We start from the raw sequence: 123,225 nt of genomic DNA on the forward strand, positions 1-123,225 counted from the left end.
CCCTACTGAGAGCCAGACCTTCTCTCTGTGACTCATGTAGTTGCTGTAGAGATAATTCTGATGTCAGAAGCAGAGGCCATTGATGTGAGAGGAAGAAAGTAATGACTATTCAGAAACAAGTCTCCTCTCATCATGCAAATACCCCTAATTAAGAAATCTAGACAGATTCTGTGTCATGGAAACATAATTTCCATTGACTCAGAGAATTCCAGGAATTGCTGTAGGCTATCAACCTTTCTTGATTTCCTGAGTTAAATGGCTTTGCCTTCACTCTGGGTTTTCTTGAATAAAAGTGAATTCAATCTGACATTTGTGAAATATCTTGCATGTGCCAGGAATGGTCCTAGTAACCTGAGAGATAGGTATGAACAAAGAGTTCCTGCCCTCAAGGAGCTTACAACTGAACAAAATAATCTTTTAGTGGTAAACTCTGTGGATCCTGTTAGAAAGGTGAAATCTTCGTTTGGACACTGTAATGGGTTGAACTGTGTTCCTCCAAAATTTGTATGTTGAAGTCCTAACCCCCGTACCTCAAATGTGACCTTAACTGGAGATAGGGTCTTTACAGAGGGAATTAAGTTACAGGGAGGTCATTAGGGTACACACCAGGGAGAGAGGCCTGGAACAGATCCCTCACAACTCTCAGAAGGAATCTTGCTGACATCTTGATTTAGACTTCTAGTCTCTAGAACTGAGATAATAAATTTCTGTTGTTTAAGTCACCCAGTATGTGGCGTTACCACAGCCCTAGCAAAATAATATAGACACTCAGTGGCCCCCTTCTGCTTTTGTACAAGCTGGTGAGGAAAACCCTGGGTGGATGTAAATTAAATGTTTGTGGAGTTTGCATTTACTAGACATTTGATAAATTCACTCATTGATTTATTTATTCATCCATTTCCTATCTCTTTACCCTGGTTTAATTATTTTTTATTACACTTACCACTATCTGGGAAATTTTATCTTTTACTTGCTTGTTCACTGTTTCTCCACCTGCTTTATGATAGAAGTGCAATAAATATTTGTTGAATAAGAATTTATCCTCTCTCATTCCCTTCCCTCTCTCTCTCTATTAATATTTAAGCACCTCGTATGTCTATTGTGTACACAGCATTCCATGCTCATCCCTGTCAGAGCATAAAGACATTCAAAGAATGGCTCTTGGACTTCCCTGGTGGCGCAGTGGTTAAGAATCTGCCTGCCAATGCAGGGGACACAGTTTCGATCCCTGGTCAGGGAAGATCCCACATGCCGCGGAGCAACTAAGCCCGTGTACCACAACTACTGAGCCCAAGAGCCACAGCTACTGAGCCTGCATGCCACAACTACTGAAGCCCTCGCGCCTAGAGCCCATGCTCTGCAACAAGAGAAGCCACAGCAATGAGAAGCCCGTGCACTGCAATGAAGAGTAGCCCCTGCTCACCACAACTAGAGAAAGCCCACGTGCAGCAATGAAGACCCAAAGCAGCCAAAAATAAATAAATTAATTAATTTAAAAAAATGGCCATCTCTCAAACCACTAAAATAAAAAAAAAGAATGGCTCTTGTCTCCGAGGAGTTTGTGATTTCGGGAGAGAGATGAATATCCATGCGAGGGGCTGCACGCCTCACATGAGTGAGTGTGTGCTGGGCAGCTGTTGGATCACTGCTGTTGCAGAGGGAGGGCGAAGTGGGCTGAGGTGTGCGGGAAAGGGTCACGGAGGAAGAGGGACATACACCTGAGATGAAGGGAGAGAAGTGGAGAGAGTAAGGGGAGAATAGAATGTTTATAATCCATCTACCTTCCTAACCCCTGCGGTCTATGCTTAGGAAGGGGTAGGATTGCTCCAGGCCAGGAGTTGGGCAAAGCGTAGGGATGGAGATGGTGGCAGGACCCAGAAGCTTCATTCTGGTGTCCCAGGAGATCAGAGCCAAAGCCCAGGGGCTCTCAACTCTGGCTGCACATGAAAATCACTTTGGGAACTTAAAATACTAATGTCAAGACCCTACCTTGATCTGGGATGTCCTGGAAATTATAGGCAGGACTTCAGATGGAAGAAAGTTTTTAGCATGTGGCTTGAGAGCAGTGGCTTCTGTATGCAAGACTCAGGCCACTCTGGGCCAGTCGTGAGACTCCTGTAGTTCCAGAGTGACAGGGATAACTGTTGGAAATAAGACATCTGGCTACATTCCACTGGTACGGCCCGGCCTCCTTTTCCTGAGTGTAAAAGTGCCTGCTTGTGACATCAGAAGAATGTGTTGACAGATCTGTATCCTGTTTCCGACTCTCCATTATATTTTATGGTGGGAGCAGTGGCAACAACAGCAGAAACAACCTGGTGTCCCTTTTCTTAAGGAGGCTTCAGCTTTCTTTAGGTGTTCATAGATGGGAACAATCCAGAGGAGTGGCTTTCACTGCTGCTGATTTTTATTTGTTTGTTTTGAGGATGTTGGGGAAATTGGGTCCAGAGTTTTAGGGATCTTACTGCTTGGGTCCCGTTAGCTTGATTTCTTCCGGCATTATCTGCAAGCCTCTATCATAATGCTTGGCATGTAATGGACTCTCAACTAATGAGACAGCAGAGGTCCTCTGAAATGCTATACTTCAAGTACAGTCTGAGAGAAAAACACTGCAAGCTCCTGTTTGTTTGCTCAAGACCCACTTGGTACAAACAGAAAGGTGGGAACAAAGAGAGAGTTGGTCAGTCTTCAAAATAAACCTAGAAATGTTGATTGAGATCTATGAGGCATCAGGCACTGCGCAAGATATTGTGGACGTGCAATGATAAATTGGACACGGCTTTTGACCTCCAGTCCCTAATAATCTAGTAGGAGAGGCAAGAAATGAACATGTGAAAAGTTAACAATGAAGGACTTATATAACAGCTCAAGATAATAAATTCCGAGACCAGTTGAAACTGGTCAGAGGAACGCAAGGTCACTTTAGGCTGGGGTGGTTAGAGGGAGGGAGGGGCTGGTGTGAACAAAAGTGAGAGCCTGAGGTGGGTGCTGGCATGCTCTGCTTAACGTACTGTAAACCCATTTGGCAGGAACCAGGAGGGGAGTTTTAGGCAAGTTGAGAATGGGGGAGGGTTGAGATCCATAAGCGAGGGCCTCGAATCCCAAACCAAGGTGACAGTTCATCCTGCAGGAAGTGGGAACAATGAAAGTTTTTCAGCAATGTAGAGACTTGGGTGGAAGAGATTCTATGGCCCTCCCCCAGTCTCTGCAGAAGCCCTGTGGTCTGCACCACTTCTAGTCATCATGGGGTCTTCTGGGACCCTTGCCTAGCATCATCTTTTTCTCCCACTTAAAGGGCATGACACTTGAGAAAACACTTTCAGCTTGGAGGACTTGGTTTTGTCTTTTTAAACAAGGGACTTGCTTGTTTTCAATATCCCGTGTGTTTGGCATTAACTTCCTGAAGGGGGCAGGAGTGACTGGGTAGCTTTAGAAAGTTTCCTTCCAGGGAGTGGCAGGACGTATTTAAAGTGATGAAAGGGAAAAACCTACAACCAAGATTACTCTACCCAGCAAGGATCACATTCAGATTCGACAGAGAAATTAAAACCTTTACAGACAAGCAAAAGCTAAGAGAATTCAGCACCACCAAACCAGCTTTACAACAAATGCTAAAGGAACTTCTCTAGGCAGGAAACACGAGAAAAGGAAAAGAACTACAGTAACAAACCCAAAACAATTAAGAAATGGTGATAAGAACATACATATTGATAACTAATGTAAATGTAAACGGATTAAATGCTCCAACCAAAAGACATAGACTGGCTGAATGCATACAAAAACAGACGCATATATATGCTGTCTACAAGACCCACTTCAGACCTAGGGACACATACAGACTGAAAGTGAGGGGATGGAAAAAGATATTCCATGCAAATGGAAATCAAAAGAAAGCTGGAATAGCCATTCTCATATCAGACAAAATAGACTTTAAAATAAAGACTGTTACAAGAGATAAGGAGGGACACTACATAATGATCAAAGGATCAATCCAAGAAAAAGATATAACAATTATGAATGTTTATGCACCCAACATAGGAGCACCTCAATACATAAGGCAAATGCTAACCATGAAAGGAGAAATTGACAGCAACACAATAAGAGTAGGGGACTTTAACACCCCACTTACACCCATGGACAGATCATCCAAACAGGAAATAAATAAGGAAACACAAGCTTTAAATGACACAATAGACCAGATAGATCTAACTGATATTTATAGAACATTTCACCCAAAAGTGGCAGAATACACTTTCTTCTCAACTGCACATGGAACATTCTCCAGGACAGATCACATCTTGGGTCACAAATCAAGCCTTGGTAAATTTAAGAAAATTGAAATCGTATCAAGTATCTTTTCCGACCACAATGCTATGAGACTAGATATCAATTACAGGAAAAAAAATCTGTAAAAAATACAAACACATGGAGGCTAAACAATACAGTACTAAATAACCAAGAGACCACTGAAGAAATCAAAGAGGAAATCAAAAATACCTAGAAACAAATGACAATGGAGACACAATGACCCAAAACCTATGGGATGCAGCAAAAGCAGTTCTAAGAGGGAAGCTGATAGCAATACAATCCTACCTCAAGAAACACAAAACATCTCAAATAAACAACCTAACCTTACACCTAAAGCAATGAGAGAAAGAAGAACAAAAAACCCCCAAAGTTAGCAGAAGGAAAGAAATCATAAACATTAGATCAGAAATAAATGAAAAAGAAATGAAGGAAATGATAACAAAGAACAATAAAACTAAAAGCTGGTACTTTGAGAAGATAAACAAATTGGTAAACCACTAGCCAGACTCATCAAGAAAAAAAGGGAGAAGACTCAAATCAATAGAATTACAAATGAAAAAGGAGAAGCAACAACTGACACTGCAGAAATAAAAAGGATCATGAGAGATTACTACAAGCAACTATATGCCAATAAAATGGATACCTAGAAGAAATGGACAAATTCTTAAAAAAGCACAACCTTCCAAGACTGAAACAGGAAGAAATAGAATATAGAAACAGACCAATCACAAGCACTGAAATTGAGACTGTGATTAAAAATAAATCTTCCAACAAACAAAAGCCCAGGACCAGATGGCTTCACAGGAGAATTCTACCAAAATTTAGAGAAGAGCTAACACCTATCCTTCTCAAACCCTTCCAAAATACAGCAGAGGGAGGAACACTCCCAAACTCATTCTACGAGGCCACCATCACCCTGATACCAAAACCAGACAAAGATGTCACAAAGAAAGAAAACTGCAGGCAAGGGCTTCCCTGGCGGCGCAGTGGTTGAGAGTCCGCCTGCCGATGCAGGGGTCACAGGTTTGTGCCCCGGTCTGGGAAGATCCCACATGCCGCGGAGTGGCTGGGCCCGTGAGCCATGGCTGCTGAGCCTGCACGTCCGGAGCCTGTGCTCCACAACGGGAGAGACCACAACAGTGAGAGGCCCGCGTACCGCAAAAAAAACACAAAAAAACTGCAGGCCAGTATCACTGATGAACATAGATAAAAAATCCTCAACAAAATACTAGCAAACAGAATCCAACAGCACATTAAAAGGATCATACACCATGATTAAATGGGGTTTATCCCAGGAATGAAAGGATTCTTCAATATATGCAAATCAATCAATGTGATAAACCATTTTAACAAATTGAAGGAGAAAAACCATATGATCAACTCAATAGATGCAGAAAAAGCTTTCGACAAAATTCAACACCCATTTATGATAAAAACCCTCCAGAAAGTAGGCATAGAGGGAACTTACCTCAACATAATAAAGGCCATTTATGACAAACCCACAGCCAACATCGTTCTCAATGGTGAAAAACTGAAACCATTTCCTCTAAGATCAGGAACAAGACAAGGTTGTCCACTCTCACCACTATTTTTTTTTTTTTTTTTTTTTTGCGGTACACGGCCTCTCACTGTTGTGGCCTCTCCCGTTGTGGAGCGCAGGCTCCGGACGCGCAGGCTCAGCGGCCATGGCTCATGGGCGCAGCCGCTCCGCGGCATGTGGGATCTTCCCGGACCAGGGTGCGAACCTGTGTCCCCTGAATCGGCAGGCGGACTCTCAACCACTGCGCCACCAGGGAAGCCCCTCACCACTATTATTCAACATAGTTTTGGAAGTTTTAGCCACAGCAATCAGAGAAGAAAAAGAAATAAAAGGGATCCAAATTGGAAAAGAAGAAGTAACGCTGTCACTGTTTGCAGATGACAAGATACTATACATAGAGAATCCTAAAGATGCTACCAGAAAACTACTGGAGCTAATCAATGAATTTCGTGAAGTAGCAGGATACAAAATTAATGCACAGAAATCTCTTGCATTCCTATACACTAATGATGAAAAACCTGAAAGAAAAATTAAGGAAACACTCCCATTTACCACTGCAACAAAAAGAATAAAATACCTAGGAATAAACCTACCTAAGGAGACAAAAGACCTGTATGCAGAAAACTATAAGACACTGATGAAAGAAAGTAAAGATGATACAAACAGATGGAGAGATATATCATGTTCTTGGATTGGAAGAATCAACATTCTGAAAATGACTATACTACCCAAAGCAATCTACAGATTCAGTGCAATTCCTATCAAACTACCGATGGCATTTTTCACAGAATTAGAAAAAAATAGATCACAATTTGTATGGAAACACAAAAGATGCCGAATAGCCAAAGCAATCTTGAGAAAGAAAGATGGAGCTGGAGGAATCAGACTCCCGGACTTCAGATTATATTACAAAGCTACAGTAATCAAGACAGTATGGTACTGGCACAAAAACAGAAATATAGATCAGTGGGACAGGATAGAAAGCCCAGAGATAAACCCACACACCTATGGTCACCTTATTTTTGATAAAGGAGGCAAGAATATATAATGGAGAAAAGACAGCCTCTTCAATAAGTAGTGCTGGGAAAACTGGACAGCTACATGTAAAAGAATGAAATTAGGACACTCCCTAACACCATACACAAAAATAAACTCAAAATGGGTTAAAGACCTAAAGGTAAGGCCAGACACTATAAAACTCTTAGAGGAAAACATAAGCAGAACACTCTATGACATAAATCACAGCAAGACCCTTTTTGACCCACCTCCTAGAGAAATAAAAACAAAAATAAACAAATGGGACCTAATGAAACTTCAAAGCTTCTGCACAGCAATGGGAACCATAAACAAGACGAAAAGACAGCCCTCAGAATGGGAGAAAATATGTGCAAATGAAGCAACTGACAAAGGATTAATCTCCAAAATTTACAAGCAGCTCATGCAGCTCAATATCAAAGAAACAAACAACCCAATCCAAAAATGGGCAGAAGACCTAAACAGACATTTCTCCAAAGAAGATATACAGATTGCCAAGAAACACATGAAAGGATGCTCAACATCACTAATCATTAGAGAAATGCAAATCAAAACTACAATGAGGTATCACCTCACACCAGTCAGAATGGCCATATCAAAAAATCTACAGACAATAAATGCTGGAGAGGGTGTCGAGAAAAGAGAGCCCTTTTGCACTGTTGGTGGGAATGTAAATTGATACAGCTACTATGGAGAACAGTAAGGAGGTTCCTTAAAAAACTAAAAATAGAACTACCATACGAGCCAGCAATCCCACTACTGGGCATATACCCAGAGAAAACCATAATTCAAAAAGATTCATGTACACAACGGTCATTGCAGCACTATTTACAATAGCCAGGACATGGAAGCAACCTGGGCGTCCATTGACAGATGAATGGATAAAGAAGATGTGGCACATATATACAATGGAATATTAGTCATAAAAAGAAACGAAATTGAGTTTTTTGTAGTGTGGTGGATGGACCCAGAGTCTGTCATACAGAGTGAAGTAAGTCAGAAAGAGAAAGACAAATACTGTATGCTAACACATATATATGGAATCTAAAAAAAAAAAGGTTCTGAAGAACCTAGAGGCAGGACAGGAATAAAGACGCCAACGTAGAGAATGGACTTGAGGACATGGGGAGCAGGAACGGTAAGCTGGGATGAAGTGAGAGAGTGGCATGGACATATATACACTACCAAATGTAAAACAGATAGCTAGTGGAAAGCAGCCGCATAGCACAGGGAGATCAGCTCGATGCTTTGTGACAACCTAGAGGGGTGGGATAGGGAAGGTGGGAGGGAGATGCAAGAGGGAGGAGATATGGGGATATATGTACACGTATAGCTGATTCACTTTGTTATAAAGCAGAAACTAACACACCATTGTAAAGCAATTTTACTCCAATAAAGATGTTAAAAAAAAGAAAGCTCCCTTCCAGCCGTGAATATGCTGTTCAATGACTCAGCAATGGAGGGTTTTGCAATAGGCTTACAGAACCAGACCAGCTTGCTTTTCCTAAGGAAACCTTGGTGTCCTGAGAAAACCTCAGTCTGGGTCCCTGCCCTGCCAGGTTGAAATTCCTTCTGTCTTCTGGTAGCACGCCTGTAGCACATGCTCTGGAACCAGCGTTGGGGTGTCCTAAAAGGGCTTTGGAATCAAGTCAGATTTCAGTTAAACTTTGGCTCTGCCTCTAACGAGTTGTGTGACTTTGGGCAAGTTACCCAACCTCTCCCAGTTACAGTTTCCTCATCTGTAAAACAGAAATAACTACCTTGTAGGGTTGTTTTAAGTCTTGAATAAGACAAGTATTAAGTGGCACATAGTAGGTACCCTATATATTTTTATCTATTATAAAGTGCATAATATTTCTGTAAAGGAAAATAGTTGTCTTTGGCTCCACCCTAAAAAATCAGATTTCCTGACTTTCAACTGTACTTTTCCCCAGGCCTGCCCTAATATTTGAGTCCTGCAGGTGGATGTTCACCCCACAGTAAGTGAACCTGACCTAGAAGGGGTTCAGGGAGAAATTTCTGCTGTCCTAGAAGTGGGCTGAAGGGGTTCAGGGAGAAATTTCTGCTGTACTAGAAGTGGGCCATCCTCACGTTACCAGATCTGTTTAGAAGACCCTTCCATCAGGAACAAATTGAACACAGGAATGGGAAATTTGGAATAAAGCAAGAAAACATAAAGAGGCTTTTAAAATATAAAGCTGTGTTTCCCAAACAACTTTCTAAGACAAACACTTATATAATGTTTACTATGTGCCAGGCAGAGTTCAAATCAATAATTAATATTAACTTATTTAACCCTCATATCTGTATGAGGTAGGTGTTATTATCCCAGTTTACAGTTGGGGAAACTGAGCTACAAAGAGGTTATGCAACTTGCTGAAAGTCACACAGTCACATGGGTGACTCTAAGCCCTGGCAGTTCATGGGGAAAATTACTGTACAAAATTTAGTGGAGAAGAGAGCCCATCTGAAATGCCTTCTTTTGAGAAAGGGTCCGGGCACTATCACAGAGCATTTAAACTTCAGTGACTCAACAGCACTGTAGTTCAGTCCACGATGAGACATCTAAGCCCTGCTTCCCAGGTGAGCTCAGCTCTTATGAGTGGCCTCCCTGGGGTCCCCCTTGAGACAGTTCTGGCGAGGCCACTCTTTTCTTGATTTCTTTTGACAAACATCTGCTGAGCATCAACCCATGCACCAGGCACAGTGCTGGGTGCTGGGGACACCCAGATAATTATAACAAGTTGCAGGCTCAAGAAGCTCACGGTCTAGCGGCAAAGTAGAGAAATGAACCAATGGTTACATATACACTAAAGAAAGGGCTCTGCAAGGGTTTCCCTGCCCTTCTTCATAGAAGTGAGCCCCACTTTCTCTCAGCTCGGACCGGAACCAGCACATTCATTTACAAGAGAGGCAATGTCCACGGACAAAGCTAAGCAGGGTGCCTTTGGTTCTCTGTCTTCCTCCTTCACCCCATCTCCCTCATCTCTCTCTCAGTTTTCTGCACTTCTTGCCCTCCTTCCCTCCTTTTTCCATGCCCTCTTGCTTTTCTCTTAGTCACCCACAGACCTTTCCAGGGCCCTTCCCAAGCACTTATTCTCTGAACCTACGTGTCTTGCTAGTATATTTAGACATCCAAAGGTAAGTCAAAGAATGAAAAGGGTTGGGAAGCATTGACCCCAGATCTTGTCAAACTCGTAACAGGTTATTTTGCCTCATGACACTGGCATTTCTTTTCTCTTTGTGACCTTGATAGTGAACCGAACGTTCTAAGATGTTCCCTTATTCAAATGCAGTTCGGCTGGGGATGCTAACATCAGAAACAATTCATGGAGGAAGAGATCAGAGTGGGTACCAGATGTGAGGAAGAGCAAAGCTTGAGGACAAGTAACCTCTCTCCTGCTTTCAGTCCCAAAGCTGCCATCTCTGCATTAAGATCTCCCTTAACAAAGCCCAGAGGCTGTCACTGGGAGACATGCAGCAGCCAGAGGGAACAGAGACAACTGTTTTGTTTGGGGCTCTGGGAGAGGGGACTCAGGAAGATGATGGTGAGAAAGATGAACAGACTGTCCTCCTGCTAGTACTGCTGGCTACTTAGTTACAAGCCTGTGAGGAAAGCATCTTTAAGAGAACACCTTTAACACAGTAACTTTCTCTTCCAGTAACTCTGTCACTCTACCTCACCTCCCTCTAAGAGACGTAAAGTACTGTCTTTTTCAGAATTCAGTTACTTCTGGGTTCTTCAGTGATGTTGTTTCTTGCTCTTACCTCATCGAAAGGCAGTGAAGCCAGATGGCTCTGCCTCCCTTTTTGCTGCATTACAGGTTCTCTGCCTTCCTTTGTTTGTTTTCCTCTGTTTCATCCACTTATCTGCCCAGAAATCCATCCATCATTTACTGGGCTCATACTCTGTGCAAAGCTCTCTGATGGCTACTCTTGAGGATACAAAGATGCAGAAGACACACTCAGTGCTTTCAGGAACTTGCAATCTGTGAAGGAGACACATCTAAATATAATAAAATAAATATAGACACAGAAGAGATTTTTGTGGAATGTGCATTGACTTTTCTCTTTACCGTTTTCAAAGTGAAATGGTTCGTTAAAAACATGCCTCCTACATCTGATGCTCTTTTCTCCTGAGCTCCGGGGAGGCCAAGTTGATCCTTTAAGGAAAGAGAGTTTGACCCGGGCCAGAGACAGGGGCAGACTTTGGGATCAGGATGGACACCTCCAACCCTAAGATTTCAATCAGCAAAGCAACATATACTTGGGTAAGAAGCAGGCTGGGCTTCATGCCAGACCTTACGACCAACAGAGACAGGCATAGCCCCGATGACAACAGCAGAGGCAATGTTTACTTCTCTAGGATTTCTTTGCACCAAGTTTCTGCCCTTTCTTCAAGAGCATAACAATCAAGAGCAGGCCAGAAGTCATGGCATACTCATCCTTCCAAGAGTTTCATCACTAGATTAGCTGGTCTTGAGTAAAAGATCTAGGGAAGAAGCTGGTGAGGAGTGGGTGTGGAGGTAGTACACAGCAATAGATTTGGAGACAGTTTTCTGGGGCAGGAAGTTGTGGTGCTTGGCATACAGTTTTCAAACCAAATGATAAATAAGGAAAGTATAGGGTAGATTCTCCATCTTTTCAACAAAGTCTAGCAAGTGTTACAAAGTTATTCTAGGAAAAATGGATGCTAGAAGCTTCTATACAACTAAGTGTGAAGCATGGTCCCCAAAACATCTTTCTTCATTTAACTAGGGGATGTCATTTTTACCTGGGAATGGTCTACCTGAGCCTTGAGGGATGAATCATTCACAAGATGCACAAAGAGGGGAAAGAAAGTCTAGATAGAAGAGAGATGGAGATGTGGAAGGGCTGGGATGAGGGAACTGAGGGTGTAGGAGCAGAGAGAGTGAGAGAAGCACTGCCAGGTTTAGAGCCTGCATATTCCACACTACTGAACAGTAGGCTGCTAGCGGTGACATACTGGGAGGAAAGGAGCTGAAGGAGGTGAAGCCCGACCACAGGATCCCCAGTGGGTGGGAAGAATTGAGGGTCTCCAGAGTTTCCTCTACCCACTGGGGCAGGTGTTTCTGGGATAGGAAGCTGCACAGGGAGACCACAGAAGAATCTGTTACAAATGGAAGTGTGGTAGAAGATACACCTGGAACCCAGGGTAAGCCAGCAGCAACTCTAATGGCTGCTGCATTTCCACTCCTTTGGGTGGTTCAGTCTTGTCTGTGCCCCTCCTCCCCAGCCCCAAACTACAATTTCTTTAGAGACTTGCCTTGAGAGCCATTTCTTTTATTAAGGTCTCACTTGGACAGCATACAAACAGCACAATCAGAAACTATAAGCCCACACACAGAATAAATTATGATATTTGTATTTAAAAGTAGACAACTTTTGTGTTACCAGGAGGGCCTCTTGGTCTAGTGTCTGGAGATTCACAAGGTGTCAGCAGCCACCAAGAGTCTGTGATACATCTTCTGTGAGACATTTAAAGCCACGTGCTCCCCTCCAGACATACCTAATGAGGCCCAAACTCCTGCACACAAGCATAAGTACACACACAGATGCACGCACAAGTGAACAGGCAGGGAACAGCCTGTAAACAACAACTAGCTCAGCAACAAGTGAAGTGGACCCAGCTGTGTTCTCTGTGTGGCTCTGGCAGCAGATGAGATCCTGGCACTTATCTTTCACCAACTCCCCGGCTGCCGTGGGAGGTGTGAGTGGGCCCGAGGCAGTGGAGGGCTGCTTCCCGAGGTGAGGGGCCCAGTTTTGTCATCCTGGACTGCAGGGTGAGTGCACTGCAGCTTCCTACACTACCCCTGCTTTGCTGTCTGGCCTGCCATGCTCTGCCCGCCACTCCCAGAAGAACAAGTGAAGAGATGTGCCCCAGGGAAGTCTATCCACTTGGAGTCCTGTGAGCTGTGGCCAAGTCTCACATGGGCCTCTACATGGGCCCCTCTCCAGCAATGTGACTGGGGAAGCTACCTCAGCTCTCTAAGCCTCATCATCTCCATCTGTAAAAGTGGGAGCAAGAGTATCTACTTCATGGGGTCATCATAAGGAATTACCAGTACTTGATATTTCCAAGTACCATGCTAGACTCAAGGTAAATGTTCAAAACCTGTTTTCTTTCCTACCTTCTCCCCCATTTCTTCCTTTCTATTTTCCCATTTTCTGTTTTTAGGTTTATGTAGCCATCAGTGGTCATGTAGCCCTAGTTGGCCTCCTCTTGACCAATAGGGCCTCCCCAACCTCAACAGAGATTGTCAGTGCGTGCTTCCTGCTATTGCAAAACTGCACCACTGACAAAGTCAATGCGGTGGGCCTCCGGTGCCATCTGAACCCAGGAGAGAGATCTGGGTCACCTGTGGCCCCATGGACACCTGACTGTCTCAGGGATGATGCTGAGGTGCCACAATGGTATAAAGACATGACCAAATAGAGGTGTACAGTTGGCTCTGAGCTGAGTCTGGCTGGAAGCTGGGACCTAGGGGTGGTGCTGTTCACAAAGTTGAGCAGAAACAAAACAACCCCCTGCCAAGAGTGGGCCACCCAAAGACGCAGGAGATGTCTTCCTAGCAGGTCTGCCACCAAAAAGCCAGTCTGATGGATCACAGTTCACAACTCTGGTTCTGCAGAAATTTTCCTTCCATTTCTCCATCTGTCTGTCCACCCAGCCATCCATTTGGTATATATGAAGAGTTCTGTACATTATAGGCTGACCAGGACAGAAGACCCTCTGTGCTCATTTAGCACCTTTTATCCAAGGGTATCCTTTATGGGCACTCGGCTGGAGTCTTTTACAGGAATGCGGTGAGGTAGGAACAAGACAGGCAATGCCCCTCTTTGTATAGATCGAGAAGTGCTCCAGGTACCACAGTGCTCAAGTGAGCATAGTTGAAACATGGTAAGGGCCGGTCCAATGCAAGGCACTGGTCTATTCCCCGAAGGCCACAACAGGCCATGGTATGGCTTGTCCTGGACAGAGCTCTATGTCCAGACTTGCTCTGCTGTTCACACCAGTGTGGGTTTCAAGTCATCTTTGAAGTTCACGACAGGCTTCGAGCGGGCCCACAGCTTTTCCCAGGAAGCCAGCCTCCCAGCAGGCTCAGGGTCGCTGTCTGACGAGCCACTGTCACTGGAATCAGAGGAGCTCTGGAAGCAGATTTCACAGTAGGGCCTGTGGCAGCGGCAGAAGAACTCATCCGAGCTGCTGGATTCTGTGTCGAGGTAGCTGTGTGGAGGAGACAGGGAAGAGCAGCCTGGGGGCGCTGGGGACCGCTGCAGCCGCTGCTCAGGCAGGTCCGGCGAGGCTCTGGCTCGGCGTGGGGCAGCGGGGCACAGCGCCCGGCCAGGACCAGAAGGCTGGTGAGAAAGGGCTGCACGGCTCCCTTCGGCTCCCTGGGGCTCTGTCTGGCACTGTTTGCTGCCCTCCGGGGAGTCTGCCTTGCCTTGAGGAGCTGGGAGCAGTAAAGGCTTCCCGGAAGAGGGTCTTGCTACTCTGGAATCTGCAGTTTGGGGGTCCAGGCAGGGGCTGTCCCTGTCCTGCACATTTCGTCCAGTGCGTGCCCCAGAATCAGCCCTGTTTACCCGACGCCCCACAGAGGAGGGCACAGAACCTGGCAAGTGCGAGCGAGCCCGCTGTGCCGCGCCCCTTCTCCTCACCATGTACGGGCTGAAGCCCAGCTCCTTGGAGAGGGGCATCTTCTGGGGGCTGCGGCAGGCACTGCTCTTCCAGGGCTGCTGGGGACAGGATGGGGGACAGGGGACAGGAGCCTCAGGGCTCAGGCCCAGATCTTGGAGGACTTCCTGAAGCTTCTCCCTGATCACTGAATTCACCCTTGACGGTCGCGCTTGGGGCGCCTCTGAGTTCTCCAGCTGCCCCTGTCTCTGGGGAACAGAGCCTTCTCCACCTGGCGTGAGACCCTGCTGGAGGGCCATGGGTACCTGGTCTCTTCTCTCCACACCCTGGCTTTGCTCAGCCCGCGGCTTCTGGCTGCAGCCCAAATTTAAATGGTCAGAAAAGTCTTGGGAGGCAGCAATTTTCTCCTTCTGTCCCGGGGAGGGGCTGGTGTCCTCCACAGGCCCCTTGACGCCTTGTACACCTGAGGCGGGTGCTGAGGTACTCTGGGGGTTCTGGGTGGCCGGGCTGGTATCACTCAGAGAGTCAGGGAGACATTTCAAAGACCCTTGAGCTGCTAGGCTATGGGGAGGGGCTGCAGCCAGGATGTCCTTGCTGTGGGAAGAGGCAGGCGGGACAGCCCCTTCGGGGGGGTCATAGGTGCACTCAGCTGACATCAGCCTCACCAGCTTCTCTTTGGCGTTGTTTACTTGTTCTTGCAGGCTTTCAATCACGGCATTTTTCTGTAAAACAAAAGCAAAACCATCAACAAAAGATGCTGCTGAGGGCTTTCACACTGTCTCCCATGGTGGAGAAAGGGTGGCATCAGAAGACGTTGGTTTAAATCCCAGTTTCTCCACGTATTGGCTGGTGATCTTAGGCTCTGAGGAGGTCCCTCCTTGAGGTGAAATGAGATGATGCATACAAAGCATTTGGCACAATAACTGCCATGTGTGCTCAGTAACGGTTTACTATGATTTACTGTTGTATGATCTTAGTCTCCCCATTCACCCCCAGGCTGTGGCGCTGTCTGCGAGAAGGGCGGTCAGGGGAGGTACAGTCCAGCTGCCTGCTGGCTGCTGCAGCACCCGCTCAACTTTGCTCAGAACACAGGGGGTCTGGTCACTCTGCAGGACACCAGTCAGAGCAGTGTTTGGGATGGCCCAACTCTGGGTATATCATACTTCTGCAAAATACAGATGACCCTGAGGCATCTCTGAAGGGGATGACGGAACAGGGAAACAAGCATTTTGCCACTTGCTAAACAGCCTAGAAAATGGGAAGAACAAGAAGGATGGAGATTCCTGGGCCAAAGTGACAAGACTGGAGCCAGGGGTGCGGGGGGCGGTTTAGGGGGGAATGAGAATCTCAGGTTGGTGTTATCACCTCCCTTGGCTGGAACTTGCGGGTAGGAGGCCAAAGCTACCAATGTGGCCCTATCAGCTGTCGGTATCTCCCAAAGGAGTGCAGGCATCAGAATTACTGGAGAAGCTCAAAAAAAAAAAAAAAAGGATTATTGGGCCTAAGTCCCTGATAGCTTGATTCAGTAGAACTAGAAGGGAGCCCAGAAGATAAATGAAGTTGGGCAGTCCTGCTAGTGAGCTGCCTACCTGCTGCATGGCTGTCAGTTGATAAACAGGCAGTGCCCGGGAGGCTGGCAGGTGACAGCTGCAGAGATGTGCCTGTTCTAACTGCAGGACCATGGGGCATGAAGTAGGAGGAAGAGTAACAGCAGCGGGTGTGCCCTGAGCATCCTTCGGTGCTACAGCAGCTGATCGTCTGGTTTAGACCTGATGTCCACCTCCTGGAATTTCTGATGTTCAAAAGCAGTGGAGCAGGAGATCATCGTGGGGAGCTGATGGGTCTTGGGGCAGATGACACGGGGTCGAGAGTTTGGAGAAGATAATAAGAAGCGTTTGTCCAAATACCAAAATGCTGCCTCTCTGCTGTCATCCTCTTTAGAAGCTGAGGATGAGCCTTTGGCTGTCCATTTATTATGCCCTAGAAGTAAAAGGATGTTCCCCTCCTTTCGGATTCCTGACACAACTTGCCTATGAACTGAATTTGTGGTTTCTTCTCAAGTAGATATGGAAGAGTTGCCCAGAAGTGAACCTTTGAGGGAACAGTAAATTAGGTAAACTAGTCCAGCAAGAGTCTTCTGGCAGCAACTCCAAGGCAAACCTACTGCTCCCTACTTATAAGCAGGAAGGTGATTTTTCTGATTATTGGTACTCCCAGTTTCATCCTGGTTTAGACTTCTCTTATCCTCAGGAGAGAGTTCCGAACCAGTGAGCAACTGGTGAATAAGCGGAAGGACTTGCAGCTGAGCACCTGCCTGCTCATTCTCCCTTTTCCTCAGCCACAGAGCGGTAAGGGCTGGGCGTTGTCGCGGAAGTGTAGGTGACTCAAGGACTCGCCAGGAGCAGAGCGGGTGAGTAACAGGAAGACGTTCACTCAGGCTCTTCGTGATATCTGGGTGGTGCCAGGTATCTCTTTGAGCATCTCACGGGGGTGACTGCGCTGGCTGCACTGGAGGGACCCCAACTCTCTTCCTCCTCACCAGCCCTTCCTCGTGAAGCCCACCTGGCACATTCTCACGCTGGCTTCAGGAGGCCCTACCACCTCACAGAGTTGGGAGGGAGCCATCAGCCGATGACAGCTACCCCAGCAAGTGAACTCTGAGTGCTGCCTTTTTTTTTTTTTAACATCTTTATTGGAGTATAATTGCTTTACAGTGGTGTGTTAGTTTCTGCTTTATAACAAAGTGAATCAGTTATACATATACATACGTTCCCATATCTCTTCCCTCTTGCGTCTCCCTCCCTCCCACCCTCCCTATCCCACCCCTCTAGGTGGTCACAAAGCACGGAGCTGATCTCCCTGTACAGCCACTATGGAGAACAGTAAGGAGGTTCCTTAAAAAACTACAGATAGAACTACCATATGAGTGCTGCCTTTTTGTGCCTTATCCACAAATTCCTTAGAGTATAGGAAAACAGTATAAACCTTGAGTTGGGAATAATACTCTTCTCTAGCAAACCAAACACCTGAAGCTGGCTGGTGACAGATTTAGAAACGTCAGCCTAAGCAGTAAATCTCCCTTCTTACAGAAGAGGAAGTGGGACTCTGTTTTCACCATGGCCGCATAGTAATCAGCGTGGTTGGCCACGGTGAGACCAAAATCTGACTGACCATGGCAGCTGCACCGAAACGAGCTTATTAATGATCACTTTGGGCACACCCAGGGAAGCAAAACATCCACAGGCATGTTTCCTAAGGTGCAGGCCACAGGGAGAAATGGAATCTCCCCCTCTTTCTGTGTTTCAAGGAAGAAAAGTAAAGGCGAGTTTCCTCTGCTGCAGAGCGTAGAAGGGAGGTTCTTCAAGCTCTGAGAAGGTTCTACCTGCTGGCTTCCACACAGCCTGGGATGTCAGGGATGGATGCTGCCCCAAACAGCCTTTGGGGACCATTGCCATGGGGAAAGGGAGGCAAGAATGAGAAGATGGACTGCCCAGATGGTGCGAAAGTAGGAGGAGGACACTGGGGCAGCAGAGGGACTGCAGAGGAGGGAAATGCAGCCGAGAAGCTGGGGTTATGGAGGCAGGAGAGATCCTTGTGTTCATCCACTGGGCAGTGCTGGAGCTGGGGATTCAGATACCGGAAACTCTCTAGGCCTGCCGCAGGGCTCTGGGATGGGCTGCTGGTTCTCAGGCCTGCTCTGGGAAAGGTGTTCAGGTGTGGGGTGTCGGGGACAGGAGTCCAGCATTTTACTACCAAAGCATCTGCTCCCCATTAGGGCCCTGCCTCTGCAGACTCAAGGCATCTTTTTGGTAGAGCGGATTCAGTCACTGCATGGGAAACAGGGTAGCATGGCAGGAGTACAAAAAGAACGTCACAAATTACCATAAGGCTAAAGAGTCAGGCCACTTGGCTGTTCCAACATTAGCTGATTGTGAATGAAAACCATCCTGGGTGTTCTCGCCAAGTTTCTGGCCTTCTGTTTAGCTGAAAAAAAAATGTTTCTTTGAAGACTTCAGAGAGTATCAATGGCAATGCTACTCCCTTGCCAGGTGGGAAGAAATCTGGCTCTGAAAAAAGGTCCTGAATGCTTGATAAATAGTAAAGAAATAGTAAAGAATAGTAAAGAAATAGTAAAGAAAGGACAAGTATTACTCTGATGGAAAAAAAGGTCCAGAACCAAGGGAATGGTGCGAGGGACTGAGGGTGCTTGGGGAGCTGAATCCCTTCATTGGTTACGTTCCTTAGGTCCCCATCACACCATCCTTTCGCATAGGGACTATTGGCACCCAGTGTCAGTCCAATATGAAAAAGCATAATTTCCCATATAGCACCTACTCAGGTATGTTCTCTACTAAAACAAAAATATGGAATATAATTTAGTTAGTGTGAAAAAACTGGCTAATTCCTCTGGGCCCCATGCCTCCTCTCTGAGGCAGTGCAGCCTCAAGCTGTCCCATGTGCTTTCTTCAAGCCCACATCACTCTGTCCAGTTCTGGGAGAGGTGCCAAATCTGGCTGAAGAACAGAGAAGAAAGAGGACTGGGGGCTCCCTTGTCTCTGCCTTGGTGCTACTGCGATATTCAGAAGCTCTATTCATCCTTCCTCCCCATCTTTAGACACCTCTTAATTTTCTGGGTTGGTAGGATGACTGAGATTTCTAGTTAGCACCTGGAAAAGACAGTAAGGAGCCCCATAGGATCTTGAAAACAAGGGCACTACTCTTTGTAAAGAAAGAATGTATCACACAGCAGAAGCTAGCATCCACTCCTCCTCAGGGCCTTTACAATGCTGTTCCCCACACTTGGAATGCTTTTCCCTGCACTCTTTGCCTGGATAATTTGTAGTTAACCTCAGAGAGTCTTTTCCGACCCCTCTAAATTAGGTTCCCTTGTCCTCACCACTCTTTCTTCCCACTCTGATTTTTCCCTTCATAATTCTTATCACCATTTATAACTGTATGGCTACTTGATCCGTATCTATTTCCTCCACTACACTGTGAGCTCCATGAAGGTAGGGACTCTGTTTGTTTTGTTCATCAGCACTTAGCACAATGCCTGGCACACAGCTGTCCAATGAATGAATGAAGTGGGTGAGGGTCAGCAATGGGAGGGGCACTGGGGAAATGTTGAGGTTTTGCTTGTTGCTAAGGGAGACCAGAATGGCTAGGAATTGGGGAAATGGGAGGAGGAGAAAGAATGTTAGCAATGAGGCATATGGGGCCCACCAATGCATGACTGGAGTTCTTTATAGAGAATCCAGCAGGCAGGGTCTCGCTTACTTCTGTGAGGAGTCTCTCCATGGAGTTTTTCTCTCCTCTAACGTAGCAACTTTGCTCCTCACCATACTGGGTGTGCAAGCTTTTGCTGGGAGTGCTGAAATATTTGGCCATGCGTCTGATTGTTTGGTTTTCCTCTTCAAATGCCTTCCATTGCTTCAGCTGTTGGATAAAAGAACACATGTTATTTATTTAATTACACACCCAGAAACACATTCTCTCACTCTTCCTCAAAAACACCAGGGAATGACAGTATCACAGATAAATGCACAAACTATTCTCTCCTCAAAATGTACTTTACTCTGGAAAGTTCACAGACAGCAATGACAGAAGGTTTAGAGAATGTAAAGGTTATATCATTTAAAAAATGCCAAAGGAAGAAGATGACAGTTGATGAAACAGAGCCATCGGCTGGGCTCATCTACCAACCCCACTGCTGGACTGGTCAAAGAAAACCAGAGCTGAGGTGGACTTCTAGAGCCACATTCTCAAGCCAGAGTTTAGGAGCTATAACAGGGTTAAGCAATCTAAACACTGTATTTCAAATGAAGCTGGTTTTAGTTGTATGCAGCTGTTCTTAATTATTCTCATGTGTTGAGCGATGGTGTGCTTACTGCTATTGAAAACCCAGGTCCAGGCTTCCCTGGTGGCCCAGTGGTTGAGAGTCCGCCTGCCGATGCAGGGGACACGGGTTTGTGCCCCTGTCTGGGAAGATCCCACGTGCCGCGGAGCGGCTGGGCCCGTGAGCCATGGCCGCTGAGCCTGCACTGTCTGGAGCCTGTGCTCCGCAACGGGAGAGGCCACAACAGTGAGAGGCCCGTGTACCGCAAAAAAAAACAAAAAAGAAAAAGAAAACCCAGTTCCTTCTAGAGGACTTTTTTTTTTTACATTTAATTTATTTTTTTATACAGCAGGGTCCTATTAGTTATCTATTTTATACAAATTAGTGTATACCTGTCAATCCCAATCTCCCAGTTCATCCCACCCCCACCCCTGCCTTCCTTGCTTGTGTCCACACGTTTGTTCCCTCTAGAGGACTTCTAACCCAAGTCAGTGATCAAGGCTCAGAGAAACAGAAAACCACAAATGTCAGTAAAAATGAATAAAAATGATAGAACATCAGGTCTGCGATCTGTCTTTTTTCCTTGACAAATGAGGAAAGTCTCAGAAGGAGGATGATTTGTCTAGGTCCACATGGCTACTTAGCATCAGAGTCACAGCTGTAATGAGGGCACTGTGCCACACTGCACGTCCTCAACACAGCTGATGAGAGAGACTGTCAACTGTGAGGGTCCTAGGGAACGTTTTTCAGGAGATACTGGTTTTGAGAACCAGTCTATGGATGCACAGGCTGGTTTAGTTTAACAGGGATGGGACTGAACAGAGAACATTCACAAACAGGGACACGCTCCTGAGCCCGTGGGACACTGTCTCCTCCTGGTGAATGCTAGGGACGTGATGCCAGGGGAGGCCACAGTGCTGAAGGCATCTTTTCCCTTAGGGATTCTCATAATTAAGAGCCCTAGTGATGGACGCTGGGCACTCTGGGACCTTAGCTCTAGAAATGATGCTGAGATACCTGTGGGGAACCTCACAGGGATCCTGGGATGTCTTTGTTCGCTCATCAAACATTTACTGAGCTCTGACTATGGAAAGTAACCTAAATTTGGTAAATCTCAGATAGGATTCTAAATCCTGCCATCAATTTCAATACCACATTCTGCCCAAGTCCTCTTGGGTCCTCTGTTAACTCAGCATGAGTCCTTCATGGTACCAGGAGTCTGTGTGACCTGTGCTGGGTCGGGCCAGGAACCGCCCTGTCAGATGCCCTTCTTGAAGGCCCCCTCCCCAGGGTGCTGTCCTCTCAACACCCTGCTCAGGAGCTACTGGAGCCCAGCACTACAGGGTCACTGTACAGCCATGGGTGGATGGCGCTGACCGCCAGCGCTGCTCTCCTAGCACTGGCCCTAGCAGTGTTGCACTATCTCTATGTCTCCTCAGGGCCCCCTCATTTCCCTAGCAGCACAGCTTTTCCTTTCTCTTCCCCCACCACCTCCAGACCAAGCCCTCCCTGCAGAGCTGCTGGAGGAACTGCTCAACATTGGTGTAAGGGCACTTCCAAGGCTTTTCGTCTGTCTCACCCTAAGCTGGCTGGGTGGAGCCAGGGTGGCCCCTGACTAAAGCCCCCTGGCCCTCCAACCCCCTCCCCCTTAATTCCCCATTTGTGAAGGTCCTGGTCCTTAAGACTTGACTCTTCAGGATTTCTGGAATATGGCTAGAAATGACCCTTAGGTCATAATTTCAGGACCTCCCCACTGCCCTTCCTTCAGAAGGACAGGGAGTCTTGTTTTCTCGGCATCTGGGTATGTGCATGTAGCAGGCAGAAAATGGCCCCCCAAAGGCGCTTCCCTCCCAGTCCAGGAACTTGTAAATATGTTACCTTACATGGCAGAAGGAATTCTGCATACGTTATTGAGTTTAAAACTGTGAGATGGGGAGATTATTCTGGATCATCCAGGTGGGCCCAATGTCATCACAAGAGTCCCTATAAGAGGGAGGCAGGACGGGAGATGTGACAATGGAAAGAGAGGTCAGAAAGAGAGACTTGAAGATGCTGTGCTGCTGGCCCTGAACATGGAAGGAGCCGTGGATCGAAGAAAATGCAGGAAAATGCACGGAAACAGATTCTGCCCCAAAGTCTCCGGAAGCAACGCAGACCTACTAACAACTTGATTTCAGCCAAATAAGACCCATGTTAGATCTCTGACCTCCAGAACTATAAGGCATTAAATGTGTATTGTTTTAAGGCACTCTGTTTGTGGGAATTTGTTATAGCAGCAATAGGAAACCAAGCAGTGGGATTAAGTCTCGGGTCTTTAATGGGGTGCACCGGGGCATTCAGAAGTTCACCCCATGTGCCTCTCTCACCTCCTGCCACTCTCCCCTTGTTTCAATTTGTGCTTCGAAAAGAGCAAAGGCTCATGGTGTTCCAAACACCTCTTCTTCTCTCTTATACCTCTCTGCCTCTGTCAGAGGGTTTCCTCCGTCGGAAATGCCACCCACAGCTCTTCCCCAGTCTGAGCTGTGAACATTTCTTACTCCTCATTCAAGGTGGGCCCAAGCACCTCGTTTCCTGAGACGGTGTTACCGAGTTCCCAGACAGGCTGGGGTACCCCTTCCTTGACATCGTGTAACATCCTCAAACACTATAACACAAGGGTTATAAATCCTTTCACGTCAGCTCCCAACTAGACCTAGAGTGAGGCCGTGTGTTTAACTGCCTGTTCCCAACAGTTAATATTTGGATGGACAGATACATGGACAAATGAAGGAAGCTTTCCTTTAGAAAGCTCATCTGTCTGGTAAGGTGCTGAGACATTTACAGAGGACTACAAGGCAGAGTAGAAAGTCGTGAGTACCTTCCTGGAGGAGCAGATGAAACACTTTGCAGGTTTAGAGGATAAAATAATGTCCTACCTCAGGACCCACCTGCCTCTCAGAGGTGGAGGGAGGGGGTGTGTGTGTGTGGGAGGATGGGTCGAGGCTGGCTCACTACTGGTGATGACCTCAGCGTTTGGCGTAAACACTTAGGCATTTCCTGAGGGCCTGTGGAGAATGTTACTTAGTCCGCTTAGCTCTTCAGTCACATCGTCCATTTCACTCAGCTTTCTGGCACTGCCTACCTGCCCTTGAGGTGTCTGTGCCTTTGCTTTCCTAAATCCCTCCCATCACAGTCCAGTTTGAAGGCTCAGTAGCAAGAAAGAAGCCTGCCTCCCTGCTCCCTTCCCTCATCCTCGTGGCTCTCCTCACACACTTCTCCAAATTCGCTCAGCTGTCCTACTGTCCTGGGAATATCCAGTCTCTGGTCTCACAGGGAGAATATTTCTTCAACCAAAGGCCACAGAGTCAGAAGGGAAAATCAATTCAGGGGCACACAGAAAACCTGAAAAACCTCAGTTACTTTTATATTTTGAAAAACAATTTACCTCCTACACCTAAAATACAATTGACTATAAAATATATTTTTTTGTTTCAGATCATGGTCAGTTCAAGAGGAGGAAAAGCATGAGAGAGAAAATAGAAGAGATACAGTATGAGAAAGGAAGCTCAAGACAGCTAGGAGAGCTGAGATAGAGAGAAGGAAAGAGAAAGGCCAACACAGTCCATCTGCCCAGTTCTGGTACCCCAGCCCCAATAATTCCATTTCCACTCCCACTTCAACAAACCAAGTGCCTGTCCTTAGTTCAAACCCGGAAGACCGATTCCAAGATCAACTTCATCTTGTATTTTTATGTCTGTGTATAAGATGGAAGTGCACCTAAATATCACTATGGTCCCAGGTCCTGAGGATTTAAACACGGAGGAAAGTGGAAATCTTGTGTCTGAGGCTTAGGATACAAGAGGGACAGAGGCGAGTGTGGGGGGAGAGAGGAAACCCAAGTAGGGCCACATCAGGGAGTTTACTGATTCACTCAATTTTCAGATGAAGGTCTTGTGTTAGATCAGGAAAGCTTTCTTCTAATAAAGAGTTCCTTGGTGATTATACTTCTGCTCTAAATTATCTTGTTCTCTTTCAGAGACTCCTATTAGCTTTAAATCATATCCTTAGACCTGCTCTCCATATTTTCTAGTCTCTCATTTTTTTCCTGTGTCCTTGTTTTCTGTTTCCTTAAATTAACCCACTAATTCAGTATTTTGCCACGTCCAGCTGCCTATTCAATGCTTCTATTGGCGTTTTAAATTTAATACAATCTTTTTCATCCTTATTCAATATTTCATGATCTAAGATTATGTCGTTTTCATAATGGTTTGCTTTAGTCAAAGAGGGGCAATAACCTTTGAATCCTATTGATAAGACTAATCAGATACCTTCTAAAAACATTCTATTTTCCTTCAGAGGAAGGTAGCTTCTCTAAATCTTCAGAAATTTGTGGTCCTTTTATTGTGAACTGCAGAATCTCTTCATAGACCCTTTCCCCCTGAATTTATAGTCTTACGTGGGAAAAGCTATAGTTTCCTGGTATATAATAAATACATTCTCTTGGCTTTTCCCTCATCATCACAAGATGGCTGCCATAACGTCAAGCATCAAAAACATTCAAGGTAGGAAGAAAGTAGAAGAGGCGATGCCAGCCACCCCCATAGCTTCTTTTTAGGAAAGCAAAAGCTTTCTCAGAAGCCTCCCAGAAAACCTTTAGTGTTCAAAACTGTGTTACATGGGTACACCTAGCTATAAGGGAGGCTGGCAAAGCAAGTGTTTAGCTCTTTCAGACTATATAGTAGAGATGAATCGAGGAACAAAGGGTTTGGCAATGGGTGGATGGGTTACCAATCAACAATGTTGGCTCCAGGTCCTAAGGAGTGGGCTTCCCAAAAGTCTCCTCTCCACTCTCTTTTACCCATCTCCCAGGGAGGAACAGCCCTGGCATTTCATAGCCCTTTTCTGCTACATCCCAGACAAATAAGACTCAGCTCTCAAAGGCTTCCTTCAATCCAGTTCTTATAACATTAAGATTCAACAAAAATTCCTCTAGTTTCTGGCTCAGAGGCAATGCTCATCCTTGATTTTTTTTTTTTTTTTTTTTTTTGCGGTACACGGGCCTCTCACTGCTGTGGCCTCTCCCATTGCAGAGCACAGGCTCCGGACACGCAGGCTCAGCGGCCATGGCTCATGGGCCTAGCCGCTCCGCGGCATGTGGGATCTTCCCGGACCGGGGCACGAACCTGTGTCCCCTGCATCGGCAGGCGGACTCTCAACCACTGCGCCACCAGGGAAGCCCCCATCCTTGATTTTTAGTGCTGCTGCTACAGATTTTTCCATATCTGTTCATCCTCTTGAGTATTTTAATGATAATTTATGAAAGGGAAAAAGAGTAAAGGGCCTCTGCCTGTGTCATACTATCGTGCCCCAAAGTGCACTCTTCACTTTTATAAATACACTGCCACCCTCCATCAGGCAACACTTTAATTACCGGTTAGCTCCCTCATGGAGAAGTCATACATGGTCAACTGGTAACTGCACTGGGAATAAGGAAAGGGTAGTGAGGGTGTCGTGGGATGAGGGAAGCCTCGGGAGGAAGAAAAAGAGAACTAGAAGGGACACAAAACACGTGCTTAATGCCAAGCTCATTAACTTGGATGTATGTGGCTCAGTGGTACCCTGGGGCATAACGTGAATAATTTAACATCTCTTTCCTTTCAGAGCTTATGGATTCCTTCACCTTTCTCTCTGACTCCCTTTCTTTCTGTTTGCTGTCTGGATATTTCTCCTTCTGTCTTCCTCCCTTGTTTGATTTTTTCTTAATCCTCATAATAAGAAATACATTTTATTTTTTTAACATCTTTATTGGAGTATAATTGCTTTACATTGTTGTGTTAGTTTCTGCTTTATAACAAAGTGAATCAGCTATACATATACATATATCCCCACATCCCCTCCTTCTTGAGTCTCCCTCCCACCCTTCCTATCCCACCCCTCTAGGTGGTCACAAAGCACGGAGCTGATCTCCCTGTGCTATGCAGCTGCTTCCCACTAGCTATCTATTTTACATTTGGTAGTGTATGTATGTCCACACCACTCTCTCACTTTGTCTCAGCTTACCCTTCCCCCTCCCCGTATCCTCAAGTCCATTCTCTACGTCGTCGTCTTTATTCCTGTCCTGCCCCTCGGTTCTTCAGAACCTTTTTTATTTTTAGATTCCATATATGTGTGTTAGCATACAGTATTTGTTTTTCTCTTTCTGACTTACTTCACTCTGTATGACAGACTCTAGGTCCATCCACCTCACTACAAATAACTCAATTTCGTTTCTTTTTATGGCTAAGTACTATCCCATTGTATATATGTGCCACATCTTCTTTACCCATTCATCTGTCAATGGATACTTAGGTTGCTTCCATGTCCTGGCTATTGCAAACAGTGCTGCAATGAACATTGTGGTACATGACTCTTTTTGAATTATGGTTAAGAAATACATTTTAAATTTAGTTTTTACTTTTTCCTTATTGTAAAAAGAAAAGGAAGGTCCTACATTTTCCTCTTTTTATTAAAAAGAAAGAAAAGGCATTTTAAATTTCATAAAGACCCAAATTTACTTTTCTCTGAATGTGCAATTGCAAACAGGAAAGAAGGAAAGGTTACTCACTGCCAGGCTAGTACAAGAAATGACATTATCAGGATGAAGGGGGAACTGGGGATGCATGCAGCAGACTGGAGGATGGGTAGAAAAGCAGGTCTGTGAGGCACCCACCTGGGCAGAAGCGGTGCCACTACTTGGCTACTCTGGTCAGCCCTCCTGACCGACCGGGAGCAGAGTGGCTCCTTCAGGACAGCGAGGAGGGAAGAACAGAGGGAGCCAGCTCACTAGGAACCCCACCTTCCTTCTGACTCTCTAATCAATGGCACCCAAAAGTCTCAGTAGGAAACAAAGTGAACAATTTATCACACCCAGCAAAGTCTCTGGAATGATGGGGTGGCCTGGTCCTCCAAGTTCTCCCTAGAGCATACCTGGGGAATGAAGATGAAGCAGTTGATTGTGGTTGTGCAAACAAAGATACTTCCAGATGTGAGTCCATAGACCAGGTTGGGCCAGGAGTGCAAGTATCTTGTGACCACAAAAAGAAGTCCCGCAGCCAGCACCACGAGGTTGACCCCAACCATGATGGTTAAAGACTGATTCACAGGAGGAGAGCTGACATGGGCAGTCAAGCCAGCCAGGTAGGCCCCATAGAGCAGCAGCAGGCCCTGGACAAAGAGGAGAAGAACCAGAGGCTCAGAGAAGTGAAATATCAGGCTTGGGGTCCAAGAGCAGTAGGGTTGGGACCAATTTCCTTACCTGTAAAATAGGGATAATAATACCTACCTTAAAGGGTTGCTATGAGGAGGATTTACTAAGATAGCACTTGGGACTACCCTTAGGGTCGTCCCCTTACACCTCATGTATGTGTGATAAATTTCATTTTCCTCTCCTCTGAGAATTAGTTTATCAGAGGTCAGCAAGTCAGCCATCAGAGAGGACTCTGCCAGGATGAGGTACAGGATAGGATGATACATGCAGGTAGGAGCCCTACAGAAAGGACTGCCAGGCACTGGGAGGGCAAGGGGCGCACCATGCTGCTGGTGGTGAGGGCTTCCGCATCCACTGTGTGCTTCTGCACTGCATGGAGCTGAGGGGCATGCAGAAGCTGAAATAGCCCTGTGGTCCCCTTGTCAAGCCATGTGCCACGGCAGGGGAAGCACTGGAGGAAGGGGCTCTTTTTTCTAATGTTCCCAAAGGCACCATCTGCTTGCCAAGCCCTGCACCTGCAAGACTGCATCTGCCCAGAAGGGATGCCTTTTTCTAATTCACACAAAGGATCTCTATAGGCTAGCAGCAGCTCTGTGCCAGTGGGTGTTTATGGGAGACGAAGAGTGAAAAAAGAAGAGAACAAAGGCAGGCTGGGACCTGGACAGGACCGTGGGACAGGCACAGGCAGCAAAGGCCTCATCTATACCCTTCACCCTCTTTGTGACATTCCCTGCCCCGCCCCCCAGAACCCAGGGCCCTATTCTTTCCTCTTTGTCATGAATGTAAACCCGCTCTCAGATTTCTCATTTGTACTACACAGAAAATGGCTCACAGCTTCTGAAAGTGCTGCCTCTCCTAGAAGGAGCTACATTTAAACAGAAATCAAAGCTTTAATCAATAATACATAATATATAGATTCAACGTATGTTCGCCTGATTCGGGGCAAAGCTCTGTGCTGGGGTAGGTGTAGGGCAGGAAGCAGTGTTGCCAAGTGGAAGTCATGGTTCTGGCTTTTAAGAAGCTCAGTCTGGTTGGGAGATTTAAGGCAAGCACCCAAATATCAATGTTTTATGACACAGGATATGAAGCTGCCACGGGGGATGAGGTGGGGTGGGAACTACAGGGACTCAGAGGGAGAACTAATAATAAAAGTAAGGTCAGGTATCAGCAGGGTACCTGCCAGTGGCCCTGAAATCACACGATCTGACCAACTCCATCTGCAGGGATGGCCCTTAAGACAACTGTTTGGAGGACTGGCTGTGCCTACAGTGAAGGAGTAAGCACAGCAGAGATGCTGTCTGGGTGCCCCGAATGCTCAGTGTCCCAAAGGGGGCCAAATGTGGCCGCCCTGAGATCTTCAATGACTACAGGACATACAAGTCAGCAGGCCAGTGGAGCCTGACTTTTGGATAACTGACGCCATCAGGCGGCATTTGGCAGGGTTAGATCATTAGTAATTTAATCGAAGGCAAATAAAATTAATTCTATGATTCTGAAATGCTCAAATCTGATTCTATTAAAATGCTTTAACTCCATTAAAATTCTTTCCAAAAGTGAATCAGGTATGAATAAAGCATCTATACATGCATGACTCGTGTCTGAGTGAATCACATGTGATATTTGTGTGTCATTCGCCCTCACTGCTGAGAAGCGTGGGGTTGCGGTCCGGGGACTTAACGTGCAGATTTGGGGTCCTCCTCAGGAGCTGCCCGAACAGGGAGCCCATGGGGGCCTGGCTCAGTCACCTTCCTGATGGCTCAGCACTCTTTCCCCTTTTTCTTTCTTTGTCCTATAGAAAGATATTGCAGTGAAATAAAATGGAAATGGGATTATATAAAAGGCAATGGAGAAAATAAATCAAGTTGACTTGCAGAGGGAGTTGCTATGGGGGAAGTGCTGAGTTTCTGTGCCGGGAAGGACGTGCTCTTCTACAGGGGCTCGAAGAATGGGAAAGGCACTGTGCTTTCAAAACTGTCTGGGGGCAGGGGTGGGCAGTGGAAGATTAATAATAAAAGCATCTAACGTGTATTTAGCTCTTACTATGGGCCAGGAGTGAACGAAAACTCAACATGCATTAATCCTTTCAAAACTCAGACCCCTTCTGAGAGGATGTTATCATCATCCCCATTTCACGTATGAAGGAATCGAAGCTCAGGGAGGTCAAATGAGGTTCAGGGTCAGCTAGGAAGGGGCTGAGTCATTATTCAAACCCTGTTCTGTCCTATTTTGAAACTCATTTTCTTAACCACTAGTAAACTAGAGATCAAAAGCTATTCACTTCCTACCATTTTCTCTTAAAAATATTTCTATCAAAGTAATACATGCACATGGTTAAAAGGCAACATTTCCCTGTCCCAGCCCTGCCCATCCTCAGGCCTATTTCTCAGAAGCAACCACTTGAACACTCTCCTAGTGGTGAAGTGAGTAAACTTTACCTTTAGAGGCCATCTATTTCTACAAGACCTCCTTTTCCTCTGCCAGCAATCAATCAGCCAGGCCCCTCTCTCCTAATACTCAACAGGCAGCCTCCTGCCATGCAGGGCTCGCCTGTTCATTGAAACAGACCTGCCCTATGCCACTCCCCCCCTCCCCCGCCCCAAGCCAGATTCTCTGTCCCTCCAAGCTGAAAACCAGCTAACAGGATAGTTGGTTCTCCTTTAGTGCCCTGTATAGTATCCTGTACCCTCTGGAAATAATATCCTCCTTTTGCCATCTAACAGAGATAAATGAGTCGAATGATGGGAGATTCAGGGCCGTACAGGAGACACTTTGAGGCAGCTGGAACCACTCAAAGGACACCATGGATGTTGCCATTTGTCTTAGGGCCAACCATGCTTCCAATCAGAGCAAGAAAGTTAGGCAAGTGGAAGGCAGCAGGTTACCTTGACACAAATCTTGAAGAAGGACCCAAGAGGAGTAATAAGGGCACTTAAGAGAATAGGTTAAGCTGGCTAGAATGTCTTCTTATAATTCCCCTTGCAGGTAGTTGGGGAGAAAACTGGTATTGACAAATCAATGAAAAAAACAGACCAAGAAATGGGAGAAACAGTGGGTGAATTCCACATGATTTGGGGGAGGACTCAATGAGGAAGTCCAAAGATTTCGAAACGTGACCCTCAAAACAAATAGAGTACAGAAATAATAAGGGTCATGGCTTTGAGATGTATGCATCAATAGAGGTCTCTTCTGATTTCAATACTCTTTGCAGAAATCACCTCATTAATTCCTATAATTCCTCTTTATAACCATTTTGTTGGTAACAGAGAGATAGTATCCCCAGGAGATGAAGTTACCAACCTTGCATCCCAAAACGAGAGCAATCCAAACATCAGAGTACCGGGAAGCACAGAAGTGTGTGCTAGTCAGAGAGCAGGACACGTCTCTACCTGTCACCTAGAAGGGACACAGAGTCAGGAATGAGGGCACCCACAGTTACCAGGAACACACATACACAGCAGATCTTTGTAAACATTCTAGTTTGTGAAATCCTCTATAGCGTATAATTTCTCCCTTAATATGTAAAAACTATAACATTTAGGTGACTCCATTAGAATCTAAATGAGAGTAACCATGAGTTGGAGGAAAAGACGACAAAGTTGGGCTGACATGTGGATTCTTGGTGCCAGCAGGGCTTACCCCTGTTATGTGCTTTGCTACCACAGTGATTCAAATTAGTGCATCAGCAAAATTACAGATTATTTCACATCCTCTTTCTGCTATTTGTTAACAGTTAAAACCTTCAATATTGAACCTGCTCTGTCAAGATTCCCCTGTATTCCTCAGCTCCTTTGTTAGGCTGGAGATATAATGCTTCCTATTAACTGAACACTATATACTGGGCACAGTTGAGTCCTTTACCTGCATTGTTTCCCTTAATCTTCACCACAGCCCTATGAAATAGGTAGTATTATTATCTCCATTTTACCTATGAGGAAATAGAGACTTAGACAGGTTAAATAACTTTCCCAAGGCTGGTAAGTGGTAGAGCTGGGATTTGAATTGGGGTTGACTGACTCCAAAGAACACCTCAAAATACTACCTTTACCTTTCAACAGTTAGGGTAAAGAAGCTCTCTGTAGCTGAAAACTCTCATTACTGATAAGGTAGAAGCAGAGATAACTGCCAGGCAGATCTCTGTTTGCTGACATCTCAGCGGTTGCTGCTGGAAAACACTTGGGGCGGGAGGAGCAGTGGGAGCGGAGCAGACCCTGCAGACAAGAGGCAGGTGTTCATGGTGGCCACAGCTCCTGACTCGCCAGCCTCTTTGGGTCATTTATCTTCTCGTTGGGAGGATGTCCACACAGTGAATGCTACTGGGAGAATGACCCCCGTGTACCCACAGAAGCCAGTCCCTCCAGTTCAGGAACTAGATTCTCCAGGGATTGGGCCCCTCACCGTCATACTGACACTGAGAATCTGGAGGCACTGGATGGGATCAGTCAGCACCCACGTCATGAGCAGGATCACATCTGCTACCACCAGGGCTGCCACCAACCCCAGGAGCTGCAGGTCTTTGATTATCTGCAAAAGAGTCAAGGTCATAACTTTCCTTTGCTCACTGGCTATACAACACAGGGGCTAGAGAGTCCTATGTGCTCTGAGATAGAGGCTCCAGGGTTAACCTTTCAAAGGGGCTTCAAATCCAGCCATCAAAGATGAAACAGACACTAAACACATGCAGTGGTTTCTATGTGCATATCATCATTAGCACCATTAAACATTTTCATTTGTTTGTCCCTTCCATATCCTGCCTTTTCCCACAAAGGAATTCAAGGGATATTATAAAATAAATACACTATTATTTCTATATGTTTATATAGCACATAGATAGATGTGGAAAATTTTACATAAAACTATTAACAACCATTAACCTGGAGGGTCAGACTGAGAGATGATGGTGGTGGAGGAGAGATTACTAGCATTTTCTTTAAACATATGTGAAGCATTTGACTTAATACAAAAAGAATGTGTTATTTTTGTGGTTACAAAAATAAGATTTAAAAAAATGTATGCAGCAACAGGATGAAAAATATTAAGGAAAGAGACAATAAGGAGAATTATGATGAATGCTCAGGTGAGGAGAGCACATACCATTCAAGAACTGGGGCAGAAACATGGGTCTGCATTTTTGACAACCAATGAAAAGAAGGAAGCACAACTAATTACATGATTCATGGTGCTTGTAAGATAAAAACAAATCAGTTGCTGAATCAAAATGCTCCAAACCAGTGATAAGGAGAAAATCTTCAAATCAACTAGCAAAAAATGACACAGTACGTATAGCAGAACAAAGATAAGGAAGACATCAGATTTCTCATGAGATACACAGACAAGTGAGAAAACAGTAGAGGGAAATCTTCAACTAAAGAAAATATCAACCTAGAATCTTATAACCAGAAAAAATATCTTTCAAAAATAAAGGTGAAATAAGGACTTTTTCAGATAAACAAAAGCCAAAAGAATTCAGCATTAGCACAGTTGCATGAGAATGTTAGATATCCTTGAAGTAAAAGGAAAATAATACCAGATGAATATAGGGATATATACGAGGAAATTAAGGGCTCTGGAAATGTTAACTTCATAGAAAAATATATGATTGATATTTACTATTTAAATAGTAAACATAACTGATTTTTTTAAACATAACTTTAAAACATAACTGATTGTTTAAACAAAAATTAATAACAATTGTGTGGGGCTTATAACATATGTAAAAGTAAAAACAACACAAAGATTGGAGAGTGGGGAACTGGAAGCACACTATTGTAAATGAAATACTTATGCCATAAGTAAATGACAATTATATAATTATACACAAACTCTTCCAGAAATTGAATTGGAGGGAATACTTCCCAATTCATTCTACAAGGCTGCCATTACCCTGTTAGAAAACCAGAAAAAGATTTTATAAGTAAAGAAAGCTGCAGAGCAACATACCTTAAGAACATGAACACAAACATTATAAACAAAATTTTATGAAAATGAATCCAACAATATAAGAGGGTAATACATAATGATCAAGTGGAGTTTGTTTCAGGAATGCAAGGTTGGTTTGAGATCCTAAAATCATTTAATGTAATTCACCGTATGAGCAAGCTAAAAATGAAAAATCATACGATTAACAGATACAGAAAACACATTTGATAAAACCCAACATTAATTCTTTATAGAAACTCAGTAAAATAGGAATAGAAGGGAACTTCCACAATTAGATAAAGGGCATCTATGATAAAACTACAGCTAACATCATTCTTAGTTTTGACTAAGATAGGATGTTTTCCCCATATGATCAAGAACAACTCAAGGATGTCTGCTCTCAGCACTTCCATTGAACACCGTACTGGTGTTTCTAGCCAGTGACATCATACAAGATTGAAAAGAAAATTTCTTTTACAGAAGATATGAATCTATATAGAAAATCTGATGGAATCTGCACAAAAGCTACTAGAACTAATAAGTAGTTTTGCAAGATTGCAGCATGTAAGATCAGCTTACAAAAATCAATTGTATTTTTATATATTAGCAACAAAAAATTGGAAAGTGAAATAAAAAACAGTAACATGTATAATACCATAAAAAACAAAGTACTTAGGAATAAATTTGATAAAAGATATGAAAGACCTCCACTGAAAACTACAAAAAAATTGCTGAGAGAAATTAGAAAAGACCTAAATATATGAAGAATTATACTGTGTTCATGGGTTAAAAGACACAACATTGTTAAGAAATCAGTTCTCCACAATCTGATCTACAGATTCAACACAACCTCAATCAAAATCTCAGCAAAAAATTCGCAGAAATTGGCAAACTGATTAAAAAGTTCATATGGAAATTCAAAGGACCTAGATTAGCCAAAACAACACTGAAAGAGAAGAACTAATACTCCTTGACTCAAGATTTAACATAGGACTTCCCTGGTGGCACAGTGGTTAAGAATCCGCCTGCCAATGCAGGGGACACAGGTTTGAGCCCTGGTCTAGGAAGATCCCACATGCCACAGAGCAACTAAGCCTGTGCGCCACAACTACTGAGCCCACATGCCACAACTACTGAAGCCCATGCACCTAGAGCCCGTGCTCCGCAACAAGAGAAGCCACCGCAATGAGAAGCCTACGCACCACAATGAAGAGTAGCCCCCGCTTGCCACAGCTACAGAAAGCCTGTGCGTAGCAATGAAGACCCAACACAGCCAAAAATAAATTAAAAAAAAAAAAAGATTTAACATAAAGCTACAGTAATATGGTATTGGTGTCAAAATAAACAATGACATCAATGAAACAGATTCAACAAAGGTGCAAAGGTAATTCAGTGAAGAAGGGACACTCTTTTCAACAAATGGTGCCAGAACAATTGGATATCCGTATATTAAAAATGAACTTCAATCCACAGATCACATCATATTTCAAAATTAACTCAAAATAAATCATAGATCTAAATGTAAAAACAAAAACTCTTAAAACGTCTAGAAGTAAACATAGGAGAAAAACTTGGCGCCTTGGGTTAGGCAAAAGTTTCTTAGATCTGATACCAAAAACATGATCCATTAAAGAACAAAGTAGTAAACTGGACTTCATCAGAATTAGAAACATCTTCTTTGTGAAAGACATTCTTAAGTGAATGAAAAGTCACAAACTGGAAGAAAATCTTTGTTTGATAAAGGACTGTATCTGGAATATAAAAAGAACCCTCAAAACGCAATAATAAGAAAACAAACAACTAAATTAAAAAATAGGTGAGAGATTTGAGCAGATACTTCATCAAAGAAGGTATATGGATGGCAAATAAGCATATAAAAAGATGCTCAACACTGAATCAGGGAAATGCAAATTAAAACATAATGAGAATCTACCATACATACCTATTAGAATGACCAACGTGAAAACGACCAACAAAGTCTAATGTTGGGAAGGATGTGGAGGAAAGGGACTGACTCATACACTGTTGGTGGGAATGTAAAATGGTGCAACCACTTTGTTAAACAGTCATGCAATTTCTTTAAAAGGTAAACATATACCTACCATATGATCCAATCATTCTATGCTTAGGTTTTGTTTGTTTGTTTGTTTGTTTGTTTGTTTTGCGGTACGCAGGCCTCTCACTGTTGTGGCCTCTCCCATTGCGGAGCACAGGCTCCGGACGCGCAGGCTCAGCGGCCATGGCTCACGGGCCCAGCCGCTCCGCGGCATGTGGGACCTTCCCGGACCAGGGCACAAACCCGTGTTCCCTGCATCGGCAGGCGGACTCTCAACCACTGCGTCGCCAGGGAAGCCCCTACGCTTAGGTTTTTAACCAAGAGAAATGAAAGCATATGTCTACACAAAGACTTGTACACAAACATTCATAGCAGTTTTATTTTTAATAGCCCCAAACTGGAAACAAACCCAAACATCCATCAATAGGTGAATGTATAAACCAACTATAGTTACATCTACACATTGGAAAATTACTTAGCAATAAAAAGAAAAGAACCACTGATGCAAGTAACAACATAGATGAATCTCAAAATAATTATGCCAAGTAAAAGAAAGATAAAAAAAATACATACTATATAATTCCATTTATATAAAATTCTGGAAAATGCAAACTAATCTATAGTAACAGAAAGCAGGTCAATGGTTGCCTGGGGACAGGGACAGGGGATGTAAGAATTGGACAGGAGAGGGAGATGACAAGGGTGCATGAGGAAACTTGTAGATTATATCCCACATTTCACAGTGTATACATATGTCAAAACATATCAAACAGTAAATATGTGCAGTTCATTGGAGGTCAATTATACTTCAATAAAGCTATTTTTAAAAAAAGGAATTAGTGTTCTAGAGGGATGAATGAACTTACTGTCCTTTAGGTAAACTTTTTCATATGTATGGTTACTCACAGTGGAGCTTTTGATAAATATTCACCATAATTTAACAATGTTTGCTAAAAAAAAAAGTCTTGTCAGTCCAGAGAAGTAAACTCCAACTGAGTAATATGTTAGGTCTGGGCAGGGCCTACATAGACAAAGGGTTTGATGATCAGGCTTTGAGGTGTGGGCAGCTCTATCAGGAAACCTGATAAAATGGGGGAATGTGGTTAGGATGACACCTGATGTCAGGCACATGTAGGTGGTCTGGCTGCCACACAGCTTCTAGGGTTGATTCTGTCTGCTGAAATGGGTATGCTCTTCCTTGCTCACTGCTCCAGGCTCATCCTTCTTAGTGCAGAGAATGGCCTTCTTAAATGGAAAAGAATCAGGCTCCAGAGAGGGAAATAACTGCTTATCTGCTATAGCTTCTCTGTAATCACTCTTCCTCTGTCCACTTTCAGCTCACACCTGTGCCAAGCAACAGCCTCTCTGGGCATCTTGCTCTCCCTCAAACTGGTGCCAGATATGGACCAGCTCACACATCCCCCAGAGCAGTACCAGGGCCTGGGGTGCATATGAAGCAGAACCTTTGTTTAAAGACCTATATCCCAATAGCACTGACACCGGCCATGTGACTCCAAGGTTTGAAGTAAGGAGCAGGAACTTCAGATCATCATAAAAGGGCCAGACCCAGTAATCTGGCACAAGTTTCTCTAGCTTTTACTCAGTAGTAGAGCTGCTGTCTGTGATCAAGCATTGTGTACTTGTTGCCTACTCACCACTCTCTTGTCTGGAACCCTCTGGGTAAACACCTTGTAGAGTCGCCAGCTCTTTCCCAGAATGGGGCCAAACACAAGGGAGGTCCCAATGCACAACATGGACAGTCTTACCTATAGGCGGAAAGGGACAGAAGCAAGAGGCAGGAGAGAATCCTTTGTGGTTCTCCATACATTCTGATCTGTAAAGCCTCAGTCCACAGAGGACCTGGGGCAGAAAGTGGACCTCACTGACTCAGCGTTCCAGGGATTGCCTCTGAAAGTGCCCACAGCAAGGATAAATGTAACCACCACCCGCATCATATTCAAAACAAAATTGAAGACTTCACCTACCTGAATGAGAGTTTCCATTGACCTTCCTGCTAAAGCACCTTGATGGTGAATCCCAAAGAGGTAAGCGCTACTGTAAGTCAGACAACTGCCCAATAAGGTCACAATGTTCAGATTGGGACTGGACATCTTCACAATCCTACAGGAAACCAGGAAGAAAGACACCTACAGTCATGTCATTTGCCCTGGGAGTGGGCCAGAATAATCTCCAATGCAGCCTCAGAGTAAAAGGCCATAGGGAAGAAACCACTTTACAAATCTGTGAAAAATTTAAATAAAATTTTTAAAAAATTAAATAAATATGACTTATTTAAATTTATTTTCAAAAAGAACTAAATTCTGGTATTTCTTGCTTGTATAACTCCAAGTCTTTTAAAAGAAGGTCACTTCCTAAAAACAGGTGGTATCAGAGAAGAGTTAGCATTTTTCCATGAAGTTTATGGTTGCTAAGAGAATGCTCTATGCAGCCTAGTGAATAAATAACTAGCAGGTAGATACCTAAAGAGATAGTTTGGAGCCTTTAAAAATGCACTGTAAGGTAAACTACTATTTGAAAAAAACAGACAAAGATACCACAAAAAAAGAAAATTACAGGCCAATATCACTAATAAACATAGACACAAAAATCCTCAACAAAACATTAGCAAATCGAATCCATCAATACTTTAAAAGGATCATGCACCATGATCAAGGGGGATTTATCCCAGGGATTTTTCAATATCCACAAATCCATCAGTGTGATACACCACACCAACAAACTGAAGAATAAAAACCATACGATCATCTTAATAGATGAAGAAAAAGCTTTTGATAAAATTCAACAGCCATTTATGATAAAAACTCTCCAGAAAGTGGGTATAGAGGGAACCTACCTCAACATAATAAAGGCCATATATGACAAACCCACAGCTAACATCATACTCAAGGGTGAAAAGCTGAAAGCATTTCCTCTAAGATCAGACAAGGATGGCCACTCTCACCACTTTTATTCAACATACTTTTGGAAGTCCTAGCCATAGCAACCAGAGAAGAAAAACAAATAAAAGGAATCCAAGTTGGAAAAGAAGAAATAAAACTGTCACTGTTTGCAGATGACATGTTACTCTACATAGAAAATCCTAAAGATACTACCAGAAAACTACTAGAGCTCATCAATAATTTTGGTAAAGTTGCAGGATACAGAATTAATACACAGAAATCTATTACATTTCTAGACACTAACAACGAAAGATAAGAAAGAAAAATTAAGGAAACAATCCCATTTACCATTGCATCAAAAAGAATAAAATATCTAGGAATAAGCCTACCTAAGGAGGCAAAAGACATGTACTCCAAAAACTATAAGACACTGATGAAAGAAATCAAAGATGACACAAACAGATAGAAAGATGTACTGTGTTCCTGGACTGGCAGAATCAATATTGTCAAAATGACTATACTACCCAAGGCAATCTACAGATTTAATGCAATCCCTATCAAATCACCAATGGCATTTTTCACAGAACTAGAAATTTTTTTTTTTAATTTGTATGGAAACACGAAAGACCCTGAATAGCCAAAGCAATCTCGAGAAAGAAAAATGGAGCTGCAGGAATCAGGATCCCTGACTTTAGACCATATTACAAAGCTATGGTCCTCAAAACAGTATGATACTGGCACAAAAACAGAAATATAGATCAATGGGACAGGATAGAAAGCTCAGAAATAAACCCACACACATATGGTCAATTAATGACATGACAGAGGAGGCAAGAATATACAATGGATATACACCCTCTTCAATGGGTGATGCTAGGAAAACTGTACAGCTACATGTAAAAGAATGAAATTAGAACATTCTCTAACACCATACACAAAAATAAACTCAAAATGGATTAAAGGCCTAAATGTAAAACCGAATATCATAAAACTCCTCAAGGAAAACATAGAACACTCTTTGACTTAAATCACAGCAATATCTTTTTCCATCCGTCTCCTAGAGTAATGGAAATAAAAAGAAACAAATGGGATCAAATTAAACTTAAATGGTTTTTCACAACAAAAGAAACCATAAACAAAACAAAAAAAACAACCTACAGAATGGGAGGAAATATTTGCACATGATACGACCAACAAGGGATTAATCTCCAAACTATACAAATACCTCATACGGATCAATAACAACAACAACAACAAAAACCAAACAACATAATCAAAAAATGGGCAGAAGATCTAAATAGACATTTCTCTACAGAAGACATACAGATGGCCAAAAGGCACATGAAAAAATGCTCAACATCGCTAATTATTAGAGAAATGCAAATCAAACTACAATGAGGTTATCACCTCACACCAGTCAGAACGGCTATCATCAAATAGTCTACAAATAATAAATGCTGGAGAGGGTATGGAGAAAAAGAAACCCTCCTACAGTTGTTGAGAATGTAAATTGGTACAGCCACTATGGAGAACAGTATGGAGGTTCCTTAAAAAACTAAAAATAGAGCTACCATAAGATCCTGCAATACCACTCCTGGGCATATACCTGGAGAAAACCATAATTTGAAAAGATACATGCACCCCAGTGCTCACTGCAGCACTATTTACAATAGCCATGACATGGAAGCAACCTAAATTTCCATTGGCAGATGAATGGATAAAGAAGATGTGGTATGTATATACGATGGAATGTTAGTCAGCCATAAAAAAGAATGAAATAATGCCATTTGCAGCAACATGGCTGGACCTAGATGATCATACTAAGTGAAGTAAACCAGACAGAGAAAGACAAATATCATATGATATCACTTATACATGGAATCCAATTAAAAATGAGGCAAACGAACTTATACACAAAACAGAAATAGACCCACAGACATAGAAAACAAATTTATGGCTACCAAAAGGGAAAGGTGGGGAGGGGTGAATTAGGAGTTTGGGATTAGCATATACACACTACTATATATAAAACAGATAACCAACAAGGACCTACTGTATAGCATAGAGATCTATTCTCAATATTTTGTGATAACCTATAAGGGAAAAGAATCTGAAAAAGAATATATATAATACATATATTAATATATACATGTATGTATAACTGAATCACTTTGCTGTATACCTGAAACTAACACAACATTGTAAATCAACTATACTTCAATAAAAAAATAAAATAAAAAAATAAAATAAAATGAGCTGTAAGGTAAACTACTTTTTGACAAAACTTTGGGGAAATTTTCATCCACTATTTACTTTATTTGACATGTAAATTGTTTTCCTCTCTCTGTTTGACCAAGAGAGGAAGAGAAAGCAGGGATTGAAAGCAGGAAATTTGGGAAGGGTTGTTTCTTAAGTGATTTTTAAATGAGGTTATAGAGCACTTTGAAGATTATAGGGAAATGTGGACAATCACGGTCTGACACAAATCCTGGGCACCAGTAGAGGCCTGGGACAAGACAGAAATGTGTGAATTGGTTAACCTAAGGAGAAAAGCAGGTTTACACTGGACTGTGATTGATAACAATTAAGAAATAAAAATAACTAGTAACAGTTAAGAAGTAATGTAACTGTACTTAAGAGTTTTAGTCTAAATAGTGTATTCTGCATAAATGCAATATTTATACAACTAGTCATTTGGTAATTATACATTTAGTTTTTTCTTAAACTCACCTACATTTTCTTTAATTAATTAATTAATTAATTAATTATGGCTGCATTGGGTCTTTGTTGCTACGCGTGGGCTTTCTCTAGCTGCGGCAAGCGGGGGCTACTCTCCATTGCGGGGTGGGGGCTTCTCATCGTGGTGGCTTCTCTTGTTGCAGAGCACAGGCTCTAGGCATGCAGGCTTCAGTAGTTGTGGCACACGAGCTCAGTAGTTGTGGCTCGCGGGCTCTAGAGCGCAGGCTCAGTAGTTGTGGCGCATGAGCTTAGTTGCTCCACGGGATCTAAGGGAAGATGTGGGATCTTGCTGGACCAGGGCTCGAACCTGTGTCCCCTGCACTGGCAGGCGGATTCTTAACCACTGTGTCACCAGGGAAGTTCCCTATATGTTTATTTTTAAATAGTAACAAAGGGGGAAAGCATTCTTATCTATGTACCTGGATTACCTGGCTGACCACCTTAAAGGCCAGAGCAAAGGCAAAACCAGCTACTTAGTACAGCCTACTTTAAGGACAGGCAACGTACCTAGGAGGCGTTAAACAAACAGTTTGGCAATGCTGTACTTAGAACCATCACAACCACCATCGGCCCAGCTTGATTACTTCATAGCCGGCAACATAATTACGTCCACACATACAAGAACACCAAACCTCTGCCTGCGACTCAGGCCCCAAGTACGATCACCGTAAGCCAATGAGTCCAGCTGAGCCTTACCTAGTCTTGGAGCAAAAATCTTGATTTTTTCTCTTCCTCTAAAAGTGAGAACAACTGCCTTGTAAAATGGGGATAATAATAATACACGCTCCCCTCCTGCCCAAACCAAAGAGTTGTGAGGATTCAAAGGGGCAATGTAGCCAAGTGTGTGGCACAGGGCCCAGCATGTAGCAAGCATGTTGCAAGCATGTTGCCAACATAGCTGATGATACTGTTAACCTCATCATCTTCCAGGCTTTAGAAACCTGGGAATCACCTTTTCCCTCTTCCTTTTCCTTCTCCACCTCTACCCAATCAATTGCCAATTTCTTTCACTTGTTATTTCAAAATCTCTCTGAGCTATCCCTCACTCTCCATTCCTGCTACCACATTTATCCAGGATACAGTCGTGTTAGGAGAAATGGAACTGGAGTCGGTATGAGATGGGAATCCTGGCTCAGCCAGTCACAGCTGTGTGACTTTCATAGCCTCATTTAACTAGTCTAGGTTCCTGCTTCCTCATTTGTGAAATGAAGATACTATCTTCTTTTGTATCCACCCACAAGGTACTGTGAGGATCAAATGAGGTGTGTGCTAAAACTCTTTGAATACTCTAAGGCGATGCAAAAATGTTAATCTTTAGATTTTTTGGTGTAAGCTTCAGCTCTCTGTAACACCAGTTTTTCCCTGTCCTAATACATCTTGCATATTGCTTTCACACTTATTTTCTTAAAATACCACCTTCATCACTTACCAAGAGAGCTACATGTATAAAGAACAATTTTCTATTGTTTACCTTAAGTCTCCTGTATCCCCATTTAAGATTTAGCCCTATCCTACCTATCCACTTCTTCCTTCAGGATTGCTTCCTCAGTCATCATGTCTTCAAACTGTGGGCTTAGAGTAATCTTCCCTAGTTTCTTTGTCTCTTCCCATAAGAAGGGGGAATATGTGCTGAATATTGTATACCAAAATAACAATGATTATCAGCAGCTTCGCAAAGCATTTGTTAAGAAAAGTATACATTAGAGAGACCAGTGCTGACACTGATTTAGAAAAGAGGGCACCACTGACCAAGACTGGCCACTCAGTGCAGCCAGAAGCTTGGGCGGTGGTAAAACCACTGGGTGGGATCCTGCAGGACCAAGAACTGAGGCTGTTCTTCCCCGTGGCCTCTCACAAGCTCCTAGGCATCAGCTATGAATATCTGATGATGAGGTTCTCACCAAGCAAATGCCCAGGTTTCACAGCCACACGTCTGTGTTGTCTAGATCACTGATGTACGGTAGGTTTCTTTCTCAACTCCTCTCTGGACCATTTTATTTGAACACCACTTTACAATCAGGTCTCCTTTGTGTAATTCAGTACTGCATGGATCCTGATTTAGAATTCCTCCCCCTCCTGATTTAGTTAGGAGGAACTCAATTTAGTTTTTTTAAAAAACAAAATATACATTACATAGTCTTCACATCTCAGAAGTTGATGCAAATTAATTTTCAAATGGACATGTTATGGACTTATATATGTATGTTTTGATATTTCTCCTAAACAATGATACTGAAAACTTGCCTCAGAAAAAAAAATGAATAGAAGATGATTTACCTATTGTGTTTGGCCAAGTTAACACCTGTGAAGTCACTGAAAGGTGAATCATCTCCAATTCAGCAGGTGAATTATGTAAGTCTGGAGAATGTCTTTGCTACTTTGATAGGAATTCAACCACCTATATCATTTATATTTTTCTATTGAACTAAAAGATGAAGACTGCATATGCTGAATATTTTAATAACCACAAACATAATTTCTACAAGGGAAGAAGATTTAAATATTATCTACTTATAAATAGCTAGGCCCATCTAGATTACTTGTGTTTCATTTATGAAGAGACAAAAAGCCCAGACTGGGTTACTGACAGTCAGAAACAAGGTGGCATTTTTTTTAAAAAAGGATTTTATAGCTACCTCATTATCTTTTTTACTTCATTTACTGATTGGCAATATAAGGCAAGAGTTTTCTTGATTTCTCTCTTCTCAGGTAAGGTTTCAATACATAGAGATAAATATCCATCTATATCTGCAGAACCTATATAAACCTGTATTATCATTTCAAAGTCTTTAATGAATTCAGATGCATAAATGACATCTACCAGTATGATGTTTTCAAAATCTTTATCAAATATCAGTTTCTGAACTTGGTCTTTCATTATACTTGGAGTTATAGAGACACTGGTATCCTGTTGTTTCTTCTTAATGATGTTAAGGACAGAGTTTGGAAACATAGCCTGTGAATGGGGCTGAGGGTACTTCTTGGCTTGCTGTTACTATTAGAAATTTTCCTAAAATGTCACAGGGCCATGCTTTCTAAAATGCTACATGAGTCGATATAAATAGTATCACTGAGCTTTAAACATATCTGAAAACATACCCAAAAAGCTTTTTAATAAAACAATTAAGATTAAATTGTGAAATTTATTGAATTTCTTTTTCAGTCCACTGTTTTTGATCCACGCTACAATGGGATTATAAATCTAACTCATCTGGATATGTTCCAAACAGTTTTATCATAATTTTGTCTGGTGTGTTTCAGCAAATGTGATCATTTATCATTTTGCTTATTTCTAATGTATTAAGTTCAATTCAAATTCTGAACACCTCAAACTAATATTTGTGTGACCTGTAGCTATTTATATTCAAACTTTGTATTTTAAGGGTGAGAGCAGCCTGGCGCTGCTTCTTCCTCTCCTGCCTGGGCCACCATCCTAGGAGACCGTCCTAGGAGATTTCATTAACCTTTCAACTTCCAGAGTTTAAATTCTTTAATCATAACAACTTCACTTTATTCCACTTTCAGACACCCTGGATCACACCCTGGGTCTTATGATCATTCAGAATGGTTCCACTTCAGAAAGTTTAAACGCCAATATCTCTGATTTCAATGCATCCAAAATTTAACTCCTGGTCTCCCCCCTCAACCTGTTCTTACATTCTTCCTCAGTTCAGATAATAGCAACTTCATCTTTATATTTGCTTGGACCAAAAATCATGGAGTCATACTTGACTCTAGCTCACCTCCCACATCCAATCTGTCATGAAATCCTATTGGCTCTATCCTTAAAACACATCCAGAATCCAACTACTTCTCACCACCTCTGCTGCCATCACCCTGATCAAAGTCTGACTTTGCATTTCTCATTTGGATTATTACACTAGCCTCCTAACTGGTCTCCCTGCTTCTACTCTGGACCCTCCCGACTTCCATTTTCAACATAGCAGCCACAGTGATCATGTCACTTCTCTGCTCAGAACCCTGCAATGGCTTTCTATCTCACTCGAAAAAAGCCAAAGTCTTTACCAGGGTCTACAGTGCTTACACATTTGGTCCCCATTATCTCTCTACCTCATTTCCTACTTCTTCCCCTTGCCCACTCCACTCCACACACCTCCTTGCTATTTCATGAAAACACCAGGTGCTCTCACACTTCAAGGCTTTAAAGTGGCCGTGCTCCCTGCCTGGAATATTTTAATTCACATATGTGCATGGTTCATTCCCTCTCTCCCTTCATATCTTTATTCAAATGTTACCCTCTCAACCAGGGCTATGATGACAATCCCACTTAAAATCACACTCTTCCACTAGATACTAAATCCTTATTACCCCACACTATTCTCTCCATCCCCATCCCACCATAGTACTTATTACCTCTAACATGTTACATAATTTACATATTTATTATTCTTGTTGTTTATTGTCTTCTCCTGCCAATTAGAATTGTTCATGATGTACTCCCAGCACTATAACACTACCTCACATATTAAAATCACTCAATAAATTTTGCTGTACAGCAGAAACTAACACAACATTGTAAAGCAACTATACTCCAATAAAAATTAATTTTAAAAATCACCCAATAAATACTTGATGAATGAATGAATGAGTCTCCTATCCTCAGCCCTCTACTCTCATAGGCTTACATCTAATACACTTGCCCACTGACAACCTCCAGACCTTCAGTTCCTTGGTTCTTTAGCTTTCTCACAGTCTCTCTTCCTTCCTCTACTCAATTTCAAACCTCTGGTTGGTTATTGGGACTGTTCTCTCAACAACACCCAATTCCCTTTCCAAACAGGCCCTTTTGTTGCACCTGCTCGACAAAACTCGCATCAAAAGTTCAATCCATTGATGTTACTCAGCCATAAAAAGAATGAAATATTGCCATTTGCAGCAACGTGGGTGGACCTAGAGATTATCATACTAAGTGAAGTAAGTCAGAGAAAGACAAATATCACATGATAACACTTATATGTGGAATCCAAAAAAATAGTACAAATCAGGGCTTCCCTGGTGGCGCAGTGGTTGAGAATCTGCCTGCCAATGCAGGGGACACGGGTTCGTGCCCCAGTCCGGGAGGATTCCACATGCCGCGGAGCGGCTGGGCCCGTGAGCCATGGCCGCTGAGCCTGCGCGTCCGGAGCCTGTGCTCCGCAACGGGAGAGGCCACAACGGTGAGAGGCCCGCATACCGCAAAAAAAAAAAATAATAATACAAATCAACATATTTACAAAACAGACTCACAGACATAGAAAACTTATGGTTACCAAAGGGGAAGCGGGGGAGGGATAAATTAGGAGTATGGGATTAACAGATACACGCCACTATATACAAAACAGATAAACAAGGATTTACTGTACAGCATAGGGAACTGTATTCAGTATCTGGTAATAACCTGTAATGCAGAAGAATCTGTACACCGGAAACTATCATAAACTGTAAATCAACTACAGTTAAATAAAAAAAAAAAATTACAGTTCACTGTCTGCTTTTACATCCAGGCTGCTGACTGCTGTGGGGGAAAATTGTAAAACCTTGTAGACTGTTGCCACCAAAATCAATCAGCCAAGCTTACTGTACTACCAGTCAATCTTTTTATTTGTTCTATGAGTTATTTCTTCATATTTCCTTTGTGAGTGACTCACTTCATTGGATTCAAAGAAATAAGAGCACGTGTCTGTCTGGATGATGCCCTCAGTCTAGGCTTGGTGCCCTCCTCCACGTCCTTATACTACCCCAGGGTATATGTGCATCAATACAATTGTTGTGTTATATTACATGACAATTGTATTGATTTTGTTGTCCCACTAGACAATTTATACTCCTCAAAAGCCAGGATGTTTCTTATTTGTCTGTATTTCAGCCCCTAGCACAGGCTTTGGAAAATGGCAAGTGTTCCATAACCATTTGTTAGATGGATGAATGAATGAATGAATTCATTAATGGACATGGAAGGCCCATTGTTTCTTCCTTTCTTTGTTGTCTTCCCTAATCTCATTTTTCCCTGGCAACGCTCTCCTCTGTTAGGTGGAGGAAGGAGCCTCTCATCCTTCCCAAAGTGTGCCAAATGGCCATAAAGTGGCAGAGATCCTTGACAGTCAGAGGGAGAGTCAAGAGCCGGTTCAATGGGTGCTAAGGCAAGAGGGGTACATTCTGGGTAATGGTAGGAGCTTTAGGAGGATCCCCTTGGTCACTCTTAGAATGGCTGGAAACTCCCTGGCATTACTGAACACAAAAGGGCCAAGATATTTTACGTGCCGTGGACTTCCACAGACACAGGGTTTTAACCACCTGGCAAATCCCCAGCCCCCAAACCCTCACTGAAAAGCTGCGTCATCTGGGTGAGCCCCTCCTCTGCTTCCTCTCTCAGCATGGTGCCAAGGGAGTCTAAAAATAAATGAGAGAAAGGATCCTAATGGGATGCTTGTGAAGCTTTTTGCTCTCCCATTCTTTGTTTCTAGGAAAGTGCAGCATCTTGGGGATGTGTATACTCACACAGGCACACATGCATATGTGTTCACTTGTCTCCAGTGAAATCAGGCCACTTGAAAGATTCCTTTCCATTGGCTGAATTCATCTTGGAGAATCCCCCCAGGAAATGCCTTTGTCGAATATGTCTCTTACATCATGTGTCGAGGGCCATGTAGGCCCAGTGACATGATTGTTGTTGAGCAATTGATGGATGAAACCTCATCCTCATGACCACATAGGCTACAGGGTCTCAGGTGACATCTGCTCAGAGGTTAACAACACGCATCCCATTCTGACTTCAGAAAATCTGCTGATCTTGATTTGCTGCTTGCAGCTACGCTGCAACGCATGCCTTCTCTTTACATCCTTGCAGGCAGTAAATGATGTTTTGTCATGAACTAAAACACTAAGCCCTGCTTCTTGTCCTGAGTGGGCCTGGCCTCTCTAAATGTGCCTGCCTTCCTGTAGCCATTAAGCGCTTGCAGAGCCTTGTTTTACACGGAGAGACCAAGGTCCCTACCAACTATTCTGTCAATTCAGGCCTATAGCACTGAAGCTGGGGAGGAGCTAGATGAATAGGGACATTCTGCCTGCAGAAGAGCCAAATGGTTAGCAGTAGTCTGACTTGATGAAATCTAGGGCCCCTTCCAGCTCTCCCCTTCTCAACTTATTCCAGAAGCAAATTTCTTTTCCCTGCTCTGGCTTATTAATAAGCCAGTCACACTTTGCATTTCTTTTTTTCAAAAGATTTTTTTTTGGGGGGGTGTATGGTTGTTTTACAATGTTGTGTTAGTTTCTACTGTGCAGTGGAGTTCCCTGTGCTATAGAGCAGGTTCTTATTAGTTGTCTACTTTATACATATTAGTGTATATATGTCAGTTCCAGTCTCCCATTTCATCTCACCACCACCCCCCGCTTGCCCCCCTTGGACCCTTTGCATTTCTGCTTCTCTAACTTAAGCAGGAACAATAGGCTGACCTGGTTACCAGAGATGCATTAGAATTTATGTCTCAATCAATTCATCAAAATATTTAGCTATTAAGTGCAAAAGAAAACTTGGTATACATCCTGCCCCTAAATTTCCCTTTACAGATGATCTTCGTGTCTCCATGTTTTATTCATTATTATCTTTTTAATAAACTTTCTGCATCAGACATTAATTCAACAATTCTTAAATATCTACTTGTCAAGGTATTAAGAAGAACTGGAGACAGGAAAGCAAATGAGATCTAATTTCTGTCCTCAGCTCATTAGGATTCTACCTCTCTGGTTTCTAATGTTTTCATGGCAAAGACAATTTGCTTATTCTGTCACCTTTTAAAATAGAATAAAAATTTAATTTAATATTACCAGTTATTTTCTCAGTATACACTGAGCAATTTAACAAAATCTATGTATATGAATGTATGTTTAATATGGATATTTTTATGTGACTATGAATATAAATTTCTAGTATACAAATTTCAAAATGCACAGCTCTCATGGAATATAAAAAGGCCTAAGGATCAATTTTAAAATGCAGCCTTGCAAATATTTTTAAAGCTGAAATGTGAATATTTAGATATAAGACCCAATGCCCATTAATTACTTCATTATACCAGCTCAAGTTTAGGACAGTGGTGAAAAAGCATACTGATAGATTCAAGATAAGCTGGTGATGAGAGGGAAAAAAGAGTACCAAAGGGTACCCTTACTAGAAAGGAGCTTGTATGGTTTTAATTAGGAGTATTATGGCCACATTCCACATAGATTTTTAAAAAATTAGTTTCTATGTCTCATGCACTTGTAATATATTTTAAATGTGTTTTTAAATGCTGGTGAGGGGGAAACACTAGAAACACAAAAAGTCCTCTTCTGTCATATAACCTCAGACCCTAGAGGGTAGGCATGTGCTGTAATTTATGAAGCAGTGATTTCAACTTCCTTTCTCCCCTTAGCTGTGGGAAAGGCCTTGAGCAATTCCTAGCAGGAGACTTGTAGCACTTCCCAAAGGACAGAGCAGATGCCCTGATTTTAAGTAGAGCATAAAGCACAGCACAATTGGCCACGTGAAACACCCAATCACAGGGCGTCTGCTGTGAACCAGAATATTATCATTTACCAGGTGACATGTAAATTGATCTCTCTGAGGCACCAAAGACTGGCCTGCCATCTTGGGGAGGTTTCCTTTCCCTCTTTCCCTTCTTTCTCATCCTCAGGTTTGTGGTGTTAGAACTTTGGGCCTTAGTGAATCTGAGTGAAATCCCCAACAGCTACAACTGCTGGAATCATTCCCCACTGGGCCACAGTCTGGGAATTCATGATGTTGGGACTGGGTTTTACTCAGCTTTGTCTCTATCAGCACCATCTACAGGGCCCTGAACCTGGTGGAAACCTATTAAATGTCTCTTATCCTGGATAAATCATGAGTCTTGGAAGAGTACTCCAAAGAGAAAAAGGGAGACTTCTAGAAAGGCAGGACCTGCTTGCTCCCCACCACTCTGCCCCCCACAAATTGCCTAGGACAGGCTTTGAGTCTTAGGGTTCTAAGGAACATGGCTTAAACCACTGAGTGAACCTGATTCCCTTATTTTAAGATGAAGGGACCACTATGCAGTTTTACAGCCAGATAGGGACCACGTGGGGACAGCTAATGTAGATGTCCTGACTCCTGGTTCCTTCTGGTGTTCTCTCACTTCCCTCCAGTCTACCCCAGCCACCTGGGACCTGTGTCCATCCTACTGATCAACGAACTTCTCCTAGGGCCTTCCTGACCCTGGTTTCTAACGTTCTGCACTAGCTCTGGCAGGCCCAGGGTTTTCTTTTCTTTCTTTCTTTTTTTTTTTAAAATATCTATTTGTTTATTTATTTGGCTGCGCTGGGTCTTAGTTGCGGCATGTGGGCTCTTCATTGCCACATGCAGAATCTAGTTCCCTGACCAGGGATTGAACCCGGGCCCCCTGCATTGGGAGCGCAGAGTCTTAACCACTGGACCACCAGGGAAATTCCAGGCTCAGGGTTTTCACCTCTGCCTTCTCACCTTTAGCTGGAATTTACCATCAAGAGGAGATAGAGAGGTAGTCTGAGTTCCCTGGAGTGCCTTCTGCTGGGCATTGCCTGCCTCTTCCAATTCTGATTGCCGGCCTGGACCTCAGACCTTGGCAGGGTTCCCTACGACTCCTGGCTCGACCTACTGGCTGCAACCCCAGACTGAATTCTTGCTACAGCTGGCTTTGGGCTCTTGGTTTCCATCATTGTCTAGTGTTCAAGTCTTGGCCCCAGCAATGGCCTGGAAGTATCTGCCTTAGGCTGACAGGAGTTGCATATTCTGTCCTGTAATCTGATGTGAAAGGAACAAGTGTTAGTCTGTGTGTATGTTTAAGCAGCTTTCATGGATTAACACTGAGGTTAATACTGAGGTTAATACTGAGGTAACATAAAGTTGTGGAAAAGGCGTGGCTTTGAAATTGGACTGACTAGATTGACTAGCTGTGTGTGATGGGTGATCTGTCTAACCATGCCAAGGTGGTTTCTTCATCTCAGTTTATCCTCCTGAGTGCTATATGGGTTAGAGATAATGTACCTAAGGTAAAAAGCAGATAAGAAGCCTGTGATAGAAAGTAACAACTAGTACCTTTAAGTTAAATTGTCTGTGTGTACACATACAGGGACTAAGTGCTCATTTCATGATGTTTGAAGTAGTGAAGGATCCTGAAGTGCCTCTGGATCATCAAAAATTACATTATAGTCAGAATCATATGAATACATGTTTTCTCTACTACTTAGAATATTGATAATTATACAGAATAATATTAAAAAGAGTTGGCAACATCAATTATATATTTAATATGTGCTAGGCTGTGCTCTACATAAACTACCTAATGCAATCTTCATAGCCTTCTGAGATACACAGTATCATTACTCCTATTAAAAAAAATTTTTTTTAACTTATTTTTATTTTTTGGCTGCATCACCCGGCATGCGGGATCTTAGTTCCCCAATGAGGGATCGAACCTATGTCCCCTGCAGTGGAAGTGCAAAGTCTTAACCACTGGACTGCCAGCGAAGTCCCATTACTCCTATTTTTAAATAGAGAAGTGGGATTTAGCAAAGTTCATTAAAGTGATCAAGTCACATGCCTAATAAGTGATGGAGCTGGGATCTGAGGTGGAGTTTGATTCCAGAGCTTGAGTTCTTACGCCATTTAATCTTTCACTGGGCACACCTTTAACCTTGTTAAGGGATGTTAACTTTGTTTTTTTTTTTTTGGCCGGACCACACGGCATGCAGAACTTCCCTGACCAGGGTTGGAACCCATGTCCCCTGCAGTGGAAGCAGAATGTCTTAACCACTGGACCACCAGGGAAGTCCAGGATGTCAACATTTTTTAACCCCTCTTTCCATTTTCCCACCTAGGCCTATTGAGGAAAGGTTTTCCTCCCACTCTCCCCATGTGGGAAACTGCTGAGGAGGAAGCTTTCACCTCCCTCTCCACCCCAGTACTCACTCTTCCCCGAGCGAGCAGGAGCCTGCAGTCACACTGGAGAGAGGTAACAGGCCTGGGCCACGTCCTACCAAACAGTCTCCAAGGCAGGAATTTCCACTCCACTTCCCTCCTTTCCCATCTCCACTGGGCAACGAACTCGTCTCCCTTCCTGGGGCCCATTTTAGAGTTGTGTCAAGCAGCGCTTTCTAATTTAGCTTTCACCAGAAATCCCTGTGCTTTCTTTTTCTCAAAAGACTTTTTCTTTTGCAATTATTTGACTCACAGGGAATTGCAAAACAGAACTGAGAGTTTCTGTGTACCCTTTGCCCAGCTTTCTCCAAAGATAACATGTTACATAACTAGAGTACATTATCAAAACCAGGAAATCAACACTGGTGCAATACTATCAACTAAACTATAGACCCTATTCGAATCTCACCAGTTTTTACATGCACTCTTTGTATGTGTAGATCTATGAAATTTACCACATGTATACATTAATGCATTGATAACTACCACCATAATCAGGATACGAAACTCTTCCATTATGCAAACAAAACAAAACCTCCCTCCAACTACCCGCTCCAAGTCACACCCTTCCCTCCAACCATAACCCCTGGCAACCTCTGATCTGTTCTTCATCACTATAAATTCATCTCTTGAGAATGCCATATAAATAGAATCATACAGTATGTAACCTCTTGAGACTGGCTTTCTTCCCTCGGCATAGTGCCCCAGCTTGTTCCCTTTTATTGCTGGGCAGTGTTCCACTATATAGATGTACCACAGTTTGTTTATCCATTCACCTGTTGAAGGATGTTTGGATTGTTTCTAGGTTTTGATTATTACAAATAAAGCTTCTATAAACATCTGTGTACAGTTTTTTTTTTGGTGAAGATAAGTTTTGATTTCTCTAGGGTAAATACCCAGGAGTGTGATTGCTGAATTACACAGTGAGTGTATGTTTGACTTCGTACAAATCTGCCAAACTGTTTTCCAGAGTAGTGGTACCATTTTACCCACCAGCAATGTATGAGAGATCCAGTTTCTTTGTATCCTTGCTGACACTTGGTCTTGTCAGTATGTGTGCTCTTGGCTAGTGTGGCACATGTCAGCTTTTAAGAGTAGAAACCTTGGACACCTTCTGATTATTAGCGCTGTGTGTTTGTATGCACTCTGACTGGACCGAATCCTGGAGGGGAGTAGAGTGTGCTTAAGGTTCCAAATTCTTATCAAGCGTCTCCTGTATGCCAGACACTGGTAGGTGCTAGGAAATAAACAAAAATATTGTATTTGAATTTGAGGACTCAATATGAGGCAGAGGAAATAGATAAGTGGATGGGTAAATATGAAACAACGTAGCAACTACCATGGTATATGCAAAGTGCTGTGGACACTGATAAAGGAATTGTGCCTTAGAACAGTGGTTCTTAAATTTTAGAATTGGTAAGAATCACCTGAAGAGCCTGTTAAAGTACAGATCTGGTCATCGTCCTCCAAAGTGTCAGATTCAGTAGGGTCTACCGTAGGGCGCCAAGAATTTGTATTTCTAACAAGTTCCCAGATGCTACTGATGCTGCTGGTCCAGGGCCCACATTTTGATGGACAAGAGTTTGTCTTAAAGGATGAATAGGAGTTTATCAGGTGAAAAATGAGAAGAATCATGAAACAAGGAAGAGCATGAGCAAAAGCTGGGCGATGAAAGTGCATGGTATACTCTAGGAATGGCCATTATCTTGTATGATGCAAGTACAACTTAATTTAAAGGGAATAAACAGAAATTGTAGATTAAGGCCAGACTACAAAAGATCTTAAGTGCTTACCTTAGGAGTTGGGTAGGCAATAGAAGTCTATGTTTGAAGAAAAAAATGCTGGCAAGAGGGCAAAAGCTGAACTGGAAATGGACAAGACCAGTTAGGGGGCTCCTGCAAGAATTCAGATGAAAAGTAGATCAGTACTACACTTGGGCAACAGAAGTGGATAATAGGAGAACAATTTTAGAGACATTTCAGAGATTAAATGTCTAAGACTTGGTGACTAACTGGATGTGTAGGGAGACAAGGAAATCCAGAATGAGAAATGTGGATGGTAGTGCTATTAATGGAGACAGGAAATACACAGAGGTAGAGAAAGATTAGTGGTAAGGTATGAGTCTGTTTTTTGGTCACCAAATCTGAACTGACTGAGGAACATCCATCTAACAATATCAACTATGAAGTTAGAATGTGGGATTTGAAAAAGGCAGGGCTTCGGGATATGTCACAGGAGGGATTAAGACCAGGTGATGGGTATAGTCTAAGAAGTGAATTAAGACTGGAACCGAAGATGATATCAACATGAAATGGGTAGGTGGAATACAGGAGCCAGTGAAAGCAGCTGGTAAGAAGCAAAGAGCTAAAACCAGGACAATCATGTATGGTAAAGTGAAGAACAGAGAAGTTTTCAGAAAGGAGGAACAGAGGAGATGGTTAAGTGTTAACGTGGCTTGAGGCTAAACAGGATGGCATCTAAAAAGAGATGAGTTGATTTAACGACGTTGTCAAAGGCCATTTCACTGGAATCAGGGCATGGGCTGAAGAATGCGCTGGAGATGAGGAAGTGGAGGTGGCTGAATACCACTCTTCTAAGAAGCTTGGTGGTAACAGGAAGGAGAGGGCCAGGGCAATAGCTTCAGAGAAAGGCATGACTAAGAGAAAAATTTCTTCTGGAGGCCTTCAAAAGTCTCAAGATGAATGTCAACAGTTTCCAGTGGCTAATCAATATTTATTTGTCTACCTGACTTGAAATATGCAAAACAGAGAAAACTATTTGATCAACTACTACTGATTCATTCATAGGAGGCAATTTGAATGTGGTAATCACTGTGGTATCTTTCTCAATAAATTCAGAGGCACATAATTAGTTTAGACGTGTTGTCTTTTGGTCTCTGAGCACTCCCTGTGCCCCACTATTAACAGCAAAAGATCCCACTGTTATTCTAAGCTTCTTCCTTTTGATAGATTTAAATAATCCCTTTATGTGTTTTGGACTCTCTTCAAAGGTGCTTCTCAAAGTCTTTTTTCCTATTTTGTACCTAACCTGACATACTCTGTGGACTCCCTGATCTCTTCTGGGTAGCTTTTTACAGTCTTTGAGAGATGTCTTTTTCCCACCACAATAACCATTGTGACTATCACATTTTTAAGTGCTTGGATTTTTTTCTTTTTTTAAAATTCTCAGTTACTCTTTTAACTGGAAGTACTCAGTTACTTCCAATAGAATCTCTTAAAACAGTCTCCAATCTTCTTATGACTTTCAAAGCCTATGTTTCAATTTTCTCCTAGCTAATACTCATATTTTGTTATAGTTTCCCTTTGAACACTGAATGACTGAGATAAATTTTCTGGGCTTATGGATTGAATGTGTCATGATAACTCACCTTAATTGGCTCACCCATGGTTACCTCCTAAGACCAATGCCTAGTCACAAGGCAAGAACCACAGCCAGGACATTTTTCTAACTGTAGGTGGTTTGAAACCTCCTGTTATAGGAAAGTTCATTCTATCAAAAATCTCTGTTAAAAAGCTCACCTCTACCTCTTGACCTGATTAGACTTTTTACAATTCACATTTAGTGCAAGTTTTAATACCTGGCATAATTTCTAAGTTTCTAAATCTTTAACATTTGTATATTGGTATCATCAGCTTGGTCACCTAGTCTAAGGCACTGGTTCTCAAACACTGGAATCACCTGGAAAGTTGGAAAAAACTGCTGCTATTGTCCCACGCCCAGACATTCTGATTTAACTGGTCTAGGGTGAAGCCTGGATATCAGGATTTTTAAAAGCTCCCTAGGAGATTCTAATATAAACCAAGTTTGAGATATCACTGGTTTATATTCCTAAGATAAATAATCTAATTTTTAAAATTGTGAAAGGATTTGAATAGACATTTCTCCAAAGAAGATGCACAAATGATCCATAAGTAAGTGAAAAAATGCTCAACATTATTAGCCATCAGAGAAGTGCAAATCAAAACCACAAAACCACTTTATACACACTAGGATGGCTAGAATAAAGAAGACAGATAATAACAAGAGTCGGCAATTATGTGGAGGGAACTGGAACCCTCAAACATTGCTAGTGAGACTGTAAAATGCTAGAGCTACTTTGGAAAAGAGCTCAGCATTTATGTAAACACAGAGCCACCACATGACTCAGAAATTCCACTCCTAGACATACACCCAAGATAAAGGAAAACATAATGTACAACAAAAACTTATACATGAATGTTCATAGCAGCATATTATTCATAATAGACAAAAAAAGGGGAAATAACCAAATATCTCTCAGCTGATAATTGGATAAACAAAATGTGGAATATTCATGCAACAGAACATTATTCAGCCATAAAAAGGAATGAAGTGCTGCTTCATACTACAACATGGATGAACCTTGTAATCATTATGCTAAGATTATGCTAAGTGAAAGAAACCAGATACAAAGGGCCACATGTTGTATGACTTTATACATATTGTCCAGATAAGGCAAATTTATAGAGATAGAAGTTAGACTAGTAGTTGCTAGAGGCTGGGGGAGGGAAGAAATAGGGAGGGACTGCTAACAGGTATGAGGTTTCTTTTCAGAGTAATGAAATTATTCTGGAATTAGATAGTGATGATAACTGTCCAATCTTCTGAATTGTACACTTTAAAAAGATGAATTTCCGGGTTCCCTGGTGGCGCAGTGGTTAAGAATCTGCCTGCCAATGCAGGGGACACGGGTTCGAGCCCTGGTCCGGGAAGATCCCACATGCCTCAGAGCAACTAAGCCCATGAGCCACAACTACTGAGCCTGTGCTCTAGAGCCCACAAGCCACAACTACTGAGCCCATGTGCCACAACTACTGAAGTCTGTATGCCTAGAGCCCGTGCTCCACAGCAAAAGAAGCCACCACAGTGAGAAGTCCGTGCACCGCAACGAAGAGTAGTCCCCGCTCGCCACAACTAGAGAAAGCCCGCAAACAGCAACGAACACCCAATGCAGCCAAAAATTAATTAATTAATTTAAAAAAGATTAATTTCATGGTGTGTGAATTATATCTCAAAAGAATAAGTATATTCTTATTGTTATCTTATGTGTCTGAGGAATTCTTACCCATGGAGATTTGAGAAAGACTCTCCTTGCCAATAACTTTTCTATTCTACTACTGTTTGCTGTATATCTCACACAAAGCTAGGCCACCTCCTTCCCTTTCTGGTAAGAATCTAAAGCCCAGGGTAAAGTATCACAATGTGCCAGAAGGAAACATCTGGCTTTCGTCACCTTTACTAAAGAAGGATATGAGGAAAATAAATAAATTCTGGAGAAGAAAAGCTGAGTGGCAGGGTCTCTAAAGAATGAGGACAGACCACTCTGCAGCCTGGAAAGGAGAAGACCAATGGGGATGTCATAGAAACCTATTAAATCACAAAGAGATCTTGTGTATACTAGAAGGAAATCCTGGAATACTTGAAAGAGGTGATACCATTTAAAGGTTCAGAAATGTAAAGTTAGGACATGAAAAATAAAGTAACAACTTCACAAAACAGGTAATGATCTAAGGATGATCATTATCATTATTCCCCTGAAAGATAGTACAGGCAATAAAATACAGTTTTAAGGAAATGGCCCTATAGTAGATTATTTTATCAAAATAAGTTACTACTAATAGGAGTTTTAGTTTTTCTCTTTAAAATTTAAAACGATTTTAACTGTGGTAAAATAAAAATAAAATTACATACAATAAAACATAAAATTTACCATCTTAACCCTGTTTAAGCGTACAGTTCAGTAGTATTAATTATATTGACATTGTTGTGTAACCAATCTCCAGAACTTTTTCAACTTGCAAAACTGAAACTCTATACCCATTAAACAATAATTTCCCATTTCTCCCTCCCCCCGCCCAGCCCCTAGCAACAACCATTTTATTTTCTATTTCTATGAGTTTGACTACCCTTGATATCTCGTATAAATAGATGCATACAGTATTTGTCTTTTTGTAAGTGGCTTATTTCACTTAATGTCCTCAAGATACATCCGTGTTGTAACATATGTCAATTTCCTTCCCTTTTAAGGCTGAATAATATTCCATTGCATGTACATCTCACATTTTGTTTATCCATTCATCTGTCAATGGACACTTGGATAGCTTGTTTTTTGGGGGCAGGGGGGAAGATGGGACCAAATACTAAAGTTGATATCCAGAGGATTAACCTGTCTTCTCCTAATAAGGCGCTTGGTATCACTATCAGAGACAGAAAGCTGGTAAGAATTGGGGCTCAAATGGTGGCCAAAGAGGTTAGACCAGAATTCAGGAGTCTAGGCAGACTCATAGGATTAAGACACACAAACCAGATACTGGGAGCATGAAAGGAAGAAGAAGCAGTGGTAATTTAGGGATTGAACATGCAAGGATGTCTAAAACCAGGAGATATTGGTACAACATTGTGAATCAACTATATTTCAATTAAAAAATGTTTTAAAAAAGTAAAACCAGGACATCGCTTTGAGGAAGAGAAATACAGAAGAAAGAGTCAAAAAGGGACTTCCCTGGCAGTCCAGTGGTTAAGACTTTGCCTTCCAATGCAGGGGGTGTGGGTTCAATCCCTGGTCGGGGAGCTAAGATCCCACATGCCTCATGGACAAAAAACCAAAATATAAACAGAAGCAATATTGTAACAAATTCAATAAAGACTTCAAAAAATTAAAAAAAAAAAAGAAAGAGTCAACAAAATAGTGAAGTATGAGTGAGAATCAAAGTCCGCCAAGCAGGGTCAGGAAGTACAGAAAATTAGCAGAGGACCCAGTGAGTGAGGGGTTGTACCAGAAAGGGAGGATATACTACAGGCTAGTGTAGGTATCTAAGGGAGAGGTCTAGGATTCTAGCAGGCAGTATGCCACGAGGAAAGGAATGAACAGACTCTAAATAGACACTGGCTGCTCCACTCTGGCCTCTGCCCTAGGGTATGTTGATTTGACAAGAGAGAGGGGGAAAATGAAAATAGATAGGCCATCCAGAGAAAACCATAATTCAAAAAGATACACGCACCCCAATGTTCACTGCAGTGCTATTCACAATAGCCAGGACATGGAAGCAACCTAAATGTCCATCAACAGAGGAATGGATAAAGAAGATATGGTACATATACACAATGGAATATTACTCAGCCACAAAAAGAACAAAATAATGCCATTTGCAGCAACATGGATGGACCCAGAGATTCTCATACTGAGTGAAGTAAGTCGACAGAGAAAGACAAATATAAGATAGCGCTTATATGTGGAATCTAAAAAAAGACTACAAATGAACTTATCTACAAAACCGAAATAGATTTACAGATATAGAAAATAAACTTATGGGAGCTTCCCTGGTGGCACAGTGGTTAAGAATCCGCCTGCCAGTGCAGGGGACACAGGTTCAAGCCCTGGACCGGGAAGATCCCACATGCCGTGGAGCAACTAAGCCCACATGCCACAACTACTGAGCCGTGCTCTAGAGCCCACAAGCCACAACTACTGAGCCCGCGTGCCACAACTAGCCCACGTGCCTAGAGCCCGTGCTCCGCAACAAGAGAAGCCACCACCATGAGAAGCCTGTGCACTGCAACAAGAATAGCCCCTGCTCGCTGCAACTAGAGAAAGCCCGTGAACAACAATGAAGACCCAACGCAGCCAAAAATAAAATAAATAAATTTATTTTAAAAAAAAAGAAAAGAAACTTATGGTTACCAGGGAGTGGGAAGGGGAGGGATAAATTGGAGGACTGGGATTGATGCATACACACTACCATATATAAAATAGATAACTAATAAGGACCTACTGTATAGCACAAGGAACTCTACTCAATACTCTGTAATGGCCTACATGGGAAAAGAATCTAAAAAAGAGTGTATATATGTATTTGTATAACAGATTCACTTTGCTGTAACCTGAAACTAACACAACATTGTAAATCAATTACACCCCAATAAAAAAAATTTTTTTAAGTAAATAGATAGGCCAGATCTAGGAAATTTATACTGCATTCTGGAGCTGACTCTCAACATCCAAAACGGTGTGGCTACTTTGATTTCCATCCAGTCTAGTGTCAATATTGGCATGGGTTGGATTTGGTGAGGCTGCAGGGATATCTACGCAGCGGGGATGCCTGGGGTCCAGAGAGTGTTAGTTATAGTCTGAAAGTTGTTAGTGGGGCCTGCTATAATATGAATTTAGTGCTAATTTACACCACTTATTTTCTTGTGCCTACAGCCAAACTATGCCCAGATTCCAGGGATGGGACCAAACTGATAGTTGAAAGTTAATGGGTGGGGGGGCAGATACAAAAAGAAGAAGGGTATAGAGGTTAGAAGACAATCAGTTCTTTGCAATCCTAGGCTATACAGTAATGTTACTGGTCCACTGTGAAATTTCTCAGGATGAGACATAACTGTTCAGATATTACATAAACAATATTACCAGTTTGTTTTTCTTTTCTCTCTTTCTTCTTCTTTAAAAGAGTTTAGAGTACATAAGTACGATGTGCAGGAAAAATGTGTTTCTAGAAAATTATATTCACAGATAAGCTTCTCTAATTTGCCAGTTCTACTCTGCTGAGGCATGTTTTCCAGCAAACAAAATGCACTAATAAATCTATCAGGGACAGAAAGGCAGTGGGGGACAGCTGCAGCCGCAGCATCCAGGAGTGACAATGATTAATTCCTACATCTGCTCAGTCAGATAGAAGCAAAGGTCACTGTGCATAGATTAGCATCCTGATCACCACCTCCTCCTAACACACACACACACACACACACACACACACACGGGTGCGCGTGCATGCACGCACACAGGAATAGCATCTTCCTCCATTGATCACGGCAAAGTTCAGAATATGAACTGAAATATGTCTACTGTCTGAAAACTTCCCTCCCCCCAGAAAGCAAGCTCTTTAGTGGGACAGAGACGGAAGAAGGAATAGAATAGGATCAGCAACCGATTAATGTCAGATTACTGTCTAACCTTGTTAACATCCAAATTAAGTGAAAATCTGATGCTCAGCTACATTTACGAAAGCCAAGGGAACAGGAAATTTAAGAACAAATCCTGATGCAGGAATTTGATCAAAGTAAGAAAGGCTATTATGGTGAAGCAGTTGAACACGTGGACATCTGGCATTATGTAAGGAAGGTATTTAGAAGCTGACTCTTTGTCCTCATGTTCAGCAGTCTCCTGAAGACATTGCCACTTCCTATTCATGACTTCTACACTTATAGATACCTGACAGGTTGACTTTTTAAAAAAATAATCTTGGACCAGGAAAGGTATTTTTTAAGTGCACAAATTATAAATGTTTAGCTCAGTGAATTATTACCAAGAAAACATCTATGTAATTATCATCCAAGTCGAGAAAAAGAATATTTCAATACCTCAAAACCTCCACTCATAATTATTACCCTTTCCTTCCTCCCTAAAGGTACACCACTATCTTGACTATTTTTTTTCCACTAGCTTGACTTTTAACACTATACTTTAGTTATGCCTGCTTTTAAAATGTATTTAAGGGGAAGCATATAGTACATGTTCTTTTGTGGCTAGCTTTTAAAATTTGTTTATGAGATTTGGTCATGTTTCTGGGTGTTAATAACTTGTTCATTTTCATTGCTGAATAGTATTTCATTGCAAGAATGTACCATAACATTTATTCCTTCTACTGTTAAAGGACAGTTGGGGTGACTACAAATAATGCTAGTGTGAATATTCTTTATACAACTTTTGGTATAAATGTGCATACATTTCTCATGGGAATAATTTAGAAGTGGATTTGCTGGATCACAAAGTATATGAATTGTTAATTTTAGAAAATATGCCATATAAGAAAAATAAGTACTAGGGATGTAATGTACAACATGGTAAATATAATTAACACTGCTGTATGTTACATATGAAAGTTAATAGAGTGACTCCTAAGAGTTCTCATCACAAGGAAAAAGTTTTTTTCTATTTCTTTAATTTTGTATCTATACAAGATGATGGATGGTCACTAAACTTACTGTGATAATCATTTCACGATGTATGTAACAAATCATAATGCTGTACACCTTCAACTTATATAGTGTTATATGTCAATTATATCTCAATAAACCTGGGAGAAAAAAAATTTTCACAGGAAAAAAAAAGAAGATCTACCAAATCACTTTCCAAAGTGGTTGTACCAATTTGCACTCTCACCATGAGCAGACAAGAATTTCACAGTTTTGCATCTTTATCTTTATCTTTAAAAATTTAAGTCATTTGGTGTATATCTCATAGTACTAATTTGCTTTTCCCTAGCCATACGTAACCACTAACCTACTTTCTGTCTATATAGATTTGTCTATTCTAAGCATTTTAATAAATGGAATCATAAAATATATGGTCTTCTTCTCAAAAAGGGAAAGAAACCCAAACATAACACTAAAGATAGTCTTCAAATCAAAAGGGAAGAGAACAAAAGAAAAAAGGAACAAAAAAGAACTAAAAAAAACACAAAACAGTTAACAAAATGGCAATAAGTACATACCTATCAATACTTTAAAGGAACATGGACTAAATGATCCAATCAAGCCGCACAGCACAGGGAGATCAGCTTGGTGCTTTGTGTCTACCTAGAGGGATGGGATAGGGAGGGTGGGAGGGAGATGCAAGAGGGAGGAGATATGGGGATATATGTATATGTGTAGCTGATTCACTTTCTTATAAAGCAGAAACTAACACACCATTGTAAAGCAATTATACTCCAATAAAGATGTTAAAAAAAATGATCCAATCAAAAGACATAGACTGGCTGAATGGATACAAAAACACCACCCATATATATGCTGCCTACAAGAGACTCACTTCAGATCTAAAGACACACAAAACTAAAAGCAAGGGGATGGAAAAAAGAATACTCCATGCAAATGGAAATCAAACAAAAGCTGGGGCAGCAATACTTATATGAGACATAATAGATGTTAAAGCAAAAACTGTAGCAAGAAACAAAGGAGGTCATTACATAATAGTCAAGGGATTGATACAAGAAGATACAGCAATTATAAATACATATGTGCTCAACATAGGAGCACATATAAAAAACTTTATATTTATATATATAATAAAACATTCCATCCCAAAGCATACACATTCTTTTCAAGTGCACATGGAATATTCTCCAGGATAGATCATTTGCTAGGCCACAAAACAAGTCTCGGGAAATTTAAGAAAACTGAAATCATATCAAGCATCTTTTCTGACCACAATACTATGAGACTAGAAATCAATTACAAGAAAATAACTGCAAAAAACATAAACATGTGGAATCTAGACAATATGCTACTAAACAATGGATCACTGAAGAAATCAAAGAAGAAATTTTTTAAAAATCTGAAGACAAAAGAAAATAAAATCACAACAATCCAAAAACTATAGGATGCAGAAAAAGCAGTTCTAAGAGGGAAGTTTATAGCAATACAAGCTACTTTAGGAAACAACAAAAAATCTCCAATAAACAACCTAACCTCATACCTAAAGAAGAACAAACAAAACCCATAGTAGAAGGAAAAAAATCATAAAGATCATAGCAGAAATAAATGAAATACGGACTGAAAAACAATAGAAAAGATCAATGAAACTAACAGCTCGTTCTTTGAAAAGACAAACAAAAGTGATAAGCCTTCAGCCAGACTCATCAAGAAACAAGGAGAGAGGGTCCAAATCAATAAAATCAGAAATGAAAAATGAGAAGTTACACCTGGCACCACAGAAATACATTCTTGCTGGGTATGGCCACAGGCAAGGCCCTGACTGCTCCTTAACTAGACCATTTCTCAGGGCTGTGTTTGCAGTGAGCAACCTTGAGAGATGAGGTAACATACCCCACCCCCCAGACAAAGAATAGGCTTGTTACGATTCACTATAAAAGTGATGAATTCCCCAGGCTTAGGTTCCTTTCCTTTAATGGTAGCCCCCTGTGTGTGCAAGTATCATCCATCATGGGCCCTGCATCATCCCCATGGGACTGATGGCATGGGAACCAGCACAAACCCAACACGAAGCTCTGACTACTGCTTTCTACCATGAGTAATGAAGTACTTTGTTTCTGACCCAAGAGTCTTGTGTCTTTTGCTAGCATAAAACAGTAACAGGCTAAGTTGTTAACTTATAAGTAGGGCAAAATCTCATACCCTACACAATTCTTTTTCTTTGATTTATTTATTTATTTATTTATTTTTGGCTGCATTGGGTCTTCATTGCTGCGTGCAGGCTTTCTCTGTGGTGGTGAATGGGGGCTACTCTTCGTTGCGGTGTGCGGGCTTCTCATTGTGGTGGCTTCTCTTGCTGCGGAGCACAGGCTCTAGGTGCACGGGCTTCAGTAGTTGCGGCACGCAGGCTTGGCAGTTGTGGCTCATGGGCTCTAGAGCACAGGCTCAGTAGTTGTGGCACACGGGCTTAGTTGCTCCGCAGCATGTGAGATCTTCCTGGACCAGGGCTCGAACCCGTGTCCCCTGCATTGGCAGGCAGATTCTTAACCACCGCGCCACTAGGGAAGCCCCCCTACACAATTCTTATTACTCAAACTTTTTGATTTCCCAGGTAGTAAAACCCCAGCTACTGGGGATTATTGTGGGAATGCTACTTTCAATTCTGAGAAGTAACAATATGTAAATAACTACCATCTAAATCATTATCACAAATGGCAGTGAGATAAGGTCTTAGAATAAAAGATAGTCCTTTAATTGAACAAGTTTATCTTCATGCAAAACTTATGACATTGCCCTTGTTTTGTGCATTTCAGAGGAGGCACCAGGAGAGCCTCCCTTTTGACATGAAAGGTCTACTTTGCTCCAAGAGTTAATTTGGTCCTTATTAAACTGCATGAGGAATCTAGGAAAAAAGAGTGCCTTCTCCCATATCAGTCATTAATACCTAGCACACTTCACAGATGGGTTTTAGGTCACCTAGCAGGGCCCTTTGGAAAAGGACACCAAATATGGTATACTTTTTCACTCATGAGAACCTTCTCAAAAAAATAAGAATGTTTATGGACTACATTTTTAATAGCTTTAATGAGTGTAACTGACATACAATAAACTGTATGATTTTTGAGGATTATATGATTTATTAAGTTTTGATATATGTATATACCTGTGAAATATTCGCCACAATGAAGGTAATGAACCATCACCCCCAAAAGTTTCCACATGCCCCTTGGTCATCCCTCCTTCCTGCTCTTCTGTGTTACCCCCGACCTGCAGGCAACCACTCATCTGATCTCTATCACTACAGATTAGTTAACAATAGATTAATTTTCTAGAATTTGTATAATTGGTATTATATAGTATACAATCTTTCTTGCCTGTCTTCCTTCACTCAGCATAATTATTTTGATATCCATCCATGTTGTTCCAAATATTAATAATTATTTTAATGTTGAGTAGTATTTCATTGTACGGATATACCAAAATTTGTTTATCCATTCACTTGTTGATGGATACTTTTTATTTGCAGTTTTTGGCTATTACAAATAAAACTGTTATGAACATGGTATACAAGTATGGTATACGTATAGCTTAATTTCTCCGGGTAAAAACCTGAGAGCAGAATGACTGGATCATATGGTAGCCATATGTTGAACTTTTAAAGAAACATTCAGGCGGTTTTCCAAAGTGGTTGTACCATATTACATTCCCACCAGCAGTATATGCCAATTTAGCCAGTCTTTTAAAATTTCAACCATTCTAATAGGTGTGTAGTGGTATTTCATTGTGGTTTTAATATGCATTTCCCTATGACGAATGGTGTTGACTATCTTTTCACATGTTTATTTGCCATCCATTTATCTTCTGTGGTGAAGTGTCTGTTCAAACCTTTCACTCATTTTTTTGTTGTTGTTGGATTGCTTCTTTTATTATCAATTTTTAGTATTATTTATATATTCTGGATACAAGTTGTTTATCAGATACATGACTTGCAGATATTTTCTTCCAGTATGTGGCTTTCTTTTCATTTTCTTAAGTTTCTCTTTAGAAGAGAAGATGCTTCTAATTTTGATGAAGTTCAACTCATCAATGCTTTGTTTTATGGATTTTACTTTTATTGTTGTACCTAATAAATCTTTGCTTATTATAAGGTCACAAAATTGTTATACTATGCTTTCTTTGAGAAGTTTTACAGTTTTAGATTTTTTTAGATTTAATAGATAGGTCTATGATCCATTTTCAGTTAATTTCTAAACCTGGCACAAGATGTAGATCAAAGTTCATTTCTGCATATGGGTATCCAATTGTTCCAGCACCATTTGTTGAAAAGACTGACTGTCCCTTCTCCACTGAATTGCCTTTGCACCTTTGTTGAAAAGCAGTTTCCCATATATGCATAGGTTTATTTCTGGATTCTATCTGTTCTGTTGATGTATATGTCTATCTTTACCCAATACCAAACTGTCTTCATTACTGTAGCTTTGTAACATCTTGAAAACAGGTGGTCCTAGTCCTCCAACTTTATTCTTCTTTAAAGTTGTTTTGGCTCTTCTAGGTGCTTCATATTTCCATGTGAATCATAGAACCAGCTTGTCAATTTATACAAAAAAAGGCCAGCTGAATTGTGACTGTGATTGGGTTTAGTCTATAGATCAATAAGGGGAGAATTAACAACATTGAGTCTTCTAACCCACGAACACAATATGTCTCCATTTATTTAGAATTTCTTTAATATCTCTCAGCAATGTTTTGCAGTTTTCAGTGCACAAGTATTTCACATTGTTGGTTAGATTTATCCCTAAATATTTCATATTTTTTATGCTACTGTAAATGGCATTACTTTTAATTTCACTTTTCAATTGTTTTTACTATATAGAAATATGGTTGAGTTTTGTACATTGATCTTGTACCCTGCAAACTTGTTAAACTAATTTATTAGTTCTAATTGTTTTTTTTTAAAAATAGATTCCATTGAATTTTCTATATAGATCAGGTGACCTGAAGGTAAGCCATTTTAGTTCTTCCTTTCTAAGTCAGGTGACTTTTATTTCTCTTTGCATTGACTAAAACCTTCACTGTTGAATAGAACTGGTGAGAGCAGACATCTTACTTCTGGTCACAATGGGAAAGCATTTAGTCTTCTACCATTAAAAATGGTAGGGAAGGGGCTTCCCTGGTGGTGCAGTGGTTGAGAGTCCGCCTGCTGATGCAGGGGACACGGGTTCGTGCCCTGGGCCGGGAAGATCCCACATGCTGCGGAGCGGCTAGGCCCGTGAGCCATGGCTCGGAGCCCGGAGCCTGTGCTCCACAACGGGAGAGGCCACAACGGTGAGAGGCCCGCGCACCGCAAAAAAAAAAAAAAAAAAAATGGTAGGGAAGGCAGCTATGCTCACCACTATACCACCAACGCACACCAAACATAAAATAGATAGCTAGTGGGAAGCAGCCACATAGCACAGGGAGATCAGCTTGGTGCTTTGTGACCACCTAGAGGGGTGGGATAGGGAGGGTGGGAGGGAGGGAGACGCAAGAGGGAAGAGATATGGGAACATATGTATATGTATAACTGATTCACTTTGTTATAAAGCAGAAACTAACACACCATTGTAAAGCAATTATACTCCAATAAAGATGTTAAAAAAATGGTAGGGAGTTCTTTTCTATTTTACTTTGTTGAGATTTTATCAGGAATGGATGTTGAACCTTGTCATATGCTCTTTCTATGCCTATTAAGATGATCATATGGTTTTCTTTTTTAGTTGGTAAACATGGTGTATTATATTGATTGATATATGGATGTTAAAACAACTTTGCATTCCTGGAATAAACTTCACTTTGTCATGATGAATTATCCTTTTGATATTGGTTGTACTCAATTTGTTAAAATTTTGTTTAGAATTTTGAATCTATGTTCATGAGCCTACAGTTTTTTTCTCTTCTAAATTCTTTGTTTCCTAACTCATTAGAGTAAGTTAGGAAATGCTTCCTTATTTTCAGTTTCTTAGAAGACTTTGTGTAGAACTAGTAACATTTCTACAATACAGGCACAGTTTAGCAGGGTGCCTCTAGCTCAGGGTCTCTCACAAGTATACCCCTTGGTGAGCCACGGCTGCAGTCCTCCAAGGCTCGACTGGGGGAAAATCTGCTTTTTTCCTGCTCTTAGCAGGACTCAGAAGATCTATTTTGAAGCTCACTGACATGGCTGTTAATAAGCCTCAGGTCCTTGATGGCCACAGACTGGAAACATCAGCTCCTGGCCATGTGGGCCTCGCTGCAGGGCAGCTCACAAAATGGAAGGTGGCATCCCTCAGAGTGAGTAAGTGAAAGAGTGAGAGGGATCCAAGTTGGAAGCCATAGTCTTTTTGTAACCTTATCCCAAGTGACTAATAAGCAAATCAGTCAGTCTAGCCCATACTCAAGGAGAAGAGATTTCACAATATTGTGACTACCAGGAGGTAGGACTTATTGGAGAACATTTTAGAGACTGCCTACCAAAGTTGTTCATGATATTAACTTATTTTCCTTCTAATACTTATAGAATCTTTAGTGATGACAGCTCTCTCTCCCTTACTTGGGTAGTTATATATTCTCTTTTTTTTTCCTGGTCACTTGGTCTAGAAGTTGGTCAATCTTATTGATCTTCATAAAGATTTTGGTTTTGCTGTTTTTATCTGTTGCTTTTCTGTTTTTCATTTTATAAGTTTCCACTTTGATTTTTATTATTCCTTTCTTCTGTTTATTTGGGGACTCATCTGCTCTTGTTTCCTGTTTTGTAAGGTGGATCTTTCTTCTATATAATATGGAGTTTAGTGCTCTAATTTCCCCTGAAGTACTGCTTTAATGGCATCCAAAATTTTTTGATATATTGTGTTTTCACCTTCATTCAGTTGAAAATACTTCCTAGTTTCCCTTCGGATTTCTTCTTTGACCATGGGTTATTTTAAAGTGTTCTATTTAGTTTCCAAATATTTCAGAATTTTCCAGAGATCTCTCTGTTATGGATTTCTAATTTAATTCCATTCTGGTCAGAGAACATACTTTGTATAATTTGAATCCTTTTAAATTTAATAAGATCTTCTCTATGGCCCAGAAGATGATCTATCTTGGTAAATGTTCTGTGTGTACTTGAAAAGAATGTGTATTCTGCTGCTGTTGGGTGTAGGATTATACAAATGTCAATTAGGTCAAGTTGGTTGATGGAGTTGTTCAAGTCTTCTGTATCTTTACTGATTTTCCCTTGTAGACTACATTTTAAAATGTTATCAAAAATGCAGTATTGGTGACTGAACTTGAACATTGCTACATTATTTTTATTTTATTAAAATGTTTTTCTTACTCTGGCACACACATGCATGTGTGTGCACACACAGAGTCACATTCACAAATTTAGAGACCACAGAAATGGAGTGAAATGAGGCATCTAACTGTGATGCTGCACCTTTGAACAAATTTTACTATTTAAGAAAGCACTTTTGAAACTGGGTTATTTTATGTTTCCTTGTCTGACCTTGTAAGCTACTTAACTGCAAAATGTGTTTTTACTCACAGTGCCTCTTAATATGTTATTTTTTATGCCAAGTCATGCTCTCACTGCAAGCAAGACAAGGAACAAAGTCTTTAGTAGAATGAAACAAATATAGGTGCTTCTACTATAACACTGTTTACAAGTGTTCAGACATATAAATGCTTTTTAAAAAACCTCGCATTCTACAAAATTGTGGATAAAAGTAATGGCTTATGGGAAAAATAATGTGGGGCCATAACATATGAAACACATTTAACTTTGTAACCAGAATACTAATAAAAAATAATAATTATCTCAATTAAAATACTAGTACTCAGTAAATGTCCACTACCACTTGTACCCAGGATCACAGCTGATTTTTACAGCCTTAAATCTGCAAAACATAGGTCCTTAAGGGCATTCACCTCCAATAGATAACATTGTCATCAAAATCTAATTTGGATCTCTGTTTTCTTCAGCAATCAATTGTTTTTAAATACGAGGGAAATGTCTTCTTCATGTCTTCATCTACTCCTGCAACTTCATCAGATAGCGTCACATTGTAGGTAGAATACCAGTTCTTGAAGCCATTAAACCAGCTACTGCTTGCACTGCTATCACAGTATTCTTAGCTTAAGGCTTCCTTCTTTAACTGTAAGAAAGCTTGCCCCTGGATGCTTTAAACTATTGATTAGCTGGGGGAAAAATTACATATGAACCAATGATGTTATTTTCTTATTTGCCAATTGGGTACTAACTTGCATTATAGAAAAGTGTTGTAACTGAAAATAGTATACTCCATAGTTTTCTAACCTTGGAATGTGTGATTTTCCTAGTCATTTTCCTGGCAGCAGCTACTGCTGGGATTTAAATCTCCTTACTCCCAGGATCACTGAAAACATATTTACTGAGCACCTACTATGTTCCAGTCTGTTCTAAATGCTGGAAACAGTGGTGAGCATGACAGACAAGGTCCTTGTGTTCACAGACTTTACATTCTGGTGGGGGATGCAGACAATAAACAGGTAAATCAATAAATATGGTATTATCAGAGAGTGATACTTGCTATGAAGAAAATAAAACAGGGTGATGGGATATGGCATGAGACGCAGGGGGCTGGGTGGCCATTCTGTAGAGATGCTACCTTAGATAGGATGATCAGGGAAATCCTCCCTGAAGAGATGACAATTGAGACAAGACCTATCAGATGAGAAGGAACTAGTCATGGGACGATCTGGAGAAGACTGTCAGGCAGTGGGAACAGTAAAGTGACAGTAAATCAAAGGCCTTAAGATGGGAGTGGGCTTAGTGTATTTGAGGAACAGAATGAAAAGTGGCTGGGGAAGCTTCAGGGGTGCACCCAGGGCCAAGTGCCACTCCTCACTGCCATGCTGAGGTTGACCCAGCAGATCAAGCCACTGCTGCCTAACAGTTCCATGTCCTCCAAGCCTCAGATGGCCAGTGGCACCCCAAAATGCCTGCAGACAAATCCAACTGACTGACCCTCATCTGAGTGCCAAACCCAGGCAACGGAACATAATACACTTGATCGCCACAAAGTGTCAGGCTGCTGTGGGGACAGGCGAGTTTGGCATCTCTGAAGGGGTTGTTGAAATCTGACATGGGCTGCATCCAGAAATCACCTGTAGACCAGGGAGAGAACGCTGGAGCAGGGCTTCTCAGGAGGGAGCCTGGGATAGCTGGGGCAGGAGGATGGCACAGAGTGGGAGAGATGGGGTGGGCCTTGAGGGAAGGACTGGATACCAGTGAAGGAAAGATTCTGCAAGTCCCTTCAGAAAAAAAGCCATCACTTTGTTTCTTTTGTCAGTCCTGGGTGCCATATGCCCTTACGTGGATGAGCCAGTGACTTTCCAACCAGTCACAATTGCCTAGCAGAATAGCCAGGTAGTGGGGCTTCACTATTTTTACGGAAACCTTAGCTTACCCAGACTGGTTCCAATTGTGCTGCCATAAACTTTAATGTTGCTTTGGAATATTTCTCTACGTGCTCTCTATTTTTAATACAAATACCTCGTCTTCTCAGAAAGATCTCACCATCCTTTATGAGGAGAGACTCCTTCATTCTCTTCTTTGGATATTCTTGTAGTAGTTAGCACAAGAGTGGGCCAGACCTTCCTCCTTCTCAAGAGGGAATTGTACTGCAAGGCCAGGCCTCCTTCAGGGACAGCTTCTCACATAGTTTAATGCCACAGTAGAACACAAGCTTTGCTGATACCAGCCAGCAGCTCGTGCTGCCAAAATGACACTAACACTCTGGGTTTCATGTTTCAGGCAACGAGATATGAGAAACTAGGCATGGGGCTGCTTACCTGTTCTTCCTGCAGCGAATTGTGAAGCCAAGAAAGAAGGCTATCAGCAGAAGTCCACAGCTGAGGACAGTCCAAACAACACCCAAGAGGGCAGGAGATAATGAAGAAATGGTCTTACTGCTGTGGTGGGAAGAGGTCTGAGAACAGAATGAAGAGAAGCTGTTAGGAATGAAGGCTCTTCTATAGATCAAACATGAACTGCCCCCATCACCCCCAGAGCTGGGACATAATGTCCTGCGTAAGCATTTCCTCCTTGTACTTCTCCCCCCTCCACCGCCACTACCATCATCAACAATAATAACAACAATGTGTACATCTAAGCAGCCCTGACACCCCATGGCTGCTCACTTACAATTGTTGTCCTGCAGAGATCATGAAGGGGTCTCCGCTCCAGCTCCTGGCCAGGAAAACCATCACACAATTCAGAGCAGTTTATTTCAGGCTCCATGTCATCATATGCCCCTCTTGGTATGTGCTTATTCACAGTCTTGGTTACCCACCAGTAGATAACCAGAAGATCTTTGAGTAAAACAGAAGAGCAACTCAAATCTTTTCTTCAGAGGTGCCATTTTGAAGCTGGCTCCTGGTGCAGAATCTGGGACGAACAATCCATTCAGGTGGAAGTGGAGAGTTATTTCACTAAGCTCCTTCATCAGACACCCTCCAGGCTCTCCTCGTCCCCTGCTGCCAGGGCAGACCATGTGAGTCAAGAGTGGGCATCTTAGTAACCACGAAGTCACACACTGCGATGATTCTGGCTTGCCACCAGATGGCAGTCGCTGCTCCAAGTACTCTCACACAGGTCTCAAAGGAGAAGAAAGCAATTAAGCCTGTTAAAAAACAAATGTTATTTATATATAACACACACAAATAAACACAAACACACACATATATGTAAATGGCTTATTACAGAGGTTTAAAATATTTTACACATTTTAACTATATATTTTTATTATATGTAGTTATATACATTATATATAACAAAGGTTTAAAATATAGTATATATTTAAATAAATATATTTCAAAACCTCTTTAATAAACAATACTTTAAAAACAAAGACAAAGCATACCTAACAATTTATTATTATACAGCTCTACAGTCCCTCTTCTGATCCCTTTTATGGTCCAGCACTACAAGAATTTTAGTTTCAATATGTGAACACATCTTCTTTTTTTCCCTAGTGGAAACCCCCCCTGCCCTTCAAAGATCTTTCTATGCAACGTAGGGATTAAGCTCTGTCTGATCCTGGGTGGTGGTAGGCTCAGGTGCCCCATACTGTCTGCATACATTGTCTGTTGGTTGGTCCTGTTCACTCCTGTTAGCTCAGTGAAGGGAGGAACATTCTATGCCCAGTCAGCTGGGATCTCAAAAGGATATGCAAGCCCTTTGCCAAGAGTTTCCTGTTTGTTTATTTTTTAACTGTTAGACTACTAGAAGTGGGATAGGCTACTCAGGTAATAGGGAGAGAAACTGAGGGTTCTAAGAATTCCCACAGAGTGAGCAAGTGGCCAGAGGATGGTGTTATTTCTCTCAGAAGATGATTGCAATATGAATACTGTGATCTAAAAAAAAGCTCTACCTTGCAGAACAAAAGTAGAAATGCTCAAAAGGAGAGACGCTTAAATTAACTCCAGCAGAAAAGGCAGACATGTCCCCAATACTTTGAAGCAATCTACCCCGTAACAGAGAAACAGATTTGAAATTTTACCAGTGGGAATTTAAAAAAGGATGCCACTTCTGCTTTGTGTTTCTGAAACAGCTTAGCACAGTTTTCTTTTATTGTGGAGGAAACTTGGAAGAGGAAAAAAATCAATTATTATTATTCCAATGGCCACTGAATACAGGACTTGTGTTTAAGTCAGAACAATAGTGAATGGTGTAGAATGCCATCTTTGGATTCTGCATGCTTAGACAGGAACAATATAGCACCAGGTGCTGCCCATATATTGGCCTCTCATATCTTCCTGAATTATTTACCAGGCTCATTACAATGAAATCCCAAGAGAACTAAAAGCCACTACCTCCTGTCAAGACATTTAAATTCTTGTGAAGTCTGATCAGATTACTGAATGCAAAATTAAGGAGTAAATATAAAAATCTGACTATTTGCATCTTAATTTAGTTGAAAATTTAATTGCTAAAAAGATAATTTTTTTTTTCTTAAAAGTTAGACATCCCCTATTGTGCTTTCTAGCATAGAGCAATACTGGAAGCCACAGGGAGGACTATATGATGGACTGAAAAACATATTTTTCCTATATTGCCCTTTTAATCATACTGGCAAATAAGTACACTTACATTTAAACCATTATTAAGTCCCTGTCTGTGTATCCTTACATCATATAGATGTGTGTGTGTATATATGTAAAACCTCATTTTGTTCTCACAACTGTGTCATGTGAGGTAAACAAGACATCTCCTCATTTTCACATAAGAAAACTGAAGAGCAGAAAAGTGAAGAATCTTGCTCCAAATCTGCAGAGGCGGGACTCAAATCCAGGAGTTTAACTGAAAGGTCAATGTCCTCCCAGTTAATACCCTGCATGGGGTAGACACCCTGGACTGACCTCACCCCAAGAAGACACCAACGGCCTGTTAGGTTTCTTCATGTTTAGTTCCCAGAGCTTCACATCTATGGGATCTCTGGAGTGTGGCCCACAACAGTATGTCTATATCAGTAACTCTCAACTGGGGCAATTTTGCACATCCAGAGGACATTTGGCTGTGTCTGGACACATTGTGGTTGTCAAAGCTGAGAGGAAGGTGCTACTGACATGTGGTAGGTAGAGGCCAGGGATGCTGTTAAACATCCTGCAATTCACAGAATGGTCCAAATAACAAAGACTTATCCAGCCCCAAATGTCAGTAATGCTAAGGTAGAGAAACCCAGTTCAACACTGTGGATTTCAGAAGGGCTAACAACCTTAAGCCCAAATCATCTTTGGGAGATTCTGTGAACATGATAGGATTGTCCAGCTGAACATAAATTTCTGAGTACATTCTAAAGGTCACCTTGGACAGACTGAACTCACTGGCATGGAACTTTGAATGCTTAGGCACCCCTCCAGTCCATGGATATCCAGTGTAGGAACTTTATAAACCATGATACTAGGCTCTTCCACGGGGCAGGCATTCAATTATAACATTAGCACACATTTACAGAGATTCACACATGAAGAAGTGGTGAAACAAGTGAATGGCTTAGTTATTGAGAGGACAGAGTTGAATGATTTCAAAAAGTATTGAGTGATTGGGAAAGTGGGTGGGAAGTAGTGTGTCAGAGGGGATAATAGTGAGGCATTTGACCATAAGATAGATACAGAATCCAAGGCACAAAGAGAAAGGCCTGCCAGGCTCCTCCAAGAGCAATTCCCGTCCCCACCAAAGTCTATAGAGGTCAACTGTCTAGTCCACAGACAGTAGCAGGCCCAAGAAGATGAAATGGTAGGGTTTACAATTTATTTGACAGAATCCTGCCCGGTGATTAGGATCAGCAAAACAGATACTGCATCAACTACACTGTTCCAAAGAGCAAGATGGTCCTTTACAGGTTCACAACTCTCAACAGCCCCCATATCTTTCCACAAAAATCTACCCTATTCTTCTACACATTATTTCTGGCTATTGAAAAGCTAGTCCTACAATTACTGTCTTTTAAAAATTTGTTTTGTAGTTGGTACAACTTCTGCTTCTGTTCATGAAGAATTAACTGCTACTGGAATTGCCGTCCTGCTGTAAACACTTCGAAAACCAGACAAAATATACAAAGCAACTCTTACCAGATATTGGATAACAGATTTCACAGGACTTTGGAAAACAAATGAGGTGAACCTACAGTTGACTGACAGAGATAGAGTGAAATATAAATAAATAAATATATCCTTCCAGTGACAATAATTGATCCCAAGTTACTGCCTGAAGGCAGTTCCCAGGCCACAGCACAAAGAGGGAAACCCAAAGAGAGCCTAGAAGTCTTCCTGAGGTAAGGAGAACAGATTGCAGTTTAGGGACATCAGGCAAACAAATTTGTGAGGCAGAGTAATGAAGAAGACGGAGATGCCAAGAAAGAGAGTGCTTTGGAAACCTGCAGGGGATCCTCTCAGTCTTTTTCTGAGTATTGATCTAGGCATGAGTGAGAAGAAACTACTTGAAGTGAAAGAAATAACCACTGGTAGGCAGTAGCTGAACATTTCCTGGAGTTCACACAGGGTTGGGAATACTTTGTGTTCCCACCAGCCAGAGTGGAGAGACCTCATAATATACAGGACATTGGATACAATTCTCAGAAAAAAATGGGACTAAATAAACCGTAGACTAGAAACTATTCTGGACCTTCCCTAATAATGCTCAAAAGTAAGCCTTAAAAGGATCAGATTGATCCACAAAAAGCTTAACTGCATTCCAGAACAAAATACAATGTTGGTTCAAGGAATACAAGAGCCAGCACTCAACAACATAAAATTCAAAATGTCCATCATCAATAAAAAATTACCAGGCATGCAAAGAAGCAAGAAATAAGACCTATAACAATACACTTTAAAAATTCAATAAAAACATACAGAGGGACTTCCCTGACAATCCAGAGGTTAGGACACCGCACTTCCACGGCAGAGGGCATAGATTTGATCCCTGGTCACGGAATTAGGATCCTGCATCCTGTGCAGCGCAGCCAAAAAATAGAAAAAAAATACAGAAAAAATTTTTTTCTTTTGCGGTACGCGGGCCTCACTGTTGTGGCCTCTCCTGTTGCGGAGCACAGGCTCCGGACGTGCAGGCTCAGTGGCCATGGCTCACCAGCCCAGCCGCTCCACGGCATGTGGGATCTTCCTGGACCAGGGCATGCACCCGCGTCCCCTGCATCGGCAGGCAGACTCTCAACCAGTAGCGCCACCAGGGAAGCCCACATAAGGACTTTAAAACAACCATTATAAATATGCTCAAAGATATAAAACAGAAGATAAACAAAATGAAAGGAGAAATGGAGAACATATTTTAAAAACCCAAACAGAATTCTAGAGATTAAAATGCAATTACAAAATTAAAAATATAGTAGATTAGACACTCCAAAAATAAAATACTGGTGATCCACCAGAGGGGAGACAGCAGAAGCAAGAAGAACTACAATCCTGCAGCCTGTGGAACAAAAACCACATTCACAGAAAGACAGACAAGATGAAAAGGCAGAGGGCTATATGCCAGATGAAGGAACAAGATAAAACCCCAGAAAAACACCTAAATGCAGTGGAGATAGGCAACCTTCCAGAAAAAGAATTCAGAATAACGATAGTGAAGATGATCCAGGACCTCGGAAAAAGAATGGAGGCAAAGATCAAGAAGATGCAAGAAATGTTTAACAAAGACCTAGAAGAATTAAAACACAAACACCTAGAAAAATTAAAGAACAAACAAACAGAGATGAACAATACAATAACTGAAATGAAAAATATACTAGAAGGAATCAATAGCAGAATAACTGAGGCAGAAGAAAAGATTTTTAAAAATTTAAAAAAAAAGAAGAACAAATAAGTGACCTGGAAGACAGAATGGTGGAATTCACAGCCATGGAACAGAATAAAGAAAATAAGAATGAAAAGAAATGAAGACAGCCTAAGCGACCTCTGGGACAACATTAAACGCAACAATATTCGCATTATAGGGGTCCCAGAAGAAGAGAGAGAGAAAGGACCCGAGAAAATATTTGAAGAGATTATAGTCAAAAACTTCCCTAACGTGGGAAAGGAAATAGCCACCCAAATCCAGGAAGTGCAGAGAGTCCCAGGCAGGATAAACCCAAGGAGAAACACACAAAGACGCATAGTAATCAAACTGGCAAAAATTAAAGACAAAGAAAAATTACTGAAAGCAGCAAGGGAAAATCAACAAATAACATATAAGGGAACTCCTTATATATATTTCTCAGCAGAAACTCTACAAGCCAGAAGGGAGTGGCATGATATATTTAAAGTGATGAAAGGGAAGAACCTACAACCAAGATTACTCAACCCAGCAAGGATCTCATTCAGATTCAATGGAGAAATCAAAAGCTTTACAGACAAGCAAAAGCTAAGAGAATTCAGTACCATCAAACCAGCTCTACAACAAATGCTAAAGGAACTTTTCTACGTGAGAAACACAAGAGAAGAAAAGGACCTACAAAAACAAACCCATAACAATTAAGAAAATGGTAACAGGAACATACATATCGATAATTACCTTAAACATGAATGGATTAAATGCTCCAACCAAAAGACACAGGCTTGCTGAATGGATACAAAAACAAGACCCATATATATGCTGTCTACAAGAGACCCACTTCAGACCTAGGGACACATACAGACTGAAAGTGAGGGGATGGAAGAAGCTATTCCATGCAAATGGAAATCAAAAGAAAGCTGGAGTAGCAATACTCATATCAGATAAAATAGACTTTAAAATAAAGAATGTTACAAGAGACAAGGAAGGACACTACATAATGACCAAGGAATCAATCCAAGAAGAAGATATAACAATTATAAATATATATGCACCCAACATAGGAGCACCTCAATACATAAGGCAACTGCTAACAGCTATAAAAGAGGAAACCAACAGTAACACAAAAATAGTGGGGGACTTTTAACACCTCACTTACACCAATGGACATATCATCCAAACAGAAAATTAATAAGGAAACACAAGCTTTAAATGACACAATAGACCACACAGATTTAATTGATACTTATAGGATATTCCATCCCAAAACAGCAGATTACACTTTCTTCTCAAGTGCACACGGAACATTCTCCAGGATAGATCACATCTTGGGTCACAAATCAAGCCTCAGTAAATTTAAGAAAATTGAAATCATATAAAGCATCTTTCTGACCACAACGCTATGAGATTTGAAATCAATTACAGGGGAAAAAACGTGAAGAACACAAACACATGGAGGCTAAACAATACATTAGTAAATAACCAAGAGATCACTGAGGAAATCAAAGAGGAAGTCAAAAAATACCTAGAGACAAATTACCATGAAAACACGATGATCCAAAACCTATGGGATGCAGCAAAAGCAGTTCTAAGAGGGAAGTTTATAGCTATACAAGCCTACCTCAACAAACAAGAAAAATCTCAAATAAACTATCTAACTTTACACCTAAAGGAACTAGAGAAAGAAGAACAAACAAAACCCAAAGTTAGTAGAAGGAAAGAAATCATAAAGATCAGAGCAGAAATAAATGAAATAGAAACAAAGAAAATAGCAAAGATCAATAAAACCAAAAGTTGGTTCTTTGAGAAGATAAACAAAATTGATAAACCATTAGCCAGACTGATCAAGAAAAAGACGGAGAGGACTCAAATCAATAAAATTAGAAATGAAAAATGAGAAGTTACAACAGACACTGCAGAAATACAAAACATCCTAAGAGAGTACTACAAGCAAACCGATGCCAATAAAATGGACAACCTGGAAGAAGTGGACAAATTCTTAGAAAGGTATAACCTTCCAAGACTGAATCAGGAAGAAATAGAAAATATGAACAGACAAATCACAAGTAATGAAATTGAAAGTGTGATTAAAAATCACACTTCCAACAAACAGAAGTCCAGGACCAGATGGCTTCACAGGTGAATTCTACCAAACATATAGAGAAGAGCTAACACCCATCCTTCTCAAACTCTTCCAAAAATTGCAGAAGAAAGAACCTCCAAACTCATTCTATGAGGCCACCATCACCCTGATACCAAAACCAGACAAAGATGCTACAAAAAAAGAAAATTACAGACCAATATCACTGATGAATATAGATGCAAAAATCCTCAACGAAATACTAGCAAACAGAATCCAACAACACATTAAAAGAATCATACACCATGATCAAGTGGGATTTATCCCAGCGATGCAAGGATTATTTAATATATGCAAATCTATCAATGTGATACACCATACTAACAAATTGAAGAATAAAAACCATATGATCATATCAATAGATGCAGAAAAAGCTTTTGACAAAATTCAACACCCATTTATGATAAAAACTCTCCAGAAAGTGGGCATAGAGGGAACCTACCTCAACATAAAAAAGGTCATATATGACAAACACACAGCAAACATCATTCTCAATGGTGAAAAACTGAAAGCATTTCCTCTAAGATCAGAAACAAGACAAGGATGTCCACTCTTGCCACTATTATTCAACATATTCTGGAAGTCCTAGCCATGGCAATCAGAGAAGAAAAGGAAATAAAAGGAATACACATTGGAAAAGAAGAAGTAAAACTGTCACTCTTTGCAGATGACATGATGCTATACATAGAGAATCCTAAAGATGACACCAGAAAACTACTAGAGCTAATCAATGAATTTGGTAAAGCTGCAGGATACAAAATTAATGCACAGAAATCTCTTGCATTCCTATACACTAATGATGAAAAATCCGAAAGAGAAATTAAGGAAACACTCCCATTTACCACTGCAACAAAAAGAATAAAATACCTAGGAATAAACCTACCTAGGGAGACAAAAGACCTGTATGCAGAAAACTATTAAGACACTGACGAAAGAAATTAAAGATGATACAAACAGATGGAGAGATATACCATGTTGTTGGATTGGAAGTATCAATATTGTGAAAATGACTATACTACCCAAAGCAAACTACAGATTCAATGCAAGCCCTATGAAATTACCAATGGCATTTTTTACAGAATAAGAATAAAAATCTTAAAATCTGTATGGAGACACAAAAGGCCCCGAATAGCCAAAGTATTCTTGAGGGAAAAAAACGGAGCTGGAGGAATCAGGTTCCCTGACTTCAGACTATACTACAAAGCTACAGTAATCAAGACAGTATGGTACTGGCACAAAAACAGAAATATAGATCAATGGAACAGGATAGAAAGCCCAGAGATAAACCCGCACACCTATGGTCAACTAATCTATGACAAAGGAGGCAACGATATACAATGGAGAAAAGACAGTCTCTTCAATAAGTGGTGCTGGGAAAACTGGACAGCTACATGTAAAAGAATGAAATTAGAACACTCCTTAACACCATACACAAAAATAAACTCAAAATGGATTAAAGACCTAAATGTAACACCGGACACAGTAAAACTCTTAGAGGAAAACATAGGAAGAACATTCTTTGACATAAATCATAGCAAGATCTTTTTTGATCCACCTCCTAGAGTAATGGAAATAAAAACAAAAATAAACAAATGGGACCTAATGAAACTTAAAAGCTTTTGCAAAGCAAAGGAAACTACAAACAAGATGAAAAGACAACCTTCAGAATGGGAGAAAATATTTGCAAACGAATCAATGGACAAAGGATTAATCTCCAAAATATATAAACAGCTCATACAGCTCAATATTAAAAAAAAAACCAACCCCATCAAAAAATGGGCAGAAGACCTAAACAAACATTTCTCCAGAGAAGACATACAGATGGCCAAGAGGCACATGAAAAGCTGCTCAACATCACTAATTATTAAAGAAATGCAAATCAAAACTACAATGAGATATCACCTCACACCAGTTAGAATGGGCATCAACAGAAAGTCTACAAACAACAAATGCTGGAGAGGGTGTGGAGAAAAGGGAACCCTCTTACACTGTTGGTGGGAATGTAAATTGATACAGCCACTATGGAGAACAGTATGGAAGGTCTTTAGAAAACTAAAAATAGAATTACCATATGACCCAGCAATCCCACTACTGGGCATATACCCAGAGAAAACCATAATTCAAAAAGACACATGCACCCCAATGTTCATTGCAGCACTATTTGCAATAGCCAGGTCATGGAGGCAACCTAAATGCCCATCGACAGCCGAATGGATAAAGAAAATGTGGTACATATATACAATGGAATATTACTCAGCCATAAAAGGGAACAAAATTGGGTCATTTGTAGAGACGTGGATGGATCTAGAGACTGTCATACAGAGTGAAGTCAGAAAGAGAAAAGCAAACATCGTATATTAATGCATATATGTGGAATCTAGAAAAATGGTACAGATGAACTGGTTTGCAGGGCAGAAACAGAGAAACAGATATAGAGAAAAAAGTATGGACACCAAGGGGGGAAAGTGGCAGGGGTGGTGGTGGTGGTGTGATGAATTGGGAGATGGGGATTAACATGTATACACTAATATGTATAAAATGGATAACTAATAAGAACCTGCTATATAAAAAATAAATAAAATAAAATTCAAAACTTCAAAAAAAAAAAAAATTAAATCAAAGAGAAAATAAATATCTAAAAATTAGAAAGCAAGCTGAAACAAATTATTATCATCAAGTTAATGACATAACCACATAGAGAAGAATTATTTTAAGTAAAAGTAATTTGATTATATACCCGAAAGACAAAAAATAACCACAAAGAAATCTTAAATGGCATTAAGTGGGTATTGTCCTTATTTTATATAGATGGATATAAATACATATACACATACACACATCTACCTATTAGATAAAGCAAATAAGTAATTATGTTCATGTCAATGGGAACTAAGAATTTCAAAGTAAGAGAAAAAAATATGCATATAAAATAAAATAAGTTAAAAATCTCTCAATCTTTTATTTAAATGGGAAATATCAGTATGGACTCAAAATTTTTCTTTTCCTAAAATATTCATATTTCCTAGTCTTTTAACTGAAGTTTGGAAGTAAGTACAACACAGCAACAATAAGCACTCCAAGTGCCCAGATTGTAGTGTCTAAAACCATTTTTCACTAAAAGGAATCAGGTTTCTTTAGTGAAATAGTCAATTTAAGTTATGGAGCTGGAAATATATGAGATGAAACTGGGACATTTTGTCATACTAGAGCATGAAAAATTATCAGACTACAGAGAGTACAGAATCATGTCAAAGGGATGCAGGAGTCAACAGGCTTCCACTGGTCAATGACAGGATAATTTGAGCATCAAAAAGAACAATAACTGTAACGCACTGAAACATATATGACACATAGTAGGCATGCAATAAATGATTATTGAATAAATGAACAAAATTAGCATTGTAGGCATTAGTAAAATATTGTCGAAGGTGTGGTCTACAACACTGACTTAGTGGCTCCTCCATGAGGACAGATGGTGGAAATTTCTCTTCCTTTCAAATACCAGGAAAAGTTGTCTTTTTCTGGAACATTTTCATGTCATGAGTAGTACATTTCTTTCTCTTTTGGCTGCTGGGAAGCTTGGAATCAAATATGTGGTTCACTTATAGCAACTGTGCAGTGTTAGGTATTTCTGGCTCCTTTTATTATCCTATGACTATTTTCCTTTTTTCTGGATTTCCTTATTCCTTCATTTTTCAACCCAATACATGCTTTATATTAAAAGCAGAAGGGACAGCTGAAGTAATACCAATGTTTCTACCAATGTGAGCAAACAGATACATTGTTTGAAGTATCTCAGCCTCAGGTTATCCATGAAGAAGAGGTAAGTCAGAACCACATGCAAATTAATAAAAAATATATCTATTCAAACCACCACCAATAGCGTTGACTAGATGCTAACGTTCCTTCTGGCATTAGTATTGTCTCAACTGTTACCTCCACATTAACTATGTTAATATAGGCAGCAGATACATGGATAATTATAAACAGCAGGGAATGTAAAATGCATTTTAATTGTTTTTGAATGCACTGTGTTATGTTCTGGTAGCAGATTTACAAACATGCTGCATATGGGTCACTTATACTAACAGTAAAATTCATGTCTCTTGCCTAAGCATACACTGCTCTTTGTGGAGGCAGCAGACAAGTACACACAGGGCGGAGGGGATTAAACCTCCCCTAACAACCGCCCACCACAGAGATCCTCAACACAGAAGATGGCTTACAGTTGTAAATTCTTTCTAAGAGAGGATGAGCATGAGATTAGGGTGGAAAAGTACTGCGTGTCTATGAACAAGACAGTTCAGTCAGGAAAGTACGTGAAGTCACAGAATATTGGAGATGGAAGCAACCTCAGATATAATCAAGTCCAGTCTCCATTTTATGGGTCAGAAAACTGCCCCACAGAGGTTGGGAGGTTCAGGGATCACATGGTGAGCCTAGGAAGAGAATCTTGGTGTCCCAAGTTCAGTGCTCTTTCTATACTACTTTAAAGGTCCTTTAAAGGAAGTTATGATTGGCCTTTCACGCACTTGAAACATCTGGGGCAAAGGCCTGGGCTTGGGGAAGGGAAGATGGAGACTGTGTGTGTGTGTACAGGGGAGTGCCGGATGGGAATAGTGACCAGCAGGAAGGCAAGTTTGATGTGAATACACAGAATGTGTGCAGGGCCAGTGGAGGCAACTGGAGAGAGCAGGGCCATAGGGGTAACAGCTCTAAGGCTGTAGTTAGAAGTTTGTGGAGGAGGTCTGAGAGAAAAAAGGAACACTGTGGAAGGGGAAAGAATATTCTCTTGGAAGAGTATAAGTTTTGGAACTTGTACATTTTCTGCCCAACAATGTAAAGTGTACTGAATTAATCTGCTTCTCAGAACCTCAGATTTGCCTTATAAAAGAGGGAGAAATGATAAAAGTTCTCTTTTAAAGCCTCTGAAGTGCCTCCAGTTAAGTTTTCCACATACTTTCATGGTTTCTGAATAATCATCCCCAGGACCCTGGAGCAGGGCTCGTGCAGGGAATCTTGATTCACTGGAGGGAAGATCAAGGGGAGGAGAGACAGCTGCTCCAAATACATCCCTCTTAGGGGAGTTTAGAAGCAGAAGGGAATCACTGTCCCTTGACAGGGTTGGGAAGAGGACAGGGTGGGGTGAAGGAGAGTGGACTTGATTCACCACTTTAATGTGAGTCTTAGAGAAAACGGACCTTTCGGATCCTTGGGCTCTGTATGAATTCTTGGATTATCCCACCATTCTTTCCTAATCCCTGTGTTCTAAAGCCTCTCCTCTCCAGAGCTTCCCAGCGCACAGTCAGTGATTTTTTCCGCAATCTGTAGGTCATTTTTGTTCAACATTACAGAAGGCCATACTCAACCTTTTAATTTGATATTACTTGTAAATTTTCTTCTATGAAATCTGACTTCTCCCTCTGCTTACAGTGTTTAAATATTTCTGGCTGCTTGGTAGAATTAAAGTGAATCAGACTGTCTATTGGAGTGGGTCCCCCACAGGATCTGAACAACAGTGCTGTAAGCAGTAGGTTTACTGTAAACAGTAGATCAACTGAACGCAGGGCACACGTCAGGGTCCCGGGGTCAATTCAGCCTCCATCCCAGTACATGGAGTTTGGCTTCATTTCACACATCCTAGGACCATTGGGTATAATGAGTGATACTGCAATGGACAAAGCCCAGGCTGAATTTAACTCTCAGCTCCATCATTTTATATCTGTGGTGTCTTAGGTTAGTCCCTTAACTTCTCCAATTCTTAGCTGCCTCCTCAGTGAAATGAGGATAATACTATCTACACCTCACAGGTTTTGTTGATGATTAAATCATATGATGTCCAGGATGCATGCACATGGAACTGATATACTAGATCGTCAATAAATATTGGCTTCTTTCATTTCCACAATAGAGAAGGGTCGTCTATACAAAATACTTGGATCATATAGCCAAGGTTATCTATCTTGTTTCTCTAAAGTTTCTAACAGAATCCCAAGTTCTAAATCATTGTTTCTTCTAACATGAAGAGTAACGGTCTTTATATTGTATTTAAAATCAGATTTTGTAAGGATACTGAATTATAGATCCCTGGTGGTAGAGACCATGATCGTTAATTCAATAAATGTTGACTGACCAACTATTATGGGCTGGTCACTAAGACCTAGGGATGCAGCAGGGAACAAGACAACGTGGTCTTGCTCTACCACCTAGCACAGGGCCTGGTGATCAGTACATATTTGGTGAAGTGAACCCAGAGATGTTTAGAAAACATTATATAGGATAGGAGTCCTATACTCCTGGGAACAATCCTCAGGACAGTGAGATACTCCTATAACTCAGCAGAAACAGGAGATTTGATTTCTAAAGGAGGGCTGGAAAATCCCCCTGACTACTGTGGGAGCATCTCCTACTTTCAGAGGCCTGCCCTGATGTGTTTTGTGACCCTCTGTACTCTCAGGTATAAACTGGCACAACCACACGAACTGGGCTGTGAGCCACTACTGCCTTATAGACGGATCCTAGAGACATGTGAATATTCCACACTACTGCCAGGGATTGGAGTTGGGAATTAAACACACAAAAAAACAAAAAACTCCAGCAACATACAAAAACCCTCACCAACTTCTCAGAGTTGCACTTAGGTACTATCATGCAAATTATATATGCATGATTTCCATAAAAACCAGTCACAAATGTCAATTAGTGTTCATTAATATGCAGTAAAATTCTCACTTGAAAATTATGAAGAGCCAAGAATGAATTCCACTTGGCTGCCCTCCTTTAATGAGAACTGCTGTGAAGTGCTCTGTGCTATTTCTCATCAGCGAAACAGTAAGGTGTCACGACAAATCAAGCTTCAGGCAACAGAAGGACCAGAGAGAATGATCATTTGAAGGTTTCAGAGGCTGCTTTTGGACAGCTCAGGTTTTAGGCTGCTATAGCTGAGACCTCAGTCCTGTTGGATACCCAGAACATAGGCTGAGTGAATTCATTAATCTACCTTTGCCAACGGAGCCATGGTGATACTGAGTACTTCTTTAAAGGATGTTTGTGAGGATGCCGTACAGCTAGAAAAAGGTAAATAACACTTCGTTCCTGAGGTTCAGTCTGTTGAGGAAGCAATGTTCTACTCCTCGAAAGCAGCAGTGATCCAAGGCCCTTGGAATTAATGGGACTCATTCCTGAAAAGTCTTCTGGTTCGAATTTTTATGAGTGAACTCACATGCTGTGTCTGCAAATTCCAGTTTTATCTGGACATTGGATTTCTCTGAACTGTTGCTCAGTGTTGCTGTGCAACCCAAGACACTGTGTGACAGTGATTCAGGCTCTTTGAGGATAAAGAGATGGAAAATATAAGCTATTGACACTGGACTGTTCATTCTGCAGCCACTTCCTTATCAAAATGTCCTTAACTTGGCCTGAAAGCAGGGGGTACGAAATAGACTTTTCTAAGAATAGTTTAACCCAGTGGTTACCAAACTTTAGTGCACATCAAAATCACCTGGAGAATGCCTTAAAAAATACTGATTGCAGGCCCTTTACTGCCAGAGTTTCTGATTCAGTAGGGCCTGAGAAAGTACATTTCTAGTAAGTTCCCAGGTGATGCTGCACCTGTTGATCTGAGAATCATTCCATGAGAACCTGAGTCTAGCTTAAGGAAACATAAGGCTTTCATCAGATTGTGTGGAACCACACAATCCTTGGAATAACCTTTAACTTGCTACTCCAAGCTACTGTGATGAGGCTCATGTACATACATACAGATCAAATCACTTGAATCATTCACTAGAAATTAATTTCAGAGAGGTACTAAGAAATTAGACACCTAGAATATACAATGGAAGAAAGACAGTCTCTTCAATAAGTGGTGCTGGGAAAACTGGACAGCTACATGTAAAAGAATGAAATTAGAACACTCCTTAACACCATACACAAAAATAAACTCAAAATGGAATAAAGACCTAAATGTAAGACCAGACACAGTAAAACTCTTAGAGGAAAACACAGGAAGAACACTCTTTGACATAAATCACAGCAAGATAGTTTGTGATCCACCTTCTAGAGTAATGGAAATAAAAACAAAAATAAACAAATGGGACCAAATGAAACTTAAAAGCTTTTGCACAGCAAAGGAAACTATAAACAAGACATTAAGACAACCCTCAGAATGGGAGAAACTATTTACAAACAAATCAATGGACAAAGGATTAATCTCCAAAATATATAAACAGCTTATGCAGCGCAATATCAGAAAAACGAACAACCCAATTAAAAAATGGGCAGAAGACCTAAATAAACATTTCTCCAAAGAAGACATACAGATGGCCAAGAAGCACATGAAAAGCTGCTCAACATCACTAATTATTAGAGAAATGCTAATCAAAACTACAATGAGGTATCACCTCACACCAGTTAGAATGAGCATCATCAGAAAACCTACAAACATCAAATGCTGGAGAGGGTGTGGAGAAAAGGGAACCCTCTTGCACTGTTGGTGGGAATGTAAATTGATACAACCACTATGGATAACAGTATGGAGGTTCCTTAAAAAACTAAAAATAGAATTACCATATGAGCCAGCAATCCCACTACTGGGCATATACCCTGGGAAAACCATAATTCAAAAAGACACATGCACCCCAATGTTCATTGCAGCACTATTTACAGTAGACAGGTCATGGAAGCAACCTCAATGTCCATTGACAGACGAATGTATAAAGAAGATGTGGTACATATATATAATGTAATATTACTCAGCCATAAAAAGGAACGAAATTGGGTCATTTGTAGAGACGTGGATGAACCCAGAGACTGTCATACAGAGTGAAGTAAGTCAGAAGGAGAAAAACAAATATTGTATATTAACGCATACATGTGGAATCTAGAAAAATGGTACAGATGAACCAGCTTGCAAGGCAGAAATAGAGACAGATATAGAGAACAAACATATGGACACCAAGGGGGGAAAGCGGGTCGGGGGGATAAACTGGGAGATTGGGATTGACATATATACGCTAATATGTATAAAACAGATAACCAATAAAAACCTGCTGTATAAAAAAAAAAAGAAAAGAAATTAGACACCTAGTGCAGCACTCAATTTATTCATTCTTCAAACCATGATTCTTAAATAGTTTTTTGGACATGAAATACTGATGAAAACTACTGATCCTCTCCTGAAAAACATATATAAATATGTAATACTTTACATACAGAATCAGGAGGGGGGAATCATAGCCCACCCATTAACCCCTCCTACAAACCCCACTCATGTCAAGTGAAGAGGCTCATTTCAAACCACAACTCAGGTGAAGCTAGGGATAAAAATTTTTTTAATTAAGGTTTCTCTTTATATTGGTCTCATAAATCAAACATTTCTTTGTGGCTACCCACAAGTAAAGCATGGTGCATTAAAATGATGAAGGCTGGGCTTCCCTGGTGGCGCAGTGGTTGAGAGTCCGCCTGCCAATGCAGGGGACACGGGTTTGTGCCCCGGTCCGGGAAGATCCCACATGCTGCGGAGCGGCTAGGCCCGTGAGCCATGGCCGCTGAGCCTGCGCGTCCGGAGTCTGTGCTCTGCAACGGGAGAGGCCACAACAGTGAGAGGACCGCGTTCCACAAAAAAAAAAAAAAAAAAAAAAAAAAAGATGAAGGCTATGAAAAACTCTGTCACCAATTATAACATTTTAATAATCCTTTTTAATATGTATGTTCTTTATCTAGTACAATAATCTTTGTCTTTTAATTGGAGTATTCTATTCGTTCTTTTTTTTAAACATCTTTATTGGAGTATAATTGCTCTACAATGGTGTGTTAGTTTCTGCTTTATAACAAAGTGAATTAGCCATACATATATGTATATCCCCATATCTCCTCCCTCTTGCGTCTCCCTCCCACCCTCCCTATCCCACCCCTCCAGGTGATCACAAAGCACCGAGCTGATCTCCCTGTGCTATGTGGCTGTTTCCCACTAGCTATCGATTTTATATTTGGTAGTGTATATGTGTTCTGTAGTATTCTATTTATTCTTAAGATAATTACTGACATAAATGAGTTAAAATCTATTATGTTACTATTTGTTTTACTTTCTCAATCTGTCCTATGGGTTTTTTGGGGTATTTTAGAATATTTTGTATTTGTATTTTATCCCATTTTCCTAGTAGGCTTTTAAATAAACGGCTCTATTGAGGTATAAATTATACACCATAAACTGCACATATTTAAAGTGTCAATTTGATAAGTTTTGACATATGCATAAACCTCTGAAAACACTCTTGCATTCAAAATAACGAACAGAGAGCAATAATCCTCCAACTTTGTTCCTTTTTTGAAAGCTGTTTTGGCTATTCTAGATACTGCACATTTTCCCATGAATTCTAAAGTGAGGTTATCATTTTTACAAGAAGGTCATCTGGGATTCTGATTGGGATTGTATTGAATCTATAGATCAATTAGGAGAGAATTAACATCTTAACAATATTGAACCTTCTAACCCATTGTCTTTCAGCCCACCTGCTATAACAAAATACCACAGACTAAGTGGCTTATAAACAACATAAATTTATTTCTCACAGTTCTGAAGACTAGAAGTTCAAGATAATGGTGCCAGCATGATCATGGTCTGGTGACAGTCCTCTTCCAGTCTGCAGATGGCTGACTTCTTGTTATATCCTAACATGATGGAAAGAGAGCTACCTAGCTCTCCGGCCTCTTTTTATAAGGGCACTAATCTCATTCATGAAGGCTTCCCCCTCATGGCCTAAGCATCTCCCAAAGGCCCTGTCTCCAAATCCATTACACTGAGGACAAGATTTCAACATATAAATTTTGGGGAGGACATAAACATTCAATCAATAGCACCCATGAACAAGGTATATCTCTCCATTTATTTAGGTCTTCTTAAATTTCTCTCAATAAGGTTTTGTAATTCTCAGTATATAGGTCTTGCACAATTTTTATCAGATTTATCCCTGAGTATTTCATATTTTTGATGCTATTATTTTTTAACTTCCAAATTTGATTGTTCAACATTGGTATTTATATGCACAAATGATGTCTGTATATTGATACTGTATTTTTATGCTCAACTCATTAATTAGTTCTAGTGGCTCTTCTGTAGATTCCATTTAATATTCTAAATAGATGATCAGGTCTTGTGCAAATAAAGACAGTTTTACTTCTTCCTTTCCAAACTGGATGCCTTTCATTTCTTTTTCTTACTTTACTGCACTGGCTAGGACCTCCAAACAGTGTTGAATAGAATTGGTGACAGTGGACATCTTTGTCTCGTTCTTGATCTTAGGAGCAAGGTCTTTTACTATTAAATATGATGTTACATGTAGGTTTTCCATAGATTCCCTTTATCAGGTTAAGGAAATTCTCTTCTAGTTTGCTAAGACTTTTTCTTTAATAGATGTGGGCTTTCACGAACTCTAAGACATATTTAATAAACTTTGGTAGTTTGTGTCTTTCAAGGTATTTGTTCTTTTCATCTAAGTTGATGGAATTATTAGAAGAAAGCTGTTTATAATATTTATAGAATTTGTAGTGTTGTCACCTCTTTAATTCATGGTGTTAGTAAATTGTATCTGTTCTCTTTTTATCTTGATCAGGCTCACTAGAGGCTTACTGATTTTATTGATATTCTCAATAAATCAGCATTCACTTTGATTTTCTCTACTTTTTTGTGTATCTATTTTATTGATTTCTGCTCTGATATTTATTATTTCCTTTCTTCTGCTTACTTTGGGTCTCATTTACTCTTTTTTGTTCTAGTTGCTTGGGATGGAAGTTGAGGACATTGAGACTTTTCTTCTTGTAAGTCCTCAGCACTATAAATTTCCACCTAAGTACAGGCATACCTCAGAGATACTGAGAGTTCAGTTCCAGACTATGACAATAAAGTGAATATTACAACAAAGTGAGTCAAATGAATTTTTTGATTTCCCAGCACATATAAAAGTTATGTTTACATTATACTATAGTCAACTGAGTGTGCAATAGCATTATGTCTTAAAAAACCAACGTATATACCTTAATTTAAAAATACTTTATTGCTAAAAAAATGTTAACCATCATCTGAACCTTCAGCAAGATGTACTCTTTTTGCAATTGTAACATCAAACACCACTGATCACAGATCACCAGAACAAATATACTAATAATGAAAAAGTTTGAAATATTGCAAGAATTACCAAAATGTGACACAGAGACACTAAGTGAGCAAATGCCATTGGAAAAATAGCACCAATGGACTTGCTCAAGGCAGGGTGGCCACAAACCTTCAATATCTGCCAAATGCAATAAAATGAGGTACACCTATACTGCTTTTTACATGTAACTTTCCATTCAGTCCAAACTAATTTCTCATTTCCCTTTTGATTTCTTCTTTGCCTGAAGAGCTATTTTGAAATGCATTACTGTTTTCAAATACTTGAAGATTGTTATTATTGATTTCTTAATTAATTCTACTGTGGTCAAGAACATACTTTGTATGACTTGAATCCTTTTAACTGTATCGAGACTTGTCCTACAGCCCAGAATACGGTCTCTCTTGATAAATGTTCCGTGTGTACTTGAAATGAATGAATATTTTGCTGTCAATAGGTAAAATGCTCTATATCAATATCTAGAGTTCTATATCTAGATCAATGAGGTCGAGCTGATTATGTTGTTTCCTTCTTCTATATCCTTAATTATTTTGTCTTCTTGCTACATGCATTAAAGAAAGCTAACGAAATTTTGGACCACAATTATGGATTTGTCTACTTCTCCTTGAAGTCATATCATCTCTACTTCATGTATTTTGGAGCTCTGTGATTAGGTGTATAATATTCTTTGCTCTGCGATCTACTTTATCTGATACTAATATTGCTACTCATCTATATTTTGATTGGTGTTAACACGGTTAAACGTTTCCACCCTTTTATTTTTGTCTTGATATGTAAAGTCTGTTTCTTATACATAGTATATAATTAGCTTTGCTTTTTTATCCTATCTGGAAATTCCTGCCTTTTAGTTGAGGTGTTGAGATCCTTTATATCTAAAGTAGTTATTGGTATATTGGTATTTTTAGGTTTAAATGTATCATATTGTATTGTTTTTTATTCTTCTTTCCCTTTTCCTCCTTTTTTGCCTTTTTTAAAGTGAATTATTTTTTTATTTTTTTTTTTGCGGTACGCGGGCCTCTCACTGTTGTGGCCTCTCCCGTTGCAGAGCACAGGCTCCAGACATGCAGGCTCAGCGGCCATGGCTCACGGGCCCAGCCGCTCCGCGGCATGTGGGATCTTCCTGGACCGGGGCACGAACCCGTGTCCCCTGCAACGGCAGGCGGACTCTCAAACACTGTGCCACCAGGGAAGCCCTGAATTGAGTATTTTTTATGATTCCATTTTATCTCTCTTTTGGCTTATTAGTTATACTTCTTTTTTGTGACTGTTTTTGTGTTTATAGATACATCTTTAACCTATTGCAGTCTACCTTCAAGTGATATCACATGACTTCACATGTAGTATAAGAATGTGACCAAGAATATATTTCCATGTTTCCACTAACAGCCTCTGTACAGTCATTGTCATACATTTCCTTTTAAATATGTTATAAACCCCACAATACATTGTTTTTATTTTTCTTTAAACTGTCGATTTTACTTAAAAGAAGTTTAAATAATAAAAATCTTACATATTTTCCCATGTAGTTACCATGTCTGGTGCTCTTCACTTTTTTGTATATATCCATATTTCCTCCTTGTATCATTTTCCTTCTGCTGAAAGCACTTCCTTTAACATTTCTTGTAGTGAACATCTGCCAGTAAAGAATTCTTTCAGCTTTTATATATCTGAAAAAGTCTTTTGCCTTTGTTTTGAAAGATATTTTCACTCGGCATAGAATTCTAGGTTGAAGGGGTTTTTTTGTTTTTTGTCTTTCCAGTACTTTAAAGATGTTGTTCCATTGTCTTTTTGCTTGCACTTTTTCCTGATGAAATCTCTATTCCCAGCCCTGTGTGACTGGCAAGTACTGGTTCCTCTAATCCTTTTGAGTGGTTCTTCTTCCCTCCCTAGGTAGCTTCCTCACACTCATGTGCTCATTAGTACTCAGCTTTGTACTTGAGGTATACTCTGTGAGAATCTCTGGAGTTCTCTCTGAGCAGCTTTCTCCTCTTCAATACTCCGTTTTGCAAACTCCAGCTGCCTTTGGTCTCCCTAGACTTGAAACTGTCTTCTCAGCTCAGGGACTCTACATTCTCCCTTTCTGCACCGTATTCTGGAAAGAATATTTTGGTATGCCCCCTTTTGTTTTGTTTTGTTTTATTTCACTTAATATCAGAGACCATATGTTAAGAATACAGAAGCTCTGGATCATTTTCTCTTTTCCAAAGGATATGTTTTTTAGCTTCTGTTAGGGTGTTAGAATAAAACTGATTATCTTTTTTTTTTTGCGGTATGCGGGCCTCTCACTGTTGTGGTCTCTCCCGTTGCGGAGCACAGGCTCCAGACGCGCAGGCTCAGCGGCCATGGCTCACGGGCCTAGCCACTCTGCGGCATGTGGGATCTTCCCGGACCGGGGCATAAACCCGTGTCCCCTGCATTGGCAGGCGGACTCTCAACCACTGCGCCACAAGGGAAGCCCCTATCTTTTTTTTTTTTTTAGTTGGAAGAAAATGTTTATTTCGTAAAAAGGTAGGAAGGTAGAAAACCAGTGAGAATAGGGAAAGGAGAACTTAACAAGTGGGGGATTTTGAGGCAACTAGGAAGTGATTTGGACAAAACTTTCATTGGCAAGAGAGCTTCATATACCATAACCACTACACTGAAAGGCATCTAATAACCAGCCAATTTTATTTGTATCAGTAGTACTAAGAATAATTTTCTACACTTCCACCTTTACTAAGGAAAATGTAATCAGTTAAGACCTAGTTGGCTTTAATATTTTCAGTGTGTCTCGAGTTATCAAAGATTAACTGTAAGAGAGTAGGATGAAGTAGAAACCTGCATTTCTGTGTTGAGAAAATATTAACCTTTAATTGTGCAACTTAATTATTGGGTATGCCTTTGCTGTTTGATTTTTCTTTATTCTTCCCTACAACATTAGCATGATGGAAGTATAATTACTTGGTCACCACTTAACATTTCAGTTCTGTTTTTCAACATGTAACCAAAGGTACAATTAATTTAAACACTTTTAACAGTAAACAATTGTGTATATGGTAAAATAAGTTGGCTTTTTTCAAATTTAAAGGGTATAGTATCAACTGAAACTAACTCCACTCAAGAAATAATTGAGTGTCTTCTATTAAGCAGGCACAGTGCTGGTGGTATTACATGAATATTACCTCCTACTAATCATTCTAAGAACTTTAGAAAAGACTTGTGAAACCAGAGAACTACCAGAGGACTAACTGTAACCCTTCACACCCTGTGGTCTATTTTTCTTGCCGTCACAAGAAGTAACATGAAGTATGGCCACTTTGTAGAACCAGAGAGATAAAATCACTGTCATATGGCTAGAAAGTAGCAGACGCTATAACATGAACCCAAGGCCTTGATTCCAAGATCAACTCTTTTATACTGCCATTATGATGCCTTTATACAATTCTTTAGCAGACAGTTTTCTCCACCTGGCAGTCATTTACTTACTTAAATTTTTTATAAGGAAAACATTGTGAAGAAGCAAAGTAAAAAACTGATTTAATCCTTGGTAGTACAGTGGCAATTAAATAGCTGTTTTAAAAAAAGTGTTTTGAGAACATGCCCAGGATTTTTGAGAACATTTCTACTGGACACCTTTGCTCCAAGCTTATCTTCCATTGAGAGAGGGAGGGGACCGTATTTAAAAACAAGAATAGGGTGGTCCAGTGGTTAAGACTCCGTGCTCCCAATTCAGGGGACCGGGGTTCAATCCCTGGTCCGGGAACTAGATCCTGCATGCTGCAACAAAGGGCAAGGTCATTAAATGAGTGCAGTGCAAGGACACACGGTTTGATAGGGTTTGCCTTCCACAATGTGGGTGGGCCACATCCAATCAGTTGAAGGCCTTCAGAGCAAAAAACAGAGGTTTCCTGGAGGGCTCCGGCCGAGGGGCCGGGCGAGGGGGTTGGGGGTTGTGCGAGAAGGCCACCGGGCCACCCACCGCGGCCCCCACGCTCCTGCGCCCACTCCGGCCGGAGCCAAAACTGATCATGTTAATCCAGTCAGTGGCTAATCTGATTGGGGACTGGATTTCAATTGTTTATAAGATCAGGTCTATTTCTGGGCTAACTCCTCAGGCACAGTCCTTCAGGAGTCCCAACCAAAAGCTTAGGGTATTTGTACTAGTCAGGGTCCTCCAGAGAAACAGAAGTAATATTTTATATATAAATTAAAAAGATTTATTACAAGGTTCTGGCTCACACAATTAATTATGAAGGCTGAGAAGTCCCATGATCTGTCATCCACAAGCTGGAGACACAGGAAAGCCAGTGGTGTAGTTCAAAGGCCTGAGAGCCAGAGAGCTGATGGTGTAGGTGCCAGTCTGTGTCCGAAAGCCTAAAAACCAGGAGTGCCAAGGGCAAGAGAAGATCGATGTCCCAGCTCAGTAGTCAGGCAGAGAAATTTCAACCTTGCTCAGCCATTTTGCTCTATGCAGGCCTTCAACAGACTGGGTGATGTCCATCCACATTGAGGAAGGCCAACTGCTTTACTTAGTTCCCTAATTCAACTGCTAATCTCTTCCAGAAACACCCCACAGATACACCCCAAAATAATGTTTAACCAGATATCTGGTCATCCTGTGGCCAACACAAATAGACACATAAAATTAACTGTTGCAGTGTTTTTCAGGCCCTTCCACTTTGGTGGGCCTAACACTCCCATTTTAATCTCCCCAGCACAGTAAGACTGTAATAGCTCTGGTTACCTTAGCTTTTCAGCACCTGCTTTCTGTTTGGCTTTCTTACCTCTTGGTCTGTGCTACTTATACATTGGTGAATGACTTATAAGGAAAATGGTTCAAACTTATCGGGCTGATTCCTCTGTGCCTCTTTTCTTTCCATGAGCATGGCCTCTTACGTCCCGGCTCACTTAGTATCCTTGAATTGCCCCTTTTTTCCTTCCCCAGCCCTATCAGGCTGCAGAATGTTCTGCTCAGCTTCTCTGAGTCTTAGCAGCTGCTTTTTGCTTGGGTTCTTAGCTTCTCCACACATGCTACTTACTAAATGGTAAATGTCTCAAGGAAAAATGCAACCTAGAATGTAGGGCACTCAATGAATTTCTCTTCTTTCTAAGGTCTTAGCTCTCAAGCACTGGCTGCCTTGGTAGGTCTTTTACGCCTTCAAATAGATTTTTGAAATCCAGCTTTTCTAGATGTCCCCTCTGGGAGCAATTGTCTACTACCAGGTAGACCGTTATGGCCAGAAGCAGATGCTTCAAGTCTTGTAATATGTTTAACCTTAAATTTTTTTTACTGTCAAGACCAAACTGTTTAAAGATAATCTTTACAGATGCAAATCACAGTGCAAACAGTATACGACATAACTATCCTTACTATTGCCTGTGAGACCAGTTCAGATACATTATAGAATCCCTAAGTTATAAGAGACAAACCTATAATAGGGACTGGTTTAACTACCATTATTACTCCATCAGTGCATACTTGAAAATAAAAGTTGATGTTAAAAGTATGAACACAAAAGATGATGCTTATGCTTCAGGTTTACATATGTCCAACCTAAAGTTAAAATTTCTCCTTAGAAATTAATCACAATAACTTCTACTCTGGTTTTCATTTCTTTCTTTAGTTTTCAATCTAGGACATAAAAATCCATTTCAAAGCTACTGAGCAAAAACTGCAGCATGTGTTATAGAAGCCAACAGCAAAATGTCTGCCATAGGACTTCATGATTTTATTCCCTCCACTTGGCTTATGTTTGCATTCTGAACACAGAATCACAACTGGGTTTGTAATATAGATTAGAGATCACAGATTTCCATAGGGTGTCCATGAACTCACAGGCCTACACAGCAGCCTTCAGCTGAGGATTTAAAAATCTCATACTTCTTGCTACCTTGTCAGTTCACCATTTATATTTCACTTGTTCATGCTCACCAGCTTCCCTTAATGCTTCTCTGATATTTTCTCCAGCCCTGGTATGGTGAGGAATCCCACTCCTCTCCAGTCTTATGGGCTAGACTGAATTTTTACATGCAAACAAGAGCAAAAATAAAAATGAAAGCCAAGTAGTCCTGGGAAGCTCACTACTAATACCAGGTTGAGTAAAATCATTTGTTTAAAAATGTTCGCATCTGTTGCTTGGCACTGATCCTTAAGCTCCGAGACCCCTACCTTTTCAACTAATTATCCTCATGTCAAGTAATCAATTGTAGTTGATTGACTATATACTCATAAAAATCCCCAGATCCCAAATCCCTCAAAATAGAGGGAGAAGACCGGGATGGAATCAAAGAACTTTTCTCAATCCAACTATTAAGGGAAGAACATAACAAAAACATTAGCAGATACCGCGTTGTGAGAATGCATTGTAACAGCTTATTCTCTCTGAAAGCGGCCCCCTCCCCACTGATCATGCTGCTCCTGCCACAGATGAAGACCATGTGTAATTCCTCAGCATGGAATAAATGAGTGAGGGGAATTGTAAACAGTCTGGCCAACCAGAAGCAATAGAGACACAATGCAACCAAGACACTGCAGACCCTGCTCCCCACTGAGCTGATATAATCCACACTTGGCAAGGATGAGGTCTCACTGCAGGGCTCTCCTGCCTAAATACACAGGCTCCCCTGGAGAAAGGCGGCGGGAGAGGGGAGAGCAAGACAGAAGGAGGGAGGGAAACAACTGCTGTAGGGGAAACCCACAGTGAGCAGTAAAATTGTATATGTTCCCTTTGACCCAGAAATGCCAATTTGGGGGATTTTCCTATGGAAATAAAAACCAAAATGTAAGGATATATGTAGAATGTTTACTGTGGCATAGTTTGTTGTATAAAAAAACAAAACAAAAAAACACTGGAGGAAAATGCAGAATATCTATCAATACAAAAATAATGGGAAAAATTACGGAACTTTTCTGCAGAGGAATACTATAAATGAATAAAGGAATATAATAAAATGAAACAGAATAATTTGTATTATATGATCCCATTTACATATGAAATAGAAAATAACTCTACCTATGTTTGTTTGAAAGTAGAAAAGGGGTGAAGAAGTGGTTTTGTCAGGAAGATGGAAAGGAAAGTAGGTGGAGATTAGTAACATTTTCTTTCTATACTGCTATTTACTAGACTTGTTATAATGAGTGTGTATTACTTTTATAATTTAAAAAAGTAATAAATTAAAAATATAAAAAGGATTTATTGAGACTGTAATATTACGAGTAATGCCAGACCCCAGAGTTCAGTGGGGTATATAGTTCTCTGGCATTTGCTTTAAATTGATCCTGGTGGGTAAAGGTAGACAGCAACTTCTGCTCCCGGACAGAGGCCTCACCACGTGTCCCTTAGTAGAAGCCAATTAAAGCACAGACTCGAAAGTGCCTCTAGAAAAGGCCAGTGGTTGTGAAATGAAAACTACATCTACCTCTCCAAAGGCTCAGCTGCAGACCTTCCCAAGGGGTTGCCTGAGCCATTGAGCAGCAGGCAGAGGCGTGGATGAGAATAGAACAGGGTTTTGTCTGGGAAAATCCCATTACTCCAACTACAGACAGCTTTTGTTGGTCCCTGTTCCATATTCCAGAGATGAGATGCACAAGGCTGGCCCGGCCATTGCAGGAATAAATATTAAACTCTGTGGAAAAGATGCTGCCGCCCAGGTTGAAGTGTTCTATGTTAGCACCTTGGTCGACATCTGTAAGCCAGTTGTGGGATTTCCAATTGTCACCCACAGGATTGCATTAAGGCCTTGGAGGTATGACACTTGGCTGAGTATTTGCAATTTGGTTTCATGCTAATAGAAGCTTCCAGATCCTTGGGGCAGGGGGCAGGAGATATGATATTCAATAATGAACAAAAAAATATGCAGAAGTTAGCAGCCTGAAAAGAATTAACTTTTTTGTTCATTCATCTTCCAACATTTTTTTTTCTATTCTTGTACAATCCTACTGTCCTCCATCTATGCCTCTTCTTCTTTCTCCCTACTTAGACCCTTAAAAGATTTTTTTACTTAATGTTTTGCTGACTATCATAGAAATCCATACTTATAACAGCAATCACGGAAAATAGGGATAAGTTTAAAAAAAAAGAAAAGGAATCATTTATAATCCCACTGCTGGTAATATTTTAGAATAGTTTCTTCTTATCTTTATACTTACTTTATAAAGTCAGTCTGCATTTGTGTATCTTTGCAAGTACAGCTGAAATGTCTCACATACATAACTAATATTATGAATGAATATGAGAGAATGTGATGGAAGCGCGAAGGGGGTTTGGACACTGTATTACTGCTGGGATCTGCACGGTTGTGGTGTAGCTATGTGTTCTGGTGTGTCAAGCCTGTATTAATATTCCTCAAACTGACTGAAAGCAGCCTCATGTCTCCACCCTTCTTTTCTCCTCACAGCTGCCTTGGAAGGCAGCAATATTTGCACATAAAGATTCCCATGGGTGGTTATTTGATGTTCTTTCATCCCAGTCTTTCACCTGCAGATAACTGGCTGCCTAGGACCCCAGCAGGTCACTACTCTCTTCCCTTTCCTGTCTCCTGCCATCATCTTTCCTGCTTCCTCTTTACTCCAATCTCCTGGGTTTATCTAAACAGCATCCAAAAGCAGGCAACCATCACCAGCTAGGGCACAACACAGAATTACTGAAATGTCCATTTGGAAAAGGCACTCAATTAAGGATGTACATTGTTCACCTGTTCAGAGGAAATGCTACAGCTAATGTGGCCCTTGGAAGATTCCACTTCATGCAAAAAATCAGGAATGTCTTAAATAAGAACCAAGAAGGACGTTGTTGGTCCGGAGTCTTGCCATTTCCCTAGTTAAGACTTTCGCTTCTGCCTCCTCTCCCAAGGTGTCCCCAATCACCCTTGGAAAATCAGGATGATGAGCTGACAGTGCTAACTGATAGTCTGACATTGCAGCATAGACAGACGGCAGTGGGAAGGCTCAGAGAATTCTTTCTTGGGTGTTCCCAATGTCACTCTAGAACAGGTACCCACAGCAGCAAGAGAGCAGTTCCAAATAGCAAGGTCCTGGGTAGAATCATGAAGTTTCTCTAAGAGGTCCTCCCATGCCTTATTCTGTCCTCACACCAAGAAATCGCTTCTCCCCATCAGAACTCCAGAGCTCTCCAGCTAATCTACACATATGCAAAGTTCCTCACCACAGCACTGAAGACTGACTATCCCCAGACCATCACGTCTGCAATTCTCTCTTCCTCATCACAAACACCATAAAGTGGAGATGACCAAGAGGTTTCACACCCCTCCTGACCTCCTTATTTTTATTGTGGATTAAAAATAAACATCCTGAGGCACTTTTGAATAGGAATCTGTGATCTGACAGGAGAACACATGTGGAAGGTGGCCGAGCAGTCCTGTTTATGGTTTGTCAATCTGCATGGCCTCAACCCTCTACTGCCAGTTGCCTCTCTAGTCACAGCCCAGGAACCGGGTTGAAGCAGGCCTTAATCTTGCAGAGATGGTCTGCCGGCCTCATCGCTTGGTCCTCTGTTGCTTGGCAACCCAGCCTGAAGTATACTGACCCAGATATAGGTTCAGGTGATAAAAGGGTACTTAGACCCTCTCAATTCCCTCCCATTGAGGCAAAGTGGCCATGAAAGAGATCAGAGGATGCAGCATACAGCCCATGAATTCAGTTTGACTTGGAACATTCTGAGTATGTGTGTGATGGGTGAGATCTGTCTCTGGTTAATCCCAGGAGTATACTGAATGAATCTGACCTCCTCTTGTTTACATCCCTTAGAGTAGATTGTACAAAGTCTCTAGACTGGATTGGATACAGGAGAATATTCTGGAAGTGCCTTGGACATAAACAGACCTCAAGGCCTTGCTTGGGCTGGAGGCACTGCCCAAGAATTGCTCAAAATCCGACCCAATCAAAAGTTACATGGCTCCCTACAACGAACAGACTAAAGTCCAGGCCCCTGTGTCCTTTACCATTGGCCTTTAGCTCTCTTGCTCTACCACTTACTGCAACCTGCCCTACCCCTCTCTGACCCCCGTCTTCACCTCACTCAAAGCCACACCAGCACTTTGGCCCTGACTCAAATGTCTGCTTAAGTTACTCTGTCTGTCTGGAAATGCCCTTCCACACCACAGCTGCCAGTCAGAGAGCCACACCTCCTTCAAAATTTGACTCAAAAGGCACTTCTTCCTTGGATGAAAATAACAACTCCTCCTGAAATAGCTAGTTTTCTCCCCCGGCCCCCCCACCCCTGGAAACGCTGGCTAGTCTCCACTCCTTCTCCCATATTTTCATAGCAGGTGTGATAATTATAGCACTCAGCACAGCTGCCTTATACAGGCCTTGTCTACATTGCTGTCAAAGGAACTGTGTCCTTTAAAGGCTGATTTCTTTATTCTTCTATTTGGAACGAATGCATTCCATCTTAATTAATCCCTCCTCACACTGACAAGCTCTTTTCCACCATCCCCTCTGGACTCACACCCTCAGGGGCACTCCATTAACAGGCCCTGCTTTTCCCAAGTCATTGTTGTCAGTCTTTCTCCCCATCCAGATATTATGAATGCTCATTCTTCTGAAGCCTCATTTGTCCCCATCCCTAGAAAGCAAGGTGGGTTCAGTATTACCAATGTTCTCTGGCTGTATCATCTATCTCTGTCTGAGCAGCTCATAATTATGACAAGTGTCTCCAAAAAAACGCCTTGAGAAGTCTAGATGGAAACCAATGCCCCATGGAAACACATAAATATTTTATCAGGCTCTGAACAAGACTCTTACTCATAAATATTTAAACCCCGCGAGAACAGAATGCTCGATGGCTAATTAGAGTCAACTTGTACTGGGATGGGGAGCTGAGAGGAGGAGGTGAATACAACAGCAATGGCGGCAGGCATTCTACAGTCTCTTTTAAGGATCTAGAAACACTGAAAGTGCACCGGAGGGCTCCCCAGTTTGCCTGCCCACTCCTTTTCCAAGTGCTTTCCCTCTGCAGTGGAAGTCAGCACCCAGTGGGGCTGTCTAGGAAGAGCACTGTTGGGCTGCAGGCAGGCTGCCACATCGGTCATAGCCACCATAACCTTGCCATACTTCTCTCAGCACTGGTGGCACAAAGATTTTCAAAGAAGTACATAGAAGCCAAAATGAGGCAGACTCTATAAGAATGTTCATGGCAGCTTTATTCAAAATAGCTCCAAACTGGAAACAACCCAAGTGTCCATCAATAAGAGAATGGATAAATAGAAGGTAGATATTCATATTGTGGAATACTATCTTGAAATAAAAATAAACAACTTTTATACTCAACCACATGGCTGAATCTCACAGACATTGTGCCAAGCAAAAAGAAGCCAGACACAAAAGTACATACTGTGTGAATGCGTTTATATGTTCAGGAACCAGCAAGACTAATCTATGATAAAAGAAATCATAACAAAAGTTGCTTCTGGGGATTGGGAGTAACTAGAAAGGAGCAAGGGGTAAATTTCTAGGATTGAAATTTTTTGTATCTTGTTTGGGATAAGGGTTTGTCAAAACTAGCCCAGCTTCTAACACAGGATTCAGCTTCAAAGCACTGTGGAGATAAGAGTGGCCACTGATCTCTAGGATCACCATTTACCTATAAAATATTGATTAACCTGAATTACTTACAAGGACTTCTAATATTTTACCAAGGGTTCTGTAACCCTTATGGGAGGCAATGTCTTGTCTGTGTCATTTAATTATCTAATTAGTTCAACAATTATTTATTAATTGCCTACAATATGCCAAACAGGAACATAGCCATGAATAAAACAAAAAATTTCTTGTCCTTACTGAAGCTTACATTTGAGTGGGGGCTATATGGATGATTAATAAAGAAACAGATATACTATTTAATGCTGGGTAATGGTAAGTACAGTGAAGAAAGCTAAAGCAGGGTCAGAGGACAGGGAGTGACAAAGTGCGGTTTGGGATCAGGTGGTCAAGAAGACCTGATGCAGGAGGTCACATTTGAAAAGAGCCCTAAATGAACTGAGGAAAGAAGCACTGCCAGTATTGAGGGAAGAGCGTTCAGGCAAAGAAAAGCAAGGAAGACAGTAAAGTGAGGGGAGAGTGACAGAACAGAAGGGCAAAGAGGCCAGATCACATAGGGCTTTGCTAAGTCCTGGTAGAGAGTTGGATTTTCTTCCAAGTGTGAGGGATTTTATTCCATTGGAGGGTGTTAAGCAGGGGAGTGAGACCATCCAACTGATGTTTTAAGAATGGGGAAAAAGGAAGCAATGAAGAGATGTGCCTAGGATTCTTAGGGAAGAGTCAGAAGAATAAGATCCCCCCCCACCCCGAAATGTCAATATCTTTCACTCATCTATTTCTTAACTGCCTTCTGATTCGAGTTCTGTACGTCTGAAATTTTTCACAATAAAATGCTGGAGAAAAAAAAAGAGAGGTAGGAACTTGGATCCTTTATCAGGCAAAACTCATCAGTAACTAAAGGTAAGTGTTATGGTTCTCAATGCCCTTCCGCAAAATAAAGGCTCTGATTTTTAACTAAATGTGGAACATTCTTTTCAACTTTCAAATCCACCTTCTGGGCCCAAGTCAGTCCACGTTCCATTGTCTCTGTGGAAAGGCAGAGCCTCAGTGCTTCTTTCTTCTCTCTCCCCCTGCCCTCACTTACTCTCTGAAAACCTACAAAGGAGTTGAAAGAAATACAAATTTGGGAAAAGGAGGGACTTTTCAGAGAAGTTCTATACTCCCCCAACTCCATCTGGAAATGCCCTTATGGTCAAACAACAAAAAGGAAATAGTAAAACCCTCAGCAGGAAACAAACTGTCAAGCACCTACTGTCCTCCCCAGAGAATCTCTTTCCCTCCATCATTACCCTCCCACTCTTTTGAGAGCCTTCTAGGCTGGAAGTCTAGGCTGGAAGTTGCTTCACCCCACCCACCCCGAGTCTCCCCTAGGCCACAACTCTACTTTCACCAGACTTGGAAGTTCTCTATCCCCAGGTCACCATAACTCTGCCTCTGCCAAGCTCATTGCTAGCCTTTACTGGGGAACAGGGAAAAGCTAAAAGCTGGAGGGGGAAGAGAAAGGGGAATACAGGGAGCACTCCAGAGACAGTGGTGGCCCTGAAGTGGAATTAGGTTGGCAAAATGGGGACCAGAGAGGCACCAGTCCTCTCCCAAGAGATCCCTGACTCAAGCAAAGCCTGCCAAGGCATTTTCTTCTCCAGACTCAAACTGCCTTACACTATGTACAACCACTTCCTCAGCCATTTATCTCCATTTATTTAGCCATTTACACATTTGCTACAACTGCAGCAGGGGAAGAAGCTACTGTTTTGCAAGCCTGGCTGCTACCCAGCCTGCAGGGAGGCCTTCTATGCTGCATTTAGCCATTGGTGGAGAAAAATTAGTTTTCCTTTGCAGGCCTTGCTGCCTCATACAATTATATCAACAAATTTCCCAGCTTTTAACCCCCACCTGAAAATCTTTCACTTAGGGGTGCAATAATTTAATGTTGCCCTCCATATCCTGGTTAAAGGACTACACCAGCAAAGACATTTCATTATAGGCTAGGACATAATTTTCCTATTATTCATGCACGCATGTACCTAGGAAACCAACAAAGGGAAGAGTAAGAGAGCAAGTAATGACGTCTCTCCCCCACAGATTCCTATTCGAAAATGTTAACAACAAATCTCAATTTTAAAGAAAAACCTCACGGTTCATATTCCGCAGCGTAGCACGTATAACTAGACATAACACCATCCAAGTTCTAACAAGTGGCCTCTAGTTTCGGAGAGAGCTACAAGGATGCGGCAGCTCCCGGGCGACTCTCCTCTGCCCAGAACAAGGCAGTTCGACAGACCGCAGTACAATAAAACTTCCTCTGTTCAGGACCTCACAGTGCCCGTGAGGGAGTCCACCCTATCCGCCACCCGGCACCCTGGGGTGCACGTGCCCCCGCCCTCCGCCACCAGGCAGGTTTGGGGACAAGCTCGGTGAGGAGGCTCTGGGAGGTCTACACGCTGTTCCCGGATCCCTCCGATTCAGCAGACTGTCGTTCGTTTAACAAAACAAACAGCCGCAGCCCCTCTTCCCGACAAATACCAGTAACCCTTCTCTTCTCAGGAAGCTGCCACGGGCATCACTGGTCAGGGACCCCGGCTCACCTCCAATTTCTAAGATAGTTTCTTTACCGTTTCCAAAGAAGCTGCCCAGATTCTGGAGAGGAGAGAACGCCCTTTCCCCCTTTCCACATTAGAATTTAAGTGTTTAATGTTTTGTGGATATATCGTGTCCACAGAGAGGTCCTGCAAACTCCCGAATTTGGGATCCTCCAGGGCGCGCTGCTCACCTCACCAGGTCCCGGACCGCCGAGGAGCGCCAAGCCCGCGGCCGGCGGCGGGACGCCCGCGGTGCCCGGGTCTCTCGCGGGTTCGCGGGGCCGGAAGGGACGGGGAGGGGCGGGGGCAGCACCAAAGGGCGCCGCGCCCATCTCCGAGCCAGGAGCCGGGAGGCGGGCGCTGAGGCGGCGGGACGGCGGCGCGGGGCCCTGAGATCCGCACTGGGCGTACGGTGCCTTCGGGGCCGCCCCTGGCCGGCTAGGGCGGGGCCGGGCCTCCTGCCCCTCCCCTGGCACCGCCCCGCGCGCCTCGCCGGACCCGGCGCTGTGGCCGGGAGGGCGGGTCGGCCCCCTATGGCCCCGTATGGCCCCGTATGGTCCCGTACGGCTCGGGGCCGCGCGGACTCGTTCGCCGCGCCGGGCTGTGCGTGAGCGGGGCTTCCCCTGGGGACTCCGCGGCGGAGCGGGGAGGAGGACGCTTAGGCTCTATTTCCCAGGAGCAGGAATTATGTCCGAGATTTTATCCAGGACTTTTCCCAGATCTCTCATTCGATACGGCCAGGCCCTTTCATTTGGAACATGCGGACAGTGAGCGGAACCAATTTGATCCTCCTCCTTGGGGGCTGCTTTAGTTAAGAAGGCACGTGGGTTTATCTTCTCCTTAGGACAGCTGACTTAAGAGACCAGAACCAGGGCTTCACTTCCGTGGTTCAGATTGAGGATTTGTCCTTCCCATCTCTGTGGGGCTTTTATTTTTCCTCAGAATTTCTCCTTGCTTTTAGCCCATTATTCTCACCATGTTCTGCAAGATATTGGAATATTTCTTCCAACGTGGTCCCCACCTTCAGTCCCAGTGTTCTTTTTCTCAAATTGAAGTATCCCCAAGCCCTCAGTTGGCCAGGCGCAGAAGGTTTTCCATCTTCCACCAAGGCCTGCCCTATTTACCTCAGAAATGTTTCTGGAACCTTTCCCCTCCTCTGCATTCCCATATTGCTGCTCCTGTTAGACTTTGATTACCTTGGCCCGAATCATTTTAAGTTTCCTTGCCTCCTGTCTCTCCCCACTCCCAAAACAGAACTAAGAATGTTGCTCTCCTGACAAAATAAGCAAAACATACCTCCCCTCCTCTGCCACAGACCTGCAGTAAACCCCCTCTGCAATTGGAATACAGTCCAAACTACTTTCCCAATTGGAAACCAGCTTACCTTTCCAACCTTCGGTCCACTCAACACCTGTGTTCCAGTTATACTGAGTTGCACCAATTGCCATTCTTTGAATATACCCTGGGGCCGGATTTTTTTTTCTGAGTCGTAATTCTTGATGCTACTAGTTGGTTAAAGTGTGGGAAGCCTGGAAATTCTGGTGGCTTTCAAGTCAATTTCAAGGTAAAAATCCTGGGACCTTATTTTAAATTCCTTGTGGAACAAAATTAAAAGGGAGTCAAGATGAGGAGCTGAGAGGGTGAAGTATGGAGGGTATCTTTTTCTTAAGAAGGATTAGCATGAACGACAGGAAGGGGAACCTTTAGGGGCTTAACTTGGTCAGAGTTCCAGTGCTAACTTTAATCCATTTTGGATTTATTGTGTGTTTTGGTCACTCTGTTCCCTTATCCCGGATTTCTCTTTATCCCCTTCTTTACCTGCTGAATTGCTCCCAAGCCTTCAGGACCCAACTGCCTTCTCCTTTAACGAAGTTCTTCCAGATCTTCCCAGTCAGATCTGGGAGATCAAATAATTCCCTTTCCCAGCACTCTGTGCTTCTGTTACAGCACTCACTAAGTTGGTCTGTATGCTACAGCTGGCCGTTGTCTTCTTGTCTCCCCACTGTCAGAGCTTGCAAGGCAGGAGGTGTTTCTGACTCAACTTCATCCCCCATGGCGATTGGCCACACCCGTTTTAAAATAAATAACCATTCTTTGGTTGTATATAAACTGTGCTTGTTGTAAAAATTCAAATACTTAAATGTATAAGGAAGGAAGTTAACCCGCAACACACTGAAATAACCACTGTTAATGTTTTGATGATCGTATTTTCATGAATATCTTTATGCATATGTCCCTCCACCATATATGCACAAATGGAATGATTTCATGTATGCTATGTTTAGGACACCCTCTGTTTTAGTTTTCTCCCCTCACTACTCTCCCTTATTCTCAACTATTTAAAAAGTTAAGCATGCTAATATAACCATATATATTGATATCTATCTATATATTTTACAAAGTGAGTAATTATAGTGTAAACATTTCTCTGCTTCTTGCTTTTCTCATTAAACAATGTTATATAAATCCTTCCAGTTCAACTGGTATAGCCCTGATTCGTTCTTTTATTTTAGAGACTGCATAATGTTCCACAGTATGGATGTACCAAAATTTATTCAAGTTTCCCTATTCATGACATTCAAATTCTTTTTAAAAAAATTGTCACTGCCACCAACATTTCAATAAACATCCTTATGTGTATATCCAAATGCCCTGGTACTTTAATTTCTGAGGGACTGATTCCCAGGTATGAGATTGGTCTATTTAAAATGTTAATAGATTGCCTTCTTAAAGACTGTAACAATGTAGTTTGCATAATTTAGCCATTCTGGTAAGTGAATAGTGATAATTTGTTGTTCCTTTAATTTTTATTTTACTGACTACTAGTGAAGCTGTTCATGTTTTCTCTTTCTTTCCCCTTTTGGATTTTCTGTTCTGTAAATTGCTTAATCATATACTTAATTCATTTTTCTTTTTGAGTTACTGGTCTTTTCAAAGTGTAAGAATTTCTTGTATATTATAGATAGTAATCCTATATATGTTGTATGTTAATATGTTGTATGTTTTGCAAGTATTGTACTTTCCCCAATCTCTCATTTATCTTTTAACTTTGTTTGGAATTTAAAAACCAACTACAACTTATTCCAGTTGGTGTCAAGTTAATATCACATGTCTTATAACAAGTCAACATAGCACTTAGGAAACTAAAATAGATTTTGCTGTTTCAAACTTCCTTGGGAAACCAATCTTCTATTTCAGTATTTAAAAAATTTGACATACCATCCTACTCTGTAATCCCATACTCAGTCACTATTAATCACATTGCCCCATTCACAAATATACTTCTGTTTATAGTATAATATAAATTTGCTATATATTATTATCTGGCAGAGTCACATTAAATAGACCATTTTGATTCACTAAAATTATGGTTAACAAAATGTTAACTCATTTAGTGGTCATCACTTATTTATTTATTTTTGCCCAAACCTACTTATTTTGGAAAATGCCTCCCATGTAATTCTAGAGGTCTGCCAATCTTGTAACCCCACTCTTTTGAACATAATAGTGGGCATGACCCACACTAGAACAGATAGACTCTATGTCCCAGGAATTTGAATCTTGAATTTTATTTTTTATTTTATTTATTTTTTGAATCTTGAATTTTAGATTGACACTCTCTTAAAATAACTGTCCTTAATCCCAGCCACTAAAATCCTCAGATTTGCCTTGCTTCTTTCAATTGTATGTATTCAGTAATTTTCTTAGTGGGTGCCCTGGCATTGTAGTTAACATCTGTGCTTAAAATAATCTAATTTGGAGTAAGACCAACTTAATTTCAATAGCATACAAAGTTTTGCTCCAGTACAGCTCCATTCCCACTTTTGTGATATTATTTTCACACAAGTTATTTGTATCCTTTTTGTACTATAAGCTCATCAACACAGTTTTAAAATTAATTACTTTTTTCATGCAGTTGATTTAAAAATCAAATAGGAAAAGAGAGTTACAAACAAAAATATATTTATACTGTCTTTTGTATTTATTTGTGTAGTATGTTTACCAGTGCTCTTTATTTCTCCGTGTGGATTTGAGCTACTGTCTAGTGTCCTTTTATTATAGCTTGAAGGACTTCTTTTAGCATTTGTTGAGGTCAGATCTGCTAACCACAAACTCTTTCAGTTTTTGTTTTCTTGGAATGATTGAATTTCTCCTTCACTTTTAAGGACAGTTTTGCTGGATATAGAATTTTTGGTTGACAGTTTTTTCCTTTTATTACTTTGAATATGTTATCCCACTTCCTTCTGGTCTCCATAGTTTCTGATGAAAAGTCAGCTGTTAATTTTTATTGAGGATCCCTTGGATGTGAAGAGCCATTTTTCTCTTTCTGCTTTAAAGATTCTATCTTTGGTTTTCTAAAGTTTGACTATGATGTGTCCAGGTATGGATCTCTTTGTGTTTATCCTACTTACAGTGTGTTGATCCTCTTGGATGTGTAGGTTAATTCTTTTCATCAAATTTGGGAAGTTTTAAGCCATCATTTCTTCAAATATTGTTTTTGCCCTTTTTCTCCCTCTCCTCTCCTTCTGGGACTCCCATTATGCTTATGTTGGTACACTTGATGGTGTCACACAAGTCTTTGAGGCTTTCTTCATTTTTCTCTTTTCTTCTTTCTGTTCTTCAGATTGCATTATCTCAAGTGACTTATCTTCAAGTGTGCTGACTCTTTCTTCTATCTATTAAATCTGCTGTTAAGCCCCTCTAATTTGTTATTTCATTTGTAATTTTCAACTTCAGAATTTTAACTTGGTTCTTTTATTTTAATAACTTCTGTCTCCTTATTGATATTCTAGGTTTTGTGAGACATCATCCTCATTCTTTTTTTTAAATCTTTATGTGTGATTTCTTTTAATTCTTTGAACATATTTATAATAGCTGACTTGAAAACTTTGTCTAGTAAATCCAAAATGGATTAAAGTTAGCACTGGAACTCTGACCAGGTTAAGCCCCTAAAGGTTCCCCTTCCTGTCGTTCATGCTAATCCTTCTTAAGAAAAAGATACCCTCCATACTTCACCCTCTCAGCTCCTCATCTTGACTCCCTTTTAATTTTGTTCCACAAGGAATTTAAAATAAGGTCCCAGAATTTTTACCTTGAAATTGACTTGAAAGCCACCAGAATTTCCAGGCTTCCCACACTTTAACCAACTAGTAGCATCAAGAATTACGACTCAGAAAAAAAAAAAAAGAATTAAGACTCAGCATCCAGCTCAGTTCCCTAAGATGCTCCCTGCCTGACCTCAAATTGACCTCCAAGGATTGGCTCCAATTTGCACTACCATGTAGAGGGCTGTGGCTGGTTTGTGAATGGTACATTCTAAAAATGGACTATTATCAGAATGGCATGCATACTTTTTTTTTTTGCGGTACGCAGGCCTCTCACTCTTGTGGCCTCTCCTGTTGCAGAGCACAGGCTTCGGACGCGCAGGCTTAGAGGCCATGGCTCATGGGCCCAGCCGCTCTGCGGCATGTGGGATCTTCCCGGACTGGGGCACGAACCCATGTCCTCTGCTTCGGCAGGCGGACTCTCAACCACTGCGCCACCAGGGAAGCCCCATGCATACTTTTGTTATTATTTTTTCAACAACTACCTATCAAGTGTAGGAGATAACAGCCTCTCCCTTTCCGTAACTTCTTGCCTTGGTCCAAAACATAGTTCTGCTCTCTCAGAAGTGTTAAGGAGAAAGTGTCAATCCTTTGTTCTTTCACCTCCCACTTGTTTCTTATGGGAAATACAATGATTTGTGTGATTGTTATTTTAGAAAAAGGATCTTTGCATTTACATAGCCAAGTCCTTCTTTGACTTTCTGTGGAATGATCCTGCTCACAGGAGGTATACGTTCTTCTTCATATGGTAGACTAACTAGAACAGACCCTGCTTCTTTAGATGGCCTGTGTTTGTACAAGTTCTGCCTGTGCTTGGGTGGTTCAGTTCAGTTTGGGAGGAAGGAGTGTGAAACACATTTTGATTTCTAATCCAGGCTGTGTTCTCCAATCTAACATTACCATAAAAAGCTGATATTTGGGGAATTTCCTGGCGGTCCAGTGGTTAGGGCTCCACACGTTCGCTGCCGAGGGCCTGGGTTCGATCTCTGGTTGGGAAACTAAGATCCCACAAGCTGCACAGCACTGCCAAAAAAAAAAAAAAAAAAAAGCTGATATTTGAATTATAGTCTGGTTCCTGGATTTATATTTCTATTTTTCAGAACTCAGAGGCAAAAGGGATATGATTCTCCTTCTAGCACTCCAATTATTGGTGTTCATTTTGTACAATATATTGCTAGGAGCTATGAGGAATTCAAAGGATTATGTACATGGTCCCTGCCCTTTAAGAAATTTGTAGTTTTGTAGTACTGTAGATCTAAGACATAAACAAATAATAACAATTCAAATGAGAATATCATCATAAAATATTTTGGAATCATTTTCTGGTTTAAGGTTTTGTGATAGGTACTAAGGATACAGATATGTTATGGTTTCTGCTTTCAAAGACCACACAGAGCAATCTTCACAGAGAAAAGGGAATTTGACCTCATTTAAGAAGGATAAGATTTCAAAGAGCAGAGATGGGAGAAGATATGCCAGGTAGAGGAAATAACATGAGCACGAACTCAGAGGCAGGAATCAAGGCAAGCAGTCCATTTTGTTAAAACTGGAGGGATATTTGAGCAAAGCAATGGAAGATAACTAGACAGGTAATTGGAACTAGATTGTGTGGTTTCTTGATTTCTGGCCTAATCAGAGGCATTAGAGCCTAATGGTTAAGTGTCAGTGGCTCCAGGTAGAAAGAAAGGCTCCCAATAGAGGCTCTAAATGTCTTAAGAGGAGGAAGATGTCCCCCAAATAAATACTTTCCTCTACAATTTACTTGGTACACAGTTATAGAATATCAAAACTGGCAATGACTTTAGAAATGTGCTAGTTCAACATTCTCATTTTTAAAATGAATAAAGAAGCTCAGAGAAATGAAGTAAATATTCATACCTAAAAAACTTAAAGATGATGCTGATGTCAGAAATCTATCCCAAGAAATAAAAGCAGCAACAGCATCATTATTGAAAAAGAAGGGCAGATGCTCTCCAGAATTCCAATAACACAACAGGTAAGAACTGTTTCAGGAACACAACTTGAATGATTTCCTATAAAGCAAGTGGGAAGATTTCTGGTCCTTATATTTGTGGATACTGGTCTTGTGTGAACCAGAGGGACTGAGTCACAGTAATTAGTAGATTATTTTTAGTTTTTTTTTTTTCATGTTATAGTCATGCCCCTAAATGACTCTTAGGTTAACTTTTCAATCTCCAGTAAGCCTTTAAAAGGTAATAGACATCTTTTGTTGGTGCTTGCTGGGATGATGGGTGGCCATTGGAAAGGGTTGCCATTATGAGTCTTAGCAGGGAACCTGTCTCCTAGGCGTTACTTGTCAAACAGTCAGTTCTGTGGAACAGGCAGGAACAAGATACAGAGAGGAACAACTGTGGGAAACAGAAGTAAACACTATATTAAGAATAATTAAATTAATAAAATGGACATTCTGCAAACTACTTTTGTCACCAAATGTTTAATGCACTGTGGCCCCACATAGCCAGAGGGAGAGTTTTAATGAGCATAATAAGACTCCTTGAAACTAGATGTCCAGAATCCAACACAGTTGACGCAAGCTGCCAGTCCTTTGAGGCTGAGAAGCTTTCTGGTTGTCCAGCACTTCTTGGGGATAGAAGTTGAGAAGGGCTCATCCTTAGTGCTCTTAGGCAAATGTCTTTTTTGCTTTTTTAAAAAACAAATTTATTAATTCACATAACATACAATTTACCCATTCAAGCTTTACAGTTCGGTAGTTTTTAGTATATCCACAGATATGTACAGCCATCATATCATCATAGTCAATTTTAGAATAATTTTATTACCTCAGAAAGAAACCCTAGATGATGAGAATGAAATGTAGAATTACTATATGATCCAGCAATTGCAATTCTGTGTATATGCCCAAATGAATTGAAATCAGGAACTCGAACAGATATTTGTATATTCGTGTTCATAGTAGCATTATTCACATGAGGCAAAATGTGGAAGCAGCCTAAATGTCCATCAGCAGATGAATGGATAAACAAAATATTGTATACACATACAACAGAATATTATTCAGCCTTATAAAAGAATAAAAGTCTGATACATGCTACAACATGGATGAAAATATTATGCTAAGGGAAATAAGCCAGTTACAAAATGACAAATATTGTGTGATTTTACTTATATGCAGGATCTAGCATAGTCAAGTTCATAGAGACAGAAGTAGAATGATGATAGGTGCTTGTGGTAAGGTTACAGAAACAGTATGGAAATATAAAATTTAGAATGTATTTCATAATTCCTCCATACAGATATATCTTCACTTAAGAATATATCATGACATTTTTCATGTTAGCTCACAAGAATTTATTTCATTGTTTTTAACAGTTGCTCAGTACTGTAGTCCATTATATGAATGTGCCATTATTTGTTTTAGCATTCTCCATTGATAAAATTTGTGTAGCTTCTACTTTTTCACTGAAATGACACAATCAAGATATTTACACTGTTTCTTTGTGCTAGTGTTTCCTGCAAGTGGGATTTCTGAGTCAAAGGTTATGGAAATACAGTGTTGTGTAACCTGCTTTTTTAAAAAAACCTATTAATATATTATGATCCTCTTTTCAGGTCATTAAATATTTAATTTAGCTGCCTAATATAATTTATGGATGTATTAAATTTTATTTTTCCGATCTCCTAACATTAGAAATTGACTTATTTCTAGATCTTCACTAGATTGTTTGATTATAAAAAACTTTGCTTTAGGAGCTTCCCTGGTGGCGCAGTGGTTGAGAGTCCGCCTGCCGATGCAGGGGACATGGGTTCGTGCTCCGGTCCGGGAAGATCCCACATGCCGCGGAGCAGCTGGGCCCGTGAGCCATGGCCGCTGAGCCTGCACGTCTGGAGCCTGTGCTCCGCAACGGGAGAGGCCACAACAGTGAGAGGCCCGCGTACCGCAAAAAACAAAAAAAACAACTTTGCTTTAAACATTACTTTAGCTAAATCTTTGCACGCAGCTTAAAATTATACTCTTAAGATGAATTCCTAGGTATAGAATTGCTCATTCAAGGAGTATGTACACTACAGAAATAATACATAGTCATTCTAGATTAGAAAAATATAGATAGGCAAGAAAATCAAACATGCATAACCTCATCACCCAGAGGTAACCATTGGTAACGATGTGGAGGTAACCATTGGTAACTGTTTTGTCTGCATACTTTTTCTTTACACAAATGCAAATAGAGAGTATATGCTGCTTTGAACTACCTATGATAAGCATGCTTTCATTTATCTCCATTACCACTTTTAACATCTGCACAGTGTTCTAGCTTATAAATGGGCCAAAATGTATTTGCACAGTCCTTACTGCTGGGCATTTAGGCTCTTAATGTACATATTTTGAAAACTTTTCAGGTGAATGCAGTACACACAGGGGCAATCATCTCACTGTCAAGAAGCTCTGAACAAAATGTCCCTGCCTTTTGTGGATCTGTGAGCCAGGGGGAATGAGAGAGAGAGAAGGGCTAGTAGTGCAAAGGTACTGACTCGAAGTAGAGAAGAGTGCTTCAGCCAAGGCCCCCAACAAGGAGGACTCTGAATGGAGACATCTGGGTTAGGAATGTAGATATGTGTGTGACCATGGCTGGTTGGATTAGGCAGAAGGAAGGCTGAGTCCTTGACCACAACCCCTCCAGAAAATTGCAATGGATTGGCAGTGCATCAAGTCTGGTGTGGGGAGGGCAGCTTCGCCCCGTGAGGCCTGCCAGGTAAAGCCCTGTAATTTTCAATGATCAGTTCTAAACTATCACACATACGATTTTGGCCTGGAGCTGGACTCTTCAATAAATAATGACAAACTGCCGAAACTTGTCCAGTATCCCTTCCCACCAGAGTATGCAAGAGTGCCAGTAGAAATGGTAGTTTGTCAGGGACCCAGTAGAGAAGACTGAAATGATTTCTTTTGGGGTGTGTAAACTGACATCTGAGGGCAGGACAAAGAGTTCCAGCACGACTGGGCAATGGAATGAGGCCAAGAATCCTAAGCACGCTGAACCAGGATCTGATGTAATGGGTCCACTCCTTTTGGGAGATGAGACTGAGTCATCTCCATTGTCCACTCAGCCGAGGGCTCTACTTTTGGAGTGAATTCTAAGCACATGTTGTGTGAATGCTTGGCTCTGCTCCGTGACCTTAGAAACTTATGATAAATTTCCTAAATTTTTATTTTTTCTTAAGAAGAACGTAGGGGCAGGACAGGAATAAAGACACAGACGTAGAGAATGGACTTGAGGACATGGGGATGGGGAAGGGTAAGCTGGGACGAAGTGAAAGAGTGGCATGGACATATATACACTACCAAATGTAAAACAGATAGCTAGTGGGAAGCAGCCACATAGCACAGGGAGATCAGCTCGGTGCTTTGTGACAACCTAGAGGGGTGGGATAGGGAGGGTTGGAGGGAGATGCAAGAGGGAGGAGATATGGGGATATATGTATATGTATAGCTGATTCACTTTGTTATAAAGCAGAAACTAACACACCGTAGTAAAACAATTATACTCCAATAAAGATGTTTAAAAAAAATAAAATAAATAAAATAGATAATCAACAAGTATCTACTGTATAGCATAGGGAGGAACTCTATTCAGTATTCTGTAGTAACCTACATGGGAAAAGAATCTGAAAAAGAATGGATATATGTATATGTATAACTGAATCACTTTGCTGTACACCTGAAACTAACACAGCATTGTAAATCAACTATAGCCCAATATAAAATAAAAATTAAGTTAAAAAATAAGAAATAAAAGAAATAATCTATTTTGGTTTGTCCCTCTTAAGTTTCCTCTAAACCTTATAGATATTTTTAGCTTGCACTATTTCACTGAGTAATGGATTCTCTCATTCCATTTCCCACTGTGTATACTTCATGTTTTCAATTTTTCTGCTTCAAGCTTTAAATACTTTGAAATGTAATGGAGAGTAAGCATTGTCTGGTTATCTCATCCACAGCCTTCATGATTTCATAAACATTTTATCACATCTCCTTTCAGTCTTCATTGTTTTGGCCTGGTCTATTCCTTTTTTTTTTTTTTTAATTTATTTTTTATCTTTTGGCCAAGCTGTGTGGCATGTGGGATCTTAGTTCCCCGACCAGGGATTGAACCCATGCCACCTGCAGTGCAAGTGTGGAGTCTAGCCAGTGGACCACCAGAGAAGCCCCTGTCTATTTCTTTTTAACCTATTAGATGGATGATTCTCAAGCCCTTTGGCTACCAGAGGTGGACCTTCCTGTTTCACTAAATTATTATTGTGATTATTACCAACACTATTATTATTTTAAGTATCTATCATAGGGAAGCACCACTGTAGGTTCTCAGAGAGGGACACATAGTTGAATAACTTATGATCCCTGATGAACCTACTATTCTCTTTGCTTGGCCTGTAGAAGTAGCCCCCTGGGCCAAGTGTTTAGAGCAGAGATAAAAGAAGACATTCTAGGTGGATAATCTCTTTGCTAGGCCACAGAGCTGTTTGACTCTTTAGTAATGAACATAAATAGAAATTAATTTTTTTAACTCTTTTTGTCATGGAAGTAGATTCTCCGCAAGGGTGAGGGTTATTAGGCCTCACAGTTCTAGTTTTGCCTAGAGATTCTCCCTCGGTGTACGGAGTTCTGACACCAACTACCTAGAGTTAGTGCAAACTTCACAGGTTAAGGGTACAGTCCTCCATAAGACTGTCTTTACTACAAACACCAGCTGCAAATTGGTGTTCATTAGCATAAACTATCAGGTATGACCTGGGGAGCCAACCACAAATAACAAAGACACTTTTATCACTCTGAAAATTTCAAGGATTTGGAGGTGGATTCCCAGGACCTGGGGAAAAAGGCCAGTTAAATTTTAAAAAATACAACCCCCTTGGGGGTCTCTCCCTAGGCAACTAAACATTAGCCTCAAGGGGTGCTAGCTTCTCCTCTACCCTCCAGGCTCAGTATTCACAACAGATCCACTGCCTTCTGTTAGTACCTGTTCTCAGGGCTGACAGAGGCAAGACATTACTCTGTAGCTAATTATTAGAGGTCAAGTATATCCACATAAAATAGTCCAACATCTACACAGCAAATACTCATATGATAGCAGGGGAATTGGGGCTGTGTATTCCCACTCCGATTTCTTTTTCTTCCTGCTCCTGCAGAAGACAAAGTAAACTGAGAAGTTTGGTTCTACCAGGAGTTTTGGTCTTCAAAGATGTTGAAGGGAGTATTAGGGAGGGTTTGGTAAACAGGCATTCCCATTTGCTGTTGACTGTAGTGTAGAGCAATATAACCTTTTTGGAGAGTAATTTGTAAGTAGCTAAATGCATGTAACAAGAAATTGAGAGGGACTTTTTCTCTTCCTAAATTGCATTTAAAACTGTAAGCTTACACTATTAGACACTAGATAAGAAAAACTATATCTATATATATATACATTTTTAAGACAGCCATCAACTGATTACCTTAAGATGGGGTCAAATACCTCCCTAGGGCTTCTGGAAGGAAGCAAAACTGGCAATACTATCATCAACACACCTCAACAACCATGCTGAGTCAAGTTAAGAAGACTGGAAAAGAGTGGGATGAATGATGAGTGGTGGTCTTGTGAGAAAAGACTACCATAATCACCATGAGAGTCTTTTCCCTTCTTTGTGAGAGGAAAGGAGGGATGTTTTCCCCTCCCTGAATCCAAATGAGTGTGGACCCCAAGGGTGGCAAGGGGACTTTATTGTTCTATGGATTGAGAGAAGAGGACCCTATACAAGGTTTCTGGGCTTGAAATATCTTTCCAGTACTGCATCCAAGAAGGTTACCCATTCAGGGAGCAACAGCTGTGAAGTGGACCCTAGTGGTCCAGTGGTGGGAGCTCAGGAAGAAGCTGAGCTAGAGCCATGTCGCCCACACTGGGGACTGTGCAACAGAGAAGGAGGCCTCACAAGACAGACACACAAAAATCTTGATGCCTGCCATACAAATAACATCAACTATCTCCCTGGTCAGCCAGAGAAACAGCACAGCCAAAAAGATACAATTAAAGTCAAGAAGTGTTTGCTTTGTTCCCACCACCATTCTTCCTCTGCTTCTCTCATTGAAGGAGCCCTTCCAAGTATCTCAAGGGAAATGGAGAGCTTTGAATCAACTTTGAAGTTTTAAATGGACTGGAAAGTTATGGAATCTGCTCAAGATGCCTTAAAAGCCTGAAGGGTATTCAAAATAACACAGTTGAAAATGATGGTTTGAGAAACAAAACCATTTCACGTTTAGACTCTACAAAGAAGAGAGTCTTTTAAATAAACCAGTTACATGCATATGCTCTTTGATTCTGGAATTCCACAGTTAGGAATTGAGACTAAAGATATAGTAGCTAATGTATGACACATTATATATACAAGGATGGTTACTGCAGCATTATTTGTAATAGCAAAGACAGCAGTAACAAAAAGAAAAAAACAATAGCAACAAAAAACTAGAAACAATATGATGCTATCAATTGGATACTGGTGAGAGAAGACAATGTGAGGATGAAAGGAGAGGTCAGAGTGATGTGGCATCACAGGCAACCTCTAGAAGTGAGAAAAGGCAAGGAAATGGACTCTCTCCCGGAGATTCCAGCCCTGCCAACCTGGTCTCATGTTCTGACATCCAGACATTAAAATAATAAATTAGTGAAAAAAAATCCTACCAAGATTGGTTCAAGATAGCGGAGTAGAAGGATGTGCTCTCACCCCCTCTTGTGAGAACAGAATCACAACTAACTGCTGAACAATCATCGACAGGAAGACATTGGAACTCACCAAAGAAAGATACCCCACATCCAAAGACAAAGGAGAAGCCACAATGAGACGGTAGGAGGGGGGCAATCACAAGAAAATCAAATCCCATAACTGCTGCGTGGGTGACTCACAAACTGGAGAACATTTATACCACAGAAGTCCACCCACTGGAATGAAGGTTCTGAGCCACACGTAAGGCATCCCAATTTGGGGGTCCGGCAGTGGGATTAGGAATTCCTAAAGAATCAGACTTTGAAGGCTAGTGGGACTTGACTGCAGGACTTCGACAGGACTGGGGGAAACAGAGACTCCATTCTAGGAGGGGACACACAAAGTAGTGTGCGCATCAGGACCCAGGGGAAGGAGCAGTGACCCCATAGGAGACTGAATCAGACCTACCTGCTGGTGTTAGAGGGTCTCCTGCGGAGGCAGGGGGTGGCTGTCTCTCACTGTGGGGACGAGGACACTGGCAGCAGAGGTTCTGGGAGGTACTCCTTGGCGTGAGCCCTCAGAGAGTCCACCATTAGCCCCACCAGGGAGCCCGGGTAGGCTCCAGTGTTGGGTTGCCTCAGGCCAAACAACCAACAGGGTGGGAACCCAGCCCCACCCATCAGCAGACAAGTGGATTCAAGTTTTACTGAGCACTGCCCACCAAAGCAACAGCCAGCTCTACCCACCAACAGTCCCTCCATCAGGAAAATTGCATAAGCTTCTTAGATAGCCTCATCTACCAGAGGACAGACAGCAGAAGCAAGAAGAACTACAATCCTGCAGCCTGTGGAACAAAAACCACATTCACAGAAAGATAGATGAGATGAAAAGGCAGAGCGCTATGTACCAGATGAAGGAACAAGATAAAACCCCAGAAAAACAACTAAATGAAGTGGAGATAGGCAATCTTCAGGAAAAAGAATTCAGAATAATGATAGTGAAGATGATCCAGGACCTTGGAAAAAGAACGGAGGCAAAGGTTGAGAAGTTGCAAGCGATGTTTAACAAAGATCTAGAAGAATTCAAGAACAAACAAACAGAGATGAACAACACAATAACTGAAATGAAAAATAGACTAGAAGGAATCAATAGCAGAATAACTGAGGCAGAAGAATGGATAAGTGACCTGGAAGACAGAATGGTGGAATTCACTGCTGCAGAATGGAATAAAGAAAAAAGAATGAAAAGAAATGAAGACAGCCTAAGAGACCTCTGGGACAACATTAAATGCAACAACATTCGCATTTAGGGGTCCCAGAAGGAGAAGAGAGAGAGAAAGGACCCAAGAAAATATTTGAAGAGATTATAGTCAAAATTTCCCTAACATGGGAAAGGAAATAGCCACCCAAGTCCAGGAAGTGCAGAGACTCCCATACAGGACAAACCCAAGGAGAAACACGCCAAGACACATAGTAATCAAATTGGCAAAAATTAAAGACAAAGATCAATTATTGAAAACAACAAGGGAAAAATGACAAATAACATACAAGGGAACTCCCATAAGGTTAACAGCTGATTTCTCAGCAGAAACTCTACAAGCCAGAAGGGAGTGGCATGATATACTTAAAGTGATGAAAGGGAACAACCTACAACCAAGATTACTCTACCCAGCAAGGATCTCATTCAGATATGATGGAGAAATCAAAAGCTTTACAGACAAGCAAAAGCTAAGAGAATTCAGCACCACCAAACCAACTCTACAACAAATGCTAAAAGGAACTTCTCTAAGTGGGAAACACAAGAGAAGAAAAGGATTTACAAAAACAAACCCATAACAATTAAGAAAATGGGAATAGGAACATATCGATAATTACCTTAAACATGAATGGATTAAATGCTCCAACCAAAAGACACAGGCTTGCTGAATGGATACAAGAACAAGACCCATATATATGCTGTCTACAAGAGACCCACTTCAGATTTAGGGACACATACAGACTGAAAGTGAGGGGATGGAAGAAGCTATTCCATGCAAATGGAAATCAAAAGAAAGCTGGAGTAGCAATACTCATATCAGATAAAATAGACTTTAAAGTAAAGAATATTACAAGAGACAAGGAATGACACTACATAATGATCAAGGGATCAATCCAAGAAGAAGATATAACAATTATAAATATATATGCACCCAACATAGGAGCACCTCAATACATAAGGCAACTGCTAGCAACTATAAAAGAGGAAATCAACAGTAACACAGTAATAGTGGGGGACTTTAACACCTCACTTACACCAATGGACAGATCATCCAAACAGAAAATTAATAAGGAAACACAAGCTTTAAATGACACAATAGACCACACAGATTTAACTGATATTTATAGGACATTCCATCCAAAAACAGCAGATTACACTTTCTTCTCAAGTGCACATGGAACATTCTCCAGGATAGATCACATCTTGGGTCACAAATCAAGCCTCAGTAAATTTAAGAAAATTGAAATCAGACCAAGCATCTTTTCTGACTACAACGCTATGAGATTAGAAATCAATTACAGGGAAAAAACTGTAAAAAACATAACCACATGAAGGCTAAACAATACGTTACTAAATAACCAAGAGATCACTGAAGAAATCAAAGAGGAAATCAAACAATACCTGGAGACAAATGACAATGAAAACACGACGATCCAAAACCTATGGGATGCAGCAAAAGCAGTTTTAAGAGGGAAGTTTATAGATATACAAGCTTACCTCAAGAAACAAGAAAAATCTCACATAAACAATCTAACCTTACCTAAAGGAACTAGAGAAAGAAGAACAAACAAAACCCAAAGTTAGCAGAAGGAAAGAAATCATAAAGATCAGAGCACAAAAAAATGAAATAAAAACAAAGAAAAGAATAGCAAAGATCAATAAAACTAAAAGCCGGTTCTTTGAGAAGATAACAAATTGATAAACCATTAGCCAGACTGATCAAGAAAAAGACGGAGAGGACTCAAATCAATAAAATCAGAAATGAAACAGAAGTTACAACAGACATCACAGAAATACAAAGCATCCTAAGAGACTACTACAAACAACTCCATGCCAATAAAATGGACAAGTTGGAAGAAATGGAAAAATTCTTAGAAAAGTATTACCTTTCAAGACTGAACCAAGAAGAAATAGAAAATATGAACAGATCAATCAGAAGTAATGAAATTGAAACTTTGATTAAAAATCTCTCAACAAACAATAGTTCAGGACCAGATGGCTTCACAGGTGAATTCTATCAAACATTTAGAGAAGAGCTAACACCCATCTTTCTCAAACTCTTCCAAAAAATTGCAAAGGAAGGAACCCTCCCAAACTCATTCTACGAGGCCACCATCACCCTGATACCACAACCAGAAAAATATATCACAAGAAAAGAAAATTATAGACCAATATCACTGATGAATATAGATACAAAAATCCTCAACAAAATACTAGCAAACAGGATCCAACAACACATTAAAAGGATCATATACCATGATCAAGT

The 123,225-nt window shown here is 41.1% G+C and overlaps 1 protein-coding gene across 1 annotated transcript; it reads right to left on the minus strand.

The window, feature by feature from the left end:
• Positions 1-5,958: 5,958 nt before the first annotated feature.
• On the minus strand, positions 5,959-106,307 carry GPR156 (G protein-coupled receptor 156). The gene is made up of 10 exons (XM_089910579.1): positions 106,077-106,307; positions 72,337-72,814; positions 71,985-72,121; positions 37,559-37,694; positions 37,229-37,339; positions 31,997-32,122; positions 30,899-30,994; positions 27,322-27,558; positions 19,818-19,976; positions 5,959-15,262 (listed from the first exon to the last, which is right to left on the minus strand). The coding sequence occupies exons 2-10, from the start codon at positions 72,430-72,432 to the stop codon at positions 13,913-13,915; spliced, it is 2,448 nt and encodes an 815-aa protein (XP_089766705.1). The 5' UTR covers positions 72,433-72,814; positions 106,077-106,307; the 3' UTR covers positions 5,959-13,912.
• Positions 106,308-123,225: the final 16,918 nt, after the last annotated feature.

The sequence above is a fragment of the Delphinapterus leucas genome, chromosome 4 (assembly GCF_059928025.1).
Source record: "Delphinapterus leucas isolate spDelLeu-1000000601 "Yukka" chromosome 4, BTC_Dleu_Yukka2, whole genome shotgun sequence".
In the NCBI taxonomy this organism is placed as follows: Eukaryota; Metazoa; Chordata; class Mammalia; order Artiodactyla; family Monodontidae; genus Delphinapterus; species Delphinapterus leucas.

Bases quoted from the DNA above. Each gene is read 5' to 3' on its own strand.
- GPR156 (XM_089910579.1), bottom strand. From the start codon at position 72,432: ATGGAGCCTGAAATAAACTGCTCTGAATTGTGTGATGGTTTTCCTGGC. The intron at 19,977-27,321 runs GTATGCTCTAGG...TTTATCCAACAG, and splicing joins GCTTCATCTTCATTCCCCAG to CTGAAGCAATGGAAGGCATT. The intron at 15,263-19,817 runs GTAAGCGAGACC...TTTGTTTTACAG, and splicing joins TGGAGAGACTCCTCACAGAA to AAAAATGCCGTGATTGAAAG.